Here is a 144,179-nt window from a genome sequence, read left to right as displayed (position 1 = left end):
CCTCCGAGAAAAGTGAGCACTCTTTTTCTCTTCTTTTATAACATCTACTTGATTGTGCTGGTCATGCCATTACAGGATCAATGTTTATCAACGTAACAGTGGTGTTTTACAGTGAGTGATTGATTCACGTTATTTGTGCACCCATTTTTTGCATGTGACGCTCATGTTAGATGTTACGTATTTAAGGTTGGGGTCTTTGTTGTTGTTGGGTTTTTTTGCATGTTAATATTCTTTTTAATGCTTTTCCAACTGCCAATGGTTCTACTATTACAGAGTACTAGATGGCAGCAAAATGCTTTTAAATATCTGCTGGACTATTACTACAGCCTGTAATCGTTTATCGTTCCCTGTCTGTACTCCCACTCTTGGAATGTACACTACTTTTATTGCTGTGATCTCTCTCCTGTTTGGTTGCTCCTCTCTCCTCCTGCATCATCCTTGCAGCAGTCAGAATATCATAGCTTGAGTCTGAATCTTTAAGATGACACTGCTGGAAAAATAATGTGTTGTACAGAAGGCCTGTGACGTAATTTTACTATGCTACCATTTTAGGATAGCTTTAGCTGCTAGTTTCAGACCCTACATTTTAAGAAAATGTATGAACCAGTATGGAAAAAAATAAAATAAAATTAGAAATCACTGAATCTGGCAAAAATATTGGAAAATATATCTGAAATAATATCTGAAAATATAGGAAACAGGGCATTAGATGGTGAGTCTCTAAGTACAAGAATGTAAAAATTAACTAGATAAAGCAGTGGACATATGCACTATGGACGCAGCAAGAAACAAAGGGATTGCAGTGAAGCAAAGAAGAAACCAGAGAAAATGTATTTTTGAAGGGGTTGTAGAAGTGATGCAATTTAAGATCTGGCAAACATTTGTGATGTTTCAGGGACATACACTCTGAGAACTTACCTGGATGAATGGGCTATATAAAGTCTCAGTGGTATGCCCGTTTAATGAGGCCAACCCATGAGTTGTGGATGAAGACAGTTTAATCATTCAAAGCCAGCTGTTTCTGACAAAGGGAGAAGAATAAGGTAATGTGAGCAATTCCACATTAAACTGTCAGCATGTTAAACTCTCAACAGAGAACAATCAATCAACATAAAAACCCATGCCTATGAATTGACACACAGTAAAAAAGATGATGTTGTATGGCTTACACCCACCTGATTCCTTTGTGTAAACAAACATCTATAGACAGTTGTTTCTTTTCAGTTTGTGATTTTGAAGGCAGCAGAGGCTGACAACAATATGTCGTCAACTTTATTCCTGATCTTTTGAGCATCTTTCTGACAGTAAAAATGAGAGGTAAATGGCAAGTCCCACAGGTTACTGAGATGAAATCCATAAGTAAGTTTCAAGAAGTACAAAAACACTGTCCCATTCAGACTGCCAGTACAGCCCAGTACCACCTTTTCTACTCTTTAGTCTTCTTTCATTTCCTGCATCTTGAAAGTTCTGTCATGAGAGGAGCTGTAGTGACAGTAGGAGAAATAGAGCAAATGATGTGTTACTGCTCGCTTTGGAAAGTAACTGCTCTTCTTTTTGTATCCAAGGCCCCTTACTCCAAGAAATGGGTCACCCTTCAAGACCAGTGGCCAGGGATGTTGGGATGAAAATGTTATTGTACTCCTGTACAGTGCTGAATTTTCAGATTATACTGCTGTCTAGACTATAGTGCAAGCAAAGGCCTGGAAATGTGGGAGATGGAATACACATTACTGATCTCCAACTCTATGAAGTCAGGATATTCTTATTCATCTCTTCTACCCTCTTCTGTTTTACATTCAGGAAAAATAATGGTCCTTCAGTTGTTGTCAGAATGAAGATTGTTCAGCGCACACCTCCCCCCCCCCCACTCCTTTACTCTCCAGCTATTATTTATACATTTCTTACCGTCTCTTCTAAGACGTTTGACTCTAGCAAAACTTTATTGGTCTAGTAAAATACAATTCAAATCTCATTGTTTCTGGCTAATTCATTCAATCCATGTTCCTGTTTCACTTGATTGATTAATTAATCACATAACACATAAACAGGGGCATGCAATTATATCTTCATTTTTTCCAGCCCATTTCTGACCAGTTTTACAAGACATTTAATAGCGTTGTAGTGAGTGCAGAAAATACAACATTGAGGAACTTGACTTCTCACTCTGGAAAATGACTAACACTCTGCTTCAGCGTCACAAACTGTGACAAAATGGCCAAGAAGGGGAAATTCTCTTCCCTTTGATGACCAGCTTGAAGATCATGTTGTAAGGAGACTGTATGCAGGGAAAATATTTGTCTAAGAGTTCGTCTTGCATAGTGAGTTGTACTCTACTCTCATAGCTGCATCAAGAGATTAATAAAATGGTTGGTAGGAGTCAGACAACTTTTTTATTTTGTGAGAACTGGAGTCTTGTGTGTAACATGAAATAATTCTCAAATCAAAGTGATTAAAATTGTGGTTTTCTTGTTTATTGTTGACTAAAAGGCAATTTCAGATGCCACTGAGTAAGTGCAGTAACAATTTATATTTGTTCTGCAGTAACATCATAGAATCTAGGATATTCAGGTTTACATCATCTTCTTTTTTGGTATCTGAGATTATCCTTCTCATTGGAGACGTGAAAAAGAGAAAGCTCAGGTCATGTTTACCAGACGTGTTTTGATTCTTTATCTTCAGAACAAAAATGTATCAGAATTCTTATGGGATTTTTTCTGTGTGTGTTTCATGTTGTCATATCAGTAATATCACAGGGTTAGTGAACAAGATGTTGACTTTATTCATGAAAAGAATGTTGTAGCAGAAATGTTAAGTCACAATCTGAACCAGTGATTGAGCATCTAGTGGGAAGGCAGGGCCAACCCAGGGGAGCTCAGTGATGAGGTGGAACAGGGATTCACCCCTTCCCAGACCTCATTTATGGGTTGACAGTGGAGGTGAAGTTATCCTGCTGAAGATCCCTACCTACCTGAGGCCTTCCCAAGGAAAGCAGGTTTTTTTCCTTTTCCGCATCCACTGCTGCTGCATTTGGGCTTGTCCTCAGTTGTTGCACCTGAAGAATTTCCCACCCTGCTATTATTGCTGTATGTTTCATCACATTATAGCATTTCAATTGTTTAGACCTTTATTTTAAAAATCTGCCAAAGTCATGAATATTACAGAGTAGGTTGATCCACATCAGTATGCTGAAGAAACAGTTCTCCACAGAATGTCTCTGAGGGGAACCTGTGCTTGTATAGTAACCTACAAAGCAGCTTACACTTTTCCTTTGATGAACTAGAAAAGGAGAAATTACTATTCAATTGATTGTCTTCTCCTCTTTCTGCATAGCTAAGCACAAATCATGTGACTTGTATTTGCAAATTTGATAAGCAGAATTTGCAGCAGCTGTTTCATTCCCAGGAGGGATCCAGTTCACATAAATACTCACCATGAAAACCCCACATTTACATGAGAGCAAAAGTAAATTTAATTAGAAGAGATCATTTGAGAAGATTAGGAAAAATGTAGTAGCATTTGAGAAATTCAAGAGGAAATTAATTTGCCTGGTGGATAAGATAAATCTGTATCAGGAAGAATTGAATGAAAAAGAGAAACTTTGAAGTTTTTAAAAAGACATTTTTCTATGTTATTTCTCTCAGCCTTAAGTGTCTTGATGAGCAAAAGTCAAGAGAGAAAAAAAATGCCTTCAACTGAGGGGAAAAAAAAAGCAGGAGAGTGGAGAAACAGATGAAATATTGGTTTATTCTCCTCCCTAAACACATTATTATCAATGATAATAAATAGAGGGTAATAATCTCATCAGTGTTAAAGAAAGCATGCAGTCATGAAGGAATCCTGTATTTGTGCTAGTTGGGAGCAAATTAAAATATTTGAAAGAAAAATCATACCAAAAGGAGAGAAAATTAAATGTGTTGTTCTCTTTTGTCCAGTACCAAGATTCTTTTCTGTAGCAGAAGTTAAAATACTTTTTAAAACATTTTCTGTATATGTTCAAATGTCAAGCTGAATAATGAGATCTTGAAAGATACAATTTCAGTCAGGTTTTAATTATTTGAGGCACTGGCTGCCTCGGAGTAAGAAAATAAATAGATATATTTGTTTATAAAAAAGAAAATAAAACTAGTGGCAGATAAAGCGAGAGGTCCTGGAAGGTGGTAGAAGGGAGGCTCAGGAGTGACAGACTCAAACTGAAAAGAGAAAAGATGGACAGAATAAAATTTCACCAGCTGGAGGTTGGTAGAAAGCTGGAAATACAAACCTCCTCTGATAATTAAGCATGTGAAGATGTATCACTTTGATTGCCCAGCAAGACAGACTCAGGATAAGTTACATGAAAAGAAAAATTCATGCCTGAGCATAAAGTCAGTTTGAATGTCCTGGAGCTCTCAGTCATGCAATTCCTCATTCTGTCGGGGCTATGTCTTGCAGGGGCTATGTTGTACCTTCAACAGAAAGAGCTGCTAATAGCCACTTAAAGGTGTCTGAAGAGAAGTAGCTAGAAATTCCAGCAGAGATTTAAAAGGGCCCTGTTAAATTTACTAAAAAAAAAATTTTGTTTACTACAGTTTATTGAACTGCAAGATCTTTGGATGTCAAAACTAGAAACCTTCTGTATTATTCATACCAATATCTTTTGAATACTAACTTGAATTTTTACATTGTAAAATAAATTGATTTTTTTATTGTTTTATTACAGACCAAAATATTTATCAGTTCATATAAAGTTTTATCTGTCCAGTCAATGCATATTTCTACTGTGACTGTCTGAAATTGTTTATAAAGGAAAGCAAACAAAAATGCATTACTGGTCAAAGCAATGTAGAACCAGAAGAAAGCTTCCATATCTTTTTGATAAAAATGAAATTTGTTTGAAACGCCATGGATTTTTAATAATTAGGGCTTTGCTAACATCACCAAAAAGTGCACAAAAGAACAGCAGTAATAAAATGATAAATATAAGCTTTAAAACTACTTGTTTGATATTTAATATTCTGAAGTTACATGCTAGCTTCATGTGATCTCTTTTTTTTTCTTAATTACACAGGGCTGTAAACTTCTTCCATACAGGAAGCTCACTGTATTCTGTACAGTTACTGCAGAAAATATCTCACTTATTCTCTATTTTAACTTGTCCCTTAACTTCTGCCAAACCACAAAATTCTGTTTGAATAGCTGGGAATAATAGTTAACAAATGCTTTCATGTTCTGTTTACTACCACTCTGTGGATTTACAGGGAAGATCTATGTCAAGTGCCTAGTAACATCTACTTGCAGAAATGTATGCATCTTCGAAATTTGTGGAACGTACAATTTATGGAATGTAATATGTTTACACAGAGTTGAATTCCTTTCAGGAATTTCTTCCAAAGAGTAAGAAAAGGATAGCTTAAGATTGATTGGAAGGTAAAAATGATCTAAATCAATATTCTGTGTTTAAATCCAGGAATGGTTTTATCACTATTATTTCATTTGCTACTTTATCTCAATAAAAGGATTTGTGTAAAAGGATGTTAAGATTAAAACGTGATTTTCTCTGACATGTTTGCCTTTTAGACATTATAACACTAGCTCAGGATTCATTTTCTGTTTTCCCTTTAGAAATAGAGTAAACTATTTTACACTAATATTTCAACACATAGTTAAAGATAGATATTTATTATAAATTATTCACTTTTTAAGTGAATAACTTAAGGTAGGAAAACTTAGGTAAGAAAACTGCTGCAATTCACATCTTTATCTCCAAGGGAAATTGTGTTTTTTGTATTTAACAGTTATCAAATGAAGATTTGAAGAAATACATGCAGACAGGTCTCATGTACATTACCTGGACTCATCCAATCAACCAGACTCAACCACCCCATTTAATTTCTTTCCATGCGATGATTAGTCTAGCCAAAGAGATATTTTCCCTGATTTAATTAAATCCTGTCAGCTATATTTGAAAGATAAAAACACTTACATGGACAAATATTTTTTTTGCAGCATCATCGGGATGTGTATTATGGAAGGTTTTTCCATGTACTGCAATTATCTTGGGGAACTAAGTGAGAGATATCTAGGGGAGAGGTGAATGGAGACATTGATCTGAAAGCAGACTGAGTTATATCTAGGGTAATCTGCTTTTAACCCGCATTACATATCTAGAGTTGTACTCTAAATCAGCGTTTTCAGTTCAAGCAAGCAAAAGGAAAGCAAGTACACTTAGGAGCAGTATCTCTTACTCACAAAGAATAAACACTGAAATGATTTCAGAACTCTTCATTACAAAGTTTATTTTCTACACTCTGTGGAAAATCTCCATTATTAGGTGTGACTTTTCTTGTCAGTTTAAAAATGCTTACTGTGGAAGATAAGCAAAACTATAAGAAATGCAGTAGAATCCCTCATTTTAGCCAGAGGGAGGCAGAATGGAAGATTGAGATTTGCTTCATTCTCACACTGTTGCCTGAAATACCAAGACAGAGAACAGATGTATTTTTTTTAAAAGGAGAGTAGGATGTGCAAGATGTCATTTTAAGTTTAAATCCCTTGTCATCACAAATTATATTAATTTGACATTTTTCCCTTGCCTCAAATGTTTGGCCCCTAACATGCAGACATTTATACATGCATTCTGGACTGAACTTTTCCATTGAACTGGCCGACTGAGGAAGTTTGTGAATCTGACTAAGAAAGAAATGCTTGAATGCATTTTGACTAACTGTTCACTGGTAGAAATGTCTCTTTTTAAAGCTGAAAAGACTTTATCAGGAGCCCCCTGAGAAATTCTTACTGGTCTGGATCTACATCTCCTTACCCAAGACTGAAAGAAGTGAGACACTTAAAATATAGTCCACCCTTTGTGGCACTCTGACTGTATCAAAAATGTAATAGAGAAGATCACGTTGCTCAGAAATTCAAGAAGTCACAAGAAATTTATCACAGTCCTATAAGTTTATTATATTTCATTACCTAAGGTGCATTTGTCTCTATTTCTGGTTTTGAGATTGACACAGACAGGATCACTACAGGTTCATCTGCATGTTTCATACGGAAGCATTGATTTAAACCTAATCAGGTTTAAAGCCACAAGCTGTATTTATCTCTTATTAGTCTAAACTGCTTTATTTTAAAATGCTCTTTCTTTTCACCACAGCTTTCCAGCCACAAGAGTAATCTGATGCTCTGAGGTGGCACTTGCCCAACTGTTGGATGCTCTTAGACCAGAAGACCTGGAACTAAATCTCTCTGTGCTTTTCTGCTGGTACACTAAAAAATTACAGTGATGTTCTCTCAGCATATGCAGGGCTGTAGTTAAAATGTCACAGATTGTCATGCTACAGGAACATCCCCTCCCATACTTTTACCATCCAAGATCTGTTCTTAATTGAGCTGTTGTTCATTAAATACTATACAATGGTATAATTGTGCACTCACTGGTGGGTTTTTTTTAGGAACAAATATCTCTGAGGAATTAAAGCAAAAAAGTGTTTTGAAAGGAGGAAGTTTTACGTAGGAAAAGTCAGAAACCATTACAAGACACTATTAAAGAAGAATTACAGAAATTTGTCTGATCAGATGAGTGGGATCAAGACAAAGAGGCATCAATTACCAGTTTTGTTTCAGAAACATCCCAGAAGATAACTCTTTTCAGAGTAGTGTAACACAGATGTTTTGTTTTTTCTCTTTTCAGCTTTTAGTAATAAATACATTCTCACCTCTATGAATTTGTTTCTACACACATTGAAATAATCCTGAAGGAATAAAATACCATCTTGGTACAATATGAGTGTTTGAGCTGCTGGGTATTTTAGTGCTATATGCAGGGATACATCACACTAGACTATATTGCTCAAAGTCCCATTCACCCTGGCTAGAAGTCCAAGCATTGCAACAGCATTGAACTCAGTAGGCTTGACACTGTTCAGATATCTGACAAACTCTGTTCAGAAGATTTGTTTATACTAAACCTTTCTAAGGGTTTCTCTGAGCAGTATTAGAATAGCAGAAAAGCAACCCTAAAAGAATCAACGAAGCAGTGGGAATGCAGACCATTTGGACTCTGCTAAGAAGGTAAATCTGTGCAGAGATATTTGATTTAACATTCCTTTTCCAGGTGTTTTTTTTTTTTTAATCAAAGTCGAAGAGCAGTGTGTTTTTCTTTTAATTACTTATCCATTTGTTTAGCTGCTCTTATTCCCATGAAGTACTTTTTCTGGCACAAGATATTCTAGAATTTAGTCTCAACAGTACCAACTTTTCATGTGTTTTAGGAAGCAGTGAAAAATACTTATATGCTAGTAAAAGTTTGTTGTTTCATGCATGAAATTAGAGAAGCTTGGAGCCAGTTAGCAGAAATATAATTTGTAAGGAACTGTGAACCTAGTCTAAAAGATTAAGATTTCTCACTAAAAGGACGCTATGTGAGAGAGTGATCTCCATGTGTAGGCTCTGCTCCAGAGATTTATTCAACACTACGCTTTGTTTGGAAATGCATAAGTTTATGGTGCTCTTTTGGACACAATACCTTGAGAGCTACTGATGTGATGTGACTTGATGGATGGGACAAACTGGAGAAAAGATCTCTTGCTTCCTAAACAGTGACTTCTGGTGAATCAACTGGAGAGGCAGGGCAGGAGAAAAAGCAGATTAAAAATGGAGTTCTTCAATAGAACTCTTGAAGTTTGTAAGTTTGGTCAGATCTGTAAATCTTGGAATTCTATGTACCCAAACATGTACTTCAGATCTAATTGCAGTTTCCATGGTAGCTCTTATCTGTGAAAAGAGCAGTGATAGCCTCCTACAGAACATATTCCATGCTTTATTGTATAATGACGTGAGAGCTCTCAGAGGGTAGATAAAGGGATCAAATTTAAAAGTCATTGGCAATGTCTAGACAAGCAAGTAATTAAAAAGAAGGGTTTTCTAAAGATTTGTAAGATATTTAGTACTAGTCATTCAGTAACAACTCATGTGATATGTAGACATGCAATTTATGAAACTTTGATTTGAGTTTTGCATAGGTGAGAGTAGAAAACCAAATCAATTTTTCATCAATATCAATAAAGGACCTAAGGGATTAGTCTTTTGTCTCCTTCCTGATCTGCTTTCAATCATCACCTGCTTGGTCCCTTTTAGTTTCCTACATAAACCTTTCCCATTTTTATTTTTGTACTTTATTGGTCATATAACAGCTAAGATTTAAACTAAGCCTTTCAAGTAGTGCTAAATATAGAGCACCTGAGTGTTCACCTCCAATGTAAGATATATTATTGGTATCACAAAAAATTATAACAGACATATATTCAGATAATACAAATTCAGATTTGGGTAGCTTGTAAGAATTCATTGTAAGAAAAATGAAGCATGCTCTCCCAGTTACTATAAATAATGTATTGGAGGAAAAAGGTAATAGATTATATTGCCTTACAGAGATGTTCCATTTCAAAGCTAGCAAGAGAAAGGAACATCCATTATGTAAGAAAACTCATTTCCATTTCTTCTTGCACTTCAAATGAAAACTGCCCAAATTAAATACAGTACTTAAACATTATCATTCATTGCTTTACTTGAAATGCCTATCATTAATAAACCAGGGTGTTGGTTTTTTTGTTCTTAGGGAGGTTGGAAAGAAGCAAATACTGGTAAAGTAAAAATTCCATGTGTAGAAAAAATACATCGCTTTCACACGGTCTCTCCACTGAAGCCTCAAGTATTACAAGAGCTTGTCAGAATGCTGATCTGCTGATCCATAAATAAAATTTTGCCTTCTTCTATGATTTTACCTGAATTGGTCTGGAACTGCCATTTCAATTCATGAGTGTTTCGCTTCAAAAAGTTAATAGTAAACTACAGTATAGGAAATGTAGTTGTGTGGACTTAAAATGTGGTTAACAGCAGTCTTTCAACCATTCAATGTGTAGAGAAAAAACAATGCATCCTTTGTCAAGAGTAGAAATGATCTGTGGATTTGCCCTAATGCAGAATAAAATTTAAAGCAGAGAAACCGTTGCTTCTTCTCCTTAGAAACAAAGCAACAAAACGATATCTTGCTGCACAGTGCAGTACTCACCATTTCTACAGCGAGGTGAAAATCAAGGAGAAGCATCTAAGAATCATGTTTTACAGTCTTAAAGTAGGAGTCGTCATGCCTGAAGATTAAAAGGGAGTTTTCTTCACAGCTTAACAGGAAACTTCATTGCTGTGCAGGCTGAAGTTTAAAGGGCTGATGTGTCTCACCCTCATCATATGCTTAGAGTTTGGTGTTAGAGTATTTTTTATAAGCTGTCCAACTGAAACTTTAGAACTCTGACCTATGATTTCAGCTTTGATTCTCTGATGGTAAATTACAGGGGAAGAGGAAAATATTTGTAAGTGTTCAACTATAGTTTTGTACTAAATCTTTCATTATTTCAGTACACAAGAGAAGAGGAAAAGAAGGGTGATGGATTTGCTCAGAGGTTTCACAGGTACTTTTTTTTAATCTTTAAGAGAGCTGTTTCCTTATGTCTTGTGTCTTGCATAAGTCCAAGATCTTCCCAAAGTAGCTGATATGTTAAGCTTATTAATTTTTATTTGAATACATTCTATGTAAGTAGAAATGTTGATTAAGACTCTGCCATGCTACACATGCTTGTGATTGAGTGAGTTAGCCAAGGAAAACAATTATCTCTTCTGATTCAGGATAGCTGTGCTATCTATCACTACCTCAACAAAATTTAATCTGTGGGCCAAGCCTTCAGTACACCACTGAAGCTGTGGTCCTCAAGTATCTCACTTTCTTATAGGCCAAGCCTGTGAAGTCTTCATAGAATGCTAACAGTGTTAGATTCTGCAGTGTTGAGAAGGTATGTAGAAGAAGAGTATTTTCTCCAGGGTGTCTGATCAAGTACATTTTCCAGTACAACAAGGAAAGATCAAAGCTAACCAAATCTGGTCAGCCAGTCTAATTGATGTGGGCACTTAGCACTGTGGGAATGTCTATTCCAGCTGGGTTATCTGATTGAGAATTTCTAAAGAGGGAAACAGTGATCAGATAGAAAACTGACTGCTTGTTTAAAAAAAATAAATAAATAGATAGATATTGTGAGAATACTGATTAAAGTAAGATTATCTGAGTGATGATTTCTGCATCAGGATGTTAGGAACTAAAGAAGAGGGAACAATAAGGAAAATGCTTAGATAGAGACCTGACAAAGAAACTGTGAGACAACAGCAAGAATCAAATTTCCCACATAGACTATCTGATGGGCTATCAAACGGCAGGTACTGTTTCCAGGCAGATCAGTCTGGATTTTGAAGTTGATCAGTCTGGAAGAGTGCAGAAAATGCAGAGCTCAGCAACCTCAGGGAAGTATGCAGGGGAGGGGGGAGCAGGAGAAGCAAAGGCAGGGGGATAGGTAGAAAAGGGTATAAATGAGTGACATGTGAAACAAGGCTGGTCAGTCACTTGTCTAGTAGTCACTTGCCTACACTGGATCACTACAGTTTGTCCTATCTTATTTTCTCATTAAACCTTAATTCTCACTGTGTGTTCACACTCTCCCTTGTGTGTATGCACACTGCAAGGACTACATAACAGCTCCTGGTGAAAGTGGTATGTGAGTGAGCAAAGGATGGTGCAGGCTGCTGGTGTCAGGTCTGGGAAGCAGACAGGTCTTTGTTGGGTCCAGTGTGTAGAGGTGAGATATAGGGCCAGCTACTGGATTCAGTCATGAGGTGTAAGCCTACGTGAGCTCTGGTGTGAGCAAGTGGGGGAGTCTCAATGCTATTTACTGGGACAAATGTGGGTCTCCTACTCCCTGCAACATGGATGAGAATTGCGTGTGCTCCCAGACCAACTACTGCTGGGAATCCAGTGTGACTGTGAGCCTGTGTGTGTGACTTGAAAGCATTGAATGACAGCTACTAGGGGGCAAAATGTGAGTGGAATTTAGTGTTGGCTACTGAAATCAGGCTGATCTGGGTAAGGCGGGAGTGGTCCTGATCCAAAGCAGCAGGAGAAAATGGCTGTGCTCTTTTCCTTGCTTGAAACACAAAGAGATGAGATGTACTTAAATTTTTAAACATAGAAGTCAGAACCCCCAGAATGACACTTGTCCTATATATTGGTAAATCCTACTACCACAAGTTGATTAATTCTCTTTAATGCCTAGGAAAACAAACAAAAAAAAAAATCCGTAACTCTCCTTTTGACTTGTCTCTCAGAAAAGAGATTCTGTTTCTGAAGGCCAGAAAGAGTGAGGAACCAGAGGTATTTTTGATGTTTATAACACTTAATTGCAAAAAAATCCTAAGATTTCAATCTCTGTCTTAAGAGATTTTTATGGACGTCAACAGATAAAAGAATAATAAAAGGTTGTACTGTCCATGGCTGCTGAAATTACCTTGGCAAGTGTGTAAATGTGTTTTCCTTGCTTTCCTCTTACAACTCTAAAATGCTTCCCCACTCTCACATACAAATGATCATGTGTACTTAATTACTTTGCATTTGTGGAATATGTAATAGCACAGTCTTTTCTTCTTCTGGCCATTCTGTGTTGGTAGGTAAGGTATACCTCAGTGTCCATCTACAGATGCATTTCTTTGTAACAGCTTCATCTTCAATTTCAGTTGATTTTTTTAAACTAGTCTAATGGAGTACATTAACAATGTGCATTTTTCCAATCACCTTTCCTTATGATCTTTACTGTTAATTATATGAATATATTAGAATTCAGAGCTTGTATTTGAGTCTGAGCAAACTATTTAACTATCATTCTCATACCACAAATATTGTTTTCAGATGTCTTTTTATTATTGTAGTTTCAAGAAAATTTTTTTGGAGGAAATGTCTGTGAAGATGGTTTTATTTCTTTTAAGTTTTGCTATTATAGCCAGATTTTCTGTTCTGTATGCAAAAATCGCACTTCCTAAGTTATCTTTCACTCCAAACAGGTGCTTAAGGAAGCTCAAAGTGATGTCTGAGTGCAGGTCAGGTCCGTGTATAACCACCAGCTCTTCAGAAATGTACCATTCATTCTTGTGATGAAAATGCTCTTCAGAAATATGAAGCTTAGATGGTTCTGTACTTCACATACCATAGGTGGCTAGTAGGAGCTTAATTCACTCTGCTCATTTCAAAAGACATATTCTTTAGATAGGTTAGTGACATGCCTTGTTATGTTGTAATAACTTGTTATCATTACATAACTTGTTTGAAGTACTGTCAGTTCTGATCCTTCTAAGACTGCTGAATAATTGATACAAACCCCAGAAGTAATGTGGCTGCTAAAAGTGTTGTACATCTGCATGATGGAAAGATTCCTGCTTAAATTTTCTTGCAACTTTTTCAGCAGCTATACACACATTATAAAACGAAGTACAAGGAGAACTTGTCTATCTTGTAATGTGTTGACATTTTTGTAAAGACAACATGAGCAAGACAATTTACTTGATGCTCATGGAAATTGGTAGGACTGCTTCTGTTTATTTTAACTATTTTTTTTATGAAAGCTTGTAAATTACATGCACCAGACAATAAAATTAAATTCTTGGTCTCCAGAACATCTGCTAAAATTGCAATAATTGCCCACAAATGGGGAAATGTATTGCTGCATGATTTAGTCTCAGATCTGTATTAGAAAGATTAGTCACATTGATCCTGCTCCTTCAGTTTATACATTTTCCAATGGAAAATGTTTGAAATGTTAAAAATGTTACTTCTTATTATGTCCAGACTTCCTTTTCTTCCTGGTATGCTTCATCCCGTACCAGTTAGCAAACTGCATTCTTAATAAGAAGCAACTTAAATAACTAAGTAAATAATAATAATAAAAAATTACACAGCTGTTTCCTATTTCTAATGTAGGGAGAAATTAAAAGGAACATTGTAATAAGGAATCTTTTAAATTTCTTCAAGGCAACCTAAAGTAATTTAATTGCAGCATGTGTAAAGAATCTCTAATGAGACTAATTAACATATGTTTATTTCTAATTTTTCCACTTTTCACCCAGCCCTGAGGGAATGTCTAAATGCTTGTTACTGAGCAGGAACAGCTAAGAAAGCAAACATCTTTCAGAATTAGCAAGTATCACTGCTCATTCATGTGAAGAATCTATCAGTATGCTTTTGCCATAACTGTGGAGAAGGGCAAAACTGGTCTTACTCTAGCTGCTAAATTGTACTGAAATGTTGACTGACCTTTTTCTTTTTTTCTTCAGACAAGTACTTCTATTGTTTATTAACAACATAATACTTTTATAGAAGTGTTTCTCCTCCAGTACTGTCAATAGGTAAAATATCAACAGGAGCTGACCAGGAAGAGGACTAGTATACAAAACAATTGTTAAGATCCATTAATGGAACCTGGAAATAACCAGCTGCACCATTAAATTGCGGCACTGGTTTAGGACCTTTTTTCCTCTTCAGAAGAATAAAACTCAGCAACATGAAGACCATGTAGCAGAGAAGATTATGAACTTATATTATCCCTAGATCCTTCTATCTGGGCTGGGGATGAGTCCTGCACTGGAGCAGAAGGGATCCCTGGTATGCAGACTTAATAGTTTTGTTTTCTGAGCAACTCAAAGAAAGTATGAGAACAGAGTGAAGAAAAGCTCAAATTATTCATGGCTAAAACAAGGATACTGTCCTCTGTGTTGAAGAGATGAAAGGAGAAAAAAGTATAAATAGTATGCATGAGTACGAGAGAAATTGTATGTGGCATATGTTTTTCTAAATCCTATCCTTTATGGATATTTTAACCATACAATTATTTAAAATATTGCAGGCTGAAAAATGCATTTACCTGCAGAAGACCAGAAAGTAATTAAAAATTTGCTAAGATTTTAGTAATTGGATCCCTTGCTATTTGTCATTACTAAAGCAACCATCAGACTGGGTGGGCACATTAAACTACAAGACATCTGGAGGATGAGGGTAAAAGCAGTCCACGCTGCTGAGAGAGTTGGCCTATGTTAGTAATTGTTGAAAACAGACCTCTATGCCTATTTGCATCAACTAGACATCTGTTTTTTTTACTTTTAGAGTCTGATTGAATGAGTCAAACTTTTACTTGTCAAAGGATAATATTCAACGTCAGGAAAATGAAAAGAGCAAGAAAGATTAAAAAAAAAGTAAAGTAATGTTGGTGAGCCCCTATTATATAATTGCAATAGGAGTAATTAGAATTTAGCAAAAATGATATTCACTTAAAGAAAACTCAGGCCTTTGTTTAGTAATCAGATTAAATTGCATGTAAAAGAGAACAAATTCTTAACCATATATAGCATCTACTAGAAGGTAAGTTTCTCTGCCAAAGCCAGTTAAAACAATGATTTTTCTCAAAGAAAAGAATGAGTGATCAAGCAACTACATATGGAAATGAAAGCAAGCTCTGTTTCAGTAATGTTATCAGATGATGTTGCATATGACAAGATCAAGTTGGGAATAGACAAATTTGAAAAGAAACTCAAGCTTCAAGTAAGATAAACTTCAGCATTCTAGGCTGCCTGCGTCTTTATCATGCAAAGGAATAATATCCCTTTTCTAATTCATTTAAGCTTTGCAAAACTAAAGTATGTTAGAAGCAGTGATTTTACAATAATTGGGGGTATATAAATTGAGATTAATACTTCAAGAATCCTGAGAATAGCTGTTGTAATTACTAGAAATAATGAATTAAGAAGTGCCTAAAAGAAAAGATAGGTCTCAATACTGTATGGGAACTGTTGAATCACGGCCTGAACCACTGATTGGTCACCTGAGGAGAGCATCAAGTCAGCCACGGGTGCACAGGTGAAGGTGATATACCTGTGTGATTGGAAGGGGTGGAGCCTGGCTCCACTTCTCCCAAACCCCATTTAAGGGCTGACCACCACCAGAGAAGGATCTCTTCTTGGAGATCCCTCCCACGTGGAGTTCTCTGCGAGCCTTTGTCATCTAAAAGGTGGGCCACCTTCTTTTGCATATTATTTGTGTACTATCTCTATGGACCTACTCAAATATACCAACTTCTATACTATTTTTTTTTTTTGAAGTACCATCCTTGGGAATTATTCACCTTACAAATACCTAGAACTTTTACTGGAGCCATAATGTTGTATAGCACGATTCCATGTTTTCAGGATTCCAAATAAAGGCTCATTTTCTGTGTACAACATTCTCATAATCACAGAAGAGAAGGTAAAACAAATAAGTAAAGAGATCTGTTCCAAAATATGGATGTGTTAACAATGAGGGAGCCAAATGCAGTTCATGGTCTGAGTGAGAATGGATAGGAATGGTTTGAAAGTATCCCTGAATGTAGAAGAAAACTGCACTGTCTTTAAGGAACCATTTAAAAAAAAAAATTAATTCACAGCAGAATTTGTCCCAGAGACACCTTCCTCATAGAAAGCTGCAGTTAGTTATCAGAAGATCTCTGAGGTTTCCAGGATCTTTGAGGTGCATGGAAGAAGGAAGAACACAGTCTCTTAACTTTTTTGATGTTGCAAAATACAAACATCAAAGGAAAGCAGCATCCAATAAGGGAAAGATAGAGTCTGAGAAAAACAACAAAGATAAAAGTTGAAAATAGATGGGTAAAATCCAGATGACTGAACCTGACATGATATTTATTAAGTGTTCCTTTGCAGTCAAAACTCAGTGAAAGCTCTTAAGAAGACATATATATAATATTACTTTCTGAATTTCAAAGATATTTTATGCTATTTTGTGTGTTGTCTGTCTCAAGGAACGGCTTAAAATAAAATCAGCATGGCTAAATGTAATTATGTGTTTATTATTCATTTCTGAAAGGTGTGACGTATTTCATATTGCGAAGACTTCAGAGAGGTCTAGCTGACTGTCTCTGGAAATACTTTGCAACTCAAAGTAGCACTAGGAAAAATGTTCTTTCTAAGAAAATTGAAAGAAACTTGTTTAACTTTTGTTGTTGCTATTTAGCAAGATCCAGGCTGTCCTACCTTAAATTTGATGAAGTTAATCAAGGATGTTAATAATTTCAGTAGACCCCAGTTTGGTCTCCCAAGCAGTCTAGTTTGTATTCAGGTCAAAGCTGTCTATTGTAAGCTTAGTCATGCTCATCTGTTAGTCATTTGTTTTTGTCATCTCATTGGAAGCTACTAAAAAGGAAGTCAAACTTTTTGCATGTGATATAAAAACAGATTCTATGCATGTCACTTACTCTTCTGAGGTGCTGAAGGATGTGTTTGCTTTAAGACCATTTCCTCACCAGGAAAGAGAGAAAACTAAGCCTGCCATATACCAGCAGTGTGCTTCCTGTGGAGACATAGCTTTAACTGCAGCAATCCCCAGTGGATTCCCTGAGGTGCCAGACACCCATCTGGCTGCAGACATCCAGACCATGTCAGATCATGTCATCCAGACAACTGATGTCAACTGTATCTGCTTTTATTGAAGTCTTCCCAGGTGGAAGCAGTGTGTCAGAATGCAGGCACGTGTAGCATCCAGCTTGAGGTAACATTCCCAAAGGGAGGAGAATAGTAAGAAGCACAGAGAACTACTTGCAGGGACCAATTCAATAATGGTTGCATTGAAACATGGGAAAATCTAGCCAAAACTATTCTTGTAAGGATTCAGCATTGTCCTCTATGCATAAAGCCTTGATCTGGAGACATATTCAGACTTTTTCTAAATTCAAAGAAACCTGTGTTTCACCCTATGAAATAACAAAACAAGTTGTTCTAGGAATAGGCAAAATAATGTCAGGAAAATCCAAAGCATCAACTGAAAGACATATACTTAGTAAGAAAAAAATTCAAACAGAAAAAGTATTTCATAGATATTTAAATCTAATGTAGTACTTAGTTCCAAACTGTGAAGATAATTGCTGGTTTCCTGTATCACCTCATGTTTAGTGTATTTCTTACTATCTGTTGATTCCTTACAGCAAACAAATTACTTGTTAACTCTAGAAAATGCTCTAACTACAGGGAAAAAGCTAACAGTAATTAAGAATTCAAATGTACAATTGCTAAGCAATAGGATTTTTGGAAAACAAAAATGTGACTATGAAACCATAATGACTAATGCATTTTATCTTTGTTTTGCAATTCACTTCCTGTGAAGTTTAACGGAGTAGTTTAAAATGGTGTTGATACAATGCACAAATGGAGAAACTGTCTTCTAGTTAGGCACTGAATCTCAGGCGATTCATCTCCCAATCTCATACTTACCACTGTCTTTAGTTTACCCTATATTTTGTATATATAATGTTTTTTCTTCTATGAAATATCAATCATTACACTTGAACACTGTATTTTCTCTTGCTTTTCTATTGTTTTTTTTTCCTTTGTTTTTGTTTGTTTGCTTGTTTTTATTCATGTGGACTTCAGCGCAAAACATTCACTTGTATCATCAAGCTTAATTGGTCTCTGGCTTTGGTCTAATGGTTTTAGAACTACTGCAGCAATGGGAGAAGCAACATAAAGTGCATTCCTCCCAGACTCTCAGGCAGGGCAACAAAGATTGGCAGACCTAGGCGCTGCTAAACCGTTGACAATGGGAGGTGAGGGAACTACTGATGTAAATCTAGTGGTTGAAATCATAGTTTACAGATGTTTGCAGGCACTTGCAGATGGTGTTATCTCAATCCCATTGACATTAGGAAACTTTTTATATCTCCTTAACGTTAATGGCCTCAGTAATGTTCTCATTCAATAGTCTTTGTATATTTCACTTTCTCTTATGACAACATCACATGACCAGTATCAAAAAAGATGTCTGGAGTCCTTCCTGTTTAATCGAACTCTCTACAAAAACCAAGTGAAATTAGGATACTGTGCCTCAGGTTACCCTGAACTTCAGAGACCAGAGAGAGATGCCCACATAGCTTGAAGGTATGGCTATGTCTCAGACTAGCCAACTGTTCCTCTGCAATTCAAGCATTCTGCTGTGTGCCTTTTACAGCATTTGTTTTTCCCTGAGCTGGCAATTGATTGCAACCAGTTAGTAGCACAAAAATTGACATTGCTTTTCCCTTCACCATTCAGTTTCACTTCCTGTCCAGTTTTTGAGCATCCAAACCAAAGCTCACTGACGTCCATGACTATGTAGTGTTGTTTGAAATATTACACTCTGTTGAATGTTCAGAAAAATTGTGACTGAATGGAAGTAAGGTCACAGATGCAAATGTATGTGGATCTGGATCACTTTGCATGCAAAAATGTAGGCTTCCAATTTTCATTCATTTCAACTCAGCTCACTATTTCACTTCATTAATAATGTGTGAGATGACGCCAGAAAAAATTACCTGGAAATTATCTTCTGATGTAGAAATCTGCAACCCTATTTATTTATATATTTACTTTTAAGTGTGATTATACATCAGACTTTGTGCCTGCTCTCTTGCCTCTGGAATAATTTGAATGCAGTAATGGTGGATAATAACAAGACAAATTTTGTGAATTTGAGAGTCACCACATACGACAAAAGGTATAAAATACAATTGTAAGATAATAGCTGTAGAGGCTTCTTACACAAGGCAAAACAGTCTCTGATATCTTGCAATTATTTCTTTTCAACTGTAAGAATCTACAAGTGATTAAAAAAAAGATGAAACTACTTCCATTATCTTTATGTGTATATCTATGTGTACACATACAGATTTTGAGAAAGAACATTTTAAATACGGTTTTATGTGTCATAATTAATGCAAAAATTTCTTTAGAAAAATGTTCTTTAAAAATTTTGTATGTTTGCTTTAAAAATGAATAACTTGAATAATAAATGCACTCAAGTTATTCAGTTTTCAAAGTCTTTTTAGTTGAGCTTTTAGAATAGGAAATAGCATTGAGCTGAGCTGATATTAAAGTTGTCTTACTGAAAACAAAATTATTAAGAAATAGATACAGGAGTCCCTGCCAGTACTGTAGCAGAGTCCTGTGAGAAAGTACTAAAGTTTCAGTGAAGTCTTCTTGATGAGACAGATGTCAGCCAGTAATAGGGTCTTTTACAAATACACTCAAAGGTTGCAGAAATAGGCTGCTTTGTGTGGAGCCAGTCAGATTTCTCACAGGTATAGTTCCAGATACTTTGGGATATTCAACAGGTGTGCTTTTTTGTTTAAAAACATCCCACAGTTGTAAAATAGACAACGTTATGTTTTCATGAATTTTCTCATGCCTTGCAGTGTGACAAAGAGACTTTTTATACGTTCTTCCAATTATAGAGTCTCAAGTTCCAATAGTGAGGGTTTACACTGGATATTAAAAAGAACCTCTTCATGAAGAGAGTGATCAAGTACTGGAACATGCTTTCCATGGAAGTCGTGGAGTTCCCATTCTCTGAGGTATTTTAGAGATGCATGCATGTAGCACTGAGGACATGGTTTAGTGATGGGACTTTGTAGGCCATGTTGATGTTTGGTCTTGGAGATGCTGAACATCTTTTCCAACCTTGATGATTCTTATGATACAACAAATTTAGTAGGAGATAAAGTAAAAGGACCTCTCTGTTCTATTTATTTCTTGTTTTTAGTGATTTTTGGATCTCTCCTCTCTCTTGGACTGGAATAATGATTATGAGATAAACCTGAAGACATCAGGCTGGATTACTTTCAAAATACAGACCACCTACAAGACTGACAAAGTTTTGCTTAAACTCTGGTGAATACTCTTTCTTCTGTGTGTGTGTGATATACTAGACTACATCAACAGCTGGTAAGGATAACTTGTATTTAACTTTAGATTTATGTTATAATACTTCTTATTTCTGGGTGTTTACAGGTTGTAAATCTAGATTGTCTTCAACAATACAAGGTGCTGCCAATCAGTGTTGTCTATAATTCTTACAGATAAGTGATAAAAAAACATTATGCAGAATTAAAGCAGTTACAACAATTTGTAAATCAGTGTAGCTTAGCAGCAGTAAGTTAATAGACCTATTTATTTTCTTGCCATAGGTTCTTGTTTCCCTGTTTCTGCCAAATGTACTTATGTCAGTACAGCTCTGGACTGTCTCTCAGATCTGGCATAGGACTTGCAGAATGCACTGCTGATGTGGTGTACTCATGATCATTTTGTTCTTTGTACTTCCTAGAGTTCACCCTTGAGAGACAGCCACAGTGAGAGGATCTCCTGCCTAATAGTGCCCAAGAAAAGGTAAAACTACTTGATACTGCATAAAGTGTACTGTAACCATACATTTGGATATGAAATAATTCTTTGGAAAAGAGCTGTACTCACCTCCACACTTCCTACACCAAAGATGCTCAGAGCTCAGGAAAAATCTAAGATTAGCATACTAAATACACTATTAATTTTAACAGTTGAATTTTCAACATAGGTGCTATAAAAATTCATAGCTTACTTTTTCCAAATCACCCCCCAGATATATGTGGGTTCAGCAGGCTCAGCTGCAGCATGCCAGAACAAACATTTGTTAGATTTAGTGATCCCTTGTCATGGTTTTATGATTTTTGTTATTGGTATTCCACATTGCAACGTCATGTAGTGCATTGGGAGTTAAAGAGTTTATGCTCCAGTTCCGTGGAGTATACCTCCAGGTATACCTGTCTCAGAAGAGAATAACTATGTACCCTGGAGGTCTTTGCGTAGCTTTATGTTTTTTTCTATTTTTTGCTCGGGGGGAGGAAAGATAAAAACTGTTCACATGTCACAAGACACAGGCTTCTGGATAGACCCAGCAATGGGTGCTCCCAAGACATCTTGATTTCAGCACTAGCATAAGGCCTTTGCGTTTTTGATGCTCTCTCATTTTATTTGATTTATCAGCTTCAATTCCAATTATATTATATTATGTTATTTTGCATTCTGACATCTTATTTAGTAAATTAGCTTTCCTTCTCAGATTGTTGCCACTGTTTTGTTTTTAGGCTCATCTCCCTTTTCATTTTCTCTTTTCCTCTTCCCCTTTCCCAAAGTGTGGGTCTGTGGGTCCCCCCACCCCAATCGTCACAGAACCAGTCTGAACCAGCCATAAACTGTTCACTTTTACGTATGCTGAATAGTAAACTGTATAAGATATCCAGCCAGTCTCCGCACTTCCATTAGTAGAGTTTTGTTAGACATTTTACGGTCTAAAATGCAATCACAATTTGAAACACCATAGCCTGGGAAATATTTTATTGGCAGATGAATGATGTTTGCAGACTCCTAAAAGTTATAGGTCTGGGATTGCTCTTACATGCTGGTTTCTTCCCCACAAGAGAGTCTGACTGCTGCACAGATACAGGAGGTAAAACTAGCTCCAGAGAAAAAAGTTGTGCTCAGTGCTCATACATGTCAGCAAAAGACTAATTACCTCTCTTTGTCAGAGATAGATAATACAGAGTTGAGCTTCAACTGCATGTTAGGTGACAATCTTATTTCTGTTTCAGATTCACCTGAGATCTAGCAGGCAATTTTTTTCCTGTTTAGAAAAACTATTTGATTTTGGAGTAAATCCCTGCACATGCACAGGAGAATATACAGAGAAACAGAATGAAGAACCACCTTACATTATAGCTTGGGATTGTGTAACATACTAGAAACTTTGCTTTCCTGATAGTACTGGTGAACTGTCTTCAAACAGCTTTAAAGCACACACCAGTTGGGAATGCTTAGTACAGGGGCCGCACTAAATCTCCTCAGAAATAAAATTTGTCCCCATATTTGCCACAGTGGTGGTATAGGGTCCCGAAACCTAACTGCTTTGCTATACTGATCTTTTTCTTTTGTGCACAATTACTTGTTACTAAAGAAGTGGGAGAGAATTCTCTCATGAAATGTTGCCCACCTATTATTCATGGCATAAACTGTAGCTTAAAGCAGAGTGTATTGATATAAATGTATGTTAGAAACACATTTTAGAAGCAGAGGGCATAATCCTTCTTTAGATCCGGATCTAAGAGTTGGTGACCATGACACATGCTATGTTAGAAACTATTGCATGTGATCCCTGTAAATAAGTTGGGACAGGGAGAACCTCAGGTCTGCTAGAATCTTTGCCAAGCATATGTCTGCAATGCTTGTACCTCAGTTGGCTTTAACCAGCTTGAATGCTGATAGGAAGCAAGATGGGGCAGCTGAGTAATTACTTTTAATGTATTCATTCGCTGGGAGTAGGACTGGCATGTAAATATGTATGGCCTTGAATTAATTATGTGTAAAATGAGATTCTGGATTGTGTTTTATAAATGTCTGCTATGGGGTACAATGGAAGATTCATAGTGGGAGTCGTTAGAATGATTATTTAGCATAGAAGATCTTTTACTGAACCAAAAGATACAGAAAACCTTGCCATGGAATGACGTGTCCAAAGGAAATATTTCTTTCCAGTGTCAATTACTCCATATCTTGTGCTTTAAACTAAAGGATATTATTACTTTCTAAGAAATATGATGTATCCTGGAAGAGTGATTTAGTGGCTGCCAAAATACTCTCTCAAGCTTCAACCTTTTATCAGATTTCATTCTTTTTTTTTTACACCCCTGAGACATAAAGGAGAAAAAATGGTTATTGATTTATACTGGGAAAAACATTCTCCTAGCTATAAACTGCTGCACAATATGCAAGAGAGTAATCCCCAGTATATAAGACCCAGCTGTAATTTACCTTGCTGCTAATCCTTCTACATTATGTATGCTGGTTAGGACAGGCCAGATCTACATTGTGTTCATTCCTTAATAAATGTTTAGTTGTTGTAAAATAGTAATAATAACAGATAATCATCACTTTCAAGAAAAAAATGAAACATTCATGCTTTATTTTTAGAGTATTTGACTTGATGACCTCTGAAAACTTTGTAATGTAACTACAAGAGGAACGCAAGAAATACTTCTTTTTAATCTTACAGTAATTAGACCTAGTGTGGAAATTGCTGCATGTTTTCCCTAAATATCAAGGAAATAAACTCAAATCCAATGGAAGCCTAATGTGAGCTGCAAAAGTAACAAATCCTTATGACTATTTCGAAGCTAGCATTAAAAACTTCCCTCTGGTTGATAAAAGAGATTTTAAGCAGTTCAGCTAAATTGCCAAGGGATATAGTTAATAAGACTTGTGAGATATGAAGAAGAAAATTAAAAAAAACAACAGAAGCCAGCTAGCATTTGGGTATACCATTCTCAGAGAAATTCTTGCAAGGAAATACAAACATTTTTCTGAGGTAAGCTCACATGTAAGTGTTGGGTTTATGAGGTACTGAGACAATAAGAATTACTTGGAAATGTTGCTTTGGTCTTCCCCCCTTCATTCAGTATCTCCTATTACTCTCTCCACTAGGGCTGCACCCCTCCTTCTGCCTCTAGTTTTTCTTATGGGAAAAAAAAATAACAAAAACAATACAAAACTGAACAATTTTACTGTAAGTGCTTTTTTCTTATCTTTATTGGTTTAGCTACCAAGTCACCAACAACAGACAGAACAACATGTACTGCATCCATAACATGAACTGATAATCAAAAACTTGCTCATCCATAGCACGATGCGAGCAGCTGGAGCCTGACCTGTATAAAGCAATGAGCTGTCTGCTTACTGTCTCGCACTGACATTTCCAACATATTTGTGTGAGTATCCTGCCTTTAAACTGAGTTTAATTGAGATCACATTGCACTTCATTATAGGCTGTCAGAAATGCTTGGATTTTTTGACTGCTCCCCATTGTGTGTTCCCTCAGACTGTGTGGATGTTAGAAGTAGATGATTCCTATCCACACAGGGAAAAGTTTTCAAAGTCTAGTGTGAAAGTCTGGGAAATTAGAAACTTGCGCATTTAGTTAGCTTCAAAAAATTTAGAAAAATAATTGAAATTGCTGTGCTCTTGGACATCTGCTAGAAATAAAGCTGCAAGACCAAATACTCTTTCTCGTAGATATTTATTCAACAAATACTCTTAAGGGATATAGTATCTAAGTATATTAGCAAGTATGAGTATATATTCGTTTATATTATTATATTAACAAGACTAGTTTTAGTTCAGGCTCCAGAAGCAGACAGGTTTAGTAGAATATCAGTATTATCATAGAATCATAGAATCCTGAAGGTTGGAAGGGACCTCTGAAGGCTGTGTAGTCCAGCTCCCTGCAATGAACAGGGATATCCACACCTAGGTCTGGTTTTCCAGCCCCTTATCCAGCCTTGTCTTGAATGGCACCAGGGATGGGGCATCAACCACCTGATTGGGCAACCTGTTCCAGTGCCTCACCACCCTTACTGTAAAAGATTTTTTTTTCATTATATTTCTGTGTGATTCTGTGAAATCATTTCCCCTTGTTCTATCACCACAGACCCTGCTATGGAGTCTGCTCTTCTTTCCAGTAGCTTCCCTTTAGACACTGAAAGGCCACTATTACGTCATCTCACAGCCTTCTCTTCTACAGACTGAACAACCTCAGCTCTCTCAACCTGTCCTCATAGGAGAGGTGTACCATTCTATGGATCATTTTTATAGCCCTTCTCTGGACGTGTTCCAGCAGGTCTATGTCTCTCTTGCTCTGAGAACTGGACACAGTACTCCAGGTGAAGCCTCACCAGCTCGGAGTAGCAGGATCCCCTCAACCCACTGGCCATGCTTCTTTTGATGCAGCCCAGGATATGGTTGGCATTCTAGGTTGCAAGAACAAAAATATCCCATAAGATACATGATATATAGGTTTATATGAATACATATATTGTATGTGTATACATATATGTATATATAAACCTATACATACACTTACACAAATATATGCATGTATACATACCCCACAAATTCAAATTAATTCAGGTAAATAACGCTTTCTTTTTTTTTTTCAAAATCTCACAATTTTTTTTTTACACATCTCTTTAATTCTAATAAAATGCATTGCTTATTGGATGTAATAATGGAGATGCTTTCATTATTTTTAGAAAGATAAAAAGTCTCCAAAATTACAGATGAAAATATCTTGGATATTACATATCCATATGGCATAACCCAGAGCATTGTACAAAAGGTTACTTAAATTACAGAGTATTCAAACAGTTAATTAAATTTCATTTTTATGTAAAATAAATTAAATCTTTATAAATGCACTTCTTGTAATAGTCTCTAGGACTATTTGCAACAAGGCTGCAAACTTGTTTCAATTATATTCATGATATTTGATTACATCTACCTTAAAAATTATGTTCTGTGTTAAAAGGAAGTACTGCTACCAGGAGTAACTGTTTGTGAGATTTTAAAGCTAAATTCTCTACTTTTGCCTTGCAAATATGTAAAGCAAATCTGAAATACTTTTTAGTCAGAACTCTCTATTCAAACCAATACGCTCATTTGCCCAATATTTTCCCTAAAATTTTTTTATCAGTAGCTTTTGCAAGTCATTACAGAAATGATCCGTGCATTTGTTTACTCATCTGTATTAGGGAGAAGAAAATACCGATGGGACCCATAATTAATGAGAAATATCAGCAATTTTATTTCCCATCACTTCTAAAGCAATGTAATCGAAAGTCTGCTTAGTCTGCAATTACGGTACCTCTCTCCGGGTATTTTGTATTATTCATTCAATATAACAGCTATTTAGTGATTTTTTTTTAAGAATAATTGCATGCCTTTCCAATAATAAACAGTGCCCACAAAATATGTTTTAATGTATCATTTCATGATTTAGAAAACAGGAACAAGAAAGTCTTCCGATTTTATATGCTATCCTTCTTTTAAATTGCATTTACAAAGGAAGAAATCTGCAAAAACAGAGATCACTTTCCTCATTGATCTAACCAATCATTTTTAATATGATATGCCAACTTGCATATTCACAGTTAATATGGTTTAAAAAAATTCAGAAGTGCTTACAGCATTCTTTTTTCCAAAACATCAGGTTTTATTGATTTCCATTTTGCAAATGCCTTAAACAAAATTGCACAGGATGAATAGTGTCTTTTTCTACACACTGCAGTTAGGTATGTTTGTGTATAAGGGAAGAAAGGTTGTTTACCAAATTATTCACTCAGCTATTTCTTTTGGCCATTTTTATGACTGTGAATCAACTATAGAAATGATTGCTGTTTTAATTTGCTCTTTCCTTATAAACGCCCTGTGAATATTTTTGTGTATTCTATAAATATGTTTGGAAATTTTACTGATAGTGGGTGTTCTTCCCTATGAATTTTCTTTGTCTAGGTTAATGTTTGACCTCATGCCAACCAGGATATCTTTATTATTTGACTTCTGGTTAGAATAAATCCTTTGGTTCTAAATTTCTCACAGAAGTGAGGAGGAGTATCAGGAAATGAACAAAACTGGAAGATGTCAAGTAACTTCAATCATGTATGGACCTTTTTATGTCAGAAGGAACTACACAGATTGAATCTAAGCCTTATAATCTTGAATGCCATTGTATAGCAAAGATGGGACAATTCAGTGGTCAGAACAAATCAGCTTGTGTTTGTGAAGAGAAAGTCTTGCCTGATTAGTTCGATCTTCTGTGACAAGAAGGGAAAAAGGTAGTGGATGCTGTTTACTTGAATTTTAGTAAAGTATATAATTGTTTATCATGGAGTTCTCCTAAATAGAAACTGGCTGCATGTAGCTTGGATAGTTCTAGCAAATGAAGTTCAGTTGATAACTTGTCATCAATGGTATTCCCTGGGGCTCAGTCTTTAAGCCACTTTTGTTTAACATTTTAATCAGTTCACATACTAGACCGAGTAAGGCAGGATTGCTAACATTCTTTAGTGTAGGAAGCCTTTGCAAAGGGATCTGGATAGGCTAGATCAATGGGCCAAATCCAATAAAAAGGCATTCAGCAAGGCTAAGTATCAGGTGCTGCTCTTGAGTACTAACAACGCAATGCAGTAATACAGGCTTTGGGAAGGGTGGTTCAAACATTGCCTGACAGAAATGGACCTGGAGGTGCTGGTCAACAGCTGGCTGAAAATGAGCCAGCAGGGTGCCATGTGGCCAAGAAGGCCAATGGGATCCTCATCTGTATCAAAAATAGCATGGCCAGTAGGAATTGGGAAGTGATCATGTCTCTGTACTTGGCACTGGTAAGGTTGCAGCTGAAGTGTTGTGCTCGGTTTTGTGCAGCTCACTAGGGGAAGAAAATTGAGTTGCTCAGGTATGTGGAGAGAAAAGCAACAAAGCTGGTGAAACGACTACAAAACACAGAAATAAATTGCAATTTTCAGGAAGAAACAATAAAAATGCTTTTATGAAACTGTAACATAAATAAGTAAAAAGTGTAAAATACAAATTGAAAGAATTTAAAATGCATTTAAATATGTTAAATTAAGCACTGTTCTCACTGAATATTATATGTTCTTAGCAGAAATCAACCAAATAAATTAGCAGATACCAAATTATGAGATTTCAGTTAACTACAGTTAGTCTGGTTATGTTGTTGAAAACATTCAGTGGATTTAAAAGTACTTTTTTTTTTTTTACAAAAAAATATATGCGTAGAAGATTTCCAAACATATACCTTAACTAAATAAAAATAAATAAATAAAAGAACAAAGTATTATCTTTATTTAATAGGATAATAATGCTTGTGAAATATATGTTGGTGATTTACTTTTTTCACATGAGAAATGGATTCTTAGCTGTGTAACTCCCATGAGTCCTTCTGTTTTGTGTTTGAAGCTATAAAATACAATAGCCTGTCCTTTACTGTGCATGTACCATGACACTGACTGCAGACTACCTGCACTAAGTTGACATCTTATGGGATTTGTTTTCCTCTGTACTTCTGCCTTTACTAGCCTTATCATGGTCTTCTCATTTTTTTTTTATCCTAACACTTATTTCCACTGGAATAAAATCTGTCTTCTCAGTTCAAATAACAGAAACAGTCATTGGAAGTAGAAAGAAGCAATATTGTCTTAATCAACTTTTTCAGAAATATATCTTGAACCTCAAGTCTTCTCTTCAAGGTCATTGTTTATACAATGGATAATTTTTGTCTGTTATTTTTCACTTCAGCATTAATACTTTGAAACTGAAAAACAAACTACAAAGCAGGAATGGCAAAATTCCAGCTGACCTCTGTCAAGGCTATAGTGATCAATTGCATTAAATGATTAACAGCATTAATATATTTATGTAAATCCTAAATTCTTCAGAGTTTACAATTTCAGCCATCTGCAGAAATACTCATGCAAATCTCTCCAGCCAGTGGTGTCAGAGTCCCTTGTTATGGATTAATGATATCATATTTTCCACATTTACATTATCTTATGTGATTAAAGTTACCATTTTTTCCCTGTCTTCCCTCTTCTCTTTTTCCAATATATCTTCCATTTTACCATCTCTCTTTGTATTCCTTTTTTGTTTTGTGCCTTCATTTTTCCAAGTTTCTTGTCAGCTGTCATTCTTTAACTTCTGTTGTGCTACCTCAAAAAAAAAGGAGATCATCAACTGCTTTTAGAGTTAGAGTTGTAGAGTTAGAAAAGCTGAGCCTTGTAGAGTTAGAAAGGCTGTCCACCTTGGCAGGTTGCATCTGAGGCTCTACATTTGAGTATCCCCTGAGGCAGACCCTAATGAGAGAGAAACATGATTTAATGTACTGCCTACACATCTCAGACTGACAGCTTAATCATAATCAGGTGACTTCTTTAGAACAGGGTAAAAGAATTTTGCATCTTAATCCACAGGTCTTCAAATGGAGACACAGTTGTCTATCTGATATAAATGTTATGTCCAAAAATTACAAACTTTTCTGTTCCTCTTGGTTTTAACATCTTTTCTCTAGCCTTCCTCTTTTCCTTGCTGAACCTAGGTCTCACACATAACATTTTGTGTTTTTTAGAAATATATACATTTTAAATTGCAGTTCTCTATTGAAAAGCCCTTGTAAAAACAATGTCACAGACCTCATTCATGTGTTTTAATGACTCAAACCACGCTTCCTGGGGTTCAATGTCAGAGAAAAGAGAACTCAATGACAAATTTATTTTAGTTTTAAATAGAATTATCTATGATATTCTACACAAGAAGTCACTATAGTGACTAAGCAATCATGATGTGATACAAAGATAGCTAAAACTTGATTGAGGATTGAGAAATTAAATATTATAGTACTCTGCTCCTGAAAAAAAGCATGGAGTAGAGTATCTGGAAGTTTATAATATACTAAGACAATTATATTCACTGTGAGCAGTCAAGTAGCAAAATCTGCAGAAGACGCAGATTGATGACTAGCTTCTGCTTGCATACTGAAAGTGTTTCTTGGAACAGTATCAGCTTGGCTATGTTAATGAATCATATTGCAATGTTCCTGATAGGGTGTTAGTCCAAAGGCCATGAGCATTATATCCAAACTAACAGTTAAGCAAACTAGAATTAGCCTGTGAAGCATTCACTAGAATTGTGAGCTCTGCTATCCATATGAAGAATTGACCTGAGGAATGATCACAGGATACTCTACCCTGTGACCTGGAAGTCTCGAATGGGGAGCAGAATAAACACCCCACTACTCTACCTGGACTGTCACAAACCCATGGGGCCAGAAGGGATCCACCTGAGAGTGCTGAAGGAGCTGGTGGAGGTGGTTGCCAAGCTGCTTTCCATCATCTTATCAGCATTCCTGTTCAACTGGTCCCAGAGGATTGGAGGCTTGCCAACATGACTCACATCTACAGGAAGTGTTGTAAGGATGTTCTGGGGAACTACAAACCTGTCAACCTGACATTAGTGCCAGATAAGGTTATGGAGCAGATCATCTTGAGGGAGATCACATGGCATGTGTGAGATAACCAGCGAGTCAGGTGTAGCCAGTATGGGTGCATGAAAGGCAGTTCCTGCTTTGACCAATCTGATCTTCTATGATCAAGTGGCCTGCCTGTTGGATGAGGCAGTTGATGTGGTCTACCCAGAATTCAGAAAAGACTCCCACAATCTTCTGGAGAATCTGGCAGCCCGTGGGTTGGACAGGCACATTCTTTGCTGGGTAAAGAACTGGCTGGAGGGACAGGTTCAGAGTGCGGTGGTGAATTGAGTTAAATCCAGCTGGTGACAGATCACGAGCCCTGTTTTTCAGGGTTTGGTAAGGGGACCTGTCCTGTTCAATATCTTCATTGTTGACCTAGATGAGGAGATTGAGTTCACCTTCAATAAGTTTGCTGATGACATCACACTGAGAGGAAGCATTGACCTGCCTGCAGATATGTAAGCCTTACTGAGACCCTCAGTATTTAACTGTGGTGAGAACATATCTAGAACACTTGGGCCTCTCAATAAAAGAAGATATCAAGGCCCTAGAACACTTCCTGAGAAGGACAATGAAGCTGTTGAGTGGTCTGGACACAAGCTTTATGAGGAGTGGCTGAGCAAACTTGGATTGTTTAGTCTAGAGAAGAAGATTCTTGGGGGAAACCTTATCACTCCCTTTTGTAGTGAGCTGGGGATCAGGCTCTTCTACCATGTAACTAGTAATATAACTAGAGGGAATGGTCTCAAATTGCTTCAGGGGGGAGTCAAGTTGGACATTAGGAAATATTTCTGAGGGAGTGGTCAGGTACTGGAGTGGGCTGCCAATGGCGGTGATGGAGTCACTATCCCTGAAGTGCTCAAGAAATGTTTAGATCTTTTACTGAGGAACATGTTTTAGTGGGAAACACTGGGACAGGTGAATGGTTGGACTGGATAATCTTAGAGGTCTTTTCCAATCTTGGTGATTCTATGATACTATCTTTCTAAAAGGGAATGCTCAGAAATGCTTTCCACTTTACCTCTGATTTGCATCATCTAGTTGAATTAGATACAGATGAAGATATGCATATTAATTCATATTAACTCATATAAGCTCTTTTTGAATATAATAAAATTATCTGATGATGAATGATAACCAGCAGTATCAATTAAATGTTGAGGAATCATCAAATTTAGCATGTCAAAATTTGCTGCAAAGGTCATTTTTCTCAACCAAGGTAGATATCGTCTCATGACAAAGCCTTAGAGACTTTGCTTTCCTTGTAATGCTGTCACCCTCCTTTCATGCTGTATTTTAATGTCTGAATTATACCACATCTATCTTGTGAATACAACCAGCTGCTGACCATAATTCATGCATAATCATGAGAGAAGATGATGTTGGAAACTGTGTCATCTCTTTTCTTCTAAGAGAAGTTGCTAATGTTTTTTTTTCAAGAGAATTGTTATGTTTGAGAGTTAGTAAAAACCTATTTCCAGCAACACAATGTTTGAGACAAAACAGTGGCTGAAAATGTCCACTGAGACTATGCTAACATTCATACTTGCAAAGAACCGTTGGATTTTAAGATACTGTCAGAATTATAGGGAGTGTTTCTGTACCCTCTGGAAACCAGCTTATGGTTTTACATAAATTTTCACCTTCAGAGACATGAAATAATACCTATACTGTGTTGTGCAACAGTCTTTTGTGCTGCTTTTTTCTCCTGTTTTCCTCACTGAGTAACTAAGTTCTGATAAAAGAATGAGAGCTAATATGAGTAAGCTTCTCTGCTGGCAACAAAGTGAAGACCAAGGCAAAGCACTTACTGAGCACATCAGCTATTTCCATGTCTGAGGAAGCCAGTTCTCCATCCTCATTAATCAGAAAGGAAACACTCTCCTTGGTCTGTTTCTTCCTGCCTATGTACCTGTAGAACCCCTTCTTTTTATTTTTCACATCCCTCTCTAAGTTCAGCTCCAAATGTGCCTTGGCTTTCCTGATCTTATCTCTGCACATGTGGACAACATCCCTGTATTCTTCCCAGGCCACACAACCCTGCTTCCATATCCTGTACATCTCTCTCTTTTCTTTTGGTTTAAGCTGCAGGCCCTTATTCAGCCATACCAGTCACCTGCCTCCTCTGCTCAATTTCTTCTGCTGGGGGAAGGAGAGAGCTCTTGCACTTGCAGAAAGATGTCCTTAAAGAGCTGCCAGCTCTGTTCTGTTCCTATGCCCTTAAGGACAGCTTCCCAGGAGATCCCATCCAGCAGTTCCTTGAGCAGCCGGAGTTTTACTCTCCTGAAGTTCAGGGTCCTGATTCTACTGCATTCCTCCAGATCCTAAATTCCACGAGGGCATGATCACTACAGCCCAGGCTACCACCAATCTTAACCTCTCTAATGCACTCCTCTGCATTGGTGAGTACCAAGTCCAGTAAGGCTTCACCTCGAGTCAATCAGTCTAGTACTTGGATCAGGTAATTGTCCTCAAGAGACCCCAGGACTCTCCTGGATTGTCTGCTACCCACAGTGCCACTATCCCAACAGATATCTGGTTGGTTGAAGTCCCCCTTCAGGACAAGAGCCTGTAAGTGCAACACCTCCCATAGTTGAATCAAGAAGGCCTTGTTAACAGGCTCCTTCTGTTCAGGTGACCTGTAATAGACTGCAACCACCAGATGTCCCTTACTGGACCAATCCCTGATTTTAACCCATAAGCTCTAAACCTGGTCATGGTTGTTAATCAGACAACTTTTCACAATCCACTGTCCACTTCCTAACATAGAAGGCAACTCCCCTTCTCCTCCTACCCTGCCTATCCCTTCTAAAGAGCATGTAGCCCTCCATCACAGTATGCCTGTTGTGAGATTCATCCCACCACATTTCCATGATAGCAAGCAGATTATAACTATCCAAGCACGTCATATGAGGCCAGTTGTATTTCACTCTTCCCTGAACGCTGATGAAGCTAAGTATCAAATTGTCAACGCTCCCTCCGATAAGCTTCTTACATGCAATGCAGACTGCATTTTAAATTAACTTAAAACAGTGGGCAGTGCTTAATTATAAACTAGACTCAACTTTACTACCACATGCTAAATAAATAAACAAAACACATCAGCTGATTGTTGTATTGTTGTTTTTTTCAATTTCTAAAAGTAATAATCTCCATCCAGTTAAGTGCATGAGCAATAGCGCAGAACTATCACTTGTGACAGCATCTCAGGATTTCACCCTCCCTTAGTCATATATTCCCACACAATACTTCATTCTGGGGCACATAGGCATAGAGAAACAACATCAAGCATGATAGTGAGTTATACTGTACAATCCAATGATTGACCTTCTAAATCTGGTTTATATATTTTAAAACAAATATGTGTTTGTATATATATCTCATGAAATACTTTTGAATGTGTTTGCAATACCATTATTACTTCAGATCCATGAATGGTTTTATCATTAAAAGAGATTACAGAAAGGTAAACTTAAAGCTGAGTTAAGTCATACCGCCAGAGGTCTGAACAGCCACCAACTCTTTTTATGTCAAATACTTGATTACTTTAAGATCGTATTTAATTGCATAATGGATGAGAAAAAGAAATGTTAAAAAAACATAAATAAGCCTTATCTGTTTAATGAACTAAATATCCTGAAGGCAATTTAACCACATGCTGTGTGTCATGTAGTGAAGCAATGAATCACACTTTCTTTAAATATGTACTTTGCAATAAAAAAAGTTTCATGGAACTTTCAAAGTTGCCATAGGCTTATAGGAAACTGATGATTGAAGAGCCCTGTCTTAAACTTCTTGAATGAAAATTGAGAGATCTCAGAGAGCTCATTTGTGTCAAAAAGATTCAAAACAATAAATTGTTGAAGCTCCACTCCAGATGCTTCATTCATGAAGGGACAGATTGAGCACTGAGGGCAGCATTAACAGTGAGTAGTTCTGTCATTCCAGTCAAGCACTGGAAGGCATTATCTGTTTAATGGAGGCAAAATTCCCTTCAGATCCCTGCTCAATATTGCTGGCAAGTCACAGTTTATGTTTTTAGATGTTTTCTATTAATAGTAGAGAAGGGGAGCATGGATCTGCTTGCCATGCTTCTTTCCTTTTCTTTACAGCAAGAAGCTCCCTTCATAGAAGCACCATTACCTTTTCTTTGATGACTAATTGTTCTGTATATTTTGTGCAAAAAAGGGCACTTGACAAGCCAACCTTCATACATTTATCTCCAAATGAGAAGTTATGTACCAGAGCATGACTGCAGGATGTGACTACAATGAGATATGCTCCTAGCAGTCTGCAAGAAAAATGGTCACTAGGCATTGTGAGACTGCAGACATTAAACAGATGCAGCATTTAGTAAATATCCAGGGGAAATAAGATATTAAAATAGAATATATACTTTTTTTTTTTCAAAGAGTTACATAGAATTTTAATCAGGCAGCTACTATCACAGTGGGATTGTGTAGTAAGGAGCCATTTGACAATCTCTGGGAAGAGGTGGGAATGTTATTAAACCATTTTTTTAACATGATCAGTGCCTTTTACTATATCAGTTGGGAGGTACTTCCATTGGGAGTAAGAAAGTTCAAGATTTTTCAGTGATATAGAAAAGATTTAATGAACTTAGAAGTCAGAGAGATTATAAAATTATAGCTGAAAAAGATGTTGGATATGGAAAATAAATCATAGAAATTGCTTTAACTGGGAACCCTCACATTGAGATTACCACAGATTTTTGAGATTCAGAGACCCTTCTCTTACTAGCAACATATAACACCTCGATTTTTCTCAAGTTCTTTCATCCCTTTTCAGTAGTTTTTGGACCACATTTTCCTTCCTTATGTTCCTCTATAACTGATAACTGTTTTCATCTCTGCCCAACAGGCAGCATGAACACCTTCTTATCATCACCAGCATGGCCAAACGGTCTTTGCTCAGATATTTGCTCAGGTATTTCCAATATCAGAAAGTATTCTTCCTAAGTGCAAGCTTCTTTTCTGGCTGCAACAACACAAAGTAATAGTGCTCCTGCTTTGTTTCTTCATGGGGATCAGGGTGGCTGCTTTGCACAGCAGTGAACTTCATGGAGTCTGTCTATTTAAAGAATAGTGTCTAGAGTCTACCCATAGATGAAATGAGGGGTGCAGCTGAATTTAAGAGAAAAGCAAGTAACTATTTTATGGATGATGGCAGAATTTTTTCTATTATTATGGGAAATCTTTAATCCTACAGTTAATTTTTATATTTTAAGAGATGTTGTGAGTCTAGAAGAGTATGAGTCTACAAGTCTTACAAGGAGCAGCTGAGTAAACTGGGATTGCTTAGTACAGAGAAGAGGAGGCTCAGGGGAGACCATATCACTCTCTACAACTGCCTGAAAAAAGGTTGTGGCAAGATGAGAGTCAGCCTCTTGTCTTCACCGAATCACAGAATTGTAGAGTTTGGAAGGGACCTCTAGAGATCATCAAGTCCAACCCCCCACAAAGTAGGCTCCCTACAGCAGGCTGCACAGGTAGGCATCCAGGTGGGTATGTCTCCAGAGAAAAAGAATCCAAACCTCCTTGGGCAGCCTGTTCCAGTGCTCCATCATGCTCACTGTTAAGATGTTCCTCTGCATATTGGTGTGGAACTTCCTAGGCTCAAGTTTATGACTGTTTCCTCTTGTCCTGTCCCTACAGACCAGTGAAAAGAGGTTGCCCATGTCCATATGACTCCAACACTTAAGATAATTATAAGCATTAATAAGATCATCTCTGAGTCTTCTTTTCTTGAGGCAGAACAGACCCAGGTCACTCTTGTATAACTGGAGATAGAACTAGAGGTAATGTACTCAAGTTGCGCCAGGGGAGGTTCAGTTTGGATATTAGGAACAATTTATTTTCTGAAAGAGTGATCAGGCACTGTAATGGGCTGCCCAGGGTAGTGATTGATTCACCATCCCTGGCTACGGTCAAGAAATGTTTAAATGTTGTACTAAGGGACATGGTTTAATAGAGAAATATTGGTGGTAGGTAGATAGTTAGACTAGATGATCTAGAAGGCCATTTCCAACCTTGGTGATTCTATGGATCTATATCAGATGAAAAACAGTTGAAACTTAGGTAACTATGTCTTGGTAACTATGTAGCTGTCTTTGGGATAGAAACCGATAGAATTTATAATTGTCTATCTGTCCGTCTTGTCCCAGCTTGGACTAGAAGGAGTATGTAAAGTACATACTTCACTACACAGTAATGTACACTCTTTACTACATGAAGTACCCATCGTGGGGTTGTAGTTTTGTTTTTTGTTTATGTTTTTGTTTTTCTGTAAATATCTTCATATGTCTTACATTATGTCTAGAGATGTATTTCAAGTACTACTTAGAAAAAGATTATTTCCAAAGGTAACTGGTGTTGTGAGATTATAAAAATCTTGTAGTTTTTTATTTCATTCTGTATATAGAAACTTTTTAACATTGAAAAATATTTATACTATCAGTGCTTTTAAAGACAATATTTGTGTGCAAATTTCCAAAAATAAGCAGCTAAAAATCTTTAGAAGATAATATTTTACTCAGATAACAGAGGATTGGAAATGCATTTTTATTCTTATTACTGATACAGAAAGATAGAATTAAATTTTCAGTTTCGTTGCTGTAAAATGTAATCCAGTAGAAATTGGATAAATTAGTTTGTTCATCATGACTATAGTAGTCTGAGGACAATAATTCATTATCAGATGTTTTTTATCTCCTGCTTAAGGATGAATGTACATATAAGGTGTTCTTAGAGGATAAATTAGGAGTTATCAGCAATCAACAATATATGAAAAATATAGAGGAGTGTTTCAAACACTTTACCAACTTTTATTATTTCTTTGTGTACAGGAACTGCTAGGTTATGACCTGAACCAGTGATTGAGCACCTGGTGAAAAGGCGTGGCAGTCCAGGGAGCACAGGTGGAAGCAATTCACCTGGGCAACCAGGACAGTTAGACCCAGAGTCCACCACTCCCTAACCTCATTTAAGAGCTGGCAGACAAGAGGGAAATATTTCTACCTGGAGATTCCTCAGGTAAGTTTTCTGATGAGCCTTTATCTTCAGACTGGGGTAACTTATTCCTTCATTATTACCTGATTGTGACTAACACCTTTTTTGGGTATCTGAAAACTACTCAGAGACAATTATTTGCTTCTATTTAATAGGATATGCTTGGGTCCAGATACAGAAGCATTCCAGTAAGTAATAATAGTTGCTATTTTAATACTAAGTATTTATTTTCCTAGGTAGCCAGTGTGCTTCTGAGCATATGACTAAATGTGCAACTGAATTGCATATTGTAAATTCCTTTCATTGTTTGGTCTATAAATTAAGGTATCTAGCCGAAGCTTGTAAGCTTAATACCCACTGAACTTCAAAAGGATTTTGTTGTCTCATTGTTTCCACAGCTTTAAGTGCTAACTTCTACTTCTTTCACCCTGTTTTCATTTACTTCTGATCTAGTATTAAAGGCTGTCTATTTTCAGAGTACTCATAAACATTGACAAGTCTTGTGAGGTTTAACAGGCTTTGACTAGTAATCAGTATTCTACTACTTGACAAGAAATGGAAACCAGCTTCTGTTTCTAAGTTATGTAACACTTACAATGTTACAGCTTAAACACTAGCACTTCGTAGACAAAAATTATCTTACTGATGACCTCACATTAGCTGGGGGTGAGATAGAAAATTGGATTGGTAGTATCTTTACACGAGACAAAAATACAATACTGTTGATTGTGTAATACTGGGATATATGCTTCAGACAAAACAGACCATCAGTCTCAGTTAAATTAAAGTAAGCGTATTCCAATGGAATTGAAATCACAAAGTAATTTTTTCAGTGCTTTGGAACAGAAATAATCCAAAGTCCTTTTGTTGCATTCAGTGAGTAAAATAGAGAGGTCTAGTGTAATATAAGAGTGCAATACAAATTGCCATTTAAACTATTTTCAATTGAAAAATTTCTTTTCCTTTTTGAATATTTTATGCATTTTTTTAATATTAAGTACTTCTTAAAGTATTACTTTTCTCTGCATAGCTCTAAATATGAGGAAGAACAAAATTCCAAAGAGTCCGGGTAAAATATCTCATTTTAATCAAGATTCATGTAAGCCATTTGTGTGAAGTTCCTTCTTCTGTTTTTTGTTCTTTATGTTCACTCATTGCATTTTACTTCAGATTAGATTTGAATGGCTTTTCGTAGTGCAGCTTAGAAAACCCAGGAAATGTAAAGTAGTGGAAATAAAGCATTCCACTCTTTTTGGCTGCAGCCGTGGAACTAGGATCCTGAAGAGGTGAAAACGTGGAATGTCAGGATGTGCTGGGAGATCCTACTTTTCCTTGTTATTCAATACTTCTAAAATTGTTAGATCACATTCTCCAACAGTAATATTCGTGAAATGAAGAAACAAAATACAATATCTGAATTAACAACACAGTGATTAAACACTTTTGCTGTAGTTGATGCAACCTTTTACAGGTAAAGCTCCATACTCTCCTTCCTGACAAAGGCAATTTCGTCATTTGTTACAGGCGTTTGTATGTGGAGGTATACAAGACAAATAATTGTGATTTACTTTGAGTCAAGGGTAATATACAGTGCAGAAGCAGCCTCTTTCTAACCATTGAGCTGTCACTGCACAAATAAGCACTGCTCTTGCACAGCATGCACTGAATCTTTTCTGGATTCAGCAGCAAGGGTAGTGTGGCTTACCAGAGAGTATTTGCTCCAAGAGTGAGATTTGCACTAAAGAGACGCCAGTCTGGCACTGGCAAAGCCCTGTCTATCTCTGTGTCTGTTTTCAGACCAAATTATTAATAAAATTCAAAAGACAGATGTGAATGTTTATTTCATCTTTCTACTTGAAAGAGAAAGGTGCCAAACTTCCAGGGAATTCATTTTACTGTGCCTGGATATATACTGTGAAGGAAAGGCATAGAGCAGTGAAAACACCCCTAATTCTTTCTTTCATCAAATGAAAATCAAGCTTGCTGTTTTGAGGGAGGAACTCTCTAAATAATGAGTGTTCTCAATGTTTAAAAATTAGAGTGCTCCCTCCACATCAGGGAGAATTAAAATGATTGTTATTATCAATAATAGCTTTATTATGGTACTGGAAAATAAAGTAGTGATTAAAACAGCAATATAGCAATGGGAACATCTTTCAAAGAAGAGCTATAAAGAACATTCCCTTTGTGTAAAGTACAATAAAAAATGAGGGAGGTAAGCTGTTCCAGATTAACTATGAATTAACACTATGAATATGTATTTAAGGACTTAATTTTTAGACTCTATAGCCCACTACAGATGCATTGCTTGTAAATGGGGGAAAAAAAAAGCCAGAGTACTTGAACAAGAAACAAGCAACCAAAACCTAATTAGAAATAGAGACATTAAGTGTTTAATAAATACTACTGATTTTTACTCAAGGAAAATGAGACATCAGAGTGCATATGAATGTTGAACTACATTTTGTTATGTTAATAACTAAGCAAGGCTTTAATTGCCTATGTGGATGATGGAGTATTGTAAGCTGAAATACTTCATGCTACTTGGAGTAGCATAAATATTAGCTGGGGAAAGGGCTTGGTGATTTTTTATTTACTTTTTGGTCATTTGTTTTTGCAGTCTGGAATATTGTGAATGTTTCTGGTCAGAAGTAGCATCCTATTTGCCAGTGCTGATCCAGGGTGACCCATGATTTTTTTTTTTTTTTTCCACAGGGGCCATTGCTTTTCATCAGGAAAGGAAAAAGACAGTAGCTTCCCAGGCATCCATCAGGCTTCTGAGCATCTGACAGTCTCCTAGACATCCAGCACTCTCCAGACAGCTACAAGCCAGTGTGTGACAACTACCCTCTGAGGAGCCTTGGTCTGCGTGAGCAGCAACCACTGCTTTGGGACTCACTATAGAGAAAACCAGCTCTTGCAGACACTGAATCTAGGATAACTAGTGCGTTAGTTTTATTCATGTATCAGTCAGTCTCACAAAGAGTTTGAGAGGAAGCACACAGTGAATACCAGTCAGTACAGTCTTGCCAAATGAATTTCTTGTATTTTGAGTGGATTTCACTTAAAGGGGTTAAACACATAATAGCGATGTAATATAAAGAAATATTCAACCTAGCACTGCACAGCAGTCTGATTAAAAAATGAGGAGGAGACAGCATCCATGAAGTGTAAGTTAGATAGATTAAAATTTATACAATTAGCTGGTGGAAAAAATGTCATTCTAAAGGGGAATCATCATAAAATAGATATATTTCTAGCACTTGTGGAGTCTGATACAGACTGAAAGCTCTCAACACCTCAGTGATGAGTGTGTCAATACAATCCAGCAATATTTGCAGATGACACAGAGCTGAAAAAGTGGTAAATACTGATAAGGAGAAAGCAATCAAAAATGCTCTGAATTGCTGGGCAAATAGAACCTGCTTAAGCACAACATTTCAGTATAATAAATGCAATGTAATAGGCTTACTACAGGACCTGCATTCTGTATCCTAAAAAGCAGTATGCTGTTACAATGAAGCATTGCTTCTGCAAAATTAGGGCAGTAGCTAGATAACAACAGAACAATCCATCTACTTTAAAAGCATGGTGAAAGCTGAAGACTATTGATAATGGTGTAGAAAAATTACTGGAGGACTGAAGTAAGTATTAATGCTTTTAACTTTAAAAATTATGATGAAGATAATTTTTCATTCAGGGTATATGTAAAAACAAAACAATATGAGAAATAGGACAAATTACCTTATGAGTAAGCAACTCCTACAGAAGGAAGGCATTAAAAAAAAAGTAAAAACCAGGCAAATGCAAACAAGTTAACCATAATTTCCTGTGACAGTGATTAAACAGTGAAAATCAATTAGGAAGGGCAATGCTGCTGCTTCTGTCTCTTCCAATCTTTAGAAAAGACTGCCTTTCCTTTAAGAAAAAATCTCTAGCTAAATATAGTGGGATGAACACAGTATGGGGGTAACTTTGTGGCATTCACTAACCTAGTTTAAAAAGCAGCAGCAGAGATGCATTTGGACATCCGATAAGCATCGCAAAACTTGTTCAGTCTTCCTGGAATAATAAAAGGAATGAAGGGCAGAAAGCTTGGATCCCTAAAGAAGTTTTATATTGTATAATGTTGGAAGATTATCTCTCTGAACACCTCCAAATAAAGCTAGATCAACATCAAGCAATAAAAATCATGAGATATGAATGAATAAGGCAGAAAAGAACATTTCATTGTAGAGCACTTAGTTCAGTTAGATCTTAATTTAGATCATTCTGTATGATACTGATGGATGGTAAAATTCTACACTGAATGGCTAGAACCCTTTATGGTACCTTTCAATCCCTCTTCTACACTGTGCACGAGTCAGACAATGCAGCTTTTTCTTAAGTATTGTTTAGATTGGTTCTTAATGCCTGGACTGCTGCTATAGCCTTTATACACTATTTCATTTTATTTATTACTGCAAATACTATTGTCCCTTGAAAATGCCTGAACTGAAACAATCTGCTTATGTCTTGTTCTTGTGTATTATGTTTATATTCTTTGGATATCCTGTGAAGCAAGAAAGGTGAAGGAGACAATGTGAGAAAGAAAATATGGAGGGATTTTTGGGTGCTCAATGTATGGGAACTGCTGAATCACAGCCTGAACCACTGATTGGTCACCTGAGGAGAGCATCAAGTCAGCCATGGGTGCACAGGTGAAGGTGATATACCTGTGTGATTGGAAGGGGTGGAGCCTGGCTCCACCTCTCCCAAACCCCATTTAAGGGCTGACCATCACCAGAGACGAGTCTCTTCTTGGAGATCCCTCCCACGTGGAGTCCACAGCTAGCCTTTATCATCTCAAAGGTGAGCCATCTTCTTTTCCTTACTATTTGTGTACCATCTATATAGACCTACTTAAATATACTATCTTCCATACTATTTTTTGAGTACCATCCTTGGGAATTATTTACCTTACCCTCAAAGAAAAAAAATATTAGAATCACTCAAATTGGCTTTCTACCTGCTAACTGACATGCCAGTGTATATATTTTGTTTTATCCCTACCTTTCATTGTGTAAATTTTTTTCTCTTACTAATCTTTTATACCTGAGCGATAATACAACTGAACTTCTTTGCTCTTCATATATATGTGAACCACTTAATTCAGTTAGTATCACTCTGGGTCCCGGATTTATTGGAGAAAAGCTATATGGAACTGTTACCATGTGTAAGAAATTCTTCAGTGATTACTTAGTAAAGATGACAGTTTATTGCTCTTCCATTTACTTCCATTGTTTGCTTGTGATGAAGTTAAATGTGCATGATCCAAGTAAAACTCAGAAAATTGCAAGCTTACAAGGAAAACTGCTTTAGGACTGGCATTATTATGACTTTTAAAGTTTTTAGTTCTCCTCTGTGTCAACAGCAAACATTCTGGCTGTACTCAGGGTAGTCAAAACCTAAGCAGATGTTTCATTCTGTACTGTGGCCAACAATTGTATTTCCCAGCATCTGAGTCAGATGCTATGCAGAGGTGGTTAACAATTTTTAAGCAGAATTGGAAATTCTTAATCAGATACTGGCAAAACAGAAAATCTGTTGGGAATGACATGTTGAAGCATCTATTTATTTGTAGTCATTATTCAAAGTAAATTGTTATATGAAATTAAAGTTCATTTAAAATCTGTTTAAAATAACCCCAGCTACCTAGCTGAAAGATAATCAGATTAGTTTAAAACTACAAAATTTAGCTGTTCGATTTAATTGTCTGGGTCACTTAGGAGACTGTGTGTCACTTGCAATAAAATGAAATAAATATACTATCAGGAATTGTCTGTGTTAATTAAAATACAAGAGAAAGAGTGTGTAACTATTGCAGTGAAATCATTTTAACCGAATAAAACTCAATCAAGCCAATTTATTGGAAAAGGGGAAAAAAAAGTTTGTAGCATTCATGGATTGTAAAATATAGTCATGTTTTCAGAGACTCAACCGATTAAGAAAAGCAATAGAATTCTTATGTGGGATTAGGGGCACACATACAGCTGGTTTAACATTTCAAACAGATAGTGAGAGTGCTGCTGTGAATATAGACGCTTTGACTGCATACCTCTGAACTGCATACTATATATATGTGTTTGTGTAGTATCTTCTATCACGTCGTCATGCATCTGAAAGTACATAGCCTCTAACCTGAGTCAGTGAATCTGCTTAGTGCTGTGCCATGCTTCACATGAAGAGGAGAGAGAGAGATTAGGTTTCTTCCCACTGAAAGGATGTCTTCACCATGATACATTTCATGCTATAGCCATATTCATAATAATGTTCTTTCTTTCTGAAAGACCTCTTTACTTTTCCAGATACTTGAGGTGTTCTTTGCAGTCCTGTGAGTTATTTGCACCTCCAGCAGAAGGTGCAGGACTGCTTTTTGACCCAAGGTTCTATCATGAATTTCCATCCTGAAAGTATACTGTACAGGCATTAAGAGAGGTAGGAGGTATACGGTATTTAAATTATAGCTAGTATTAGCAGTGAGAAAGGAAACAAGAATTGTGATTCTTACGTAGGTATGTGGGTCTGAATTGTCTAATCTAATTATACATGTAATTCTGGAACTTGTATTCATTCAGTTACAGCAAAGACTTACATTACAGAATATGATACTGTCATTCAGAATTAGGAATGGCAACATACATTTTCTCTTCTTTCTAGAGGCAATTCTGGACAAAGCATAAATATCTTACTCAGTTCACATACCTATAAGGTGCATCTTAGTAGAGCTAATGAGTATGCTGTTCAGTGTACGAGGATGCATTTTTCTGAGAGGTTTTTCTGAAAGGTCATTCTATCTGTGAAGTCATATTATATATTTATGCAGGTTTTGGAATTATGGCATCATGAATTTTCAAGTACTTTGAAAGATGTTCAGGAAAGCAGTATTTGCTGTCACAGCAATGTAAGCAGTTTTGCAACCATAGCCAGTTATCTCGTGAAAGATACCTCCTCAGTGGGGTCCACTGGGACAATAAAGGTACAGTGGATCATTTAAGCTATATACTTGAAAGCCAGATAATAATCTATTTTACCATGATATTTCAGCTGCTTTTAAATCCTCAAGTGAAAAGGAGTGCTCCTGAGGTGGTGGAATTCATTATCCTAATAGAGACCTTTGGAAACAAAATGGTTGGACCAGGTGGCTAAGAATGGCATCCTGGCTTGTATCAGAAATAGTGTTGTTAGCAGGAGCCAGGAAGTACCTGTACCTTTGTACTCAGCACTGGTGAGGCTACATCTCGAGTACTGTGTCCAGTTCTAAACCCTTCACTGCCAGAAAGGCATTGACACTCTGGAGTGTGTCCAGAGAAGGACAACAATGCTGGTGAGGAGTCTGGAGCCCGTGTCTTATGAGGAGCAACTGAAGGAGCTTGGATTGCTTAACTGGAGAAGAGGGGGCCCAGGGGAGGCATTAGTGCTCTCTACAACTGCCTGAAGGGGTGTTGTAGTGAGCAGGGAGTCAGACTCTTCTGTTGTCTAACAAGTGATAGGGCTAGAGGGAATGGCCTTAAGCTGCACCAGCTGAGATTCAAGTTGAATATTAAGAAATACTTCTTCCCCAAAACAGTGGTCAGGCACTGGGATAGGATGCACAATGAGGTGGTGGAGTCACTGATACTGGAGGTGTTCAAGGAATGTTGGTGTGTTGAGGGATTTAGTGAGATTTCTCAATGATAGTTGGACAGTTGTACTGGATGATCTTGTAAGTCGTGTAGATGACTATGGTTTACCAAAGGAAAGGACTCAGAATTCAGTAATGTAATGAAAAAGGGAATAAGGAAAATCACGAAATGCAGCAGCTTTTTTTTGTTCCTTCATACAAACTGATGTGTCTTTTTGTATCCTTCTCTCTTAGTAAAAATACTAGTGTGCCTTAGACTGTGGAAAGGTATGTAGAAAAGTTCACCTCATCTTGATGCAGACCTGGCTCTTCCCAAGGATCTTCTCTGATGCTGTAACATTGTTATGCTGCTTTTCTTTCCTACAGAGAGTAATTGTTTTTCCTATGTAACTACTCTGTGTTACTATGCTATGATTCAGAAACAGTGGAAATGTGTCATGAGTGTTTTAGAACTAGCTCGCGACAGAGTCAGTCAACCATACTATAAAAGAGAACCCTTTACTCTTGACGAAGAGCATGGAAACAATGGATTTTAATTCTCAAAGTTTTGGTGCCCAACAGAATATTAGAACACAGGAGTAGACTATAAGGCATTATGGGATTAGCTGTCAAGCCGGAAAGAGGGTTAAGGCAAGGAGAAATCACATAAACCTTGAAAACAAACCACAGTAATTGCCTAGGCAGTAAATTACACTAATTTACAGATTTAGTATTATGTAGTATATGCAAGAGAAGGAAGCCAGAGTTGTCTGCAGTCTTAAAGTGAGTCTTTGACTGAGATGGTCGGAGCTACAGCCTTCCAGTATTCAGCCTTCTAGAATGTCTCTGTGGTGACCATGTCTAACCTTAATTTCTGTGCCAGTTGTAGCTGAACCACAAGTAACCTCCTCTACTCTCTCCATTGCCTTTATGCGTTTTGTCTAGTATCAAAACAGACCTGTTTAGTGGCATCCACGCTGAAGTAACTGATCTATCAGCATTCCTTCAGTTGCTCTTGCTGTCTGGTAGTCACTTTGCAAAATGTTGCCATGGTTTCATTGTCAGAGGATAAAACCTGATGATTATGATATATTCTTTCTTTTTCTTTTCTTTTTTTTTTTTGACAAATCAGTTCTGTTAAAATGTTTTGCAAGTGTAACTCAGAAGTAGCAATATGTTCTTTACAGTTTGTCATAACAGTTGTGGGTGAATTAAAAACAAAGTAATAGAAGCTGTCAGTCAGGAGTGTCCAAAGTGCCAGGAAAGCCAGCAGGCTTGGAGTAGCTCCATTTTTATCTCTAGGAGCTATTTGAACTAGAACAGTATCTTTCAATACATTTTTCAATTCTAAGTATGTTTAGAAATTAAGTAATGATGGAACTTCAAATTAGCTTTGTTTATTGAAGCAAAAATTTCTTGAAAAAAAAATCCTAATTAGCTGGGTTCTTGAGGGGAAAAAACGTGGGGGAAACTTTTCAATAAATAATACTGCAAGCTGCTGATGACTGCAATCCAAGATTTTCTTGGATCTATGAGGATTAGACTCTTAATACAATAAACACATCAGAACTGTGCTTTTGCCTTAGAAGATGGAGCAGTTAGGGCTCCTTAAAATAGTAAACGTAATGAATGTGCAGTTTAGTACTGTAATCTGCATGGTATGTCAGAGGTGAGGCATGTGAATTTATGGTTTTGACAAACTGTAGAAGTGGAACCAGTGAGTAAGATGGAGACAGAGTCTCCAACATCAGCTAAAGGTCAGAGTAACTGTAGAGGGAAGAGGCTGGCAACAGTGAAGAACAGAATTCCTTCCTAAACCATGCTGTTTTTCATGCTGATGAGATGTCTGGATCATGATTAATACATTTCCCCTATGCTTGTGAAACAGCAAGTGTCCTAATGCTGGGCTATGGCAAGTTGAGTTCGTTTATGCTTGCAGAAAAAAAAAATATATATATTTGTCTGAACGTTATGCCAGACCACTGCTTATGTATAGAAGTGTGAATGACTGTTAGATAAGTTTATAAAAAAAAAGTCTGTTTTGCCCAAGTCAGTACTGGCTGAGCAATCCTCCTGTCCTTATCTCAACCTGTGACTGTCTTCATTTTATTTTCTCCCCATCCTACCAGGGAGGGGAAATGTAAAGAGCAGATTGGTGGGCACTAGGCAGGCAGCCTACACTAATCTGGCACATGGAGACTGGGAGCCTATTGCTATTGAAACCCTAATGGTAGCTTTTTCATGCATCCTTGATGTACTCTGTTTATGATCTTTATGCTTAACAATGCTAGTGGAAATGAATCAGACTTCTGGTTTTGAATTTGCACTGTGAAAACAACAAACTAATTTTCTCCCCTTTTAATCACTCACCCAAATGTAATGTAACACACCCTTTTCCTTAGATAGCAGTCTCTCCAGTAATCAAATTACATTCATTTTTGGCTAATTACACTTTTAAGCTTGGCAGCCTGATAAGACCATTATGTTTGTTATTCTATTGGCTGTTAACTCTGTCAAAAGCAACAAGTATCAGTTCCTGTAACGGGTGACATGGACCGTAATTAAGCTCAGATGTTCAGCTTTAGTTTTCCATCTTGAAGCTATTAGAAACGTGCTAATTGTACCACAGCAGGTAAATAATAATCTGAAACTCTATTTCACAGCAATTACAAGGAAACAAAGATAAATGTGTGAGTTACAAATGGATGTAGGATGCATAATGTCTTTATTAACTGTTTACACATACTACAGATTCAAAATTCATAATTGTTAAACACATTAACCTCAGTCCAAGTCATAAAATAAGAGAACAAATTTAGATGAGAGGGAAGATCTGTAATGTTTCCAGATCCACATATACAAAATTGGTTAAGATATTTTCATTTTTGGCACAGAAGGATGAAATGTCTTGCTATTAATATCAGCAGCACAGATGTGAAAAGATCTGACTGGGGAACTGCTGGAAGAAAGTTTAAAAAAAAAAGCACCAATTTGACCAGTTTGATGACAGTTCTGGAAACGTGTTAGGAAATATCAAGTTGAATTTAAGCGTACAGAGTGCAGCTCTGGCAGAGTGCTGCATGAGAATGCAGTGCTAGTGGGGAATACCACCACTTATGACTGGCTGTAGCACCTACAACTTTCTCCTATGCAGTGGTTGTTTTTGCTTTGTGTGCTCAGCCCACACAGCCATACTCATCTCTTCAGCTGCACAGATGTTAGGCAAATCTCCCCTGGGGGCTGCTGCATGGTTGTGTTATGTTGCCTTTTCTGAAGTGGCAGCTGGCTGGGTTCTGGGATGGCCAGGAGAGAAATGAGGTTCAGAAGGACATTACCCAGAGATATGAAGTTCTTTTTGGGAGTTGACTTCAATACAACCAAAATACTTCTGATATTATCAATGTCCAAGAAAGAAGTAAGACTCAATTTTCTAAGAAAACTTACAGGGATAAATTTTCATTTGTGATGGAAGACTCATATACACTCAATTTTATTTTTTTTCCTGTTGATCAGTTACAAGCTGAAACATTTGCCTTATGATTCAAATTCTGTAAAGGTTGTTTCTTTCTGCTTCCTCAAAATGTGAACTGCAACTCCTTATTGAGGAAAAAAAACTGTAATACAGAACAGTCTAAAAATAACTCGCAGTTATGTAGGTTTGTTAGCATTATCAAACATTCTTATTTTTGAACCAAAGTCAAATGTTTTTACCTCATCGTTGATGGCTCAACACATTTTTTCCAGTGTGTGGGCTGTTAAAATGCAACCAGAAGCCTGGTGCAAAGCCTTTTCATGGCTAGTGCAATTACCCAGCTTTCTGCACGCTGGTATTTTCAGTCAGGATTCCTGGTTAAATTTAATTCCCCATCACCGTTACTTTTGTCAAGATCAGTTCCATAGTACCTCTACAGCAGAAACTGGGAACAAGTGGAAATACATTGAAGTCTCCCATTATCCCATTCTTCTGTAGCAGTATTTGTAGAGAGGCAAGTGTAGATCATCATTACAGCTTTCCCTGGGATGGTGTTCCTCTCAGAGTGATTCTTTCATTAGAAAATATTTGAAGACTAGGTCGTGTTCACTAAACATGTTACTTCACTAGACTTACGGTGGAATAAATATTTTAAGAAAAATATATTGAAAAGATGCTCATAAAATTAATTTCATTGAAGTTTGGGTAGAAATATCATGAATGTCAGCTCAGACAGGTGATGCAAGAGGGTAACAGGGAAAAGAGAATTAAATAAAAGTATACAAGTGAGGGTTTTTTTCTCTTCTCCTTGGCAAATGATAAATAAAAAAGGAAGAAACAGAGCAGGAAAATATGACAGAACAAGCATGTGAAAAATGAAAACAGATGGAGGAAATTAATAATTTCCTGTACAAATACAACAATGTTTTCAAGATATTCAATGTGTTTACTGATGAAAAGAACAAAGGAATATGTTTCTAGAGATCATTGTTACTCTGAAATAATAAACATCACAAATTTGCTGTATATGCTAAATTAAATAAGCTTCATCACAAACTGTTATTGATTTAAATTTAGCAAGTATGTTTCTTTTTTTTTCCTTACTGTTTATTAGCTCTGAATTGTATAAAAAAAAATTTAGCCTGGAATACTTACCACAGTAATGGTTTTTCATGTGGATACTAAGAATAAACAACTAGATTGTTCTTTGCATAAAATTATGTATGCCGCCTTATGATAGCTATTTGCATTAACTATATTTGCATTAAACAACCGTTATTTGTTTTAAGTCAATAGTACTGCAAGTTAAGGATACGTTATATTAAATTATCTGAGACATTATTAACACATGAATAAAACATGCTTTTGGTAATGTAGAGTAGAATAGTTATTTGTGAGGGGGTCCCTTAAAATTAATGCATGGAAAAATACACTGTAAAGAACAAAATAGAGTGTGGGCCAGCACTTGCTGGTGCAACTCCATTCATGTTAGTGACACTGATTTCCATCATTTGCGGACTTGGGATTCAGTACTTCTTTTTTCCCTTTAACAGCCACCAGGGAAAGCAGATGAAGACGTGATTTAGTGTAACTGAATAATACGTCATGAGACAGCTATTCTGTGTCCCTTCATTCTTCTGTGGACTATAAACAGGTCCAGAGCTGCAACTAGTCTAGGGCAAAGTCATATAACTAACAATTTTTGTGACAGAAGGTTGCCAAGTACTCGAAGTCCTCAGCTTTGGGTGAAGTTGAACCACGCACAGGCTAATGTCCAAAGGGACCTCTGTGTGTGCTTTGCAGAACCCTTGAAGATCCATGAAAAACAAATGCCATACAGTAAGGTCACTGTAAATGGAAACTAAGGTGTAATGGGTAGAGACTAAAATCAGTGGGACAGAAACAGAGCAGGCCATTTATTCAGGTTAAAGATTTTGATTTTCACTGGAAAGCTGACAAAGGATGCTCCAAGTTTGTTTTTCAACAATAGAGTGCTCAGTAACAGCTAAAATCAATGTTTCTCCATTTTTTGTATGATTGTACTGCAGGTAAGACTGCGATGAGTATGTAGGTAATATATGTAGGGTTGCTCTTTCTATTTCTTTGTGCTTCAGCACTTCTGAATGTTAACTTAGCTTGAAGAAGCACTAGAAATTTCAAAAGCAGTTCCCAATTAATTTTCTGGGCAGAACAAAGTTACAAATAACTTGTATAGACCATAGAGCATTTCACTGGTCATGCTTGACAAGCAACATGCGATCAGTTTCTTGTGCTTGGTGTCCTCTACTGTTCTGAAATGAAAATGAAGGGAGGATAGGATGTGATGGTGGTGTATATACAAAGAAAAGAATGGGCAGACGCTAAAATGTTTCAGTGTGGACTGTTGATAATTTATTAAATATTATGCACAGACAAAAATGTTTTTCATCAGAGCTTTCCCAGAAAGACAATGAAAATAAATTTAGCTCTAATCATGCCTCTTATTTTGTACATAGATTACGCAACTTTTTGGTGTATGCATAAATAAAAGGTCTTCATGCTCTTTTGTTTATTATTTTATACTAGCAGAAGAATAAAAAATATTATTAATAATTTCCTTAAAGGCCTTTTATCTATAAATTTTTTTTCTTCTCCTCTACATGTCCAAAAGAAGTTCATAGGCAGGTGAAATTTTAGCTGTGGTTTAGAGTTGCATTGTAGCAAATGCAAAATGTTGTGTTAGTGATGTTGTGTAGTTTGTGAACTACTCAGTTTTAATATAAATAAAGTAGAAATCATTTTCCACGAAATCTGAGGGTGGGGAAATGTTACAGTGTGCTCCTTCGGACCTCCCCTACACCTTCCCTGCCTCCCTCCCCTCCTTCACTCTACTCCGCTATTTAACCTGGCTTTGCAGGCAAGGCCTTGTGCTGCTGAACAAGAAGTAGCAGTACTAGTAACATCCTTGCTAAGATTGCATAACAGCCACTCTGTTTAACTCTGATTCAATATTGAGGACTGAAAGAACTGTTAACAGACACCTTGTTCAACAGCTGAAGACGAAGTGAGCATGCACACCCAAAAAAGCAGCTTAGGAACTATGAGTCATCATCTAAACCATAAATAGTGAGCAGCCTCAGTCTATATTAATCTTACAAATAACTCCTAACTGCTGAATAATAGCTTGTGAGCAGTAATTTACAGGCAGGTGCTTTACATTTTAGTAGTATAGTAGAATGTCTTGTTACTTGGATTATATAAGTTGTCTGAAAGTACAAAATTTAAAAGACTTAGAGACAATTTTTTTCTGTAATATTAATGTGAAATAAGAGCCAAGCCCCCACAGAACTGTTCTGGAAGAGAGTAACTTATTTTCGTAGAATTTTATACCACAACTCTCCCTCACCTATAACGCTGTGGTCAGGAACTAAAAGATAAGTCAGAATAGTATAAAATTCAAAAAGGGTTCATAGCCCAATAAAGTACTTTCAGTTGAAAAATTTAGTTGGGAGAAAGTTTAATAAAGCTACTGATTGTTTTTAACTATTAACATTTCTTGAGCAAGTAAAAGCTGAAAACTATTTTTTTTTTCCTTTTATAACTGCAATAAGACAATCTTAAGCAACAAAGTTAACAGAAAGTAAGTATACTATACACTGCTCCAATAAAAAATCTGATACTAACAGAGTGCCACAAGGGAGTGAGGGGGAGTGGGGTGGTGGGCGTCCATGTTACTATCAGAATCTACCAAAGGTGAATGACTCTACACACAATAAATGCAAATTTCCTTTTTATTTTTTCATGTTTTTAATTGTTTTTATTTTCTTTCATATTTATACAGCTTTTTGTCAGACACTATTAGAACAAGTACTATGAATCCACAAGAAAAGCAGTGAAGAAACTGAGAGGCACATTAGTTTATATCACTCTATGAACGAAGACATAAACTATTACAAGGGAAGTCATGGAAATGTTTACAGGAAAATCAGCTCCACGAAGGTTACCACTGATTTAGTAAGTAATGACCAAAAGGAGAAACAGAAGACAACCAGGGTAAGCATCATACAAATAATTTTTCCAGGTCTAAGTTCTCACTGTGCACTGATCACCTTCCCTGAAAATTGCAAGTTCTTGAGAAGGTCATGTTGTGGCAGCAGTAATGAGAATAAAATATATTTTCATTATGTTTCCTGAAAAATTTTCTTCATAGGTGATTCTAAATGTAAAGTTAGGATAAATTTGGGATAGACTCAGGAAACCTTAAAGATGCTCAAGCCAAATGCTCTGTTCATAATATTATGCATGTCATAATTTTATATGTTAAATGTACAAAAAATACACACACATGCATGTTTATAGACAGTTGTGTATATAAGTTCATTATATTCTACCATATATAACATATCACAAATAAATAATAGTCCATAATATAATCTATATAATATCATATAAACAGGGAAGGGGGTGGACAGATAAAGGCATATATCTTCTATGTAGGTACCATATTTGTAACATTTGACAACTTTGCCTTCATTTCTGGTTTGAATGTCTACAAAATTTTTAAACTAAACCTTTTATTTGAAAACGGTTTGGCTCTGCATTGAATTAAAAATAATAATAATAAAAATAATAACACTACCACTGGTGATAAAAGAACTAAACTGGAGCACGCTTTGAAACTGCCAAGACCTAAGTGAGAGACAACAGGCACGCCATTGGCCTCAAAAGATTTCCAAATGAAGAACATTTACAGTAATTTTAACTGTTTCCAAGAGGTTGAAGCTATAGTCACTGAATCTAGAGTAACGAGCTTCCTGTTAAATGGATTAAATACTTTTAAATACTTTCAATATTGAATACTTGAATACACTTGACCTTGGATTTATTATAATGCATGTAAATCGAATGGAAAAAAAAAAGGAAAATTTAAAAAGTATTGTTATAATTCAAATGCTTCCTGTATGGTCAGACAGATGTTTCATTTCTGAATTTCTGTGTCAAATTGCTTCCAGTTCCAGCTTGTTGCCACTGGCAGAACACAATGAAGTGAAGAACTGTTCAGTGAAAGAGGTGACGGAGTGAGCTCTGTAAGTGTTTTTCTCTGGAGACTGGATTGCTTATATCAGCAAGGGAAAAATGATACTGAATATATTGTTATCCGATGTTAGTGTCTGCCAAAACCCAACACAATCTGGCTAATTCTTTTCTTCTGATATGATTATCTGCTTAGCTCCAGAGTAACCATATTCATTACAATTCTGGACATCTCCTCAATCTATATTAATTACATGGATAATATTATATAAAACAGGGAGCTCACAGAGTCAAGGAAATGCATTATCCCCAGGCTAATTGCTCAAGTAAATTGTGCATCTGTATGTATCATTTAGATCCTAATTCTGTTCACAACATAAATACTCACTGAGTTAGCCTAAGCTGTCCTTTCTGTAGAAATTCCCATGCATTCTTGAAAGACAGAAGTTTCTTCCATGTAGATAAAGGAAAAGTTTATCTTTGGATATGTATAATTGCATAGTAATTATCCCAGCAATGTCTGTACCCTTTTATCATGAGATGGAGGCATGATAAGAAAGGAAATCTGTATGTGTATAGACTGAGTGGTATCTGGCTTCATAAACTCCTTAAATATCTAAGCAGAGACTGGATAAGAGAGGACAAATGGCAAGTGATAATGAAGATGCAAAACAAAACATGCAGAGCTAGTAGTATCAGTCATAACTGGTAAGTCAATTACAGAGACATATGGATACATTTAGCTTTTTGTAAAGCCTCTAACTTCATGGATTTTAGCCTTGCAGTGAGGATTAATCTACCTGCTTTCTGAAAGAAGTGATAGAGCATCTTTCCTTGAACGAGAAATAACAGAAGATATATCTATATATGCCAGCAAAACTTAGAGCAAATAGACAAAAAGATTCTTGTCATGCTAAACTAAGATATATATATATATATATGCGCCTAGTCTGACAATGTTTCCTTCTGCTTCAGATGTGGCATTTGAAACTCTACTTCATAAAACATTTAACACATCATTTCTATATCAAGAAGGTTTATGAAATCCATTATTGGTAAGCAGGAATTTAATGTCTGCTTTGGAAATCAATCAGGCTGTATGTAGGGAAGTGTGAGACTCTGGTACAGATGAAATAATGTTAGCAGATTCACTGAAATCAGATCAAATCTGATCTAATTCAGGATATGTTATCAAGTGCAGACATGTGCTAGGAACAATATGTATAGCCATTTCCACCATTAGATTTTTAATTGCATAAGAAGGTTTTAGCTTGTGACCAATCAAAGAAAGAAAATGGCTTCTGTGTTCTCAGACTGGTAAATACTATACTAAACCTACTTCCCCAAATATGACAGGTAATCTGAACAGATGAGATGGTCTGCTTGGAAAAGCTGTCCGTTTCTATGAGGTATGACAGAGCCTGGTGTTGTCTGCTTATACTTCCTGTCGTGATAGTTAAATGATCCTTCAGCACAGAAGAAGAATCATTCTGAAATGTTCTTAAAAATGCATTCAGGTTCCTTTGAAGCTAGCAGTAGTCTTTTGGCTTAATTCAAACAGTCTGGGCTTGGTTCTACTAAGGATAGAGAAAGAATAAGGAAAGATAGGAAAATAAATTTGCAAAGAAATATATATTGCTACCGATATAAAAATAAACAATGTATGTAATATCCAGCAAGTGATAAAAACAAGAAGTTTTCATGTAAAAGATGCATTTTAAATATTATATCTGATGTGTACCAGCATTTAAGAGGGTTATTTCACCGTGATTATCATTATTGCAGGTGGCATAGTACTGAGCCTGATGCTTCAATCTAATGCGTTGTTGAGTTAAAGTTTTTCTGGAAGGTGCTCATAGTAACAAAGCCCTCAGACTATTGCAGCCATGCTTCAGTCTGACAAAGTTACTCCCAGAAACCATATTCTCCTAAGCTGAAGTACCTCATGACTATTTCAAGATCTGACCTACTACATCTGTAAAGCATTTCTGCTGCACCTTGTGAACTTGGTGTCTTGTGTTAAATTACAGACTCCCTCTGGCCTGTATTTGTACTGTAAACATGTTGTGAGTCATACTAAGCATAATTTTTCCCCAATATATATTGCTGCAGATGTGAAGTTAATCAGGTCCTTTCATCATAAACGTGAAGGTATCCCCTTTATCTCTGGCTTCTTCCAGTATGAGTCTGGGATGAGAGCTGCCCATTGCAAAATAGCTGCTCTCCCTCCTATACAAAATGTTGTAGAAGTAAAAGATTAGGTAATCATCTGAACAAAATAGTATTAGCTTCATTAGGATTCTTTTCAAAACCTAGACTGTGTTTAAAAAAACTTAATACTACAAATTGTCCAAAGTTATCTAAAAGCATTTTCTGAGGGAATAAGGGAATAAAAGCTAACTCTGCATTGCACATACCTGGGCTGCAAACTACAGTCACAGAATTCCAGGGCTATGAGCAAAATCCTGATTTCAGCTACAGTTGTTTCTGACTGTCCATTTGTTCATTTCTTTGGGTCCCAAAAATTACATTTTACTGCATGTTGGAGCAAAAATTAGGTAGAGTTTATTACATCTCCAGATTGCATTAGATATCACAGCTGTTTTTGAATTGATATGTGAAACAGCCTCACTTTGCCTCTTCCAGTGTGCTTTATGGATATATTAGTTGAAGTGGTGAGTGCAATTGGTAGTTCAGACTACTTCAGAACATTTTGCTGACTACTAACTCCATGGGGCTTTCTTCTACTTCTAAAGATAAATCTTTCCTTAATCAAATGAAATGTCAGGAGAAAATCCTGAGAGTTATAGAGAAAGGGAGGAAGGGAGAGAGAAAATGGATACAGAGGATATATAGATTTCCTGTTTCCATCACTACTGCTTTACACACAAGTATCTTCTATGCCTGTTCCATGTATTGCTACTACGTACATAGTGAATGCAATTTATAAGACAGGCATGGAAATACTGATATAAAATCTGAAGGCCAGAAAGAACCTACAGCTTATTTGATTTATAACACATCTTGAGTTTCTCCCAATTATTCTCATATTAACCTCAAGAATTTGAAAGTAATTGAAAGTTTTCCCAGAAAGTATTCAATCTCCATCTGAAGACCTTAAACAATAATAACTGTGATAATAAAGTACTGCTCTTTTTAATATTTATTGCTTATCTTGATAGCTTGTAAATTACGGCTTTCATTAAAATGTACTTAATTTCTCATTTAAATTATTCAGCTTTGATTCCAGATCACTGACTTTCTTCACATCTTCTGTTTCAGTGAGCTAGAAAATATTTTCTTTGTTCTAGTCTTTTGTCCTTCTGAAGGTATTTATACAACTGAAACATACCATCTCTCACTCTTCTTTTATATACTGAACAAAATCAACTCTTCAATTCTTAAACAAAATACATACATTACAAAACTTCCATCAGTTCTAGACTTTAACCACACTACTTGCAATTTTTCCAACATGGCATATAATACTCTTATAGGAACAAAGCCAGTTATAGAGGTAAAGCTACATTTCTACCTGATAATTCCTTGTTCATGTCAAAAATTCTTGCCAGCACTAGACTTTTTGCTACAACGTAACACTATGATTTTATCACCAGTTACTCACCTTGCTGAAAAATCTTGCCATTAAAAAAGTATAGAAGTAAATATTGCATTTGCATCTGGTAGTGTTCATGCATCTTTTTTTCCTATGGATTTAACAAAACTTGTAGTTATGACTGTCTGGACTTCAGTATTTACAACTCAGTATACGTCTTTGTGTAATGTGTACGTTGTTGTTTTGTTTTAATCTTGATTACGGATCAAAATAATAAATCACATGCTGAAAAGTGCTCCTTGGTAATCCTCAGTGGAAATTCCCATACGAAGAATTTCATTTGCTTGTTATTTCTTATTAATAACGATGTTTGAGTGCTCCAAGTCAGCTCTCATCTAATTATCACATGAATAATTGTAAGGTAAATCTGAAAATCTGAAGGTCACGAAGTACAGATTTTATGTATATATATGTATATATGAATATATCTGTTGCAAAAACAGATATACCATTTTTTCTTCTGTTTCTGTCTGCTATAGGTGTAAAACATCATTTCTTGCTGCTGTCATGATGGCCTATCTATAGAGAAAGGCTAGGTTGTTAATCAGTGAAAAATAAGCAATGATAGCGAGCATGGTACATTATCTTTCTAAGTCATCAAGCATACAGGAGCTGAGAAAGTTACAACCAAATATCTCACACACTCTGCACAAAGTCTTGCACGTCATGTATCCTTCCAATTGCAAAATCTGCTGTATCAGTAGACATAGACCCCAAGAAATTCAAATGTGTTCATCTGTGACCTTTAGCCATGAATATTTATGAAGTCTCAATCCAAACCTTGAAGTAACATCACATTTTATGCCTGCAAACTTTGAACACAAGTGATTTTGGTCTTTAATTTTGTTGCAATCCTACCAGTCAATTATAGCTTTTGAAACAAGAAAAATGCATATGCTTACTTTTGTTGCCATGGTTTCCCTTGTTATACCGAGTAAAACACCATGAAAAGCATTTGCTTTTTGCAAAAAGAAATCTGTCTTTTCTTTTCCTTACCAGAAGATTAATCTTTGTCCCTTGCTGAGAACGATGTCTTAAAGTCACAAAGGATTATGGAGTTGCATTAGAGGAAAATATCATAAAACCCATGTGGTCATTCCTAAAACAAATACATTTTCTTATAAAAAAATCCGTGTTGCAATGTAGGGAAGAATATATCATCACATTAACCAAAACAAGAATCAATCAGAACAGAGTACGCTACTTAGTAGTTTATAAAGATATATCAAGATCTCAGATGTAGTTTTCTATTTATTTTTCCTTTACAAATAGAAGCAAGAAGAAACGCTCTTAAATATTGGAGCAGGAACAATATAATATATAAATTTTCTAATTGCTTTTGTTTCCACTTTTCACTATTTGAAAAAATCAGATGGAATGTCAGGGGAAACCTTCAAGTATTTCAGGTTTTCACACAAAATTGAGCTGTGAAAGCAAGACAAAATAGGGTATTGTTTCATACCCAGTGCTATGAAAACAAGACAAAATAAGCTATTGCTTCTATGCAATATTTTGTGTCACTGTCTGACGCTCCTAGTACTGATATAATCTAAATGCTTAACTCATAGCCTAAGGAATATAGGTTACTAATACTATTATACTATATTAATATATACTATACCATATTAATATTACATTAGGTTAATTATGCTCACTGTCAAGGCAGATTATGGAATCATAATGACTGGATTCATCCTTATATTTCAAGATAGACTTCATATGTCTTTATCAGAGACAAAATATTGGTGACTAAACTTAATGCTATACAGATCTGACTGGGGAGACCTTTAAAGTTCTTTTCAACATTATTTCAGGCTTGTCCTGTGTGTCTCTCCTTTCACCCTAAGAGATAAATACTATTATTTCAGCCTGGGAAAATTCTGCATTTCAGTCTTCCAGAGTATACACATCATTCTGGAAGTTGGAAGGTTCATTCAATTTTTTTATACAGGTCATTCTTGTTCATCTTTTATTCTAATGCTTGAATTCTCATCAGATTATATAGTTTTATTATCTTTGAAGGAAATATAATGATTTCCTCCAGTTGAAGAGAAACAGATAAAATGTATAAAATAGATTTTCCTCCTATTAGAATTACTTTTTTAAGTCATTCTCTACCATTTTTCTGTCAGTTATTCTCCTTCCTTCCTTTTCTGTTTGCTACGGACTGCAATAATTGTAGTGAGTAGAAGAAACTCTTCTCTCAAAACCATGTGGTGTCCATATGGTAAATAAAGTGATTAAGAAAGTGATTGCAGCAGGCCTTCTTGAGCATGCGTTGAATAAAATAACATACATTCCAGAGGACAGTGCTGGGTAACCATGCATATAAATAACTAGACAATGTTGTATTAATATGAGGGAAATAAAACACAAAAGGGGATAAGGGCACACTTACTGGGGCTGTGATTAGGATTGGCTTTCTTCCCAGTCTAAGTAGTGAAATCTCTTTAATATTATTATGAACCAATATTGTGCTGAAAAGGCAATACATTTTGTTCAATCATCAAAGCAGAGCTACGTATTCAGATCTAAATGAAAGATATTTTATTTATAACCATCCCTTCTTCTCTCTAATTGTGTATCCATTAATTTAGCTCTTTCACATCACATTACTGAAAATGAGTTTTCCTATCTTTCTATCATCATTTGCATGTAACGTGGTGAGGAAAGAATACTTAAGTCCTCATTTGAGTTTATAGTTCCTTAAGCCTTGCATTTTCACAATGTGTCAGCTGAAATATGACAAATAATCCTTGTGAAAGAAAAACAATCTTGTAGCTATCACATGAATTAGCAGACTGTAGTAAAGAATGATAGAAAATCAAACATATAATCTGAGCTGATATGCTGATAAGAACTACTCTCATTACACTTCTCCACGGCCTTTTCTAACATATGGGTGTTTTGTTCCACATCATAACTCAGCATTCACAAGAATAATTAAATAAATAAAATAGCTACTCTGAAATAAAGCAAGAAAATGTATTTTCCCTGTTACTAAAAGCGGGAGTTTGTTTTCCATGAAGGCAGAAAGACTTCCCTGCATAATCGTCAAATCACCTCTGGGATAAGTATGTGGTCTGATTTAGTTCTGTCAAGTAAATACTTGTTTTTGTTTCAGATCATTTTGATATAATTTTTTTTTCTGTTGGAAACTTTGCCCGAATTGTTACAGTCTGAAAACTGAATTAATGAAGTCAGAGATACAAGCACCAATACAGTGATAATTAAGTAACAGGTTGGATTGTTTTTACTCACTTATTCTATGAGTCTTTTATGGCCAGAAATTACTATTTTTGAGTGATTTCAACATTGTAGATACATAGAAAACAGACTGCCATTGATATTTGTTAACTATATCTTCCAGTGATTGTTCCATTCAGTAATTAACCCTGTTCACTGACAACACATACTTTGCCTTGCATGGTTTTTCTGACAACAGCTTACTGTTCAAAGAGTTTTATATTTTTTCACATTAACATTAGTTCTGGAGTATTAGTAACTACAAAATTTAATTAGCACAATATTAATACATATTAATACATAATTAGTACAACCTGGCATTTAGTTAGTCAACTGCATTTTACTGAACATTAGAAACAGTTTATATAACCCAGTATTTAATTAGCAAGCTGAATTTTGCTGAACTTCAGAAATAATTCTCCCTTTACTATAATTTGCTGACACTTATGCTCAGCGGAATTTTTCCCTTTTGCACTGACATATAGTTATTCAAGGAAAGATGACTAGAAACTATATCACCTTCGGTTCCTTGTTGCTGTGAGTTGATGTCAGCAGACCTTAAGACTATAGAAGGTAAGAGCAGGTAAAACACAGTTGCACTTCTGTGCTGGAACCTCCTTTCACTACAGCTAGTATTGGCAGGGATGATACCTAGACTGGGTTTAAACAAATATCTATTTAAAGCTGCTTTCTTCTATCTTTTGTACTGCCTTGACAAATGAGCTGAAATGGAGAAGGGACATGGAAAACATTGAAAGATTATTAGCTAGCTGCCTGAAAAGTGTTTTTTAGGCAAACGTGTAAAAGGCCAACCAATTTACATTATATAAATAACTAATGACTTTGCAACTTACTAATACAGAAATGAAAAACAATGTGAACCCTCAGGGCTAAGTCTCACAGTGGAATACAAGTTTGCTACTTAAAGTTCCTGAATTTTTTTTTCCAGGATCGCCAAGTTCCAATTGTCATTGAACTCTGATAGCATATATATCTGTGAACTGTGCCTAGGAGCTTCCGACAGATATATGCTTTGGCAGCACTAAAATGAGCAGCATCTAAACATCTGAAAGACTTTCCAGCTGGGAATTTTTAGTTCTTGTCTGTGGTGCTCCATCCAAAAAGATTTTTCTGAACATTTACTTCATCTTTGAGAGAAAACATGTAGGAGGCAGTGATGGGAGCAGCTGCCAGTGAATACAGATCTAGAGCATTCAGCAAAGTCACACAAGACTTCTGTCCAATTAATTATTTGAACCTGTGGCACCAAGAGGTATTCTCAGGTATGCTTTATCTTTGCCATTGAAGATGCTACAAAAAATACCTGGATGCTCTTTGGAGCACAGATCCTGCAGATTTTGGACTGTCTGATTTTTGGCCATTTACTGAAACAAGTCAGTGTCTTCAATATAAACTTTACTTTTAATTCCTTTAGGAGACAGGTACAGAGGTCATTTTCTTATGGCTCAATCTGCCTCTAAAGGCACTGTGACAGATCTTTAGTCAATAAGCAACAAGTTAGAATGCCCACCTGATAAGCAGATTAAAAATAAATTTTAAAGAAATCAGTTTTTCCTTTTCCTACTCTTGAGTTTCATTACAGCAAGAAATATTAGCCCTGCAAAAAGAAAATCTCAGATTTAAGGTCAGGTGAAGCAGATTAAAACTTAATGTGTGAAAGCAGATCTCCTCCCTTCCTGCTGTTTCTTAAAGGACAAGATCTTTTCACCAGCAACTACCTCTATTTAACTCTGGACCTTTGAACTTCCTTCTCTTCATCACTTATGTATCTGTAAGAGCTCTCCTCACTCCTTCCCAGAGATACATTTTAGCTACTGTTTCTGATTCATCAGGCCATGCAGATTTACTTTTTTCCTGGCCTTGCACCTGGTGGTGCAGAATTAAGTCAGTCAGTCAGCATCATCTAGAAACAAGCAGCCACCCTCCTTGCTTCTCAGCTAGAAGTTTTTCACAGGAGGCACTATACAGTAAATTGAAAGCAAATCAAGCTATTACAGCAGCTGACAGAAGAAATGCTTCACTTAGCCATTGTTTCACAGTACAAAGTTGGAGTATTTTAGTGAGGAAGATTTAGATGTTGAGATTCAGCTCATAAGTCTTGACTTCTTGTATACTTATATTACTAGTTTTCCTGATTTATTTTTAAAATTTCTAATATTACACTCAGGAAAATACTTAATTTCAAAGTAGGCAGTCTTTTTGTATTTGACTTGTGAAGTTGCCACCACTTCATTTCATGAAAAGTGCATTGAATCATTGCTACTTTAAAGGCAGTCACATTGTTGTAGGTATGCCTAAAGAGCACCCATTTATCCAAGGAAGAGGATTTTACTCTTTTTCCTCCCAAGAAGCTCAAACCTTCTCTACTTTTATGTTGATGTGACATCAACAGCATAACAAGATAGTTGTTAGGCAAACAAGATAGTTGTAGTTAGGCTAAAAGCTGGAGGAAAAATTACTTAAGAGAAATATATATTTCTCTCAACAGTTTGGTCAGTATCTAGTATAAGAAGCAGAGTAGATTGTTCTGCCAAACCAGAATATCTGCTATGTACTAGTACAAAGTAACAACTCTGCCTAAATATACTTCTGTATTGAAAATACTTGGGGAGGGGGGGGGGGAAGTTTTGAAACTGTATATAGCAATAAATATTATTTTGGAGAAGTGAACTGGCAGGAGTTTGAGAGGCTGGTCCTTAGGGGTATTAAAGTAGCCTCACATCCTATTTAGCTGTGTCAAAAAAGAACCCAAGTCATTACAGTTTACAGCCAAAATGTGAAACTCACAATCTTGTAGAGAAAAGCCTTAATTAGAACAGCTTCTGCAAGTTATCCCTCCTCTCGGCAGTCATTATAAATAAGTCAACAGCTGAATGAACAGGAAGCCTGGGAATGAGGCAGCTGCTGACAACTTGGGGATCTATATATTTAAGGTACGTGAGAGACAAAATGTTTGCTATGCCTAAATATATTAAATATACATATATAAATGCCTAAACATACTAAATATATTAAATGCCTAAAAAGGCATTTAATATTACTGTTAGGGGAGAAGCATAGTACTGGGGCAATTCTAATATATGCAATCTGGTGATTAGGCTTCTGACTTCTCATTCTTTTTCCAGTAATAACCACCTTTGTTCATATTGTTATTTTTAACAGACAAATTAAATAGTTCTAGAGAGAGGGGCTGAGCAATTAAGCAATGTACTTTTTGTGAGCTTTATCAAAAATGCTTTCATTTAAGCTGCACCTTTCAGGCCAGCATTGTTCCTTCTAAGGGACATAGTATTTATTGTGCCAAGATAAGAAAAAAAGTAAAATGTCTCAGAAAAATAAACTAGTGTCTGAGTAATTTAATGGTACATCTACTTGTCTTCTCAGTACAGGAGACAGTAAGTTTGAGTTTATAAAATGTTATTTCAAAAATAAACCACAAGACCAGAAAACTTCATGCTCTTAAAACTCACAGTGTTAAAGACCCAAATGGGTTGCAGAGTATACAAAGAGCAGTCTTTAATACACTATGATATACAGATAAGAATGGGGTGTGTTGTGAAGAGATACTGAGTAGAATGTAGTTGAAATGTCTAACATTACACTTAGTCTTCAGAAGCAGATAACGAACCGTTCTTTTCATTACAATTTGTTGTGTTATGCTAGTACGTAAAACGCCTACGAAGAGTGTTCAGCTTCAAAATGTACTCTGCAAACACACGTATTTGCAGGATAAATAGATTAGACAGTGAGAGAGGAGGAAACGTTATGCAGGATTGCTTATCTTAAAACACATCATGTCCAGGAAAAGACTGCACTACTGTTACTGTCACATCCCCGTTCATGCTGGGCCAGTGAAACATCTGAGCAGTCACCAGCACTGTAACACATCTAAACCAGTCTGAGACTGGATGTTTAATTATAAGAGTGTAGTTAAGCAAGCACGTAGAATATAAGTGTTTTAAATTAATATATCTTATTAGATTTACCACTGATCTGTCATTTTCACCAGGACGGATAATCCATATTAATTCTTCTTATGAGAGTGTGTGTACTGTACATGCGTGTGTGTGTTAAGGGAACATTTGGATTCTTGTCATGGTCTGTGAATCTGTTCTCCTGCACTGTACTGAAAGAATGGAAAGGAACACAGGGACAGTCAGCTGTGTCAGTATAAAGGACTTGTAGGAGGTGGAGCATCTCCATCAGCAGAGTCTGCATAAGACAAGAGGTAGCTGATGTTTGTATATCTCTAAGCTGTACAGTGTAAGCTTTGTTCAGGCTGCCCACACAGCCCGAGAGGTCCCACAGGACCAATATGTTGGTGCCTTTATATCTTGCGTGCTTGAGTGTCCTGAGCAGAATCTGCCCCTCACCTTAGATGTTGACCACAACAGACTGCATACTGTGCTCATCAAAGCTCCCAACATATTTATTTTTAGCAAAGTCAGGCTGATCTGGTCAGCACAGAAGGCAGTCACATTCATGCAGCAGGAGCCTGAGGATTATTAGTCTTTTGTGGGATGTCAATACCAGGCTGTTTTTGAGTGTAAAGTATAGAAAGAAGGTACTGAAATAGCTTTTGTTCTCTGTGATAGTTTGAGAGTTATTCCAGATGTGTAATCTGCTCTTGAAATTTTCTTTACCTGCTCAGGCTGAGATAGCAGTGCCCTATTTCAGTATGACTTTTAAAATGAATATCAGATCTCTTCTGTTAATGTAGGATGCTAGGATTTACATTTAAAACTAAATTATAGTGTATTATGATCCTTTTACCTTCCTTCTCAGCTACCTTCCTCTCTCTCTGCTATACTTAGAATAAAGGTCCTACCACAAAGACCTACCATTGTTTTTTAGATACTATGAGGCCAAACAAAAAAAAAAAAAAGAGGGGGGGGGGGAGAATTTTCATCATAATTAGTACATATATGGAGTTTTAGAGACTAGGTTCAATAATACTGTCATTTTTTGGGTTGGTTTTTTTTTGTTTTTGTTTTTCTTTTCACCTGAAAAAAAATATCAGTGCTATATTACCAGATACATTTCAGCTTTTGGGGTCAGGATGAATGCCCTACCAACTTCATATAAGCACAAGATCCTGGTACTTATTACACTCTTCAGTCATCACATAAGGCTCATCAAAGATGATAGCCTCTATACTGCTTAAATTGCCTTCCTAAGCACCATAAATTTTCTGTAGGTAAAGTTAGTACTGCACAGCCTGTGAAGTGTCATATATTATTTCTTAAGACTTAAAGGTTAGTCTCAGATGTCTCCTTTCCCTGCTCCATAAAACTATAATGTTATGAGGACCATTGATTTTTTAATTTAATGCTCAACGTTTAGCTCCCACCGTGGAGAAAGTGATTTTTGTCTTCTTATTTGTACCATGGAGCTTTTCTAGAAGGAACAACACTAGCACTGCCACAGGAACAGGGAAGAGGGGAAAAATGTCATTTATCACCATAGCCTAAGGGTATAACAACAGTCCGAGAAAATCATATTCTTCCTTTTTTCTTTTAAGGCATTTCAATCATGACATAACTATATGAAAGATTAATTTCTGGTGTTTGGGTTATTTTTTTCTTTCTTGGAATTTAAAAACTCACTGAATTTTAATAGGAAAAAAAATTCTGCTATATCAGACTGTAGACTGCTATAGCACATACTACAGCATACAAAAATCTTCTGCATATGTCTCGTGGTACAGACCATCAGAATACCTGATAAAATGGAATAATGTTTCTGTAGAACATGGCCCTGTAATACACAATTAGAAGTGCTCACTCAAAAAAGAGAACAAGAGAAGCTCCAGCTTTGTTCAAACTCTGATGGGTGTTTTGCCAGATTCACCCTATTTTTATTTTATTTTTTTCCATGACAGGACATAGCTTTGCACTTTCCAAAAGAAAGAGCTCCCTCCTCTACTAGGAAGATATATGAATACTTTTCTGGCATTTACCTGTCCTAGTTCCTTATATCCTGAGAAAACATAATTAGCTCCTCAATGAAGTATGTCTACTTTGTCCAGAACTGTAACTCTCAAGATGGAACCAAGTCATTCTTCTAAAGTATGGTCTGCTCTTTTGGGAATCCTTAAGTGGGCCTTCTCCTGTATTAATCTGGAGGAAGGCGTGGACATCTGTAGTGCAGCACATTCCATGGAAAGCAAATGAGACTTCTGAGTTAGAAAGGGTGGGTAGTGTCCAAAATAGTGTCTAAAACCAGGGAGTTCTGTCTAGCCTATATTTAGCTAAATAGTTGCAGTCAAATGAAGCACTCTGATAATATTTATATCAATATTATTAACACTTGTATCATATTAATATTAATCTATTTATAACCTCATCTGAAGATTGATACTTGTCTGATTTTGTGGGATTGTATCAAGTTAATTTTTCTGATAAGTCTTGTGCTGTTAGCTGTCCAACTCTGACCAGTTCCCAAAGGCAACTCAATCTCTGAAGAGCATTGAAGTCCACATCAGGACTATGTGGTGTCCATTCATGAGTATCAGTTACATGAGTTATTGTGGTCTTCTGTGTATTTACAGCATGTGAGGGTTTTGCATCCTTCTAAATATGATAGCCTCTAAGCAGAGAAAGTGCATAACAGATGCAATGCATAATCAGTATTCTCCCATTGTTTAAACCACTCACAATATTTTTCTGTTTATTTGTCATATTTTATTTGCTATACTTTTGAAAACAAGAAAGAATTTAGAAGTCACATGACATTTTCTTATGTTCTTATGAACTTTCTGCACAGTCATTAATCCCATAAGTTTTCAAGACAGACAATTTACAAAACAAAAAAACTTTCAATCTATAGGACATGGGTGAAGGGGGTACCTAAAGGTCCTATCTGCTGTGTACATTTTTGTCTCAGTAAGAAAGGAAACTGCTTATTCATTTAAAACTTTCTCTTGGTATTGCCAATCTGCAAGTTCTGGGAACACACTGAAGGATTCTGACGTGCCCTGGCCTCACTTGAGCAGTGCCTGATAAAAGTATTTGTCAGAAAATACCTTTATTGTTAACTAACAGACCAACGGAGTAACTATTTTTACTTTCTGCATTTCCTGTCTGATTACTCTTTTGTACTTGTTCATATCTTTAGCATGAAAGAAAAGTCATATGTAATTTTCTTAAATATTGAAGAGTTTCTCTAGTAAAAATTCTCTATACTTGGGATAGCTCCTTTAAATTTTGATTTCTTATTTAGCCTTCTGTGCTTATCTCTTTGCGTGACAACATTCCCAGATTTAAAACTAATTCCAAGAGAATGAATTGAGCATTTTTGTTGTTCTCCTTTTCCTTAGATTCAAAACAAGGTTGTCATTTACCTTAATAGATTTTAAATTACTTCATTCATATGGAATGTAGAATTCTCTAGAAAAAAATATTAGTTTTTCTTGCATCATTTATTTTCTTGGAAAGAATTTCCACTTCTTTCAGACAATCTTATTGAAAATCATAGTTCAGAACACCTGAGTTTCGCTTTTTACTGTTCTTTGTTTTTTTTTGGTTTTTTTTTTGCGCAACTGTGGGAATTATAGAGGCCAAGTGAGATGAAAAAATGGATTCTTAACAGGCTTATTACAATGAACACTTGCCAACATGCTCTCAGCTTGAAAAACAAAGCTCTTATGATTTAATTTTTAGCAGCCTTTCTCCAAAAGTGAAATTTAATTAGAGCCCAATTATGCTGAAATTGAGGTAACTGCTGAGGTAGTGCAATGAATACTCAATCCCACATGGTCTGATTTATAATTCACAGTCACTTTGAGGAACTACCTTATTGCTACCTTATTGTTCTCTCTGTATTCACATGCACTTCCTATTAATATAAATAGCAACTGTATGACTGCTGCAGAACAAAAACTTTGCACTTAATGGAAAAGATTTTTAAATGAAGTCATATAAAAGACTATAGTTTATTAAATATTTATTATTGTGTTATGCTGCCAAGAATAAACACACACAGCTTCATTAAATTTCAAGACTTTAAAAGCCACATGAGAAAGCAAGAGGAATGTTGTTGCGTCTCTTGAAAACAACAGTATCACCTTAATAAAGAATTACTAAGTATATCCTTCCTAGATAATGTAGTGTAAGGTTTCTTATTTTGTACTCACTAATTTCAATGTGAGCACAATGATGTTTCTTAACTTATAATTTCTAGTTATTCCAGAGTTGTAATGGGGTCTAACATAGCTAAGATGTATACCTATCCATAACATAAGAGATAAAAAATAAAAAGCTGCGTAGGATCAAAACAAAACTTGATAAGAGTAGTATCTGTTGCAAGGGTCAGAAGTAGATGCCAAGGGAATAATAAAAGAAGAAAGCACATCTAAGTTATATTTCTTAGAATACCTTCTAAGCATCCAGCCTCTTGCAGCTCTGAGCTTTCTTGAGCTGGACATAGTTTCACAACTAGCAATGCCTGTGGGATACAGACACCTAAATCTATATCTAGAGCAGATCAAGGTAACTCTGAAGTTCAGAACTGGCAGAGGATAACATAATTTGTAAGAACAGCCATAAAGCATCAAGCCACCTGCCTGAGTTCCATCTCCTACTGGGTCAGTAGCAGATGGTGGTATTTTGTTAGGCTATTTTCTTACCCTTTATTATGTTTCTCTTAGGGATTTCCTGGCACATTTAAAGAGCTTGTATCTGAGACTGTTACTTGATTATGTGACCATAGAAAATAGAGCAGAAAGTTGCATTAGAGTTCTCATCAGGGAAAGCATGAGGTACAAGGCAATGGAGAATCTGCAGGATAAAAAATGGTAAAGAAGGAGTTGATATGCTGCAAAAAAATATAATTTGACTAGCGCTCTGACTTTCTGTCATCTTTCAAGTCAGAAATAGTAATTTCCTATATTTTAAGACAATCAGGAAATGTTAATGGTTAAATGGTAATCACTTACTTACATGATTAACATTTCCTTTAAGTTTGAAGTAGCTTTAGGCTACTTTAAGTTCAAGCTATTTTCTCCAGATATCATTTTGTATTTTCAAAAGGATTTCTATAATATAGCAAGCTACATCTTTTGTGGGATGAGCAATAATGATCAGGTTTTGCAGGATAGCTATTTTTCTTTATTCTATTTATTTATTTATTTATTTATTTATTTTGTAGCAAAAAAGTTCCTCTCAATTCTTCTCGTTTTATTTTTTGTACTAAAGGCTTAAAAATACTTCCATTGTATCCATTTTTTCAAGTTGTGCACTCTGGTTTGCAGATCCAACAAGGTCATGGTTGTTTCTGGTTGCTGGGAACAATGCCACTGTTAACAGTGTATATCACCATGTAATTTCTTAGGTCAAACCTGAATCCACAACCCACCTCTGCTACAGCTGACAGGTAATCCTAGGAGGAAGCCCAATTCCTTGATCTCCCACGCAAACAACCATTAATATGCAGCATTCAATACTTAATTACACTCTGCTGAAAAGAAAAAAGCACTACAGCAGTATATTCTTCTTGTTTATTCCTCTTATTAACCTCATTCAGACTGCAATTGCCGTTATAAAACCAACTTAGAATCACCAGGATTGGAAAAGACCTCCACGATCATCCAGTCCAAAAGTCCAGCTACTACCAGTATTTCCCCTCTAAACCATGTCCCTTAGTAAAAGATCTAAACATTTCTTGAATGCTTTCAGGGATGGTGATAAACTGTCTTTACAGAATTGAAAAGGAGTTTGGTTAATTGCAAAGCACATGTTTGACCATTCAGAAATCCGACAGTGTGATCACTTGATGCACTGGCCCTCTCATATATACAGTGCAGAAGGACTATTTCTGTATTCTGCACATATTCTCTGTTCTCTATTGCATTTGTGGGCAAAAGATCCAGTCTGTAAATTTGCATCTGCTCTAGTTTAATAATGTTATTTGGTCATGAATCTCTATCAGTTGCTTTTCTGGTCAGGCACAGCTGAATCCTGCCTAGGTATAGATTGGCTTTAAGCTTTGATGTTTAATTGAATTGTGTTAATGAGCTTATTAGTATTAGCCAGCATGCTGGAAAATGTGGCCTGACTTCTTATGATACAAGCTGTTAGAATGACCAAGACATTTTTTCAACCCTAAACTCACAAAAATTTTTTCCTCTGTAAACGTCACAATAAAATTCAAGAAAATCATAATGAAAGGTCATTATTTAAGTACTGCAAGTCTCCCAAATTAGGAAATGTTGGATTTATAATGACCCTTGCTATTTTCAGGACTTGTGTTGTACAACAAATAAGTCCTGTAACAGTGAAGAGTCTCTGGTCCTAAAAGGAACAATCATCTCAATGGTGTCTCATTTAAAAGAGAGGTGAAGGGCACCAGTGATTTTTTTAATTTATTTTTATTTTTTTTACCTTTCTCTTTCTCCATGCTCAGGTCCAGAAACTGAGTCACAATGTTAGAGAAAGCATAGATATAATGTTAAACTGAAGTACAGGAACCCACACAACTCCTCAGGGTATTAAGGTGGTTTGAAACAGTCTTATTTCTACACTGAGAGAAAAATTGCAACTAAAACCTTGTGTTTTCTTTACTGAATCTGTAGGAAAGTGATAATAATGAAATATCATTAATACTTCTGTCTTTGTTTAGAGAGGAAATGAAAGCAAACAGTGTCTAGACATGGAAGAAGCATTTAACTGATGCTGGTGCCCAGCAGAAGCCATAATGTTTGCCACTGCTGGCATTATCTCCTCTGGATGTTTCCCCTGCTGCAGGAGCAGATCAGAAAAGCTACTGCAGACTCCCAGGCTCAGCCAAAGATGTGCTAATATCTGACGAAAAAGCTGCTCTGTTACAGAAATCAGGTGCCTCTGCTAACAAACTGGCAAAGCTGAAGGGTACTTGGCAGCATTTAGTTCCAGACATTAGGATGCTTGAAGATAGGATGCTTTATCATTTTGTAACTGAGAGTGCTTTTATATCATACTGATTTTATTTCATTGCCTTTGCTCTTCTATCCTTCTCTCTGAGTGTAAAACCAGACTCACAATTCTTAAAATATACACGTTCACAGGCTATGCACAACTGAACACTGGAAAGCAATCCCAGTCTCCCCTCCGGCAGTGGGCAGTGCACAGCTGCAGAAAGGCTGATTTTAATGCCACTGAGAATAGCAGGACAACAGCAACTCTGTTACTTGGGCAAGGGCTCATTTTCCACACCAGATGTTGCAAAGAGCTTCAGCAATAGTAGGCAAATCTTGAGATGTGCTCATAGGCTTCATTTAAGTCTGGTGCTTGCAGTGTGAGGAGTGACAGTCACAACGCATGGAGTGAGGACACAAAGCACCCTCAGGCACTCACCTTTTATGTTTATGATACACAGATAAAAATTTCTTTACTAATTCAGGTGGAGTGTAGTTAGTGACATCAGGCAGAAATAGCTTTCTGAAGATACTCATATACTTTGAGTCCCCAGCTACTGTGAGACGCTGGCTGCTATGTGCCCATGAAATGGGAAGGTACTGAGAGAATTTAAATGAGAAGGACTGGCAGATGAGTACTACACGATACAAATGCTAGAAGAGCTGCTTGTTTTAGAGTGAGGATTTAGAAAATTGCTTGTGTTCACCAGGATATCTTGTCTCTAATACTATGTGCAAGCAATGGGGCTACTCCAGAGCAGCCTACAGTGTGGACACAGATGGGGCTTCCAACTTTGCAGGAGCTAAGGCAAGAAGCTGTGGCCTGTACAGTAGGTTTGCTGGGATGGACTGCTGGACAAAGATGGCACAGGCAGTCTGTAGGCATGGGGAACTAGCTATACAGACAGTCTTTCATACTGATTCATGGAGCAGCTCAGAACTAGATTAAAAAAAGTTATGCTATGCTCATTTGGGAGAGAGACAACATTAAGACATTTTTTGTATTCACTCAGAGGTGTCTTTTCTGAATAAAAAGTACCCTATGAGGTGGATCTGTGGTGCATTGACCCAGTGAGGACACAGAGATTCTGACTCACAGATGATTCCCTTTGTTTACAGAATGAAGTAATAAAATCCCTCTCCTGACTGATAAGATTAAAAACAGTTCATCAGATTAGTTGAGTATCACCATGGATTTTACCTTTCTGTTCAAAACCAATGTACTAAGTGTATAATCATAATACAAAATCCTACCTTTTAAATTTACCTTCTTTTAGGCTCTATGGCTGAAAACTGTCATTAAAGACAAAAAGAGGGTGTGGGAGAAAGGATCATTTTCAGCTGCAGTATATTACTATTTTCCTTTCGACTTTGGTCATAAAGGTCATTAATGGATGTTTGTTAACAGCAAGTCCATGTCCTTTGTATTATTGCCAGACACCAAGATATCAGTAGTACTAGGAGTAAGAAATAAGTCAGAAACAATGAAGGCAACTTGTCCAGAATTAATTAGACAATTATATAAATTAAACCAGAAATGAAAAGCACATCTAACTAAGCAATGGTTTGGGTTCTTTTTTCTTTCTTTTTTTTTTTTTTTATGTCAACCTGCCAGCTTAGCAGCTGCAAAATGTATTATAAATATATAGCATGAACTCAAGTTCTTCAGCCAGACTTCTCACAAGCTTTGACTTACTGCTGTGATGTCAACTTGCTTTGGAAAGATCTCACTTCATCGGACCAGGACCAATTCAAGAAGTGTCTAAATGTACTTGGTTCTACCTTTATGTATTTCCACAGCTACAAACATAAAACTTCCCTTCAGAAAGCTTCACATCTCTTAAGTTAGAGCAGGCACATTTTCATGTCTTTGTTCCTGTTCCGTAATCCCCAGATCCCACAGGCCCCTAACCTATCAAAACATTTTATGCTCTCAAACGTTATTTGCCAAAATGTAGTAATGCTGGCAATCTTGAAACCAGCAAAGACCGCTGAAAAGCTTATTTTTGGTATATCTTTGTTCTCCTTCTTCCTCCTCCCATACAGTCTTCTGGCACAGCCAATAGGGCCCCTCTAGCCATTCTCAGGCAGGAGAATGAGAACGCTTGCCATGGTACCAGAAAGTGGAGGAAGACAGTGGCAGATAATACTGAGCACCTGTGTAGAACACTGTGATTGGCACAAGTACTGCAAATATGCAAGTGGATGTTCAAAAGTATTTGATGATTTTGTGGTCTTAAGTAGAAACATCTTTGAAAGACTGACTATTATGCAATAGACTATTATTCTAGAAATAAGTGAAGAATGAAATGATGCTAGAAAACAATCCTTAATATGAGGGGTTTTTTTAGAGAAAGCAGCTTTTCTCTTTTCTCCCAAATTTATTTTCTCTGCTTATCATTCTATGAATCTGTTTTCAGTGAGAAAATATGAACAGAGAAGGTATGTTGTGAAAAGTTATCACTGTGTATTATAACCAAAGTGGTTCTGTTGAAGACAATTTTCACTTCATAAGGTAACACTGAATTGAGGTACCTCAAGTCTTTTGAGAACTGAACCATACTGACATCTCAGGATTTATTATTGTATTATTTTTGTTACAGGTGGGGTAGGGTGGCAAGGTGCTATCATAGAACTTGCACTAGTTCTAGTCTAGAAAAATAATAATAATAATAAAACAAAATAGTAGGTTTATACAGAGAAAACAGTGATTGTTCCTATTGTCACATTTTTTCAGAGGCAGTATAATAATTTTATCAGTAAAAGATTGTCCGCAAGACAAAGATGACTATTCAGGAAAAAATAAAGTTTTTACAATAGAAAAAGAATCAAATGACCTTTTAACAACCGTTTTGGAAAAAAATATCAGCATAGCACCTGAAAAAATGGCATGAATTGATAGACATTTTCTTTTTCTTCTTTTTTTTTACTCTAGAATTAGAATAAAATACTTCATATACTGCATTCTGTAACCACATTTTAACTGTTAGCATGCAGCATTGTCAGGAAATAACATCACATGTACAGCTGAATTTGTATATAGCATGTACAAAAGCACAGTAACGGAGTCTTTCAAAATGCACATATTTTATTAGCTACATGCCTAGCAAAGTTCCATACAGATTAAGCAATTCCTCCACACCACGCTACTGGAGTTTGCAAGGAGGCATATACATTTAAGGCTACTTACTGAAAACAGGTTTTGAGTATTAGCCCTGGGGAAATAATGCTGAATTCCTGTCAAATAGGAGTTACAGCCTGTCGGGGAGTACCTTCCCCATACAATTAAAAAGAACAGGCTCCAGCTTGTAGTTCTGCCAGAAAGCATGTTAACATTGTCCATACCACACATAGCAATTTAAGACAATGAGTGAAAGAAGTATAAATAAAACACAGTCACCAAATCTACTAAACATTAAATTAGTATTTTTCTAGCAGGATATTTGTATCATCTGGAGATAACTGTATGAGACAAATACCTTTAGTGAATAAAAATAGAATGAAGTCCTACTGTGTAGAGAGACAAACAAATAAAATGAGGCAGGGAACCAGAAAAAATGGAGAAATAAACCAGAAACTTGATCGTGGTTAATGATAATCACTGAGAAATGAAAGCTCTGTGATTTTATGTTTTACGACTGTAGAATATCTGGGGCTAAAAATAATTCAAGACTGATAAAAAGAGAGAAACTGAAAACTGTCTGGCATTAAGAAATTAGTGGCATAAGGTTAAAGAGATCTGAGAATGCATAAGGTCATGGTCATTAAAGGCATGGAGGAAGACTTGAAGAAGAGGAATGGAGACAAAGGGAGGATTAAATTTTATTAGGCAGTTGTGGGTGGCAAATTCCTTAACTATTCCTGAGAGATTTACAAAATTGTATCAATCTGTTCTTTCAAGTGAACCATCCCACTAAAGTCACTGAGCTAATACAGTTAGCTAGGGCACGCAGTATGAAGCTACAACAGTTATGTACCATAGGTTTTACCAGCTTAAACCATGTACAAATTACACCAAGATAACATTTTGCTGCTTTAAAAATAGGGGTTGAAACATGTCTAGCTTAAAGCTAAGGGTCTGGAAAAGAATATTTGAACTTCAGTCGGTTCCACAGACTTACAAATAAAGCAGTAATAACAAGTGCAATAATGAGGACAGAAGAAACTGTAGGCTGCTACACAGCACTAATACATCACTTTTTCAATTTCTGAGACTTTCAACCAATTCTGAAAACTGAACAAAACTTCCATTCTCCCTTCTACTATTCATTTTAAAGAAGTTGCTGAAGAAGTGTAGGTTATAGTGTTGTAACAAAGAAGGATCTGTGTTGGAGTAGTTCCAACTAGCTTGAAAGGAAGTGCTATTTAAAATCATATTTGGTTCATGAACTGGCCCAAATAAATATTTCCAGAATAAGCCATTGCATGTCACTGCTGTTCCTTCTCATAAGACAGACGTAAACATCTCCTTACTGGACATCAGAGCCATAAGAGATTTTGTGCCAGATAACTTGGTATAGAGAATAATTAGTAGTCTAACAGCACATAGCTGTATAAGAGGGCAACCAGATCCTAGCCCATCAATCAGTTATTTTAACAAAAGCAAATGCAGCCAAATTGATAGAATTTTAGAATGGTTTGGGTTGGAAGGTACCTTACAGGTCATCCATTTGCAGTGGGCAAGTTTGACACACACAAGATCAGGTTGTCCAGGGAACACTTTAGGAACTTTTATATTGATATCTTGATACCAAGAAAAATAGTCCTAAAATTAAATGAGGACTTTTAAAGCTGAACCACAATGCTATTATGGTTTAAGCAGCAGCTTCATATATGTTGTGAAAGATATTCCGATGAAGATCTATAAAAGAACAGAGAGAGCAGTAAACTGTCCCAGGAGATGTGCTTTGGACAGGACGATAATAATGGGCAACCACAGATTTCCTCACTGCTCCCTGCCATGTTAGTCCTCGCTCTGCTCTGACCAAGTACTCTGAATTCTCCTCTTGGGAATACTGACAAAGAACTACTCTTTCCATAACCACAAAATGGTGTGGATTGACCATGGAACTGTAGTGTTTCACATGAAAAAAAAATTGTAAATCCTCTTATAGGCTGTCTAGCTTTTTTTCTGAATTAGTTTTCTGAAGTTCACTGGCTATTCATCTACAAGAGTCTACAGGAAAAGAAATGAGATTTTTCAACTGTACTGAGTCTGAACTAAGACTCATAAATTGTGTGCAAGAGGACTGAGCAAATAATGCTAGCTGTTAGTTATGTTTCATCCCTTGGGCACTATATCAGACTCAAATTTTTTTGGTCCCAGGGGCTGGATGATCATTAGTGTTATGGTATGGTATGTTTCTTCAGGGAATCTTTCGTTCTGCTTTTGCCTGAAAGTAATCTGGATTCTATATTATGAGACTGCTCCAAGAAGCAAACTGAAACTGGGAAAAGGATAATGACTTCAAAGGAATACTTCAGGTCCCAGCTCAAACACCATTATGGACACACACTTACATAGATTCCTGGTCATAACTATCCCAAATCTGACATGTGGACTCCAAGCCAATTTGTTAGTCCCTGAGAAATCTTGTCATTGCTTTTTAATATTTTTTATATTTATGGTAACAGAATTACATTTTAGCAGATAAACTTATGACATGTAAATAGTAAACAAATGACCTCAAAACTCCCATCTATATGTCTGTCAAAATGAATAAACAAGGCAGATTTAAATGAGGTAAATAGCTGACATTTGACACGTTACTATTTTTTATCTGAAACTAGAATCTATGCCTTTGATTAGCACCTTAATTAGTCCCAAAAAATGCCTACAAGACTTAATGAGACATATTTGTATAAACTGCACAGCTAAAAACATGCAAAAATCTATTAGACATAAGCCTAGATGAATATTCACTTAAAACTACATATTTTTGAGATCAGAAGATCAATATTTTTTCAAGCATTACATGAGCTATACTAATTTTAACACCATTATTTTTTTCTTCTATGTTAAGTATACACAAGCATCTTCAACACACAATATGAAGCCAGTGTAGCTTTATCTTCTCAAAAAAAAAATACATTCCTCATTTCTAACAGTAAGACTGATGCAAAACAGTCTCATACTAGACAGACTTTAACAGATTCCTTGTTCAAGCAGTCTAAACATATGAGAGCCATAACTTGAGCTACAAACTGCAAATAAAAAGTTCAATTTTGTTCTGTAGTCAAAAATCACACCTATTAAATCATAATGACATTTCTTGTTTCAAGTTGTGCCCATTCAGTTGTGTCACGCTAGTCACTGTGTTCCTGGTATTACTTTTCAGGGAAGTTGTCTGAATGGCAGAAGAGTTGTGCAAGTAACTGGCAGATCTCTCTTGTTGAGATTTCTTCCGGCAGCGAAGCTGGTTGTTGAAATGTCTTCTGAAACTCTCACTGAGCAAATACAGCGCAAATGGATTGACACAAGAGTTGCAGAAGCTTAGCACTCGGGCCACTAAGGTAACAACCATATGTCCTATTGATGAATCAATCTCGTTGTAATTAAAAGACCGGTACATGTATAACACATGGTTAGGAAACCAACAGATAGCAAAGAAGCCAACAAAAACTAGAACAATTTTTGCCAGACGTTTCCGAGTTTCCATCTAAAAAGATGAAGAGAACTCAAGTCAACAACAGTGAATAAAAGTACTTCACATGACAGTTAAAACATGTAGCATTTCACTTCAATATTAACTTTAAGAATTATAATAAGACCAGTAAAAATACTGAATTATTTTTTTCTGTCTCATTTACTTTCCACCTTTCAGTTTACTTACTGAAAGGTCCTATCTGTTTGCAGTTGCAGAAGGTTGCACTTTCTGTATGCAACAAGAGCAATCCGTGATCTAAGTATGCATTTGCACATCACCTCAATGCATGTACCAAAGTATACAATGAGATACATCTTGGCTTGAAATTTAGCTTTAGTTAGAAGTTGTTTTGAAACTGTTGGTACAGAGAGACATTGCAAGTTTGACACCTATAGTTTTAGACATAAGATAGTACCTAAATAATTATTTATTTAAATATCTATTTAAATAACTTATTTAATTACTTATATTAATAATTACTTATTTTGCCTGAAATGCCTCAGGACTGTGCCTCTCTTTAGTGGAAACCAGCAAAATAGTGCATGATACAGTCAGAAGCATCTTAATTCCAGTGCAAGATGAAAGGCTTGATCAGTCTTCAATAATGACTTGAAAGAATGGTACCTTATTTGCAGCACTAAAGTATAAGTGGATTACAGTGTATATACTCAGAGTGGATGAAGAGTTGAGAGGAAATGAGCCTACACTGTGGTTCCAAAGTGGAGAGATGGAGAGAAACTGGCCAAGTGGAAGGTACCAAAGAGAGGTGGAAACTTTCTAAATATTCCTTCCAAAAGATTTATTGTTTGTGACAGATACCAAAGTTTCACAAAGGTGGGAAGTTCTGGCTTTGCTCAGTTTACTACAAAATTTAACCTGATGGAAAAGCAAACAATTTTTTTCTAACAGGGCTTCAAAGTCCATGAAATAGATCTGTAAGTGGAATTTTCTGAGCTCCACCTTAGCAAAAAGAGTTCAGGTTTTACAAAGGATGGGAAAGCTGTACCATTGCAATTTGGTAGGATTTTCACTGGGCCAGATAGCAATAGTAGAGTAAAAGGTACAAAGACATTGTGTGAATATAGTACTTTTGTGCTATTGTATAGATATTTGAGCTGATAGCAATAATCTGAATTTACTTTCTCTTGCTGGGAGATATGTAAGTACACTAGATGTTTCTACTCTTCTGAGTCCTATAGATTAAACAAAAAATACCTAAGTAGAATGAAAAAAATATGTTCTAAATTGAAAGTACATGTAGGTTCAGAAATTTGATATAAATTAAATATTGTTTCCATCCTGTGAGTTCAGCCAAAAGGTTCTCAGTATTTCACAGAAAATAACATAGTACATAAAGTGCTAATATATATGCATTTTGACAAAAAACAGACTACAGTAGAAATGAAATGCTGAGCTAAAATGACATGAGGGATTGGGGTCTTTCTTTCAAAAAGAATGTGCATGTTCTTTGTAGGCAAAGAGATCTCAGTGAGCATAAAGATATTTTCTACAGTATTGGCAGAGAAAACCCAAATTATTTTAATGGGCATAAGTAGTTTATCAGTACACATGTATTTGTTAAGTGATTACAGCACTCTCATAGCAAAAGCTGAGATTGGTATATAAATGATTGTATTAATGTACAGCCAGTTGCTATTTTATGGTGTGGAAGGCCTTATGGGAAATTTGGCTATTAAAATGTATTGACTCAAGGGAATGAAGAATCTATACTGAAAATTCTACAGCAACTATAATAGAAAGATTGTTAAGAAAAGTTCAGTTGTGAGCTCAGGATTGTATCTGAGAAAGATCTACTTTGGAAGCCAAAAAAGTTCTCTTAATGCTCTCTGTTGATATTTTCATTGTTCCTTGACCTAAGAAGCCTCTAAGCTTCTAAGAAATCTACCTTCCTGTGTCATTATTTTTTATTTCTGTGCAGAAATAGAGACCACTGTAAAAAAAAAGTTCATGTAAGATTTGTCCCCCTGATGGTAGCATATAGCAAGAGGTGAAGTCAGTAAAACCGCAAGAAATGGTTACACTAGAAACAGACACATACTTGTAAAACAAACCTGTTTCTTTCAGGAATATGTCTCGATGATATTGAATTTATATTTTCCTTCATATTCATTAACATACTGGGCTTAATACTGAGTAATTATGAAAGCAAAGACATTTTTCAGTTCATGCATGTGGAATCTGAGCTTGATCCTCTGCATAATCCAGCAATTTTGATGTTATATTTTTTGTTCTTTCATTTAGAAGTGCACACAGCACATAATGTTGCAATGGGTAGTAAACATCAATTGCTTACCTGTCGTTTTGAATGCTCGCTGTTTTCTCCAGGGATATTATGGGCACTTCTGATTAAAGTCTTTGCAATATGATAGTAGTAGATACTAATAATGGCAAGAGGGATAAGGAAATACACTAGGAAAATCAGCACAGAATGAATCTTTGGGTGCATGTCATGTGTCATGGGATATGGTATGCATGCTGTGAAAGTGGCATTAGCTGTGTCATTGATGTGGGCCAGTTCAGAGAACACTGCTTCAGGAACTGACAGGAGTATGGAGATTATCCAAATGGCAGTGGCTTTTGCACAGGTCCATAGCACTGCACTAGAGGTCTGGATGTCCATGGGATTTACAATTGCTTTGTACCTGAAAGTGATAAAAATGCAGTTACACTTTAAAAGGTATTTTTTCATACAGCGATTTCGGCTACTTCATACTTTTGATCAAAATAATGTCTTTTTTTTTTTCTTCTTTGAATCAATATAGTATTTGTAATCTTTATCAGATTTGCATTTTCTAAATCTCATATCTTCCACTGCCTATGTATCCATCAGAGGTGGCACAAGGAGTTGAAAAAAGTTGTAGCCTGTAGCCCATTCTCTGCCAGACTAGTGAAAATGCAGAAACAACTACCCACTCTGTTCTTCCTTGCCCTGCATCCTCCCATCAAATCCTCAAATGCACATCCAACCTCTGTACCTCCATCCCACTCACACTAGCACATTCATGCTAGAACTTGTTTTCTTCCTTGGCTGCTCCTTCCTGCCACCAGCTCATTCCTGCTCTCAGTGCCACCCCACCAGCCTCTTGCCTTTACTCCTCAGCATCTTTGTATACATAGATATACTGTCCTGGCTGCAACACTCAAAACATAATTTTCTTTCTAGTGTCAGATGAGAATGACTGCCAAGAGCCTATCCAGAAGTATTAAACTCTTAAATATCATAAGCACATTCACATAAAGAGTTGGAAGCTGCCACTTCCATAAACTGTCCCATAATACATGATTACAGGTATACCTTTGCAGTGTTAATAATTTTATGACCATTACAGTGAAAACAGGAAATGCTGCAGAGAATGGAACTATCACTATGGTAAAGCTGACAAAAGAGCAGAAGTAGATGCTGGTCAGGAATTTTTCTACTAAAAAAAAATGTTGCATAAGCTGAAATCCAGGAATAGTTCTTAGAAGATCAATTTTAAAGGGCTAAATACACTTTGAAAGAGATATTTCAAAGCTACCTTAATGCTTTGCTTGACTTTATGATTCTGATTTTAAGAAATATTTATTTCAAGAAGTAAATTATGTTTTTTCACTTTTATTAAAAGCTGAACATTAAATGAAACATTTCAGTTTAACTGAACTATGAAAATTTGGAAGGTTGCTATTTCTGATGCCTTTTTTTTTTTCTTCATCATTTTTTTCTTGTCTTAACTTGATTCTATGTTCTTGAAATTGCAGAATTCTCATGAAATGAAAAAATGATTTTTGCTTACCATGAAAAGAGAAGTTTAACGTGAGGGAGAGGGTCAAGAGAGATTCATATTCCAGGTACCTAACTTTATTCCTCTTATGCTCTTTCTAGTCACCAATGTACTTTCAAACAGTAATTCAGTATTTATGTGTATTAAAACACCCTTTGAGGTGCTCATTTTTCTCTTTCATCTTACAATGAGAAGAGATTTAAGTTAGATGTCTCCACTCAGTGATAGAACTCCTTATCCACACTTGTAAATATAAATATAAATACAAACATAGATTAGTATGAACAGTTATCTAAATACTGTCAAGGGGTTAGGTTCTGATTAAGCATACATAATACATAATACGATTGCCGCAAGCAATGGTTACAAATGGAATTGCAATCCCAAGAACACTTTATGACTAATATGCAGGTTCTGACAGTATTTAACAATCCTCAATACCTCAAGAAGAGTTTTGAAGAACTATGGGTCAAAGCTGTATCCCCATGCCATGACTTGTGAGTCTGCTTAATCCATCAGTGCAACTGGCAATGCTTTGGAAATGTCTAGCACAGACTACTGTCTTGGTACCTTAGAAAACCTTTTATTCAGGGAATATTTGAGTCAAAATGTGTCTCAAAGCTTACTCTTTCTCATGACAGTGATAAACTAGTCATTAAATAATTATAAATAATGGTTATTTATGGTCATACTCAGTCTGAATTCAGAAAGGATTTTTACTGTCTTCACCCATATCATGGAGTAAGAAATTAAACTTAGTAAACAGTTTCTGTTTATTTATATTTACCATTTCTTCTAACACAAAATGAGAAACTGTGTAAATAAATCCTTTACACTGTCACAGCAACTTCTGTACAAAGCATGAAGGCTTCCCAGCACTGTGAACAAACTGTGACCTTATTAGTCAATAATTTAGTTCATATTGCTGTCTGCCTTGATTTCATTACATAAAGACAGACCTTCTATTTCATTTCATTCAACTGAGATGACGTCAAGTCCTTGCATCTGCTCATTTCTTTAGAACTTTACATTGCTAGAGATGGGCTGATATGGGGACTTAGAGGGCACTGAATAAATGTATATTTATATTTTATACAAATGTATATTTTATACTCTAATATTTTTTCCTCTATTTTTGCATTGCTTTGCTTTGTCACATCACAGAATCATTGAATTTGCATAGTTAGAAGGGACCCACAATGACCATCAAGCTCAATTCCTGGCTCCACACAACACCACCCAAAATTCAAACTCTAGAGCATTGTCCAACCACTTCTTTAACTCTGTCATCTTGGGGTTGTGATCGCTTCCCTGGGGAGCCACCACCCTCTGGTAAAGAACTTTTCCCTAACCCCAACCTGGCTGTCCCCTGACAGCTCCATGCCGTTCCCTTGGGTTCTGTGTCTGCCACAGAGAGCAGAGCTCAGCACTGCCCCTGTGCTCCCTGTGAGGAGCTGTAGCCCACAATGAGGCTTCCCCTCAACCTCCTCTGCTCTGGGCTGAACACACCAAGGGACCGCAGCTGCTACTCACAGGACAGTGACCTTGTCACAGTTCATTGATTAAGCAGTATTTAGTTCTGTTAATATCTACACTGGAGATGTTTTCAGAAGCTTTTACATTACCAGAAAAGGTGGCATATATTTGTGCCTTGGCACATATTGCTGAGTTGTGACTAACTCTTTCAAGCAGAGGACTCTTTTCCACTAGAGCAGAAAAGAATAATAGCTGGGTTCACCCCAAAAACTTCAGTTTTGTCCTTCAGTTGAATACACAGTGGCATTCTTCCAAGATTTCAGTAGTCTGTGTCAATGGAAATAAGAGAGCACTAAACATTTTATGAAATCTGTCATGTTATATATCTGAAAAGACAGAGAGAGATTACAGATAAAATCAAATGTAAACTAGGTGAACTTAGAAGTATTTCCAAAATGAATATCCAGCTTATTCCTTTGTGTAAAACTCATGTAAGGCTAAAATACATCACCAACCATTCAGATTACAAAGTGTATTTTTAATAAATAAAACAACATTGGTAAATCAGAATAAGAAGCAAACTATTTAGTCAAATTATTTTTAAAAATCCATCTTTTTCTTCACTGATGAAAAAATAAAAGTATAGATTATCAGGAATATCAGGAAATAATTATAAATATGTACTTGATTTTAATTAAAAGCCTTCATGTAACTATCATTCTACATGCTCTGTCATTATCATTGCTGACAAAAGCATCTCAGTTCAGGAAATCTTTTTATAGTAATTTTCCTTTCTTTGAAGCTACAATTTCTACCAATGGATGCAACCAAAAACTTGCCCATTCTGCAGATACTAGTTTTCTTTGTATAAAGCACAAATTTCCAACCTGCTAATTTTATGTTTTTGTTGGCTACTCTTTTTATATTTTAACTAAAAAAAACTGTTTTGATAATATACATTAATTACATTATGTTTTATACATGTCTCAAGAGAATTCCTCTTCATTGAATGCAGCCCAGACAAGCCAAAACGTTGGACACCCATGGTGTAGTGTTTTTAATACAAAGCAATCTTCTCATGATCATGAAAAAAAAATCATGAAAGAAAGGATATCTTCTTCTTGACTTATTTTGCGACCTTAATAACTATCAAATGCCTTCTTAAATGTATGTCTCAGTTCTCAGTTAGCATGTAAAATTAATTGAGAAAGCACCTGTCTCCTGCTTAGTCCATTATACTATTTTCCTCCCACACACTTGACTTCAAAAGAAGCTGCCTCATGGTTCATCCTAAGTGGTCCCTCCACTATACTCCTACTTCTTTCTCTAGAGTACTTATTGCTGACGCCTTTCAAAACCAAATTAAAATGAAAAGGAAAAAAAATACATAAGAAGCCACTGAAATGTGATTAAAGCCATCATACTACCCAGGGTTGCAATAGCCCTACAAAGGGGAATGTAACCTCCTGGGAAAGGCTAAATACTCTACTTCATCCTTCCTTTTTTTTTTTCTTTTCTTTTGTTTGTTTGTTTGTTTTTGTAGTTCATAAAATTATTAGATCAAAATGTAAAAGGCTAGATATTACGAAAGACAGGATGGTGAGGCAGGACTGTGGAGTTACTCTTTCTGTGAGAGAGCAGCTACAATGTATTGAACTTCACCTGAGGGAGGGTAATGTACCAGTGGAGAGCTTGTGGGTGAGAATTAAAGGACAGGCTAATGTGGTTGAGACTGTTGTGGGGGTGTATTATAGGGCCTCTGATCAGGAGCAGTAGATAGAAGTTGAAGCCTTCTACAAGAAGCTGGAAGTAGCCTCATTTTCTCAGGCACTGTTTCTTATGCGGGACTTCAGTTATCCAGATATTTGTTGGGAAAGCAACATGGCACTCCAGACAGTTCCTGCAATGTGTTGAAGACAGCTTTCTGATGCAGGTGGTGGAGGAGATGATAAGGAGTGGGTTGCTACTGAACCTTGTTCTTACTAATAAGGGTGGATTTGTTAGGGAAGTAAAGGTTGGGGGTAGATTAGGATGTAGTGATCATGAGGTGGTGGAGTTCAAGATCTTGTGTGAAAGAAGCAAACAAAAAGTAGAATTTCTACCCTGGACTTCAGGAGAGCTGGCTTCAGTCTCTTCTGGGACCTTCTTGAATCTGTCGTGTTAGAAGGTAAGGGGACCTGTAAGACCTGGTCAGCATTTAAACAGCACTTCTTCCAAGTTCAGGATCAGTGAGTGCATCCTTGTGAGTAAGAAATCAGGCAAGGGTGGCAGGAGATTTGTGTGGATGAGCAAGGAGATCATGCATAAACTGAAAGGGAAGGGTCCATGAAATGTGGATAAAGGATCTGACCACAAGAACATAGGAATGTTGTCAGAGCCTGCAGGCATGTGATGAGGAAGGCAAAAGCCAGCCTGGAATTGGATATGACAAAGGAGATAAAGGATAATAAGGAAGGTTGGTTTTTTTTAAGTATGTCAACAGTAAAAGAAAGACTAGGGAAAATTTGGTCCGCATCTACATGAGGGGGGTGTTCTGGTAACAGTGGATGCAGAGAAGGCAGAGGTACTGAATGCTTTCTCTGCTTCTGTCTTCACTGTGGGAACTCCCCCTTGGGATTCCTGGATGATAGGAGTAAGTAAGAAGATGTGGGGAATGGAAGGCTCCCCTTTGGTGAGCGAGGAGATGGTCCTAGAACATCTATGCAACATCAATGCAAGTAAATCCATGGGCCCCAATGGGATGCATTCATGTGTGCTGAGGGAGTTGGCTCATGGCCAACCAGTTGTCCATCAGAACACCCAGGTTCTTCTCCACAGAGATCCTCTCTAGCAAATAGCCCCTGACCTGTAGTGGTGCATGCAGTTATTCATTCCCAGGTGTGGGACACTACACATGCTCTTGTTGAACTTCATTAGGTTCATCTCTGCCTGGCTCTCCAGCCTTTCCAGGTCTTGCTGAATGTCAGCATAGCCTTCTCATGTGACAGCCATTCCTCCAAGCTTTCTATCACCAACATACTTGCTGAGAGTGGACTCTATCCCTTTGCCCAGGTCATTGACAAAGATGCTGAACAAGACCAGACCCAGTTCTGTCGAACAGGGAGCACCACTAGCTGCAGGACTAGAACTAGATTCTGTACCACTGATCACAACCCTCTGAGCTGGTTTTCAATCCACCTGACTGTCCACTCATCTGTCCTACACTTTCTAAGCTTCATTACAAGGATTTTATGGGAGACAGTCTCAAAAGCCTTGCAGAAGTCAAGGTACACAACATTCACTGCTCTCCTCCCATCTACCTAACTGGTGAAGTAGAAATGAACTTGGTAGAAGTGGTGAATCCATGATAACCTTCTCTTCCAATTGCTTGGAGATGGCATCCAGAAGAAGTTGTTCCATCATCTTTCCAGAGATGGAGTTTAGGCTGACTGGCTTGTAGTTTCCCAGATCCTCCTTCTTATCTTTTTTAAATACTGGTGTGACACTGGCTATCCTTCAGTCTTCAGGCATCTCACCCATTCTCCAAGACCTTTCAAAGATGTGCTTAGTAATCACTTCAGCAAGTTCACTCAGTACACGTGGGTGCATACCATTGGTTTCAATAATATCTCAACAAGAAGTCTGATCTAGCATTTTTTGAGTGACTTCCCCAACCAGAAAAGAATGAAAGTAGATCTTTCAGGATTAGACTGTTGCATTTTTTGGCACATGAAGTATATTACTTGCCTTGTCCCCCTGGTATTTCAGATGAGAGTGCAGATATTTCTCTATAATTTCTCTATATTTTAATTTTCTCATCTCTTTCTTTCTCTTGCCATTCACCTCACATTAACTAGCTACATTTCTTACAAGCCCATACAAATTTTGCAATGCTAGCTCACTGTCCACAATCTGGCTTTTTACTTCTACTTGTCCATTTCCTAGTAACTGCACTAGTTAAAAATACCATAATTGATTTATTCATTTCTCCTCCTGAGGATGGTAAGAGTAAAGTGCTTCATTGACTTCTTATTCAGAAAAAGTTAGTGTATGTCAAAGTTTCCAATAGATTTAAGTTCGTTAATGTCCAGAAAGAGTCAGTGACATTTTCATATTTTAAGATAAAGGGAGGGGAAGGCAGAAGGGAAAGGGAAAGGGAAAGGGAAAGGGAAAGGGAAAGGGAAAGGGAAAGGGAAAGGGAAAGGGAAAGGGAAAGGGAAAGGGAAAAGGAAAGGGAAAGGGAAAAGGAAAGGAAAACTATGTTAAAAATATCATGAAAAATAGTTAGAAAAATAATGAAATAATATTCGGATTAGTCATGAGAAGGACAGAAAAGTATGTACAAACTTTATATTTGTAATCATGCTGTCAAGTTGGACTCAATCTTGGCATGGTTTTAAAAGTTACTAGTTGAGGCACACATTTAAGCTGAGTGTCTGTGACTAGATATGTTTTGTTTTATTAATATATAAAAACAAACACAGAGGCAAATCTTAGCACAGAGATCTGCTCAACCCTGCTTGGTAAGAATTCAGCTAGATGTACTTTCCAATAGTTATTTTACCTGTTACAGGCACAGACTGCTATTAAATTAATCACAGAAACAAGAAACAGAATGGTTTGGGCCACTAACATTTACATTAATCAAAGCAAAGTTGTCTGCTGCCAGCATAATAAAGGCATTTCATTGATCACAGACTAGGATAAAAAAACACCACAGCCATTTCTCACTTTGCCATCTTGAGGACTAAGCTGTTTTTGAAGAGCACTCAGAAAGAAAAGAAGTTAATAGACACTTGGGTCTGCAAAGTTTGAGAACTTTAGGTAAAAACAGTTTGCCTTATGTTAATCACTGAGAAATCATTTACAGCTGTTTAAAGATGGTCACAGAGGAACTTATCCAACAGGTAACTTGAATTAGGTTTAGACTAACTTACCCTAGAACAGGTAATTCCTGAATGTGTCCCAGATATAAAAACTGTCTGGTATTTTTTTCCATACTCTTCTTCTTTCTGAAATATTTTCTGTCATTTTCCTTTTAGCTATATAGAATGGTTATATGCCAACTACATTTTGGAATGGGGCAGGTGAAAGCAGATTTTACTGTTAAATTGACAAAAATGATTGCTCCTGTTTCTCAAAGAAGTTCAACATAAGAAAGCAGAAAAGGGCTAATAGCTCAACATGTGGAAAAAAACCAACCAAACAAAAAAAAACCCTGAACTTCCTTTAAGAATTGGCTTCTACTGAGACCATTGAGGGCAGGAATCCCTCTCTCTTTCTTCACCATGTGCAACACCAAAGCCAGGCAATTAGTAGCCTGCTACATTACCTGGAGTATCACTTTCAGATTACCAGTTACCCATCTTCATAATAATCTTGTTTGCAAAGTAATCATAGAGAAAGTTGTTCTCAAAACAAAAGCATAGAGCCAGCTCTGCCCAACCATAACCCTCCTAGTGTCCAGGAGGACACTGGGTTGTCATAAGGGTAGAGTTCCTGCCATGACATCTTCCTTGCTATGACTGGAACAACACTTTCCCATTGTTAATTAATCTAATTCTAAGCTACTGATCTGATAGATTTGAGAAGTACAGGGTTTTTTCCTTTACACATCCAATCTTCTGTCTGATGATATTCAGCTGTGGGTTAAATGTATGAAATTTTTGTTTTAAAAAATAAGAAAAACATTATTTACTGCAAAAATGATCAAATAGGATTTCCTGGAGAGGTTGTGGAGACTCTTTCTTGCAGGTAATCAGAATCCAAAGCAACTTGCGTTAGATGTCCCTGCTCCAAGAAGGGGTTTGAGCTACATGATATCTATGGGTCCCTTCCTACCTCAGTGATTCTGTGATTCAGTGATTTTTATATCATGCCATTCTCCATTGGATCAAAATGCTTGAATTTTATGTAAGGAATTGTTCTGCAGTGCTACTGCTACATGAGCTTGTTCTGCTAATTTTTGTAGTCTCAAGACAAACCACAAGGCCATACTAAGTGTCTTAGTACAAAAAGCTGAGAAAAAGACCAACTCTATGTCTTCCCTGAATGACTGAGAGAGAGGAATAAGATAAATAAGGTGTATGAAAAGATCTCTGAGAATTAGAGACCACACTGATACATTATGATCCCGACAAAATTTGACAGAGTTTGACCAAACATGTCTGGCAACCTTTATTTTGTGAGTCAAGTTTGCACATACAAACTAAAGTGAGAGCTGAAAAAAAAAGAATAAAAAGGTTGAGAAAAACCTTGTCTATTCTCTCTTTAATTGATTTGCTTTGCCTTTTATCTCATACTTATAACCATACAGCTACAGCCTACTCTGAGAGAAACATCTAGCCCATCAATATTAAGGTTTCCAAAATATAAACTTACAGATTTCATAGTTCTACTGGCTCAGTGTTATTTTGTTTTCCTATTATATACTAAAGTCAAGGCATTATTTCTCGCATGTACAAACAGTATTTTATTTTACCTCTGGATATTTTTATTATTGTTATTTGGTTAATTGTAAGTTATTTCCAGGATATCATTGAATGCTATTTTTCTTGTCATGGGTATATTTAATACTTGAATCCTTGAATGATTAAAGCTCAAAAGGAAGTAATGTCCACTTTTCTTCTTTATCTATTCCACTATACACAATAAGAAATGAAGATTTTAGAGGTCTCCAATCAATACATTTCAGCTTTAATCACCACCTAACAAAAGAAGAAACTTTAAATAAATTCTGAAGAGGAGTAACAAGAAGTTCTAAATAAAGGTATTTTTAGTGATGAAAAGTAGTTACTAGGCAAATTGAGCCAGTGTTCTTTATCGTCTCTTGTAGTCAAAGGTCAGCACATTGCATACTATTTCTAAACTCTTCACACTTCTATTAAAAAAATTGCAATCTTCCAGAATTAAAGCACATAATTTTTACAAAAAGGATCAAGTAGTTTAGCTATATAAAGCTATATCATTCATTTTTAAGCATCTCATTCAGGCATTCTAGTATTAAATTTTTTAAAAATCGGAAAGGCGTCATAGAACTGAAAAACAATTCAGTTACTTGGTTCTTCAATTAAATGCCTCATCAACTATCACATTTTCTAGGAAGAACACGAAGAAGATGCAGTTCAAATTTTAGTAGGGCCAGTTGTTCCACTGTTCAGCTTCACAGTCTTCATCAAAGTGCAGCAGGACTGTATTTGAGCTAACACATTTAAACCCTTCATTAAAAAGAAAATTCAATCTAGAAAAAGTAGCAGAATTAAATTTAATCCTAGTTTTACAGTTCACATAAAGCATGAAGCATAAATTATAGCTAAAGAGAAAGAGACAAATCTAAAACTGTTGTAAGGCTGCCATTTATTCCAGAAAAGTCTAATCACCCCAGGTCTCTTGCCATTTCATGGATACTATTGCTTTCCACTGGCATATATAAAACAGCAATGGCCAGAGGTGCATCCTGTAGCACTTCCTCATCTTCTGACCCCTGAACCTCCCCAGCCGCCTCTGAATACTGCATGGAAACATCATTTTGGTGTTCTACATCCTTATTAAGTATAATATTACAAGGTATCTTATCCTGAGAAGAAGGTGAGGAGCCCCATGGTGCAAGTTTACATTTTGAGCTAACTTATGTCCCACCATGAATGTAAACTTGAAAAGCACTCCCTGGAGCAGTAAACAAGTTCATGGCATAATTCAAGTCAGGTTCCTCCCTAATTTGTGTCCTTTTTGCAGTAAGAAGATACTGGCACACCTCTTCTTTTTGCGTGCCATGCTTTAATATCTCTTGCTAAACTTTACCTCTTTATCCGCAGGAATTTTCAGGGTGTGCTAGGTGCTATTAGGGGTGTTTTGCCCCTACGGGGCCATTGGTTCTTTCTTTTTTTTTTTTTTGCTTTCTACATTTTTTTGTCCCTCAGTCATTTTTTTCATTTGTCATCCACTGTAATTATTAGTTTTTCTCCTTCTGTAATCCACCCTCTGCTTTTTTGTTTTGTTTTTTATTAAGTTTTCAAGAGGTGGTTTAGTTTCTCTGTGATTGTGAACATCTATAGAAACTGTGACCATGAGGGGAAGGGGTGCTCTCCCTCCACATTCCATCTGTGGCAGTGAGATAGTACAGCTGGATCAGCAGTACTGCTCCTGCATCTCTTTCCACATCAGAGATGAGCACGATCTCTTGCCAGAGAACGAAGTCATGCCCATCTCTGATGCCAACACACTGCGCTGACAGTACCACCACTGTGTTCTGTGAAGCGTGGGGCTGCAGTAGGGTAGCACTGTCCACCCCAGCATCCAGACTCAGAGAGGCAGCTCACATGAACCCAAGGCTGGGATGGGACCAGAAACTGGTCCTGAGATGGGGACAGGAAAGCTTGGGCCAGTTTCTTGTGTGCTGCTGAATGCAATCTGTTAGCATGCTCTAGGAAAGTGTGGGAAGCACTGTTACAAATTTCATATATTTGTAAACAAGAAAACACCTAAATAATCTCACATTCACATACTGAAGCTTCCAGACAAAAGATGCACATGTCTTGCAATGAAAGCACAAGTGATGTTGACAGTCAGTTTCATGACAAAAAGACATATGAAATTAAGCAAGTTTGGAAAAGAGATGTACACAGTGTACGTTATTTTTTTCCTTGTAGCTTCAGTTTGTAGGTAACGATTGCTCAGATTTTGTCTCTGCTGTAGCTGTTACTGCTAACTGTACTCCATACATGTAATTTAGTAGGCTGAATTTCCACATAAATAGTAAGCTTATACAGCGTAAAAAATTGTAAATATTTATACATTTCTTCTTCTGTGCAATCAGTGTATGGAGTTATATATAGTTATCTGGTAATAGGGAGTAAAAAGTAGGAAATGCTTTAGTGATCACATATTGTAATGTACTTGGAGCATTAACTGTAAAAAAAGAGCTCACTGCAAAGCCATTATTGTCTACTAGACCAGACTTGTACCAGATTATAATGGAAACTTATATCCATATTCAAGCTACCAAACTACTTGCAGCTTATTTTTCCTGTCTGGAGACAGCACTGTCCCCATCCAGGTCTCTCCTCCTCATCACCTCTCAGCTGCAAGATCCTGTCACCTCTACCCATCTGCCAACATAATTATCTGTACAGTTTTCCCTGTAACTGAATCATGTAAATATTGTGCAGCTTAGTAACTTGTCACAAATCAGTGCAACAACAACAAAAAAAGCATTCCTACCAATGCCTTCTCTTTAGTTCAAGAGAACTTTCTCTTGTACAAAATAATATAAGAGTCCAATTCAAATTCCACTAAGAGCCATGTCAGTTTCACTGAGGGATGACTTGGTCCCTTAGGATAAAAGACACTGTTTTCTGAAGCCAGTGGCTGTTCTTCCTGACTGTTTTTTTTTGGTTTTTTTTTGTGTGTGTGTGTTTGTTAGTTTGTTTGTTTTTTCTCAATAAATGAAAACATAACTACAGAAGTTAAAAAAACATAGTTGCTGAATTCTTCATATAATCATTTCAGACACTTGCACATAACATATACTTCAAATTACTGAAGGAATGCATTTATTAAGAGCTTATATTGTTACATCACATCATCTGTAGCTGTTTGGTAGGATGTATAATTGTAAATGCACTCAATGTAAAAAGATTCTTCTTTATTGCTTCCTGAGTTTTTACTGATATTAAAAGAATACAAAACAATATGGAAATGGGGGGGGGGGGGGGGGGGGGGGGAAGCTTCAAAACTGTGTAAAAAGTAAATGAACAAAGACTTAAACAATCAAACTACCAGCAGTCATTCTCATTATATTTCACTAGAGATATGATCTCCTCTTCAAATTCTCCCCATTTAAAATAATATAGCACATTCATACTTTTCAAACAGTAGAAACAGAGCAGAAATGAATATGCAAGGTTTGCTTGGTTCTCTGAGGACAATTTCTGACACATTCTTTAGCTGGGGTAATCAAGGCATTACAGGCATTCACTTTAAAGTATATTCTGCATGCTCCTCTTGAAAAAAAAAATCAGTTTTCATATATAATAGGCTTTATATAAAAGTATTTTAGATCCCAATTCAAATTCCACTGAAACTTTTGGCCACTGAAGAGTACTATTAGGTGGAATCAAATGATTTATTGCACTGGCTAAGAAAAAGATTAACTGCAGCTATATCCTATAAAAAAAAAGGATTTAAAGTTTTGAAGCCTTTACTGTAAGTCTGAAGATACACTATTAAACTTAAAATATTTACATTATGCACCAATGTAACACAATCCAACAGAAGAAAAAGGGGTACTTCCTACAAAAAGGGAATTTAACTTTTTCATTTCTGGCTGAATAGAAGTACTTAGATAAGGAAGGATAATTTAATTTAGTATAAGGTTGCTAAATTACAGTGCCTGATTTAGTATTTCTTATCCTGAAGTGCAGCCTACCACCTAGCCATTTGCTATATCTTCCCTAAAATGTCCATTTAAATTAACTGGAAAAAAAAATTTGGAGTCCAGCTCTCTTCCTAATTGAGAAGCAGTAGAGATGTTCCCTTCTGGTTTTGTTTCTCCCTACACCCATTTTTCTGTAAGCTCCAAAGAAGACAAAATGGACAGTCTAAATCAAAAGTTCAAGAGTGACAGTTCCAGCAGAACAGTTCTCTGTTTCCAAGTTCTCAGAAGCTGAACCATTTCTGATGGTCACTTCGGGTAACCTGCTGTTCTTTTAAGGCACAAACACACACACACAGATGCTCTCACACACTTCCTCGGCAGAAAGAAATAAATCTTTTTAAGTACATCTGTGTTTGACTCAGTTTAAGCTGCTCACTGCCTGTTGACATATCACTGTGGCTTGGCACTGATCATATCTAGAACCTAAAACCTTCCTCTAACAAGATTTTAATGCATAAGCTATTACTTGGCCATCCCAAGGTGCAGAAAACAATGCAAAGCCCCAGTTCTTGCTTCTGGCACCCTGGAAGTTGGAGCCACATGCACACCTGTTTGCAGAAACCTTCTAACTTAAGCTGTTAGGAGACATGCCATCAGTCAGAGGGAAGGAGACTTATGGGCAACTCAAAGGTGGAAATAGGAGGACTGAAAACCAAGGAGTACTTTGTCAGAGGGGTACCTTACCTTTCTTGCCAGCTTGGACTAGCCTTAAGGACAACCCAGCTTTCCTACCTGTCAGCACTGAGGGCAGTCAGCGTGAAGACAGAGACACCAACAGAGGTGAGCTGGATGGCAGGAATGAGCTTGCAGCCCACCTCCCCAAAGAGCCACTCTTCGGAAAAGTAGCGGGAGGCATCCACCGGCACACAGGTCACAAGCAGGAGCAGGTCACCAGCAGCCAGACTGGAGATGAAGATGTTGGGCACGCTCCTCATGGCACTGTTGGAGATGAAGATCTTTATGAGGGTGACGTTTCCCAGCAAGCCCACAGTGATGATGAGCAAATAAAGTGAAGGGATCACGCAGCGGATGGTGAACATGGCCATGCCCCATGCTGGAGGCAATAGGGTTGTGTCTGGCACCAGCTGGATGCTCCCATTGCCCCTGAGGGGCAGTTCTGTGAGCTCAGACAGCAGCTCTGCTTCCATCCTCCACCTCTGGGCAGACTGGAGTGTGAAGTGCAGTGGGACACGCTAAAAATCTTCACCTCTCTTCAAGTCAACCAACTTCATCCCTTTTCCCTTCTGCCCTTCTTCCTCCCTCCTTTTCTCCATTAAGTTGCACAGGACACACTGTTCTCAAGCACGGAAGAGAGAAAGAACAACAACAACAACAAAAGAAGACAACATGTGCCACTCCCCCTCAGTTCTTTGGACAAGCCCTTCTCCGGGAAGACAGACGGGTGAGATCCTGGGGCTCAGCAACAGCTACCACGACAGCAGCCTGCTTTGCACGGAGCACCTCGGGGCTGCCGCTGCCGGCGGTGGCGCGGCGCGGTCGCCTCCAGCTCCCGCGGCGGAGCTGTCCAGCGGCGCTGGTGCTGTTCGCCCCGCGGGCGGTGACGAAGCCACGAGCAAAGCGCGGAACGAGCCCGCTTCTAATTCTGCGGCCCCACTATATACCTGACGCTGGGAGGAGCCTCCCCGCCCTCCGCCTGCGATTATGCGCTCTCCCCCGGCCCCGAGACGCCAAGGCGGATCTTGCACGGAGGGGAGTCATCATCCAGGCACGGATCTTCCCAATTCTCCCTGCTGAAACCACAGCACTTTGAAACACAGAGTGATGGGAGCACCTGGAGACAAAGAAATCTTTTTATCGTCCAGCTGCAGGTTATGAAAAGATGCTACTGAAACCACCAACTGCTTTTAAAGTTTTAGGATTTACTTTACAAAGTTGCGTTTCATATTCTCTCAAATAGAGAATTGGGGAACAAGTGATGTGTTTTATCCATCATTTACTATGCAAATGGTATATCAGAATGGAGAATGTTTGCTTCTATGAAGCGTACAGTATTTGCCCCAAGTGTCTCTTGTTTTTCAGTGAGAAAGTATCTATTATTTCTTTGGGCATGCACATGGATTGCCTCTCCAAACAGTTCCATCTCTTTATGGCAGAAGGCACAAGTTTAGGTAACAGTGCAATTATGCTGCAAGATAAGACTCAAGCTTTCAAGATAAACATCTAACACAAGTGAATAATAGCATTTGCAAGTAACATTCTCCATGGACTGATAATCCCCCTTCCTCTTCTCAGACAGGAGGATGTATAAGAGATTGCAGTGATCTTCATTTCTCACCTTAATCAAATAGTTATCTTGAAGCACTATGGGTTTGTAAGAAGTGTGTGGAGGAAACAAATGAATGCATGAAGGTCTTGTTGAAGTGGGAGAATGAGTTTGACCTCTGAAATACCAACAGCAAAGTGTGTCACCTGTGCAGGTATATACAATTTCTTCATGTCATGCTGTCTGGTGCAGGAACCAAATTTTAAAAAACATCAATGATTTAACTTAAGTAACATTTTAGTAAGATTTTCAGAAGTATTATTTCTTCTGGAAAGTTATAGCTGTCTGTATTTATTTGTTGATCTTTACAACTATTCTCACTTCCTAAAATATGTATTGCAGTTGTATAAATTGATATTTAATGTAATGTTGGTTAGATTAGTTAGAAGATACAGGAAATTCTGCTGCTGATGCTCCACACAGTGCTAAATTCACCTACACTCCCTCTGAAGCAGCCCTACTGTCAACTTGGAAATTTTTACAATTGCTGGTATCCTCTACTATGTTGAGTGCACATTAACTTTTCTAGAACTGACAATATTCATCTTCCCGCAAACAGTCTGAATCTTTTTATTTATTTATTTATTTATTGTTTGTTTGTTTCCCTTGGATGTATCTAATCCATGTTTTTAACCCTGTGAGCCAGAATATGAGGTCCTTTCTCTTATTTGAAAATGAGTTTATATGATTCTTTAAGGAAACCAAAAGATGGAATTCCTAAGGTGACAGAATTAGGATCATATTCAGTGGGAATTTATGTTACTGACTTTCAATAGCATTTGATTTTATCTACTCTGTATTTGTAGAATTCTAAACAGCAAGGAAATAAGCTTCGGAGACTGTGAGTGTTTCCAGCTCAGAGGAAACAGAAATAGATTATGCATCTAATGTCATTCAGAGGAAGTCTGTGTAAAGACAAAAGAATATACTCAAACACATGAATATAATTTCCTGCAGAGACCAAAAAACAAAAAAAAAATAAAAAATAAAAGAGAGGGAAATGCTCCACAGCCCCTGACATAAAACAGCAAGAATTCAGATCCTCACATGCAGATTGTTCATCATCTTCTTTACAAACAAAAGAATGAATAATCTCTTGGGCTAATATTTCATATTTTAGTCTAGAGACAATATCGTCATCTAGCTATGATACAAAACTTTACACGAGAGCAAAGGAGAAAGGGAATGATACAGGTCTGTCTGCTCAGTAAGAAAGAAACTGTGCGCAACTGAAATCAAGCAGCACAGAGGGAATCTATCTGGGACTGTGATACCCCAGGGCAGAGTCTGTGACAGCTGGGAAATGTGGGAGGCAAATTTGCCTCGTCAGTAATTCCCAAATGTAGGGATGCCAAGTCAGTCTGTGTAGGAATGAAGAACTCCTCTTATCTCATAAATGCTCTCTACTGAGATGTGTTACTAGCACGGGAAAGGTCTCCCTTCACACATATTTGGGAAGAACAAGGCACACAATAATCCAAGGACTAATTCCAGACTTGCACATCACAAAAATTTTACAAGTCCAACAAAGTTTCAAGCACATCTGCCACCAAAACTGCCCAGAGTAAGTAGCTTGTGATTCAAAATGCGGACTTGCAAACTGAATAAGTGAATTATGCAGCTGTATTCAAACACAGCTGGAAGTAATAATCAATCACACATTATAAAAAAAAAAAAAAAAGCCAAACAAACAAAAAAACCCCGTATTATTTAAAACATTGAACAGATGAGATCAAACACATTAAACCAGCAGATACAGTCAGAAAAAGTGGATATGCAGTACAGAGTGATTTCTTCTAGACTACTCAACCTTAAGTAAGTTGTATCTTCTTTATTGTTATTTAAATTCAGCCCTTCTTAATTTGAGTGTGTTTTGGAAGAGCCTACTATTAACTCCCAGCTTCTTGAGTCAGAGGCTTTACTTAAAAAGCAAGAGCCTAGCATTTGAAGGGCAGAAATAGATTACTAGGTTTCTCTCTAGGTTTCAAAATGGATAATGGTTTGCCAGTGCTGTTATATAGGCAGTAGGAATGGTGTTCAGCAGTGACTGCGAACAGTAGCCAGAAAAGTAAAAAGGAGAAGATGGTGGTAAGGGATCTCTGTTTGGATATGAAACACTCCATGCTGGGGAACCCTGACAAAGTTCAGCTTCTAAGGCTACAACTCTAAGTCCAGACCTCAAACTCTATGTCTAGACATCTAAATATCAAACACCTGTTACTTTTTTTACTGGAAAAAATATTACTGAATTTTAATCCTCTCATAGGCAATGTGAATAGCTTCCCTGGGAAAAATGGATGTGGTAAGTACTCTAAAAGGAATTGTTGTGGATTTGTGTAAAGAATGTTAGAAATGTCATGAGATAGCAAACTGAGTATGTTGAACGGAGAAATGCTGAATTCAACTGTGGGTGCCCAGAGACAAGCTCTAAGCACCAGCTAATTAATAGAAAAAATGTCAGGTATGTGCCATGCAGCCCTTTTTTCTTCTGAGTCTCAAGATAACAGAAGCAACTTTGGTGTTCTGTCAGAGCCAAGCTGTGTCTGTCGGCAGTACTCTGTACTGGGAGCACAGGGGTACAAGCAGGAGCAGTGTATGGCTCCCAGGCCTGACAAGGCTGCAACAATCACAAATATGAAAACTTCTCTTCAATTAGGTGAATGACTGGACGTGGTGACTGTAGAAAAGAAAAATGTACACAAGCACTTCTTTACAGTGAGGGTAACGGAGCACTGGCACAGCTGCACAGGGTGGTTGTGGAATCTCCTTCTCTGGTGATATTCAAGACCCGCCTGGGTGCCTACCTGTGCGACCTGGTTTAGGGAACTGCTTTGACAGGGGGGTTGGACTCGATGATCTCTAGAGATCCCTTCCAACCCCTATGATTCTGTGATTCTCAGCTCTCAGACATTGCATCCTGACAAGTTTCATAAGAAACGTTATTCTGTCCACTTCTCTGTGTGTTAAACCTAAGCAAGTCAGGAGGAAACAAGGAAGTAACCTGTGCCATGAGCCTCCTGCTCTAGCTGAAGGTGAAGCAAGCTTCATCTCTTGTCAGAATTGCAGTGGAGCACCAACCTCTGTCTAGCAAAGTCCTCCATTGGCCCTAAGCTTTGATGTGTGAGGAACCTGCAAACCAAAACTGACAGAAAAAGGCTGTTTCCCAATATTTAAGCATGCAAGTTCTTTTTTGGCAGACAAAATCTTAACAGCACCAATTTATTTTCATCAGAGATAAGGCTTCCTTCATTGTGACTATTATCTAATAATGAAACTATGTGCCATTACATTTAAATTCACTTATAAAGCAGTGAACTGAGTGCTTAACATTAAAGTGACAGTTCATCCTGATACAGCAGAATTCTAAGCAAAAGAGTATCATTAATTAAGCACCCTGTTTCTATTAGTTTAACGGTGATTATTCAGTTGAATTTACATTCATTAAAAGGTTAAACAACACATTAAGTTTCAATCTTGAGCTAAGAGACAAACTAAGTCTCAGCTGGGAACAGGTCTGATATCAGTGTCTTCTACCTTATTTGTGTGTAATAGACAACCGACAGACAGCTGCTCCTGCAAATTCAAAACAAATAATGATTTTCTGTCAAGCAAGTCCCAAACAACTGCTTGAGCTGCATTAGAAGACTGCATTCAGACTTGCAATGCCAGCTTATTCTACTCACATCTTAAATTATCCTCTTAATGTGGTGTTACAGAACACATTGAACACACATGACAGAAGAAAACACGTTGCTTTCAGTTCCTCCTAGTGGGAAGATGAGCTTCCTGTGTTTCAGTTCACAGGATACACATTTGAACCACTTCTAAGAAACCAACAGTCTTATAACAGACCCGTTCATCACATTCAGTGGGGTCTGAGCACAAACATCCATGGTGTTTGTATCACAATTAAATCACAGTCCCTCCAAAGTTCATTTTTAATTCAATTCTGTGGTATTCCTTAACTGTTCCCAGAGCTATAGCAGAGCATTGCCAGCTACTCTTCTTTTACTGTCTTTATCATAATGCAAAAACCAAGTTTCCGTATTTTTTTTTGTGGTCACACAGGGAATTATTTGGCTTTCTTAGATCAGGTGACTCAATCAGGTAAGTAGTTATTAAATATCCAGCTAATGTGTCTTTAATTATTGCTGCTATATATAATGTAATAAGTGCTCTCTGACCAGATGTTATGTAGGTTCATGTTCATTGATTAGTGTGAAAATAATGGCTACTACATACAAAGCATAATTAAAAGCATTGAAAGATCCATCGTGGCAAAGGAACTAGTAGTTTTCCTATTATGTTTTTTAAACATTGCTTTAAGAAGTCATAAGAAATATCAACACAAATATTAGGTTTTCAACAGCAACTGACATTTAAAGGAATCAAATTATTAAAATATTACTGATATTAAAAATACATCCAGCCTGATGAGCTAATTTAGTAATTTTATGGTAGCATGTTAACAATAAAAAATTGCTTTGTATGTTAATTAAGCTCCACATGTATTATGAATAGAAAAGAAAAAAAAAAGTATAGTAATAGTAGTTACTACATTTTTAAAATGTGAAGATTTATCATATATCCTAAGAAGTATAGTGTTTTATTGCAGATCACATACCTGTAAAAGATACTATTGCTTTTAGTTCATTCAAAACATACAAGCTTCAGTGTTTTCTACACGTAGAAAAGCATCAGATCATATTTAAAAAAATCAGAAATCCAGTGTTATACTACTAATACATCTTTTACAGTTCTACAGGAGATAAAAAGATTTTTAATTAACTGTTTGACAAAGGAGGTGTAGTAAATAGCACAGTTACTAAAGAATTTTTCATCATCTTCATAATACAGCACTCAGCTACTCCAGTAGATACAGCACAGATTTCCCTTACAAAGTACATCTTGGTGACTTACTATAGTTTTTTTTTCTAATCACACAGTTTTTATAGTCATTGTGGCATCTTTTACTGCCACAGAAGACAAATCTACATGTGAAAGGAAGCCCTAGTCTTAATTTTCTCCCTCCTCCTGCCTATGTTTCCTCGTGTATGAGCATACATCATGGAAAGGGCAACACTTTTTATTACAGGAGCTTGAAATCATGCTGCAACCAGCTGTGGAGGATGCTTCTTCATGAGTCTGGAGGCAAAAAATAACAGTTCCTCTTCAGATTTGGCAGCTGAACAGCACTCAGTCCTGCTGCTGAGCATCAGCTCTTCTTCCAGCTTCCTATATTCACTATTCTAACAAAGCTCTCACTAGGTCCAAACTAACAGATGGAGGTTTGTTCCCATGCTTCACTATATGGCCATGACCACCAGAAGAGCTTGGCAGTGGCAGGAGCTCTTCTGGAGTTCTTCAACTGTACATACAGAGTATGCAGACAAATTACTAATAACAATTACTGCTATTAGGTTATATATGATAAAATTCTAGTGGATTTTATTTGTCTTAATAGCTCTTATTTCTTTGAATACAGAAGTTTGGACCAACATCTTCCAAGTTTGGCTATATCCTTTTTCTTTATGGGACTTAATTGAAATTAGTTTTTAACATTTAATTTATAAACTCCAAATGCTGCAAATTGAGCTCATTAGCATCACAGCTGGGGCAGGGATGCAGCAGTGCCAAGGATCCCCTTCAGCCAGTGTGTGACAACTGGAATCTGTTGAGAGGGCCTGAAAGTCCCTCCAGCCAGAGGAGAAAGGCTTGAGAAGGCCAGGGCATGGCAGCAGGACAAGGACTGGGAACATGGTGGCAGCTCAGCTAACAGTGTTTTCTGAGGGTTACAGAGAGCCAGGACCTGCACAGGGACAAAAAGCCAAACAAGCTGGGACACAGAGTGCCCACAGCCCTGGATCCTTGCTGTGTACCTGCCCTCCTTCCCAGGCAGCAGAGATTTCCAGGTAGGATGTTTCACCCAGAGAAACAGGCCTGGGTGCTAGTTTTCTAGAAACTTTGAAAGTTCCTTTCAAGAAGCTGACATTTAATTTGCAAGAACAAGTATCTTTAGGTTCATGGTGGCTTGGTGGTTGCTATTTTGCCATGGTGTGAATGAATACAGTAGCAAAATGAATGAGCTTTCCCCTGAAGCATTTGGGTTTGTCTGGTACTTCCTGCAACAGCAGTGAACCAATAAAGGTAGTGAAACTAACAGATTAACTGATGAAGGCTAGATACATTTCTGCTTATAGAAACTATGTAGCAATAATAACATATTCTAAGACTTTTTTGTTGTTGTTGTTAGAGAGCTACTGCTGCCTTCACTGCCAAGCTCTTTTCAAACAGAGAGGATAAACAAATATTTTGGATGATGATAAAGAGCAAGTAGGCCTCCAACAGTAATACTGTTCATTTTTGTTTTCATGTTGAGTAGCCCTGTAATATGCAGCTCAGACCTCCAACAGTAATTAGCCAGTTCCTCTTTTCTTTGGATCAGTCCTCATATTTTAATTTGGTGTTTTGGGCCTCCCTGTTTATGTAAATGAGCCCTTCTATTTCAGAAATGACTCAGATCAGAAGGAGATTAATCTTCTCTGTTATAACCAGTTCAAGCTTGTAATTCCTCTTCTGGTTGTAGAAATCCAATATTAAGACAATAAACATAATTGTTCCATATAAAAAGTAGTAGCTAATTGGGCTAATTATAACTTAGTTTTTTCATGAATATTTGCCTTTTAATGACTTTTCATGTGTGACTGAATGTGGAGTTGTACATTCAGTCCTTCATAACAGCAATCCTCACTCTTCAGAAAGCAACTGAGCTTTTTAAGTTAAAACATGCCTGTATTTTCCACCTTTAATATGCCACCTAAGCATTTATGCAATTGATATATGGTAAAAACCGGCTTGCAAAACATTCCAATATATGCCCATTTTAGCTGACCCAATGCAGTTGTAAATGACCTGACAACCTTGTTACTGCAACACTGTAGGTATTCTAGGTGTTCCGACTGGTGTTTGTACTGGTGCCTGGAACATGCACCTCCTGTTCTCCATGCAGTGTCACAGATGAGAACCACATTTGTGATTACTGCTGTGAAATAGTTACGTGACAATTATTTCTCATCTTAAAACCACCTCATTATATGAATAATCTTTGTTTCCATGTACAGATCTAAGGTAATAAGGTTCAAACAATAACATGTTTTAATGGCTTGCTGCTTTGTCTTCCAGAGGAATGTCTTTGTGATGTAGTGATTATTTATAAATGTACTTTATTGACAACTTAGTAGAATACATTACTCTTCTATACAGGTACATTTGCTTGTCTGGTTCTTAAGATTATTGGCCTTCCAGGAAAAGTTATTCCAAATTCCTTCCATGTTTTGTGGCTTCAAAATTAACTGGTGGTGGATACTCTCTCGATAGCAGAAGTGTTCAAGCATTTGTGCGAAGCAGTGCCACTGCTACAATCCACTGTGATTACAATACATTCATCGATACTACCCTCACATGTGCAAGCTTAGAAATGTGGAAAAGAATAAAAGAGAACCTAAAAAATTTTTTTTTTGTCTAGTCATGCCTTGATTTCAGTTAGTTTTGTCTGTGCATAACTGCAGAACTGTACCCATATAATTTTCTGTTATGTCACATCTGAGTAGCAATTACTGCCTAAAGTTGATAGAGTAGCAATTAAAATGAAGTCTGCATACTAAAATTATTCGATGGAGTGTACTTTTTTGGATTAGAAGATGTTTTCTTATGCTATAGTTTCTTTTGTAAGAATGTATGTTTTAAAGTTAGAAGTAATTTTAGTCCTTGTGTTGAAGTGAGGTCGTGGAAAATAAAACAGATTTCAGAAATGGAAAGGAAGGACGAGGTAGTTTCCTGTATACAATACAGACAAATAATTATCAGCTATTTTTCTGTTTTTCAAATACCTTATATTTCTTAGCGGGGGGGCGGGGAAGGGACAGTTTCTTCCTGTTCCTTGTTCAACATTTTTCCTGGCTACTGAATTTAGCAATATTTTTCCAGGATCTTAATAAAACATGAAACTTAGATACACAATCACAGGATGGTTGAGGTCAAAAGTGACCTCTGAGTCTGTATGATCCAAACTCTGTTCAAGCACGGCTACTTAAAGCGGGTGCCCAGGACCATGTCCAGGCAGATTTTGAAGACCATAAAAGAGGGGATTCCAAAATCTCTATGGGCAACCTGTGTCAGCACTCCATCATTTATAGTATGGGAGTGCTTTCTGGTATTTAGATAGAACCTTTAGTGTTCTAGTTTGAACTCACTGCCTCTTGTCCTGTCATGGGATGTCATTGAAAAGAGCATGCCTCCATCATCTTTTCATCATCTCTTCAGGTATTTACAAGCACTGATAAGATCTCAGTGACCCTCATCTTCTCCAGGCAAAATAGACCCAGCTCTTTCAGCTTCTCCTCACAGGAGAGGTACTTCAGTTCATTGATCACCTTGTTGGGTCTACAATGGACTATTTCTACTATGTTCAGGTTTCTCTTGTGCTCATGGTCCCAGAACTAGACTATTGATCTGGCCTCACCCCTACTGAGTAAAGGAGAAGGATCGCCTCTCTTAACCTGCTGGCAATACTTTGCATCATACAGTCAAGAATACCATTGGTCTTCTTAGTGGCAAGGGCTCATTGCTAACTCATTCAACCTGATGTCCACCAGGGCTCCTAGATATTTTTCTACAAAGGTGCTTTCCAGTTGGGTGGCACATAACACATTCTGATGCCTAAGGTTTTGTTTCTCGGGGCATTCCTCCCCATGGTATGTAGTGGAAATGCTAAGTCGCAGCTTGAAGGAGTGATAGAGCACCTGGTGGGAAGGCAGGTCCAACCCAGGGGAGCTCAGGTGCATGCAATGTACCTGACTGGAATAGGTGGAGCCAGGATCCATCCCTTCCCAGACCTCATTTAAGGGTTGGCAGTGGAGCTAAGGGTATTTCCCTAGAGATCTCTGCCTATCTGAGGCCTTCCAGGGGTATGCAGTTTTTTTCCTTTGTTTCTGTAGCTGCTGCACTTGGGCTTGTCCTCACTTGCTGAAGCCTGGGACTTTGTCACCCTGTTGCTATTGCTGTGCTTTCCATTGTACTATAGCATTACAAGGTGCAAGACTCAACACTAGTTAATAACTATCCAGGAACCAGAAATATCAAATGGAATCTATCATGAGTGCCTTTAAACGTAGCCTGATATCTGTATCTCTAAAGGGGTTTGCTTCTTGAATTAAGTTTAAGTCCTGCCAAGCAAACAAACAAATTTTTGGTAACAATCACTGCAAAAGCATAAGAAGTTGAGATGTAGGTGACAGTGTTTGGGTCCTTCCAGGAGTTCTTGGAAAATTGAGGATAAACTATAAGAAAACTTTTCAGCACTAGCTGTTAAGCGGTTCTAATAAGGGCTGGATTATGGGAGTCTTGTAATGCCCACCCACTAAAGTAGTCCTTATAATGTGAATGGAGTTGCATGGTTTAAATGTCTGTATCACCGCTGACATCAAAGTGCGACCAAAACCGGTGTGTGATTTCTTTTTAATTTGGTGATCAAGAACAAGACAAATGTCAGTACATTCACTGTATTAAAGCATTGATGTTATTTTTCCCTGTGGACATAAGTTATACGGCGTCTAAAATACATGTCCAGCAAACGTTATCAGATTTGTGCAATGAAAAGAATAAATAAAAAATAAATATAAAATAAATTATTTTATATTTGCAAGCATTTCAAGTGGAATAAGAATCTCTGTGCTAACTTCTGTTTGTATAATATGACGTGCTTTGGTTAATACAGGCTTAACTTTTTATTGTATACATCAGTTTCCATCTGGAGTTGTTTTCGCAACTTAAAATTATAATCTCAAGTAAAAAGATCTTTTTGCTTATAAACATAATTTATATATTTTATTATTTTTATTATTACTGTAACTTCTATGTTGTAGGTACAGTGGTGAGCAATTGTTCTCAAATCATATTAAATCAGGCATTCATACAAAACTAAAATATTCTGACAAGGCTGTGATGAAGTTATTTCCATTGCTTGTTACACTTCTGCTGTAGATTTCAGAACACTTTAGAAAGGCCAGAAGAATATCAGTGCCCCTGGCCCATCAGGGATTTTCCTATTACCTTCAGGAGCATTGCAGAGCCAGGTCTGTTATGGGATCACCTAGGGACCCTTTCGAGGGTGTGTAAAAGCTGGATTTCCCACCACCTTGTGTTTATTTTGGTGGTCACATCTGGAATATTTTGAAAGGTGTTCCAATTCTGATCAGACTTCCTATGAAATGAAAATTCTCAAATTCCTCAGTTTCATTTTTTTTTCCACTGGCAAAATAAAATAAAATAAAATAAAATAAAATAAAATAAAATAAATTGCATTATTGCTTTTTTTTTTAGTGCAAATGTTTTACCATGATTGATTCCATCATTAGTTGCTGGAACACATGGATGGTGATTTTATCTCCACGTAAAGAAACCATTTCCCAAAGGTTGCCAACGCTTCTCTTTCCTGTATTTGTCATTTGTTTCCTGGCACTCGCTGTATACTCAAGTGTTTCTCATCTTTTCTTTCTTCCACTCTTCCAAATTTGCACCAGTTTTGTCATCACTTATATTGCTTTAAATCAGCATCCCTCCACCCTCACTCCCACTGAGACTCATAGCATGCCTATGTTTCAGTGCTGTTGATTTCAGCTCAAGTACTCAGCAATTATTTGAGATGATCCCAAAGACTTTTTTCCCTACTACAGAAGGAATTACATAACAAACCTGGGGATTCTTTGTTACGATTCTATTTCCTTGCAGAATGAACATGAAGCCTGTCTCCCAAAACACCCTAAGAAGTATTTCTGTGGCTTACACAAATTTAAATGCTTCTTTCACTTCTTCATTGTTTTCCTGCCTCATTTCTTCCAGCAGCACTCAGTGCAATCCCTGGCACATGAGTTTGCAGTCAGATTGGTCTCTAGCCAGACATCACACCCATTTCAACTCTCAACGAGGAGCTGTAATTGCTTCCTCCATCATCTTCAGTGAAACAAGTTCGGTACAAACAGAAAATGACGTGACTGCCTTCTCGTCAAACGTACAGTTGCTTTACACCAGCCAGCTTCTTCACGACACTCCTACATCCGCTCCTTGATGCTTGCTCTTGCTCTTGTCCTATACACCCTCGGGCCGCCGGGCTCCGGGCAGGGGCTGGGGCCGCTGTTAGCTGCAGGCGACGCGTGGGGCCTCCTGAGCAGCAGGGGGCGCTCCTATCGGGCGCCTCGCCACCAGCAGCTCCACGCACGCGTCCCGACGCCCCACGCCGGAAGCGGAAGTGACCGGCTCCAAGTTCGGGAGCGAGAGCCTCCGCTGCCCGTTGTTGTCTCCGCCGCGCGATGGCAGCCACGGCGCTCCCCCCGCTGCCACCACAATTCAAGAGTATCCAGCACCATCTGCGGACCGCACAGGAGCTGGACAAGCGAGAGCCGGTGGTGGCGTACTACTGTGAGTGCTGCGGTCGCAGCGCCGTCCCGCCCCGCCCGCCCCAGGCCCAGTTGGCCGCGCCCCGCCCCGCCCCGCCGCCCACCTGGGCCATCCTCCGGGCAGCGTCTGTTGGTCCGGGCGCATTGCACCCGTTCCGCTGCCGGCCCTGCTCGCTGGGCGCGGGTCGGGCCCTCCTTCTGTTTGGGGGCGGTGTCGTGTTTTTCCCGGTGGAAAGTCCCTATGCGACCGTTTGTGTGCTGTGTTTCTCAGGGATAAGCCTCTTAGCAGTCGTAGTGGATAGGTTTGAAGCCTAAATAGATTTTTGTGCTCACGTATATAGAACAAACGTATTCTGCCCTAGGTTAGTTCTAAGAATTGTGCAAAACTAACCCGGGAGTGTTTTCAGAGATTCTCTCCTGCTGAAAATGCCTTTTCCTTGTATCTAAGTAAGCAACTTAGTATCTTTAACCCTAAAAACATCTTTGTTTTTTGTCAAGCTAGTACTGTTACTTCTTCAGGGCCTTGAAGCAGGGGCTAGTGGCTCAGTTTGTTCACTTTCATTGCAGTGAACAGCAAGCAAAGATCATTCTCTCCTATGTAAGTCTTTCAGACTAACTCATCCAATCCGCTGTTTGTCAGGGTGTGAGCTGTGAGCCTTTTTCTCTAGAGGATTTCCAGTGCTCATCAAGAAATGTTGTAAGTCACCTTCAGCTTCTGTTACAGTTGATCACCACACCTGAAAGATCCCTTAGGCTAACAGGTCATAAATGGGTTCAAACTGCGGTCAGCAGAAGTGTGTCTATGAGATTTTTTTTTTCCATTTATACATATATTTGTTTGTTTGTTTTCTTTTTTCTTGAGGTGGGCGATCATTTGAGGGGATTACTGAGCAATAGCTTGTCTTCAAAGCATTAACAAAACCGTAGATGAAAGAAATGGATTAATTTATAACTCATTGTTAATTTTAGAAGGCTGAATTTATGAAATTTAGGCTCAAGAATGCTCTGAAGGTGCTATGTCAACTTAGTGTCAGAAGAATGGCATTAATTTTCTCATTAGATGGGAGTACTGTGCTAATGTGGAACCAGACAGCCATGTTGTGGAATGCTGGATATTCTTTGTAGTGTTTAGTATTGTTTTTACTGCGGAAACACAACGTGAAACAGTGTGACAAGAAGCACCACCTGCTAGGTCAAAATGCGTTGTATTTTTGTCTTATTTTTTCAATGTTATTAGGCATGGCACCATCTCCGGCTTTTTAAAAGAGAAAACATTGATTACAAAAACAAAAAAGAAAGTTTTTTATACTACTGTAATTTGATTTTTTTTGTTTGTTTCTTTGTTTTTTCATTTGAGTACTTTAGCATATGTTTGATTTTAGTAATCAGCATATCTTTAGTGCAGTAGGGACTATAGTATGGAGATATCTTACTGGTTGCACTGTTCTATTAAAACAATAGAAGTAAACTTTCTATGACGAGGAGTATTTAGATCCTGTGTTCTTTCCAGTACTCAGAAGAGTTGAAATAATTTTCAGCCTTTTTCCACTAATCATGCTTATTTCCTTCTATGATCAATAAAATCGTCTGGATTACCTAAAATATTTAATTCATGTTTCATAAGATTTTATTATTTATTTATTTATTTCTGATGCAAAAATAGGTTTATTAGCTTTTAAACAGTTTTTTACTAATTTTAAAATTCCAAACCTCTCCTTCTTCCTAAATGTCTGTGTTTCTGAACTGTAAATCTAAGCATATAAAAAACTTTCAGAATATTTTTGAGGTCATGTTTTGAAGTCAGCACTTTTTATGTACAGCTAAAAGAAAGAAATATTTATCATTACACACTTCACTTGAAAAAAAGTTCAGAACATTTGTGTTGAGCCTTTGAAATACATTTCAGAAGAGCTCTCTACATTTCCAGTAAGAAATCGGGTGAAAAAACTAGCTGTGTCCTGGAGCACACAAGCACTGCTGTGCTGTGTATGTCTGGAAATGGGCATATGGCAGGGCCAGACTGGTGCTGAGCCACAGTGCTCATCCAAGGGACTCTGTGGTACAAGCTCTTGTTAAGGAACAGCGCTACAGTTCAGTCGGTGGGCTGTCTTGCACAGCTGCTGCATGAGGAGAAATGTCTGCAGCTCAGTAATATGATGTGTGCAACTGTCAGATGGAGATCTGAGTTAAGGTGTTTATAGCTTTGGAGTATTGCCTCAAGTGGTCTTCTGCAGCCAAAAGTTTTACTCCTAATGTTAATGTCTTTATGGCACAGTTGAGTGTGAATATATATTGGGTATGTGTGTTGTAATGTTGTATATTCTTGAAAGTAAGAGCTGTTAACAGAAATTGATTTGAATACCAGAAGGAATTGAATTCTGGTAAGATGTATTTGCCACCTGAAATGTTATTTTCTGTACCATAGCAATAAAATTGTCAGAAGGAACTACATAGTGCTCATGTTAATATTCTATGACTCTTCAGCATCTTCTGATGCCACATGTATGTTTTTATAGTTTGGAATTCATATGGCAGTTGCACATTTTGTTGGCATATACTACTTTAAACTTTCTCTGTTTTCTGTTCTTTTTTTTTTTTTAATTCATCTGAGGCATTTAGAACTGCCACCTAAGGGAGATATTGTAGTCCTCTGGCTTCACATTCCAACTATAAAGATACTTGAAAAACAAATCCTTATGTAATTATATGGTGGACAACTACAAGATATTTCAGCTGTTCCCGTTACAGTACTTAAACAGCTGTTGCTTGCATAAAAGCAAGGAACAAGCTTAGGGAGAAAGCAGGATTCTCTCCTTTTTGATATTGCTGGCGTATGTTGATTTAAAGAAAATATAATTTGATAGATGCAAACCTGTTTTACACAATATGGATAGCTATGATAAGGGTACTTTGTGTTTTTCAACAACGCCATTGTTTTCCATATGGAATATAAAATACTACAGAGTAACATGGATGCTCTTGTGCAGTTTACCACATTTAATGTTTTACTTGCTTGAAATACTGCTTAAATTAAGGTCTGGTTTTATTTCTTGTGGTCCTGCGTATTCCTTGCAGACTCTTGATGCTTAACTCCTTTTTTGAGCACTCAAATTAGCATATCAACAATTAGCTGTTGGTTTGTACAAGAAAATCTCACAGTGCTGATTCTCCTTTTACAGAGATCAGAAATTACTTTATAGTTAATGAAGTGTTTAGAACTGTTATAATCAACACTTTCTTTTAAAACCTATCCTGTTCCATCTGACATTTTTTTCACATTTGTTATTAGTTAAGTCATACTGTAGGTGTTTCATGTTCAGTAAGAATCAGTTGATTGAATAAGTATAAGGGAATACCAGGAAAGTAGGCTACATATGTTGCCCAGACAAAAGAAAATATGTGATATGTAGTCAATAAAAAGTTAAGTTAAAACAAAAAAACTTACGTGAGTGTAACTCTTTACTTTGAGACTGCAATACTGCAAACACAAGGAGGCAGGCTTTGATTAGAAATGCCTGTCTGCATAATTACTGATTAAATCTCTAAACTGCTACAGGCGGTTCTATAGAAAAGTTACTGTTTTGAAAAACTGCATAGTTGGAGGGGTAGTTCTGTCTTCTGAAAAGTTCTGTATTAATATTTACAACAAAATTTGTTGTAGTAGCCATTTTTTCAGGCATTTTGTAGTGTTGTAGTAATAAACCTTTTCAACGATGATTGGTTGTGATGTATATTTAATAGTTTTGTTGCTCATTGATATTTAAATTAAAGGAGAAATTGACAGAGTGCCATGGAGTTGTCAGAAAAACATAATTGCTAAGTGATATGCAACATCCTAAAACTCAATGTAAATGCAGCATGAAATTATATTTTAGTAGCTTCAAAGCAGGGCTGTGATTGGTTTTGTTTTACAGTATGCTGAACTTCAGAATGTAGTAATGTAAGTCAGCAGACTTGATCTGTCTAAAAAGGTGAGAAGAATATCTCTCTCAGTGCTTAAATTCTTCGTATACAAAAGCACATCCATCTGAAGAATCTTGCTTGTTGGTTTGTTTGTTTGTTTGTTTTGTCATTGTTTAATGGAATTCAGCAGGAGAGAAAAGCAAAAAAGTGCTTGTTTGGGTTTTTGTTGTTGTTTTCCTCCCTACAACTAGTCATAAATCAAAAGTCATTCATCTCTTAGCAGGAATACCCGTCTGTTGAATTTGACTGTTAATTTCAGGTTTAATTATACATACAATAAATACTCTTTTTCAATGTAAGCCAATTCTAAAACCCTCATTTTTTTGTGTGAAAAAAAAGACAAGATAGAGTTTATGGAATATGTCAAGAGTCAGAACTTTGGGAATATAAAATTTATACCTAATTTTACTACTGAAATACTATTAATTTTTTAATCATCCTCTCTCAAATCAGAAGAGTAAAAACTAACAAATATTTTAATTGAACTTCTGTTTTATTTAACTTCTTACACTATGCTGAGTCTTGACCTATTTTGAAAAAATAGTTAAGAACATCTGCATAAAATCATTCTTGCTTGCTTGCTTGGTTTAATTGTGATAATCTGGAATTTAAAAATACATAAAATAATCTTCTTGACATCAGTTATCTAGTAAGATCAAATTCCTGAGCTTCTGAAGAATAGGTGCATCAGGCTTTGTCTTCCCTTCCTTCTGCCTCCCTCTCCAGGTCAGTTGTTGATGCATATAGGATATCCCTGAGCCTTCTCAAGGCCTGACAGTCCCAGCTCTGCTCTTTTTGGTAAGAAAGATGCTCCTAGTTGTTTATGATGTCTGTGGCCCTTCACATGCCTTTTGTCCTGGGAAGCCCAGAACTGGACCCAGCCCTCATGTCTCATCTGTCTTATGTAAAAGAGAGGGATTAACTCCCTCAGCCTACCGGTAGTGCTTCTAGTGCAGTGCAGGATGCTCTTAGCAGGTAAGGTCAGGCAGCAGGAGTGCATTTCAGAAACATATCAGACAGTCAGCTCTCCGTAGGGTACACTGGTTCACCTCACAGAGTAGTTTTTGTGTGTAAAATAGATTTCTTCTGGTTTAAACAGTACTGAAAGCTGTTCCATAGAAGTGCTTCAAATTTGTCATCTGATCACTACAAGCTCTTTTACCTATATGACTTGAGCATAACTGGTCCTGAGTGTCTGCCTTCTACTCTTGCCTTCTTGAAATCTCAGTTACTGTAAATTCCACAGTCAAGGCAGTTTTTCTATTTTATTAGTTAGAATAAAGAGATATACTTTGAAAAGTACTGATAGACAAAGCTATGTAAAAGCTTAAAAAACTCTCAGTTTCACGTATGGATTTTTTGTTCAAATTTAATGAGAGCAAAGTTGGTCCTTAAACTGCAGTGAAGAATGGAAGTATAAAATACTGAATCATTTATTAGGATTAGTAATACATATGATTACATTACTTGTGTTGTCATCTAATCTTAATAATTACTGGTCTTGTTTGTAATTACAAATTTTGTTTGATCTATTTCATGCGTGTACAAGTTGCTGTTCTTCAAGTAGTTTTGATTTCTTAGTGTAATTCGTTACAAGTTTCAGTAGTTCTAAGAAGGAAACATTTTACCTGCGGTTGTTGACTTCAGTTAAGTTTCTCTAGCATGTAACCTGACCTTGAAATACACTGTTAAAAATGCACTCTTTTCTGTATGATTCAGTATGTTATAAAAAATTTGGGATGACAAGTCATCTATTATTTTGGATTTCTTAGTGAAATTTTGTGCTGTTGTTCTGTATCCATGTGGTCCACACTTCCCTCTTCCTTCATAGCATTTCTCCTTAAACTAATTTCACTTGAAAATAAATAATTTTAATTCTCTGGAAAGTTTCATATTTTGAGCTAATGCTAACAGCCTAATACTTACCTTCAGTTTTTCCAGTTTCATTCAGCATTGTATAATGGAGAGGATGTATAGAAGTTCAAACTTCGTCTCTGCTGTTAAATCTATTTTAATTCAAAGAGCTTTGAGTTGGCCATGGAGGAATAGCATTTATTCATAATCTACATGCAGAAAGTGATATGATACATTAATGTTCATGAAAGAAAGAATAATTCATTTTCTACACTTGGTGCATTCTTTATGAAAATACTTTGAGTACAATCCAAGTTCATGTTTTTTTGTGTCACCTGTTCCCCACATTTGTATTGAGGCTGTTGCTTTTCTGTACAAAACAATTAACTTTTTTTTTGTCAGTGGCTTGAGAGTGGGAAGAGAAAGGTGTAGAATATGAATGAATAATAAACTGCACAGAAAAAAAGCGTTCATCTCTTAGTCGGAATTGAAATATGGGGAAAGCTTATGGAAATGATTTTGTTACTGTTTACTGTCAATTGTGGAATAAGGGAATGGAAAGTATTAAGAGTATTCCCATCTAATTCATTATTTAAATCATTATTAGAAGATAATAAAATATGTGTTGGGGCAAAAAGAACAATAATATTTAGATCCTTGTAGACCAGGAGAAAGCAAGATAGACAGGACAGAAATGGAAAGATGGAATCAATGTATTTTTACTTGGCATGGTTAGTTTAAAGTGGGAGTGGGAGGAGTTTCAGTTGTTACCCAAATATAAATCTGGAATAACTTGAGGTCTGTTAGCAGTAAATGCCTAGCACATACCGAAGACAAAATACTCACTCTAAAATTGTGCTATGCATTAGCAAAAGAAAAATAACATGGTATTATGTGACAAGTAAAAGCAGAGAGGTTTCTGTAAAGCTTGCTGTATAATTCCTTCCAGCACACCCACACTTAGTATTTACAGAACAAAGATTAAGGGCAAAAAATCAAGACATAAATTTTGTAGTTGTCTTGGTGAAACATTTTCCTGAGAATGACTGCTTGCCAAGTCTTTATGAATTTGAAGATAAATGTCCTGTCTGCAAGCTGAGTGCAAACCCTCTTTAGTTAATGATTGGTGAAACAGTTTTTTGTGCGTCAAAAATGCAAGTCACTTTAGCTCTGCTTAAAATATTAACATTTATCTATATGAGCACTGTGTTGTTGTCTTTAAGTCTTTTCTCCTTTTACTTATGCATCTACTCCTGTTGTTGACAACATAAAGATCTTTTTTGCTGCTTGATTTGGATAAAAAGGAAAAAAAAAGTAGGTTGTAAATGCAGATTATGCACTTATCTATATAAGCCCTGTAATTGAATTCATATTTGTTTCCTGGTGTTCTAAACCTTCATCACAAGTATTCAAGAGATTACAGTTACAGGTCACTTATTTCCAAGAGTGGCTGCATTCTCTTAATATTTTATTTAGGCTTTAAAATCTTGAAAACTTTTGCAGCTACAAAACATTGTTTTAAATGTCCTTTTATATTGGACTTTTCAGCACCTTGGCTTCTAACTGATGAAATTTAGTATCAGAAATTACCAAGCAAATGGCTTCTGTAAGTCTAGTTGTTTTGTCTAGTGGTTTATTACTGTGGTCATTAGAGACATGAATTTTGAACTTTTTTTAAGCTTGAAGAAAAGTTCTCCAAAATCACTTTGATATCACACAACCTAGAATCATAGAATGGCTTACATTAGAGGGCTCCTTAAATATCATCAAGCTCCCATCCCCCTGCTGTGGGCAGGATTGCCACTGACTAGATCAGGCTGCCCAGGATGGCATCCAACCTGGCTTTGAGAACATGGCTTTGGGGCATCCACAGCTTCTCTGAGCCATGTGCTTCAGTGCCTTACCAACCTCTGAGTAAAAAATTTCTTCCTAACATCCAACCTAAATAATCCTCCCTTTTGATTTAAAAGCCCCTTATCACGTCACCATCAGACTGCATAAAAAGGTCAATTTTCTTTCTGTTTATGAGCTCTCCTCAAGTAATGGAAGGACAAGTTGAGGTCTCCCTAGAGCCTTCTATCCTCCTAGCTAAGCAAGCCCAGCTCCTTCAACCTTTCTTCATAGGAAAGATGCTTCATCCCTCTGATCATCCTCATGGCCCTCCTCTAGACCAACTTCAGTTCCATGTCCTTCTTCTGGAGCCCAGATACAGTACTCCAGATGGGGGCTCTCAAGGACAGTATAGGGGGGGACAGTCACCTGTACATTGCTAGCCATCACTCTTTTTGATGCAGACCAGAATACAGTTGACCTTCTGGACTGTAAGCACACACTGCTGGCTTATGTCTAAAGTTGCTCTGACCCAAATTCAATGCCTTGCAGTTGGCATTGATGAGCCTCATTAGATTCACTTAGGCTCACTTTTCAGGCCTATCCAGGCCCGTCTGGATGGCATCAGTTCCTTCTGTTGCATCAGCAGGCACAGCTCAGCTTGGTGTCATATACAAACTTGCTGAGGTTGCACTTGACCCCACTGTCTATATCCTTAAGAAAGATTTTGAAGACCACTGGTCTGATTTCCCCTGGGGATGCCAGTCGTTACCAGCCTCCAGCTTTGGCACCTTGATTCTGTAGTTGTTTGTTTATAGGAAGGTGATGTGGGTAGGGAGTGTCACTTGGAGTCACCCACAATGCCGACTTACGTAGAGAAAATGTTTCTTCCCTTTAACTATTGTTCTCTGAGCTGCATTCTCAGTGTGTTCAAGACTCTTCTAGAAGTTTTTTTTCATTGGAGTGCAAGGAGTTTCTGAGGTATTTATCAGCTTCTGAAATCTAAAGAGAAGAGAGGACTGGCTTTTCAGGGCTACCTATAAAGTAGGATGGTGCCACAGTCTTGTAAATACACCCTTGGGACGTTATTGCAGGAAAAAAAAATTATCTTGCTTTCACAATTTAGATAGGGGTATTGGCAATGAATGTGGAAAAAGAAGCCAGAAAGAGTAACAGTTTCAAGTTATTAACTCTTTTAATGATGAAGCTGATCCTCAAGATTTCCATTTACATGGAAACAAAAAATTCTTTTGTATAAAATGATTTTAGAGGAGGCATGAATACATTCTTCAGTGTACTTGAGAAATCTGTATCCAGTAATGATCAAGGATTTGCAAAATTAGTGTCACTATTTCATATCAATCTAATGCTAATATAGTGTTCCTGAAAATGTCTGGTATTTGCATCTATCAAGGAGAAACTCATATAGGTAGTATATAGACCCAGCATACTTACTTAAATTCTGAATTTTTATATTATTAAATGGTATCATGAAATGTGTTCAGGGAATCGTTTAATAAAGTATGTACTTAAAACTGAATTTAATTGAAGATCATAAGCACTAATGTATGGTTATGGTACTTTACTTGGTAGTAGACTCAAATTGATGTGAGTGCCTTTAAAAATAAATCTGTATCTTTCTGTAGTTTGATTTCTTTAGAATGTAATTTCAAATTTACATGTGCTAAGTTCATAGTTTAAATGTTAATGTGATAGGATCCTGAAGATAAATAAGTTGATTCTAAGAGTATTTATCAGTAGTTAGTTTAATGTTAGCAATGTGCCAAAACTACACAGCAAATACAGCTTCGGTTAAAATTGCTGAGACTTTCATTATTCGTTGTCATTTATTTTTGTTCTTCGTGGCCTTTTTTATTCTTGAATTTTGACTTGGAGTGGAATTTTATATGGTTATTCTTTGTGGAAATAGGAAGGTACTATCTTGAATAGGAAGGTGCTATTTTGTTTTATCAATTATTAGCAAGAGTGGGCATTAGTGAGCACAAGTTCTGTGGCAGGTTTGGGGTTTTTTCTCTCTTTGAATGATTGGACAACTCAACAACTTAAACATTAAAAAGGTTTCAGTTTTACTGTCCGAAGTAAGGAATACATACTTTGACTGTTTTTACTGTTGTATATGAAACATGAAATGCTATTGTTAAACATAGAAAAAATAACTGAATTGTGATGTTTACCAGCAGAACAGAGATAGAGATATACATAGATCTTATTTTATTAGACAAGGTAATAATGGACAGAAAACGCAGGCAAACTTTTGAGGATGGGATGTTTTCTTTCACAGCAAGCATCAGGTTAGGCGCAGGCTGGTCTTATACGTACATTTCCTGATGGGATGAGGATAGGCTCTTTCTGTTGCATGATGAGCTGCTTGAAAGTTAAGAGGTGGTAAAGCTGTGAGGCAATTAACATTCACTTGCACAAGTCCTTTGAAGGGTAGGGATATTAGGATGTGCCATTATAACTAGTTCATGATAATGTGCAGAAGAGTTAAAATTTTAGTTTTTAAGCTCTTCATTTGAATGCGTTTTGCAGGACTTCGTTGACTGCTAAGTATGAGAGTTAATAGAATGGTTTTGTGGGAAAATGTTCTCTGCTTGGTTGCTGAATGTCCTGTATATTATCCTACCCTGTGTATGTTAACTCTAGTAAACAGTGCTTATTTGGTTTTATCCACAATTTTCCACAACATATGATGTTCTGTATACACACACACACACACATATATGTGAGAGCTGTATGAAAGCCATTTGTGTATTATTTAGATAAAATTGACTTGAAGCTTACATTTGAGAGAGTTGCGTAGGAGTATAATGATTATTTAGAAGAGCACATAGTATTGCATTATGGTGATACTGTCATCCATTTGAAATCAGCAGGAATACTGATTGTAGGAATATGTTTAGAAATAATATTTCCTAATCTGAGAGCTGCTCCAAAAGCAGTGCCTCCTATTTTGTTATTTTGACCCATGCGTTGGAAGTGGATGATGGTGTTATGGCAGTAGAAGTTGAACCTTCCTGGGGATACTGTTGGAACAGATGGCAGCAGAGGGGCAGCCTGACAAAATGATGTCTGACTTGGAAATGCATACGAAGCAAAGGTGTGTCATTGAATTCCTCCATGGAGAAAAACTGACACCTCCTGACATTAAATCAATGCTTTCTGAATGTTTCTGGAGACCAACCAGTGAATGTGATCACAATTTGGCAGTGGGTGGTATGTTTCAGCAGTGGCTACAGTGTATCACTTCCGCTGGTGCAGTATGACATGCAGAAAATTCATGGCTAATGGTGGAGAAATAGAGTTTTGTAGCTGAGAATTGGCTCTATCTGTTTGTGTCATTGTGCTCTTTTTCTCTGTTGTAGTTTCCATGGAAATAAATAGGCAGAATACTATTGTGGTTTACAGGCAGGTGGCTGAGCACTGTACTATCAAAACACTCCACTTCCCTTCCCACTGAGAGGGAAGAGAGTCAGGAAAACAAAGCAGAACTCTTGGATTGAGATAAAACTACTGACTAAGGTAGCGAAAAGGAAAATAGCCATGACTGTGTATTTATGAAATGTATATAACAAGTGATGCACAAGCAATTGTTCACCATCCCTGGCTGATGCCCTGAGGAGCAAGAGAGTGAGATGAGCCCTCATCCCCATCAAAATTCCTTCTGCATGATGTTATATGGTATGGAATATTCCTTTGACCAGTTTAAGTAAGCTGTCCTAAATTTTTGTTCACACCCAGCTCCTTAGGCTCTTTAATGCAAATGGACTTGGCTTAGCAGCAATTATAACATCGGTGTGTTATCTCGAAAGAAAACAAATCAGTCACAGCTGAAACTAGCACAGATACTTTCAGAGCAACCTACGTGTCTCTGAAAGTTTGACTATATCTACCTGTCAGTGCCCAGCTTCACTTTACTAGTGCATTGCTTCATTATTGAGTTTGTGTTTCACGTATGATGGGGAATGCTATTTTTTGGGGCTTAGCTACTCCCACACTTGATTTTTTTTCTTCTGTGTTTTGTCTTCTTTAAGGTCGTTTGTATGCAATGCAAACAGGGATGAAGATTGATAGTAAAACTCCAGAATGCCGCAAATTTTTATCTAAACTTATGGATCAGCTGGAAGCTGTAAGTAGAATTTATTGTTGTCCTCTAAAATTATTTGTGATGGTATCTTAATGGCTGTTGAAGCTTCCTAAATACTGTCTTATTTCTGTCATCATTCTTGGATGCAACTGTTCTGTATGCAGATATACTGTAAGGATTTAGGTTGTATGTAATAATAAATCAGCAGGAGAACTGTGAGGAGGTAAAACTGTGTGTGTGTGTGTATATGTATGTTTGTACAGATGTGTGTGTGCATGCATGAACATAAGTGTAACTTCCTGTTGAAGGTTGATATTATCCCTTTTGATACTACAGCAAACAAATCTGCCTTCAGTATTTGGTTACCCTTGTTTAAAATTTGAAAGATTAGATAACCAGAAAGACATATAATTTAATCTCTCAGTTACTGATAAGATTGTCTCTGTGACAGCTGGTGCTAAGACATCAGTTCCTTTTATGTAGCCAGGTTGTGGAAGACAGGAGAGAATGCTTCTGAGCAGATAAAATAAAACATTTTGAGGGATGGAAAGGCTAAGTATAGTGACAAGTTGATGTGTTAGTAGTACCTCTACAGTAATTTAATAGCAGTCAGTTTCAGTCTCTGTGTACCAGCAGGGGGCACAAAGGGGTGTTGCAGATCTGATCTAATGATTCTAGCAGCTTTTTGTGGCTTGCTATAATTGGTTATTTTAGAGATTAAGACAAACTTAGAAATGATCCTGAGTTATGTAGTAGCAAAGAATAAAATTATATAGATACATGTGGAAATTGCTCAGTGTTTTTATTACAAGACGTTTCATACTATTCCAAATCTGTGTAATTAAATATTAAATTAAGAAAATTGTTCCAAATATATATCCTGCAACATATGAAGGGTAGTTTTGTTTTTTTTGTGTGTACCATAATTTGTAAAATGATTAATTATTGAAAAGTATATTGACTATGTTTGACAAAAGTCTACAGATTTGAAGTACTCTACAAAGTTTATTTTTCACTACTGAAATATTTTTTTAAAACATTCTGTGTGTTAAAAAGTTGACAGCAGAATAATATTATGGAAATACAGCTTGCGTGATTGAATTTTCCTCATGCTCACGCTGAAAAATAACAGCCATTCAGATACTGTTTTTAAATCTTTTGGCAAAATAAAGACTACCGGTTAATATCATGCAGTGTTCCTGTTTTTGTCCTCTGAGGATGACCTGAGATTTCCTTATATTCAAACAGTAAGCCTATTCAGAAGCTGTAAATCCACCTGTTGTAACTGTTGGTGGGTTATTTGCTTTACTGATTTTTATTAGGAAGCCTGAGGATTCTTGTAGTCCAACAGCTTTGAAAAGAAGTCTTTCAAATGCAGTACACTGCTTAGACTGAAAATTCCAGTAAATCCATAGGTCACTAGATCAGTTGAGATGGGGCTTGGACTTGGTGAAAGATATAATGTACTACAGTGTAATACTTTGCAAGAGAGAAGATGCTTAATGGCTCTGACATTCAGTACCTTTGCAAACTATGTTTTACCATTTAAACAGTGCTTAATTGTGACACGTACTTCAGAACACTTGGTCTTTTGTTTAGTAAGGGGGAAAATATCTGTAGCTGTTCCCTCAGAATATTAGTTACATGTCTTTGTGTTTGTTTTAAGATTCAGTTTTTCTTTAAAACCTATTACTTTGCAGAAAATAGCATGAAGAGGTATTTATTCTTAATATTTTTCTCTCTAAAACAATGTGCTTTCTCTTTGGCATGCTACTTTTAGTGTTTGTTATGTCTGAAGTTGGAAATCCTAAAATAATTCAAGTGTTTGTATTTTCTCATTCAAGTTGTATTAAATCAGCAGCTGCTTCTTCGTCTTGAGTTAGATTGCTTAAGTGCTAGGGTCTAATAAGGCAACAAATTTTTTTCAATTTTTTTTTTCAGATGAAAAAACAATTTGGCGATAATGAAGCAATTACTCAGGAAATTGTTGGTTCTGCTCATGTGGAGAATTATGCTTTGAAAATGTTTTTGTATGCAGACAATGAAGACAGAGCTGGGCAGTTTCATAAGTAGGTGAAAACCTTCGTTCTGTTGTCAGAATTAAGATATTGGTAAAGAATTATAAATATCCAAAATCTTTGACTGCAAGCAGGAATGGGCGTTCATCTTTCAGGAAACTCCATTTGTTGACATTTTGGCCTCTAACTTCAAAATTTAACTCGTATCTTCCATCTTGTGTTCTTTAAGTGGTTGCTCACCTCCTGGTGAACCTTCTAGAACACAATACTGAACTTAGACTGATACTGATCTTAGTTCAATATATAGAAGTTGTATATTGAAATATTTGCAATGATGCATGGTGCTGTTTGATTTACAGTGATCACTACAGCATGCTGATGCTTTGGCTGATCTTTTTCAAAGTTAGATCAGGATGTCCAATGCAGAACATTCCAATCTAGAAATCAAGTGCGGAACCCATGAGCTGCTTTAAAAATTGCTAAAAACTTTATGCATATTACTCGTGAGATTTCTCAGTATATTCTTAAATATGGATATTGTGAAGTTCTGTAGCATCAGATTTAAAGAAAATATTAGTGATGATTGATTTGAAATAAGCCAGTATAATCTGGAATGACAGTGGTTAAAAGGTGATCATAACAGGATTTTATTACTTTATTATTATAAAGAAATTCTTTCTTTTTTACAGAAACATGATAAAGTCCTTTTATACTGCCAGTCTCCTGATAGATGTTCTGACAGTATTTGGGGAGCTCTCTGAAGAGGTAAGTTTTAGCGGTATCAGTGTGAGCTGATTACTGTTCCTAACACAACTGCAGGTTGCTCATTTACCTCTGCAATTTTTAAAAATTCATTTATGAATTTGAGCTTCAAGGAACGTATGTTGTAGTTATATAGGAAATTCACATTACTAAATCAGAAGAAATTGTAGTAATATTTCAAATTATATGAAATATTAGGTAATAGTTGTCTTTTAGAAGATGCTTCATGTCTTAAAGATTATCCTAGTGATACTGGTAATGCTGCATGGGACGCAGGATTATATCAAGTGAGAATGATTATTGGGAGAAATTTTGCAAGGTTCCTGGCTTTTCCACCTTCCCCCTTTTCATCCTGCAAGCAAGATCTTTACTGCTAATTACTGAGTTGGAATTATATACAGTTTTAGTTACAGTAGGTAATTTGATGTTAGAATAAATCTCACCATTAAAAGGTGGTATGTTAAGTCTGAAGGGCATTAATTACTTTTTTTTTCCAATTGATATCTGTCTAACAAAGAAAAACAGATTTGTTTTAGCATTCTTTAGCAAAAAATTTGCAATCAAACAAATTTTTCAGAACTGGATGAATAAGATCACAATTCCTCGTATTAAAATATATTTTATGAAAGCTTTAAAGCAAACTTTTCAGTTAGGTGTATGATCAGCTCTCTGCTATTGTTGTCCCACAGGAGAATTAATCTCGAATGTGGAGGAGCAGATGCTCTTCAGAACAAGGAATACTTTTTCTTAGAATTAAAGTGGAAGTGATTTTTGCTAAATTAATTGAATAAGAAACTCACTTTGGGAATGCAGTAATATAGTTGATAATTTCTATCAAAGAGAAAAAGATGAAGAAAGTTACTACTGACTGGTGAAAACTTTTCAGACTGCCAAAGGAAGGATAAAACCTCAAAAAATCAATAAAAAAAGGCAGCAGTACTAAACGGTCTGCAACAAAAGCAGCCAAAAGCTGATCACATAAGTTCTTAATCTGTGTCAGGCCAACTAAATTTGTATAGCTAATCAAAAAACATTTTTAGTTTTCATGTGCGTGAGTTCTGTGGGGTTCTCTTCTGCCACTAGTAGAATTTCCTTAGAAACAAAAGTTCTTCTGCTTTACAAGCCCATAAGAAAGCTTTGGTTATGTTGGTTCTAACTATTTAATGCCCTGGTTGGAATATACTAGACTTCCTGTATGTAGTTCTTATCTGTAGATGCCTCACATGCAGGCATGTTTGTTCAATTTAAAATACAATGCCTGTGGCTACTTCCATTTATGAATGATGGAGTTCTTGCCTAAGAAGAGGAGCATTTGGTCAAGAGTTGCAAAGTTCTACACCTCTTGTAACCAACCTGAGACTGTACTAACCTAAATTTTTCATCTGTCAAGTGGCATAAGTAAATGAGTCCTTCATGTCTTCTGCAACTGTCTGGTGTGCTCCGTGGCATCTGTTAGCAGTTCCTAGAGCCATAGAGTATACAATGTAATGAAAATAAACTCGACTATAGGAGTCCATTGCACTTTCGAGTGCATGCCTGCAGAACACTCCAATTAATCTTCTGTGGGTGGATTAGTGTTTTATAATAAATTCATGAACTTTGTTACATATTTTATAATGTGACGTTCCACTTCTTTATTAAAAATGTAATTCTTAACTAATTTTGAAGAAATGCTGCTGACAGTGTTGTATTTAACATTGAAAAATTAGAAGAAAATTCCAGTATTATTTTCAAAGCATCTGTTTCAGTGATTTTGTTCAGTGTCACCCCGTAACTTCCTTAAAATCTTGGACAAATATACCTTTGCAGTTAAATTTATTGGTTACTTATTCACTATTTAATAAAAGAGCAAAAGGTAGAGAATCTGTTTTCAAAGCTATATCTAGGAAAGCAAATTTCAGGAATCAAATTTATTTTACAATGTATTAGATGTGAGCAAGGGAACTTGATGGGGTTATCCAGTATAGTACACTCTCTCTCCTAGATAATAGTGCAATAGGCTTAGTAAAGTACAATTTTGGATTTTAGTTTATTAATTCTTAAACTTTGGAGGTAATTTCGATCACAGCTTTTAAAGAGAAAAATTAGTCTGCTTCTTTTTCCAGACTACTTACCTGTGGTAGCTACTGTGGAATTCTGAGTTCACTAGTGCCTTCCAGATGCTGTTGTTGGTGTGAAACACTCTTGTTATCCAGATGACTAAATTATTGCACTCATCCTTCATTTCAAATCTCTTTATGTTCAATCATATCCCATGAAATGTATTAACCCATAACTGGCACATTATGTAGCTTATTCCTTCTACATAGGTTGCTCTGAAATTAATATCTCCTATTTATTTCTTTGAAAACTAGCAGAGCACAATAGCACTGTTTGACAGATGAACAAAAAAATATTTTTCAACATAGTCACAATTAGCTACACATTTTCACCAGTGATGGGTAAGAGCCTGTGTGCTGTGCTTGTAAAAATCTGCTTGGCTGTTCAGAACATGGCTTGTCTTTTACGTCACTCTTGCCACTGCTGAAATACTGCACTCGCATCCACTGTTTGGTTTCCATAAGCATTCAGCAAATGTTGACAAATGTCAGTGTGTACAGTTTTTTTCTGCTTGGAGGAATTCAGTAACACACCTTTGCTTCATATGCACTTCCATGTCAGGCACCATTTTGTCAGACTATCCCACTGCTGCCATCTGTTGGATCAACAGAACCAACAAAATGTTGATGGGAAGTTTCAACCTCTACTGCCGTACCACTGACATCTGCCTCTTTTGTTGTCAGCCAACAGAATAAAATAGGTAGATTTACTTTTGGAGCAGCGCTGGTATTAAATTTTTTGACAAAGTAATTTCCATAAACAGTTTAAGATTTCTCATTGAGAACTCCTTTCCTGGATTAAGAAAAAAAAATCTATTGTACCAGTCCCAGAGAAGATGAAATGGCCAATCCTTCTCTTGTGTTTTGACATGTTAACGTTGTTTTTAAAACAGTAAAGGTGTATTTTAAAAAGTGAAGTAGAGGACCTCACGGTAGATGAAATTCTGAGGTTTATTTGTCATTCATGTTCCACTCTGTGAAGAACACCTAAAAACCCAAGTCAAATGCTTTTTCTCAAAGACTTTTACACAGGAGCTGTAAGTAGTGAAAAATCATGTGGTATTTATTTATTAACCTAAGGTTACTACCAAATTTGTAGAGTTTTGACTGTTATTATTAAAGTGGAATCAGAAAGCTGGCAGCAGATTTACTTCTAACTGATGTTATTTCACAGATTCTGCACAAGATGAGAGTTGGCAAAAAAGGAATTGTCAAATACAGCGATTGAAATATTTGAGAAATATTATTCTGTTCTTATTAGTAGCTAAACTATTCACCTTGCAATGAACAGCCTCCTTGAAGTCATTATTATGATAAGTCATTATTATGATACCTCTCTTTGTGTAGGTAGTTTATCTCTTGCTGATGTCCTTCATCTGATTTAAGTAGTATTGTAAAGATAGTATATTAAAATATTTTCTGTCTTGAATATCCTGTACATACCGTATTAGTCCACTACACCAGCCTTTCTGTTTTCATGGTTTTAAATACCTATTTATAATTTAAAGTAGTGTAATAAAAAAAATCCAATGTTACTGATCAAAATTTGCACTCTGTTTCATATTATTATTTTAATCTGAAGTAAATAATCAAGTTTATGGGGATGTAAGTTTAAAAATAAAAAAAAAAAGAAATTCCTGCCAGTGATTAATGTGCAGTACACTGTCTTTCACATTAGATGGTCTTTGTATTATTGATTTCCTTTTTCTGACATACTATACTAATTGAAAATCTCTGCGTTTTCATTTCGTACTGAGATTCTGTTAGAGCTCTTCTTTTTATGTATATTTTAATCCACTCATTATTTTCACATGTATTACCTTTAAAAGAGCATCAAATGCTAGCATTTGTATAATCTCTTGACTGGATGAAAAACAAAGGTTTTAAAAGCGTTATTTTTTTTTTGTATACGCACAGCTGGATGGAATATCTCGGACTCAAAATTATTGCAAAAATGAAAGGAGAAGCAGTAGAAAAAAATATATTCCATTGTACCAACCTGTTATATTACTTCCTTGAATGCATTAATTCACAGAAGTGAGTGGTTAAAATAACTAACCATTTTCCTTTCCCAGAATGTTCAGCACAGAAAGTATGCCAGGTGGAAAGCAGCATACATTCATAACTGCTTGAAAAATGGAGAAACTCCTCAGCCTGGACCTATTGGAATGGAAGGAGAGACTTTTGGTGTGTATTTCCGTTTTTTTTTCTGAAGAACTGAGGGCTTTTTTCTTGGAAAAGGAGATACATCTGACCACCTTTATCTGATGTTGAGCAGAGTAGAAATAAGTAGAAGACTTGACGGTCTTACTAATTCCTAGCTCACCTTTTATAGAAAGTAATCAATCACTTTGATTCAGGGGTGAGATCTTTCTACAGCAATCTGATCTGTGTTAGCACTGCTATGAACAAGGAATTGGACCTTTCAGTCATCATTTTTTTAATGATTATTTAAAAATCATTCACTTGTATCTAGAAGAGTGGATCAATAGGTAGAAAGGACTAGATGAAGGAACTTCTGAGGTTCAAATTAAGCCAAAACTGTCCATAAAGTGTCTTTCCACTATATTATTTCTTATTGTAATTTATATTTTTGATGCACCATTACAGTTCGGAAAAAAATAAGATCAGTCATTTTTTAATTTAATGTAAATATGCACTGAATATCCTTCCATGTTTATTGCTAGGTTTTATTTTATATAAAGTAAGGAGAAGTATCTAATGGCCTGCATGCCAACTACAATATTTTGTAGTTAAATGGAGAACATAATTCTTGAAAAAAATGAAATAGAATTTCAAATATTTGTGATCAAATAGAGTATGTTACAGTTTGACTACCAAGCTACTGGTTATTATTTTTTCCGTACTTAAAGATACCCTTCATGTTTGATCACTGGAATGGTTATCTTACCCACTGTTTTATGTTTCAGTCTTGGCATAGCTGTATCTCAAATGAAGCATTATCAACTTAATCTTTCTTCAACATACGATCTTTTTCAAGGCAGTTTTGTTTTTTTGTTGTTTTTTTTAACCACTGTTGCAGCTGCAGTGAGAGACCTATGATGCAACTCCATGTGCAGATATCACCACATCTTTGTGAGACAGATTACACCAGTTTCTTAGAAATTCAGTGGAGAAGATATGAGGAAAATATATTTGATAGTGGATGTTATTAGCTTTAAATGAGTCATTTTTAGTTGTTAAGTTCATAACTAAGGACAAATCTCACTGGATTGCATACAGTGAATTCTAATTGTGAAATATATATATATATTTATAAGGAAAGATTGCTCTGCTACAAAAAATTATTTACACAACTCATATACAATAACTGAATCTCAGCAGCAGTAGACAGACTCTTCTGTCATTTTCTTAATGTGCAGGACAAAATAGCTGACTTATTCAGGACTGCAGAAGAAAGTGTTATTGGAGGGAAAACAGAATTCAGACTTATAACCTTAGTCTACATCGCAGATCATTAAAAGTGGTATTGTGAAAAGATGAAGACTGTTGCTTCATATCCAAGTGACTTGTAAACAAAGAAGGATGCACACAATGAATGAGATAAAATTATCACATCAGTGTTCATAGGAAGTCTACAATATATCCAATTCAGCAGAATCTTTCTATTTGTTAAGCTATACTTCATATGGTAATTTTTATCTTCTGAGCAAGTAAATGAAAAATACTTTTTGCTCTTCATTTTTGGAAATTACCTCTGTAGCATAGTTGGCCATATGCTTTGCACAAAAAAGATAAAATTTTTGCTAATTATTTTTTATTAAAGATTCACATAAAAAAGAGTGTCAATTCTTATTTTGTGCATCATAAGAAGAAAGGAAACATTGTTTGAATGTACAACTGGACCTTCCCCATTCCTTTCTGCTTGCTCATTCTCTTCCTTCCTTTGCAAGTGGAAAAAGTCTGTTTAAACAGAGTGAAGCTAGGTCTCTATAGCTTGACAAATTACCATATTTTTTCCAAAGTGTTATTTTCTTTGTGATTCTTGAAAACTATACTGTAACTCTTGGAGATGTTTTTACAGTAACATAGGCATGCTTTGTATGTTTCTGCTGGATTTATGGATGTTTTGTCAGATTGCCACCATGGAAACTTTAAAATGACATGCATGAGTTATTAATACATTTGGAATACAAGTTTTAGGGTACACATAAAGGTCACTTAGCAGTAACCCCAGGTCATCAAAAAAGAGTTTATACTAATGAGAAAATTAAAATCTTAATTTCTAATAGGACAAACTTCTTGAATAGTCACTGTATAGTTACATTAAAATGTATTCTCACTAATTTCATTGCAATATATAACATATTCTACATTAATATTGCAGAGTTCCAGGAAACCTTTACAGTCACAACTAGTTGAAAGAGAAATATGTGAGCAGTGAAAGGATTTTTCAGTTCATTTCTCAACATGGTAGGAAAAAAAGAAGGGGAGAGAGAGAAGCAGTGTTCTCTCTTACATTCTGTATCTTTTAGCAACATCTCAAGCTAGAGAGAGACACTGCAGGACAATGACGAAAATAAAAAGTTTTCAAAATAAAATTAGACGATGACAAAAAATATGCTTTTAAATCTCTGGACTAATAGTAAATTTTATTAGTTTTCAATTTAGTCCCCTGAGGTGTTGAATTTAAATTAGTTTGGTGCTTTGTTACACTGTACAATATGTTTTTGCGTCCTATAAGGCACAGTAATTTGTAAAGAAGACGTTCCAGTGAGGACAAAATTGAGGAAACATTTGTACTCAACATACAGTCTTCTCATATAAAACATGTGCCCCTATGTAGTGATAATGTGGTTTAGTTACTTATCTTATCCTGTCAACCCACAAAATCCTGGTTTCAAAATGGAGACATCATTGATTGTAATAACTGAACTGATCAATTCTTGAATTTTGCTGTCTCTGTATTTTGCAGTGTGGATGAAAAACTTTATGTAGCAGTTAAAAAAAAACCTGATAATAATGTTTTGCTGAGGCTAATTTTAGATATCCAAATGTGTTGGTCCAAGTTTGGTGTGTGTTTGTATAGTAAGACCATAGAAATATAAATCAGGTTAGATTTTGGAGAATGGATTGATTTCACTGAAAATTTTCTGAGCATTTTAAACATCTTTTATACTTACAAATTCTGTCACAGTTCATATCAAAACATAAAAGTTAACTTTTTGAGGCATGTTCCACTTCTGTATGTACCTGCTGCTTATTTCTGTGAATTGGGTTTCATCTCAAAATCGCTAAGTTTGAGACATTGAGATTTACTAGAAATTTAGTAGATTGAATCTGTATGGTTAACAAGGAATGCCATTAGACCTTGAGAATCTTTAGTGTTTATAGACGTAACTTTGTTTTAGAGCTAGGGATATCAGATTTGTTTCAAAAAGTCTTAGCTTTAATGATTAGACAAACTGCAAAACAGATAGTCTGGGTACACTGTGGTTCTGAGGAAAATCTAAAGATTCCATGGATCCTTTATACTAAGATCCAAGCACAACATGCGATGAGGTTCCAAGTCAAGAAACTTGACTGGAGCTGAGAGTGAATATGAAGCATTTTATGTTACTCTTTTACAGACCAGGATTGAATATACTTAAGAAAATTGCAAATAGTTTGAACACTGGGATATTACTGGTTTTTTGAGAAATTATTTCTGTGATTTTTTTAGTATGCATTCCCTGAAAATGTTTATATTTCTCGTGAATTGTATGGATAAAAGCAATTTGTTGAATTAAAAAATTCTTTTCCACCAGCCTGAAAACGTTTTATTTACCACCACTATTAAAACTGTTCAGGAATACTTCAAGCACATAAGTCAACGTAGTCTTAATATTTAATCTTTGATAATAATATTTTAAATATTTACTTTGTGGAAAGAATACATACTATGCTTTGATGACATTTGGACACTCTAAATACCTAATAAGCATTAATCTAAACAGAGCTACTTTTATGTTTAATACAGTTTAACATTTGACAGTTGCACAATGAGCAAACGTTTGAGCGTGATCTTCGTGCATATGCCTGAATAAAAGTATATTGCACTCTTGTGAATTTGCCTTTTCAAGGGATTGCTATTAAACATAGCAAATACTTCCAATTTTTTTTTTTTGCTTCTTTTTAACATTGCCAGACTTCAACCAATTGAGTTCCTATCTTCCATGGCCAGTATTGCCAACAGTTATTTGTTTTTTTTCTGGTTTGTTTTTCATTTTATTAATTTCAGTCACTATTATTGTTTCTGAGAAGAGATCAGAGAGAATGAGATGGATTAGTCTCTGTGAGGGCTTAAAACTTGGAGAAAGGAGCTGGCAGGAGACTGGGTGTTTTTTCTTTCCCTTGTTCCTAGGGATGGGCTTTTCCTGTCTATAAGAAAATCTTCTGCATTTGGCCCATGCTCTGAGCCTTTGAGAAGTTGCAACTTACACGTACTTGGACTTGCTAGAATTTTACAGCTGGATTCTCCAAAGATTCCACCTCCATGGGGAATCCTAAAACAGAGGGGACTTGCCTGCAGTTGAGTCTCAGATCCACTGTGGATAGGAAGCTGGCGTTTATAAGGAGGAAACTTGTCTATTCTCTAGACAGGCCTGGAATAGGAAAAAGCCTCCAGGCTCATAGACAGGGCGTACACAGGTCCAGACACGGAGGCTGGAAGGGAGAACCAGAAAGGAGAGGAGTTAAAAAACTAGCATTGGAATTAGGCATTCCTGGGTAAGGAAATCAAGGGGTAGTGGGAATTAACTGGAGTTGGATAGCATTCCACTTTTGCAGGAGTAACTATTGAACTAGCTATTGAGGAAGTTTGAAGGTGGTACTAATAATGCCTTGGTGAAAAGATCACAAGGTAGTTGGTGTAAGACGTATGCAAGTATGGGGCAAGGGATTGCAGATATGGAATAAGAAGTCATGATGTAGAGAGAAATCAGAATGGAACTAAAGAGATAGATAAGGGCAATAGAATATCATAGGGGTTAGAATAAACAGTTTTAAGTATGGGCAAGAAATTTGGGATAATTTCTTTTAACTGTGGTACTGAGTACAGTGAAAGCATGTTTTCTACCACTCTCATTCTCAAAAACAGATTGCCTTTTAACTTTGCCAAATCGATAATAAGTGATTTTGTTTGTTTTGTTTGTTAAATGTTCTATATCATATTGTGGTGGTGTCAGTTTTTCTGCTAAGTAGTTTTCAAGTGTTTGGACAAAAGAGTTGGATGCATTTCTGTTTTATGTCATCTTAACAGATCTGGAAAGAGAAGAAGCAGGGTCCTCTTCTCACCAGAGTGGAACAAATCAACCAGCATCATCATCATCTACGTATGAAGCTAGCAACACAAACACACCAGCTAGTAATTTCACTGGCATACAAGTACCACCAGGTGCCCATGCACCAGCCAATACTCCAGCTGAAGTACCTCATAACACAGGTATATCAAAATCACAGGCAAATGTATGCCTTTATTGAGAGGCAAATTCTATGATAGCCTTCTTTCCACCAAGTATAAAATAAAATATTATGTTTTATGGCAAAAGCAACTTCACACAGTAATACTGTAAAAATTCAGTAGGAAATACCCTGCTAAATGTATTTACTACTCCTTGTTTTCTATCAATTTTGGCTAGAAAAAATGTTCCTAAAAAGTCAAAGTTCTTTCCAAAAGCTTCATTACATATTTTTTTTAAAAGTATTATTTTTAGATAATTTGTGAACATACAACTTTTCCACCTCCAGTTGCTGTACAATAATAATAAGACTAGCAAGTAAGAAGCTCTTGATTTCTCGCCTGATGATCATTTGATTGTTGAGATGTAGTTTTTTGTCAAAAGAACAATGTTTTTCTCACACATCCCCTTATTTTACTTTTAAGAATGTAATTTTAAGAATGTTTCACCGTATGAGAAGTTCAGGATGCTCTTTTTTTCAGCTTTATCAAAGGGAAATCCTTCAGATAGTTGTTGTTTTTTTGTTTTTTTGGGGGGGAGCGGGGGGGAAGGGAGGGTTGGGGGGTTGTTTTTTGTATTCTGCCTAAGTAAATGTTTTGCTATTTGTTTTTGCCAGATCTAAAAAATGATGGAATATGGTGCTTGTTGAAATACTCTTTTTGCATTACTTATTTTTAACTCTACTGTGTTGTTTCTTCTAGCAACATTTTCCTCTCAAATCTAGCTTCTTTATTCTCACCAATTGTTTCCAAAGGAATTAGGGGCTTAGCTTGCAAATGTAAGATTACAGACATGAGGCTTTAAAAATAGTCTGTATCAAATATTAAGAGGTAAAATATAAACTGCCATACTGTTCCTTAGCAGATTTTCCTTAATATGCAAGGGAAAACAGTGTCTTTTGGCAGTAATATTTTCTTAATTTGTTTAACACTTGAAAGCTAAATTTCTGTGAAATACTGTGTGGATTAATTGAGTGTGAACCTGTAAATTCTTCAGAATTGTTAAAACATTTCTGGTAGGTAGTGTAGGTTTTATAGCAGTGTAGGTTTTATTTGCTACAAACTTCCAGACTTTAGAAGCCGTCTGCTGTGTAAGTTAAGAATCATTGAATCATTAAGTCTACCTGTTCTTATTTTCCTACTTTGTTGGCATACTTGTAAAGTCTATAAACAGAAATAACCCCGCTGTAATTGTCTTCATTGATTTACAGGAGTGACAACTAATACCATTCAACCTGCTCCTCAAAATATTCCTCTAGTGGATCCTTCCCTTTACAGTGCTCAGTCTGCAGGTAAGGTGGTGGCATTTGTGTCATCCACGCGTGAATGTGCTGTGTGGTGTGTGCCTGTCCCTCCAGCTTCCTCATAGTTTATTTTGCAACACTTAAAGATGTTTGAGAAATCATGTCACCATTACCAGAATGGTAGCAATTCATAAATTTTATAAAGAATGGACATCATCTAAGTATTGTATTTTTCCGATAGTGTTATCTGATTTTTTTTTTCAATCCAGTGAGTTAGCATTGTGTTAAACTTTCTCTATTGTTGTTCTCAGATAAGGTTCTGGTGTACTCAACAAAGTCTGTATTCTGATAACCTTTCTAAATTCTATTTTTGATAATTAATACACATTCTCTTTCCTTAAAATTACTTCTTTAGGGTTAACTTGTGAAGTATTTATTCATTTCATTGAATGATCAAGGAAAACATTCCAGTGATGTTTTCTATTGCAGTACATTTGCTATGTTCTGTACCAGCACTGCTTGTCAATTATAAGTAATCTTTATGTTAAATGAAATAATACAGTGAAGCATTACTGATGATGCTATTTTGATTTACTGTTTAATCAAGATTTTTATCTTTTTAATGTCATTCCTCTTTGATGTAGAGTCACTACTAACCTATTTTGTATGAATTTTACTTCTGTATTCAAAAATACCAGCTTCACTGCAAAAGCATTTTAATTGGTGGAATGCTACAACAGGAATTCATTGTTTAACTTGACTTAAGTAATTTGTCATAGGAATGCTTAAGGATGTTGAAGACCTAATATATTAAGGAGCTATTTTGTCAGAGATGCCTCAGAAAGAAAAATAACAGTAATTATCTTTGAAATATTTGGATTTGCTTTTAGCATTCTTGTGAATAACAAAAGATACATCCTATTGTTTCTGTCATATTAATGTCTCTTGTTTCAGTTAGCTCACTTTATTGAAAACCTCCAACCACTGAACCATTTAATCTTGCTTACGGCTTCACAATCTGGGGGGCTTGTAGTAGGAGTTTTGGTTGCTGCATAATGTAAACAGCTAAAGGTTTTATTTAATCTTTATCTTAGTAATTGCTAGTTGAAAAGCAAGTTTGGCAGCAAAACTTTCATACTTAATCAACTGATCAAGATAATTTAGACAGTAATTCTAAAAGTAATTCTAAATTTTTTGATAAATACTGTGAAAATTCTGGTCATAGTTTATTTGCTTGAATATTTAATTCTAGATGACAAAAATGTCATAATTTTGAATTAAAATTTAACTCTTCATTAAGTATTAGAAGTTACATTATTTGGTGTCTGGATAGTATAACATTGTTCTCTCTAGCCTGTAGTAACCTGATTTAATAAATGTATGGATACAAATGAAAATGATTTGAGTGAACTAAGATACTACCCTATGTTTCTGATGATCTATAATTACTGCTATACTGTAATTAGGATAGTAAGACCCTTGCTAAGTGGAGTGATGAATCTTTAACTTGATCTGAGTATTCGCATGACTGCATTCCTCCTCTGCACATATCTTCTGTCACAAGTTTGGATCTTATAACAGCATAAGGTGTTAGATTATTATGAGAATGCTTTGGAAAAGTATACCCTGGGAGGTGATAAGGCTCATGCAGATCCATGGTTGTGAAAGCTTAGAGAATAAGCTGTCAGTTAGGAGGGACTTAGAGAAGATATAAAGATCATGTTAGTAACAGTTTTGCTTACATGAATAGAACAATACGTCCTGAGAGCAATGGAAAGCATGGCTCCTTGTCTGTCTCCATCCTGCCATATGTCTGGTCATTACCCAAAACATCCTACCTTCAGATAGTAAGAGTAACGTAATTTTCAACGTACTACGAAGGATTCATTTTTTATACCAACAATATTGTGCCCCATGATATTGCGCCTGTTCCTTATCCTGAAAGTAGATCAGGCAATGCCAGTATTTCCCAACAGGCTTGCTAAACTGGGGGACCCAGGAGCCGTTCCCAGTTCCTGAATTACAAGATAAACTATATCTATCCTGGCTGCCTATTGAGATTAAACCTTGATAAGCACTATTCATGTAGAACTGAAGTTGCCTTTGGTGGGGAAGGAAAGGTGATTGTTGCCCTCCAGCAGGTCCATACAGTAAATGCAAAGTACATTTACTCCACAATTTAGACAAAATACCTGTATCTGTGCTAATAAAATAAACATGCCTGAAAATATTTGACATTGAGAGCTGCTGGCACAGAACAGCTCACATCCATACTATTAAACTTTTAAACCTTCTAAACTAGGTAGTTTGTCAAGGCTGCCAGTATTGAATGGTCTTTAGCATGCTCTAACCATGAATCGTGCCCAGAAACTGTTTGGGAAAGTGGTAGTTGTCGTGGGCCAAAACCAAACCTCAATCTGTTCCAGCAGTTCAACAGTGTAGAGAGTCAAGTTCAAGTGCTGAGACACATTCCCTGGCACTGTTTAATGTACTCGTACAGACATAGCCAAACAGGATATTCCACATACTCCTGGAAGACTCTGTGGTAGGAAGATCAAATGTATATTTTTAAAATAAATTATATATTTTCTTTCCCTCCCATAACATGGGAGAAGCAATCTGATTAATGCTTATGTGGAGAAGCATGGAATATTTATCAAAAGAAAATTTAGTTAGAGTATTTCTTTGATTTTAGTTAGCACAAGTCCTGCAATAAGTGCCCTCTCCTGTGAGAACAGATTTTAGAGTTTAACACTGGCTTTTGAAAACATCACAGCTTATGCAATTATGCATTGCATACTATTTCTGCTAGCAAAGTGCAGAGCTATGTGAACTTTGTATTATATTCTCATATAATTCTGTTCTAATTTGTTTTACAAATTTGTTACCTCTAGATTTTGCTAACACTAAATTCATTCATAATTGTATTACACAGAGTTGTTATAAGATATTCTTACATTACTATATGCTTCCTTCCATAGGTGACCTAGAATAGAGAAACCATTTGTTGCATTTATAATAATGTTTGCTTTTCCATGTGCAGAGTAAAAGTAATAAATACATTTTATGTGTTTTCATGATCTTAACAGAAACTCTTTGAGGAATTTTCTTGAATGTCTTAACTGCTTTAACAGGAAAAAAAAGAGCATCAGAATTTGATAAACATTAATTATATTAGCCATCACTGTATTTATTTTGATATTGATTGTTTTTTAAATATTCTTAAATCATCTGCCTTATATTTGAACAATTTCATGAAAAAGAAAACTTGATGAATAGCAAAGGATATCAGGGAGATGCAGATATATAAAATACTATAATATAAAGCTGCTTTCTTTCTCAACATAATTTTCAGCATGCCTAGTAAAATTCAGTTTTTGTTTTTACTTTGTGTTTCTCTTAAAGTAAAACAAAAATGGTTTTTAATATTAGTTACAGATTCCATATGTCTGTCAGTTCAAAATTAAATGTGATATTTACTAATAATTTCAGATGTGAATTTCAGAGTGAGTACAGTATACTTCTTCTCATCTTAATATTCTTGGGCATTTACAGCTCAAGACACAGATTGGTTGAGATTGGAAGGGACTTTTAGGTTCATCTGGTCTCACTCCCCTGCTCAAGCACAGCCACCTATAGCAGATTGCTCAGGACCATATCCAGATGGCTTTTGAAGATCCCCAAGTAGGGAGACTCCACAATCTCTGAACAACCTATGACAGTCTTCACGCCCCCTCACAATCAAAAAAATGTTCCCTACTATGCATATTGGAGCCTCCATTTTTAGTTTGTGCCTGTTGCCTCCACCCTAGTCACCGACCACCACCAGAAGAGCCTATTGCTCCATCTTCCTTACTGATGCCCTTCATTTATTTATCTTTATTGATAAGTATCCCCCAAGCCTTTTCTTCTCTGAGCAGAAGTCCTGTCTTTCTCAGCCTTTCCTCACATTCAAGATGATCCAGGTTCATAATCAGCTTAATGATCCTTCACTGTATTCTCCATTAGATCTGTGTCTCACTTTGTGCTGAGACCAGAATTAGGCACAGTATTGCAATATAGCTTCACCAGTATTAAGTAGATAGAGAGAATTATTTCCTTTGACCTGCTGACAGTTCTCCTCCCAGTGCAGCTAGAGATACCATTAGCCAGCCTTCTGTGCAAGATCATGTTTTTGGCACGTGTTCATCTTGGCCACTAAGACTGTTGCTCCTTTTCTGTAAAGCTGTTTAACTCTTACAGTGTGTGAACTGAAGTTAGTTACTAACTTTTGAGATGACACTTTTGATTTAAGTACAGATATTATAGTTAAATCTTGCATTATTTTGAAAATTCTAGAAAACAGCTGTTTTCAGAATCACAGAATCATAGAGGTTGGAAGGGACCTCTAGAGATCATCGAGTCCAACCCCCCTGCCAAAGCAGGTTCCCTACACCAGGTCACACAGGTAGGCGTCCAGGCGGGTCCTGAATATCTCCAGAGAAGGAGACTCCACACCCCCCCTGTGCAGCTGTGCCAGTGCTCTGTCACCCTCACCATAAAGAAGTTCTTGTGCACATTCGTGCAGAACCTCCTGTGCTGCAGTTTCCGTCCCTTTCCCCTTGTCCTATCTCCATGCACTTCTGAAAAGAGTCTGGCCTCACCACTTTGTCCCCTACACCTCAGATATTTATAAACCTGGATCAGGTCCCCTCTCAGTCTTCTTTTCTCAAGGCTAAAGAGACCCAGTTCACTTAGCCTTTCTTCATAGGGGAGATCCTCCAGGCCCTTCACCATCTTTGTAGCCCTCCGCTGGACTCTTTCCAAGAGATCCCTGTCTTTTTTATACTGGGGAGCCCGGAACTGGACACAGTATCCATTGTGAGGTGTTGACTTCGATAGGAGCTGAGACCGCTGAACACATCGAAAGATCAACACCTTGTGTCAACTTTGGTTTATAAATTTGAAGTTATTTTTTTTTCCCTCAAGTTATGTCATAATAGCATTTGAAGTAGATTTCATAATAAATAAATCTTTATGCCAGCAAAACATTAGTAGAGCTCATACTGCAAAAATAAGATTAGGCTGGTGAATTTAGGCTTCCTTCCAGTAAATTAGTTGAATAGTGGACTGATGCCTTGGCCTGGTTTTAAAGAATGATTTTGTAGTTTCTTTTGGCATTCTAGCATAAAACCACTTTGAGAGGAACATAGTCTTTCAGATTTCTTAAAGATGTTTAGTAATGTTGTCACAGATTGACCCCAGCTGCTTTTAGTCTGTGACTTTATTTAGGTTGCAAAATTACCTAAGTGTATGTTGATGTTTATGCACTCCCTCACGCATATTTACCCATGTTTGTGTATTTAAAGAGATTTTAATGTGGTTTCACTTATTCGTCAGTAAAACTAATATTCACTGCAGTGAAAACGAGCCCACCAAGTTGTCGTGTGCATCAACGTTCAAGTTATTTGTGGTCAGATTTATTTATCGATGGGAAAATAAATGATTTTTTAGTGTGTATTTAAAAAAAAAAGGAAAAAGATAAAATTAATTTTGAAAGCACTTACCATCCTACTTTTTATTGAGGTATGCTTATTTTAAAAACCAGCAAACCAGACTAGTTTTTAATATTCCCAGGTTTTCCATTTTATTTGTTAAGCTGTTTTATAATAGTAAGATTGGGAAAAGGAAAAGCAAATATAAAAGGTATTTCCTGATAAGAACTCAGATACTTCAGTAAATGTTCTCACAATATTGCTAACAAGAGTTTTTTATCTTGAAAGAAAGGATCTGGCTAACTGTAGCTGTACCTTACAAAATGCACTGAAGTATATTCATGTCCTTGCTTAACATCAGAAACCTATACTTAGAGAACTAACCATTTCTTTAACCAATTTTATATTAAAACCTGTGGTACATCTAAAAGTACATTTGTTCTCAATCTGTGAAATCTCTTTATTGCTTATAAAATGCTGTGTGGAAAATCTATTAAATAGAAAGCTATTCTTTTATAGTATTGCATATAATTATTTAAATGTGTTCATTAAAATCAATCTTTTACAAGTTAAGTTGTTCTGAAGTAAATATTTTATAAGTTCCTACTATTCTTTCTAGAACACTGAATGTGTTGTGATTATTAGAATTCATAATGTTTGAACTTAAGTCGAGAAACAATTCTAATGACATTTAATTGTTTTATATTTTATGAGAATTTTTTTCCAACATTAAAAAGAAGGGAAATGTAGGAGGATCAGTCCTGTTTCTAGTTATCTTACCTAAAATTGAAACATGAACATTACTTGGATAAAACAGAAATATAATACTTGCAAAAACATCTTGATGAGAAATGTTTCTACACATGGAAAATTTATTCCAATGTAGAGGGAACAGTTTTTAACTATGATTGTATTATTTCTGAAGAAGAAACTAATTATATTGTAGCACCAAAAAACACTGTACTTGTTTCATGCAGATTGTTACCTGAATACAGATAACTTATTGTTAAAATGTTCTTTTTTTGCTACCTTAGCTAAAGATCAGATCTTTCTCAAAAGTATTGACTTACATCTGAAAGGCACTGGATTATATAAAGAAGCAATGTTTTGAAAGATTCACTGATTTCTTAAAATACCAGAAACAAAGAAGTCACGTTTGTAATATTATCACAAGTATCAGCCTTCTTCTTTTGTAATGTTACTGCAAATATAAGTAAAACATAATAATGTTATAATTATGTTTTTGCAGGGGAAGTGCGTTTGACTCCAGAAGACTTTGCCAGAGCTCAAAAATACTGTAAATATGCTGGCAGTGCTTTGCAATATGAAGATGTGAGCACTGCTGTGCAGAACCTACAGAAGGCCCTCAAGTTACTGATTACTGGCAGAGAATAAGGCCTTTAATCCAACAGATTCTTATCATTTGCCTAAAGAACTAGCAGCTTATTACTGTACCTGTTAGGAGAGTGGAAATATACAGAAGTTCTCCATCTTATCATGTATAATGATGAAATCACTCTTTCAGTGTCAGTAAGGACTCTCCGTGGAGCTAGAAACATATGAATGCAGTGGTTTGATATAAGCAGAATACTGAAGAATGCACTGTGGACACTGCTTATGAGTTAGAATTCATGTTTCAATATTTAGATGGTCAGTGTGAAAAATCCTGAATCTGCAAAAAGGTTGAAAATAAGAATGTTCTGTTAAAATTCAACTGCTTTCATTATTTCAGAACAATTATTTAAGAAGTTTAAATAACTTTAAAATGGTAACCAAATTCACTGCTTCTCCAGAAGAGAAAGTGTGTAAAAAAACTAACAGATATACAAGGGGAAGGGCTTTTTTCTGTACCTAGATTATTAGGGTATCGTCTGAGACATAAAATGAAGTAGGACTTGAGAATGTTTGTGTATTATTTTAATCCCTACACTGAAAACATTTCTTGATACATCAGAGAGAGTAATTTTGACTATGTTCCAACTGAAACACCAACTACTGCGTGGACTGCTGCATGCAGTCTTGATCACTGATTCTTTGTGTGAAATCTGAGAATTTTGTTTATGTATGGTTAACTAAGAGAAAGTACTGATATTTATTGGAGATGATCCTGAAACCAGAGATAGATGCTAAACAACATGAACTTTTAGGGAGATTTACTTCATAGTTATTTCATCTCTTTAACAGGCTGAATCAGAAGACAGTTCTTCAACCATTAGGTTCATCTTTGGTATTAGTAAACTAGGATTTTGTATTCCCAGCTAATACTCTTTGTCTGCTATGTTGTGGAGGCTATTTGGACTTGGGAACTAATTAAAATATTTTGGAAACTGAATTTTGATGTTTTTTTTAGTGTGCTTTTGCTATTTTAGGGCTTTTGGTTGTTAAAAATTCATTCATGCTGTTTGAAAGGAAGGGTAAGTAGTCTTTTAACTGGCATAACACAGTAATTGTGTACACCATGAATTATGTCCGATTTATGCAATATCTTTCTACATCAGATTATCTGATGTGCCTGCCTGTCTTTCCAGGCTGCTGAATCAAATGCACGCCATTTATAACTGCACTGTTTTTTCAGTGGCTGAAATGTGTCTGATACTCAAAGCAAAAAGATGAGGAAAACAAAAGCAAACATAAGCATAAGTATGCATTAAAACATAGCTGATCATATCATTTTTAAGAGTGCAGTTTGAATCTGTCAGCAGGTTTGAAAAGGGTAGTGCAAAACTTGTTAATGTTACCTTAAGAAAAATTTAATAGATAGAACACCTCTGATACTGCTTGTGTTTTTTCTGGTACAAGCATGGTTTGTTGGTATGGCTTGCTAATCTGGATAGTGACTTGGATTAGATCTGTCTGAAAATTTTTTGACAATAATGTTGTATTGATGTCATCAATAAGCCTAATAGTGCTTCATGCAAGATAGATCCTTCAGTATCAAACTGAATTTCTATAAATTCTTCTAGGTAAATTCTATTCTGTTACAGTGTGATTGGAAAAGCTACTTTTTGGTTGAATGAAGGAGGTGGAACGTTGCATATATATTCCATTGCTATAAAAAAAAAATCAAAAGTTGCTTTCTTTTGTGCATCATACCACTATTTACAGATACTGGATTCAGTCCCCAGCCCCTGCAGAAGGGAAGTCGTTTTTCCTGTATCTTTTTATAAAATAATTAAAAGAACTTTTGAACTTTAGATTAAGCCAGCTATGATGTAACAATATACTAATTGAGGCTTTTCAGTGAAAATTATTTTTTTCTTAATGATTGATATGAAACGAAAATACATAACTATGAAGGCTGGTAACTAAACAAGTATTTATTAAAGTGTGTAAAAAGACTATGTTGGACATTTTTATGTTAAAACTACATCAGTGAAAAACTAAGCTATAAAAACACAGTAAGTGATCATTTACAAAAGTATAGCCTTCAGCCTAAAAAAGTACAGGTATGTCTCTGACTAGAATGGAAATGAAAGTGCTTATTACAAAAGTTAAGGAGTAGCTGGCAAGAGAAAATATAAGATGGGATTAATAGGGAGCATTAGCAATGACTGCTGTGAAGTTCTCTTTATAGAAGAGATTGGATAGAAGCTGGAAAAGGCAGACAGGATGAAGCGCAGGAAGAACAATTTTTTTTTTTTAGTTTGGTTTTTGTTTTTGTTTTTGTACAGCAGCATGGAGGAAAATGTAAGCTAGTGTACTCATTGAGGAAATGATTGCAAAGACCGAGGATATCTGTAAAATAAAAATAAATTCAGGGTGGTGAAAATGGAGAGAGGAGTAGATCTTCTCATCCTTGCAACCTATGCACTCATTTAAAATAAATTGTATTTATAACATTATTATAAGAGGTCATAAATGATGTGTCAACAAGAGATGTTAAGAGATCCATGTTTGTTCTTCAAGCATTGTCTCCTGATTTTGGGCTTTCCCTTCTGTTTTGGATTTTCACCCCTTATCCACTATTGTTTTTATTCTGTGGTTTCCCTTAGCTTCCCCTCTAGGGAGATTGTTGTGCTTTGATGCTGTGCTAAATAGCAGTGATAGCCCATATGTAATTTGGGAAAATTAACAGGTCTGGGTTCTTACCTAATGTGGACTATAGAGAAAATGCAGGGATTGTACTTTCTTCCTGAGCTTCAGAAGATCCTTGGCAGCAGTATTTGCGGAAGGACATGTGATAAACTTTTCTTAGAGCCAGATCTCCAGAGCTTAACAAATGCATCTCTAGGAGTTCAGAGACCTCCATCTAAGAGGTTGGTGAAATCATCAACGTTCCATGCTCAGTTAACCCATCTGGACAATAGACTTTTTTATGTTTAATGGTTCTTAAACAATCAGGATATTTTACTTGTATTTTGATCTTAAGTAGATGCATTAGGTGAAATTGTTTCAGTCTAGTAAGTAAATTTCTTTAAAATGCCGGGTTTGATTCTGATCATTGTTGGATGGAACCTGATAACTAGTAAGTAAATGAAAGGAAGAGATACTGAGATGATGAAGGTAATGGAAATTCTTAGATATTGAAAATAGATTGAAAAATCTGAGATATTGTGGTGACCTTATTTCTCCCAGTGTCTTCCTGATGCATCATTTTGTCTTAATTTGGTTTTATGAAATTTGTTACAGTGCATTGGAAGCATTTTCTGGTTTAGTGCAGAATGAAGAGATCTTAACACACTGTATGAATTTAATGCCTAGCATGTATTTGCTTGTATTAGTGAAAAACAGACTTTTTAAGGAAAAAAAAATAGACAATTTATTTTTTGCTGAAGTTAATCAAGTGTATCAGCACAGTCCTGGGAAAAATAACTTACAAAGTCTAGATATTAAATCTGTATTTGTAAAAACAAGCAATCAGGTGCTCATGATCACTGCACTTCAGCAACTCTTTCATAATAGAAGCCTTACACTCACCTGACCTGTTTCCTTCTCTTAACTTGCCAAGTAACTTCACCCATGTAAATGGTCTTATTGAAGCCGTATGAGTGTTCGTGTACATAAGTGTTTCAGTTCAAAGCTTTAGCAAGAGGCACATTGCTTGATCAGTAAAATATAGCTGGGACAATTGCAGTGGTTTTAGTGGAGCCAAATCTGGTATACTGCTAGTTCTCCCAGAGTGTGTGCGTTCTAATTATCATCTTTTTATTGGCAGATTTTGAGACAGAATTCAGCTTTTTTCTGCTTAACATTTTCTGTTTGGAAATGCTGAGATTTTATGTAGACTGTATACAAAACAATAATGATAAATCTTACTAAACTTATGCTAGATTTGCTGAAAAGGACAGTATTCTCTAGATACATTTGTTGTATGTTTTATGGTACAGTTATGTCTCAATACAGTTCCTGTTATCTAAGAAATTTTTATTCTTAAGAACATCTGCAGGAACATGCATAAACCCTGCATGTAAAAACCCTGCCGTGTGTAGAGGTGGTCATCGAAAAGAGGTCAACTTCTGTTCTTTTTCACGCTCAACTACCTAAGTCAGAACATCAACCTCTTGAACAGACTATTGTTGAAGCTCTCTCTTGCATCCAGTTCTGGGGTCCCCCCAATGCAAGAAGGACGTGGAGTTGTTGAAGCAGGTCTAGAGGAAGGCCACAAAGATTATCAGAGGGCTGGAGCACCTCCCCTACGCGGACCAGGTGAGAGAGCTGGGGTTCTTCAGCCTGGAGAAAAGAGAAGGATCCCTGGAGACTTTATAGCAGCCTTCCATTACCTGGAGGGGGCCAACAGGAAAGCTGAGGAGTGACTTGTTATAAGGGCATGTAATGACAGGAC

General features: G+C 36.5%; 2 protein-coding genes across 5 annotated transcripts; one reads left to right on the top strand and one right to left on the bottom strand.

The window, feature by feature from the left end:
* Positions 1-77,787: 77,787 nt before the first annotated feature.
* NMBR (neuromedin B receptor) lies at positions 77,788-94,997 on the bottom strand. Its single transcript, XM_065732941.1, has 3 exons — positions 94,582-94,997; positions 80,492-80,840; positions 77,788-78,189 (listed from the first exon to the last, which is right to left on the bottom strand). The coding sequence occupies exons 1-3, from the start codon at positions 94,995-94,997 to the stop codon at positions 77,788-77,790; spliced, it is 1,167 nt and encodes a 388-aa protein (XP_065589013.1).
* VTA1 (vesicle trafficking 1) lies at positions 81,446-141,210 on the top strand. Of its 4 annotated transcripts, none has more exons than XM_065732967.1 (8): positions 107,445-107,608; positions 119,289-119,383; positions 121,283-121,410; positions 122,049-122,124; positions 126,296-126,407; positions 131,482-131,664; positions 132,891-132,971; positions 139,647-141,210. In XM_065732967.1, the coding sequence occupies exons 1-8, from the start codon at positions 107,500-107,502 to the stop codon at positions 139,790-139,792; spliced, it is 930 nt and encodes a 309-aa protein (XP_065589039.1). In that variant the 5' UTR covers positions 107,445-107,499; the 3' UTR covers positions 139,793-141,210. The 4 variants fall into 4 exon arrangements, with proteins under 4 accessions (XP_065589065.1, XP_065589039.1, XP_065589055.1 ...); XM_065732983.1 differs by lacking the exon at positions 107,445-107,608 and adding an exon at positions 111,537-111,557 and having other exon boundaries at positions 139,647-141,209; XM_065732975.1 differs by lacking the exon at positions 107,445-107,608 and adding an exon at positions 112,266-112,347 and having other exon boundaries at positions 139,647-141,209.
* Positions 141,211-144,179: the final 2,969 nt, after the last annotated feature.

This window comes from Cyrtonyx montezumae, unplaced genomic scaffold (assembly GCF_038088225.1).
Source record: "Cyrtonyx montezumae isolate F1298 unplaced genomic scaffold, pur_monq_1.0 scaffold_0, whole genome shotgun sequence".
Classification (NCBI taxonomy): Eukaryota; Metazoa; Chordata; class Aves; order Galliformes; family Odontophoridae; genus Cyrtonyx; species Cyrtonyx montezumae.
Note: the sequence above shows the minus strand (reverse complement) of the source record. Positions and strands in the feature narration are given on the sequence as shown.

What these genes read in the sequence shown, in the direction of transcription:
- NMBR (XM_065732941.1), bottom strand. Translation starts at nt 94,997, where the DNA reads ATGGAAGCAGAGCTGCTGTCTGAGCTCACAGAACTGCCCCTCAGGGGC. An exon ending in ACTGCCCTCAGTGCTGACAG is followed by an intron (nt 80,841 to 94,581) that starts GTAGGAAAGCTG and finishes TATCACTTTCAG; the next exon opens with GTACAAAGCAATTGTAAATC. An exon ending in GCGAGCATTCAAAACGACAG is followed by an intron (nt 78,190 to 80,491) that starts GTAAGCAATTGA and finishes TCATCTTTTTAG; the next exon opens with ATGGAAACTCGGAAACGTCT.
- VTA1 (XM_065732967.1), top strand. Translation starts at nt 107,500, where the DNA reads ATGGCAGCCACGGCGCTCCCCCCGCTGCCACCACAATTCAAGAGTATC. An exon ending in GCCGGTGGTGGCGTACTACT is followed by an intron (nt 107,609 to 119,288) that starts GTGAGTGCTGCG and finishes GTCTTCTTTAAG; the next exon opens with GTCGTTTGTATGCAATGCAA. An exon ending in AATGGAAGGAGAGACTTTTG is followed by an intron (nt 126,408 to 131,481) that starts GTGTGTATTTCC and finishes TCATCTTAACAG; the next exon opens with ATCTGGAAAGAGAAGAAGCA.